This window comes from Symphalangus syndactylus, chromosome 3 (genome assembly GCF_028878055.3).
Source record: "Symphalangus syndactylus isolate Jambi chromosome 3, NHGRI_mSymSyn1-v2.1_pri, whole genome shotgun sequence".
NCBI classification, from domain to species: Eukaryota; Metazoa; Chordata; class Mammalia; order Primates; family Hylobatidae; genus Symphalangus; species Symphalangus syndactylus.
In genome coordinates, this window is record NC_072425.2 from 7,979,751 (window position 1) to 8,111,076 (window position 131,326).

The 131,326-nt window shown below is 58.0% G+C and overlaps 13 protein-coding genes and 1 long non-coding RNA gene across 27 annotated transcripts in view; 7 read left to right on the plus strand and 7 right to left on the minus strand.

The window, feature by feature from the left end:
* Positions 1-1,207: 1,207 nt before the first annotated feature.
* EDF1 (endothelial differentiation related factor 1) lies at positions 1,208-5,553 on the plus strand. Of its 5 annotated transcripts, none has more exons than XM_055270315.1 (5): positions 1,208-1,372; positions 3,807-3,858; positions 4,227-4,387; positions 4,671-4,764; positions 5,170-5,553. In XM_055270315.1, exons 1-5 carry the CDS (start codon positions 1,295-1,297, stop codon positions 5,208-5,210), a joined length of 426 nt encoding a protein of 141 aa, XP_055126290.1. In that variant the 5' UTR covers positions 1,208-1,294; the 3' UTR covers positions 5,211-5,553. The 5 variants fall into 5 exon arrangements, with proteins under 5 accessions (XP_055126290.1, XP_055126291.1, XP_055126292.1 ...); XM_055270316.1 differs by having other exon boundaries at positions 4,227-4,333; positions 5,321-5,553; XM_055270317.1 differs by having other exon boundaries at positions 4,227-4,324; positions 5,321-5,553.
* A 1,319-nt stretch (positions 5,554-6,872) lies between these two features.
* Positions 6,873-15,986, minus strand: MAMDC4 (MAM domain containing 4). 2 transcript variants are annotated; one of them, XM_063636723.1, is made up of 29 exons: positions 15,301-15,986; positions 14,547-14,654; positions 14,298-14,471; positions 14,086-14,211; positions 13,849-13,979; positions 13,679-13,763; positions 13,417-13,542; positions 13,092-13,229; positions 12,904-12,992; positions 12,652-12,825; positions 12,424-12,508; positions 12,143-12,331; positions 11,923-12,039; positions 11,625-11,756; positions 11,393-11,517; positions 11,199-11,310; positions 10,948-11,064; positions 10,734-10,868; positions 10,477-10,610; positions 10,189-10,408; positions 9,977-10,114; positions 9,676-9,794; positions 9,503-9,593; positions 9,233-9,379; positions 8,926-9,060; positions 8,647-8,774; positions 8,462-8,570; positions 7,693-7,871; positions 6,873-7,092 (listed from the first exon to the last, which is right to left on the minus strand). In XM_063636723.1, the coding sequence occupies exons 1-29, from the start codon at positions 15,692-15,694 to the stop codon at positions 7,051-7,053; spliced, it is 3,999 nt and encodes a 1,332-aa protein (XP_063492793.1). In that variant the 5' UTR covers positions 15,695-15,986; the 3' UTR covers positions 6,873-7,050. The 2 variants fall into 2 exon arrangements, with proteins under 2 accessions (XP_063492793.1, XP_055126287.1); XM_055270312.2 differs by lacking the exons at positions 11,199-11,310; positions 11,393-11,517.
* A 726-nt stretch (positions 15,987-16,712) lies between these two features.
* Positions 16,713-26,744, minus strand: PHPT1 (phosphohistidine phosphatase 1). Of its 2 annotated transcripts, XM_063636731.1 has the most exons (6): positions 25,964-26,744; positions 25,434-25,860; positions 18,160-18,386; positions 17,572-17,696; positions 17,181-17,238; positions 16,713-16,986 (listed from the first exon to the last, which is right to left on the minus strand). In XM_063636731.1, the coding sequence occupies exons 1-6, from the start codon at positions 26,259-26,261 to the stop codon at positions 16,952-16,954; spliced, it is 1,170 nt and encodes a 389-aa protein (XP_063492801.1). In that variant the 5' UTR covers positions 26,262-26,744; the 3' UTR covers positions 16,713-16,951. The 2 variants fall into 2 exon arrangements, with proteins under 2 accessions (XP_063492801.1, XP_055126294.1); XM_055270319.2 differs by lacking the exons at positions 17,181-17,238; positions 25,434-25,860; positions 25,964-26,744.
* Positions 19,224-25,556, minus strand: AJM1 (apical junction component 1 homolog). 2 transcript variants are annotated; one of them, XM_055270322.2, is made up of 3 exons: positions 25,434-25,556; positions 23,752-23,835; positions 19,224-23,675 (listed from the first exon to the last, which is right to left on the minus strand). In XM_055270322.2, exon 3 carries the CDS (start codon positions 23,614-23,616, stop codon positions 20,686-20,688), a length of 2,931 nt encoding a protein of 976 aa, XP_055126297.1. In that variant the 5' UTR covers positions 23,617-23,675; positions 23,752-23,835; positions 25,434-25,556; the 3' UTR covers positions 19,224-20,685. The 2 variants fall into 2 exon arrangements, with proteins under 2 accessions (XP_055126297.1, XP_055126296.1); XM_055270321.2 differs by lacking the exons at positions 23,752-23,835; positions 25,434-25,556 and having other exon boundaries at positions 19,224-19,955; positions 20,690-23,741.
* A 106-nt stretch (positions 26,745-26,850) lies between the features above and the next one.
* RABL6 (RAB, member RAS oncogene family like 6) lies at positions 26,851-56,190 on the minus strand. Of its 3 annotated transcripts, XM_063636724.1 has the most exons (16): positions 55,428-55,540; positions 54,319-54,493; positions 43,549-43,683; positions 41,449-41,496; positions 38,733-38,785; positions 37,812-37,903; positions 35,473-35,613; positions 34,975-35,083; positions 32,203-32,306; positions 30,374-30,690; positions 30,022-30,175; positions 28,910-29,122; positions 28,545-28,809; positions 28,169-28,337; positions 27,822-27,880; positions 26,851-27,711 (listed from the first exon to the last, which is right to left on the minus strand). In XM_063636724.1, coding segments are annotated over exons 2-16 (2,061 nt in total). In that variant the 5' UTR covers positions 54,320-54,493; positions 55,428-55,540; the 3' UTR covers positions 26,851-27,510. The 3 variants fall into 3 exon arrangements, with proteins under 3 accessions (XP_063492794.1, XP_055126299.1, XP_055126298.1); XM_055270324.2 differs by lacking the exon at positions 54,319-54,493 and having other exon boundaries at positions 34,975-35,080; positions 55,428-56,190; XM_055270323.2 differs by lacking the exon at positions 54,319-54,493 and having other exon boundaries at positions 55,428-55,835.
* Positions 56,021-67,580, minus strand: CCDC183 (coiled-coil domain containing 183). The gene is made up of 14 exons (XM_055270325.2): positions 65,891-67,580; positions 63,987-64,108; positions 63,420-63,497; positions 63,040-63,207; positions 62,721-62,825; positions 60,466-60,588; positions 59,116-59,241; positions 58,927-58,981; positions 58,299-58,399; positions 57,518-57,678; positions 57,094-57,262; positions 56,896-57,006; positions 56,696-56,792; positions 56,021-56,190 (listed from the first exon to the last, which is right to left on the minus strand). The coding sequence occupies exons 1-14, from the start codon at positions 65,958-65,960 to the stop codon at positions 56,072-56,074; spliced, it is 1,605 nt and encodes a 534-aa protein (XP_055126300.1). The 5' UTR covers positions 65,961-67,580; the 3' UTR covers positions 56,021-56,071.
* Positions 67,581-69,189: 1,609 nt separating this feature from the next.
* Positions 69,190-71,124, minus strand: TMEM141 (transmembrane protein 141). Its single transcript, XM_055270326.1, has 5 exons — positions 71,025-71,124; positions 70,671-70,737; positions 70,418-70,501; positions 70,089-70,196; positions 69,190-69,627 (listed from the first exon to the last, which is right to left on the minus strand). The coding sequence occupies exons 1-5, from the start codon at positions 71,076-71,078 to the stop codon at positions 69,614-69,616; spliced, it is 327 nt and encodes a 108-aa protein (XP_055126301.1). The 5' UTR covers positions 71,079-71,124; the 3' UTR covers positions 69,190-69,613.
* Positions 71,125-96,582: 25,458 nt separating this feature from the next.
* LCN15 (lipocalin 15) lies at positions 96,583-101,730 on the plus strand. The gene is made up of 7 exons (XM_055270328.2): positions 96,583-96,979; positions 97,363-97,502; positions 97,590-97,660; positions 97,903-98,013; positions 99,083-99,184; positions 99,518-99,584; positions 101,584-101,730. The coding sequence occupies exons 1-6, from the start codon at positions 96,878-96,880 to the stop codon at positions 99,550-99,552; spliced, it is 561 nt and encodes a 186-aa protein (XP_055126303.1). The 5' UTR covers positions 96,583-96,877; the 3' UTR covers positions 99,553-99,584; positions 101,584-101,730.
* Positions 101,731-103,059: 1,329 nt separating this feature from the next.
* LCN8 (lipocalin 8) lies at positions 103,060-106,413 on the plus strand. 2 transcript variants are annotated; one of them, XM_063636611.1, is made up of 6 exons: positions 103,060-103,146; positions 104,429-104,559; positions 105,016-105,086; positions 105,987-106,091; positions 106,170-106,259; positions 106,343-106,413. In XM_063636611.1, exons 1-6 carry the CDS (start codon positions 103,060-103,062, stop codon positions 106,399-106,401), a joined length of 543 nt encoding a protein of 180 aa, XP_063492681.1. In that variant the 3' UTR covers positions 106,402-106,413. The 2 variants fall into 2 exon arrangements, with proteins under 2 accessions (XP_063492681.1, XP_055125870.2); XM_055269895.2 differs by lacking the exon at positions 103,060-103,146 and adding an exon at positions 103,569-103,689 and having other exon boundaries at positions 104,427-104,559.
* Positions 106,414-110,907: 4,494 nt separating this feature from the next.
* Positions 110,908-129,707, minus strand: LOC129478673 (uncharacterized). The gene is made up of 5 exons (XR_010120176.1): positions 127,997-129,707; positions 122,177-125,343; positions 115,088-122,146; positions 112,969-114,294; positions 110,908-112,718 (listed from the first exon to the last, which is right to left on the minus strand). It is a non-coding gene; the product is annotated as an uncharacterized lncRNA (long non-coding RNA).
* On the plus strand, positions 112,939-115,432 carry LCN6 (lipocalin 6). The gene is made up of 3 exons (XM_063636720.1): positions 112,939-113,066; positions 113,806-113,945; positions 115,375-115,432. Exons 1-3 carry the CDS (start codon positions 112,977-112,979, stop codon positions 115,391-115,393), a joined length of 249 nt encoding a protein of 82 aa, XP_063492790.1. The 5' UTR covers positions 112,939-112,976; the 3' UTR covers positions 115,394-115,432.
* On the plus strand, positions 116,039-117,694 carry LOC134731281 (uncharacterized). 2 transcript variants are annotated; one of them, XM_063636717.1, is made up of 4 exons: positions 116,039-116,119; positions 116,407-116,551; positions 116,827-116,852; positions 117,069-117,674. In XM_063636717.1, exons 1-4 carry the CDS (start codon positions 116,057-116,059, stop codon positions 117,672-117,674), a joined length of 840 nt encoding a protein of 279 aa, XP_063492787.1. In that variant the 5' UTR covers positions 116,039-116,056. The 2 variants fall into 2 exon arrangements, with proteins under 2 accessions (XP_063492787.1, XP_063492786.1); XM_063636716.1 differs by lacking the exon at positions 116,039-116,119 and having other exon boundaries at positions 116,298-116,551; positions 117,048-117,694.
* On the plus strand, positions 118,245-121,698 carry LCN10 (lipocalin 10). 2 transcript variants are annotated; one of them, XM_055270341.2, is made up of 6 exons: positions 118,245-118,392; positions 119,159-119,298; positions 119,757-119,866; positions 120,174-120,281; positions 121,074-121,172; positions 121,569-121,698. In XM_055270341.2, the coding sequence occupies exons 1-6, from the start codon at positions 118,282-118,284 to the stop codon at positions 121,595-121,597; spliced, it is 597 nt and encodes a 198-aa protein (XP_055126316.1). In that variant the 5' UTR covers positions 118,245-118,281; the 3' UTR covers positions 121,598-121,698. The 2 variants fall into 2 exon arrangements, with proteins under 2 accessions (XP_055126316.1, XP_063492789.1); XM_063636719.1 differs by lacking the exon at positions 120,174-120,281.
* Positions 129,707-131,326, plus strand: part of LOC134736273 (uncharacterized) — an 8,109-nt gene continuing 6,489 nt past the window's right edge. Inside the window, exon 1 of one of the 2 annotated variants that reach the window (XM_063636718.1) lies at positions 129,707-131,326. This exon is cut by the window's right edge and continues 3,158 nt beyond it. The gene's annotated coding sequence lies outside the window, so the exon portion shown is untranslated. The other variant, XR_010120175.1, reaches the window with a different exon arrangement.

Genomic DNA, 131,326 nt, shown 5'->3' on the forward strand with positions numbered 1-131,326 from the left:
ACCCGGTCTATAAAAATAAAAATCCTAAAAAAGTTGTTCAATAATAACGTATAATGACCTTTCTCATTTTACAAAACGACTGTAAAATAGCTGGAAAAGAGAGTATTACAGAATTATTGTCATATAACATATACACTTTATACATTACAGAAAATAAACATCATGCAAAACCATTCATTTTTGCAACCAATGTTTTCATAGTTTTCCATTCTTTTTCTTTTTTTTTTTGAAACGGAGTTTCGTTCTTGTTGCCCAGGCTGGAGTGCAATAGCGGGATCTCGGCTCACCGCAACCTCTACCTCCCGGGTTCAACTGATTCTTCTGCCTCAGCCAACCCGAGTAGCTGAGATTACAGGTGCGCGCCACCACGTCCGGCTAATTTTGTATTTTTAGTAGAGACAGGGTTTCTCCTTGTTGGTCAGGCTGGTCTCAAACTCCCGACCTCAGGTGATACGCCCGCCTCGGCCTCCCAAAGTTCTGGGACTACAGGCGTGAACCACCGCGCCTGGCCTGCATTATTTTTCTTAAAAAGAGTCCCACTTGCGGATCACGAGGTCAGGAGATAGAGACCATCCTGGCCCTTCTCTACTAAAAATACGAAAAAAAAAAAAAATTAGCCGGGCGTGGTGGCGGGTGCCTGTAGTCCCAGCTCCTCGGGAGGCTGACGCAGGAGAATGGCGTGAACCCGGGAGGCGAAGCTTGCAGTGAGCTGAGATCGCACCACGGCACCCAGCCTGGGCGACAGAGCAAGACTCCATCTCAAAACAAAAAAGTTAAAAAAAAAAAAAAAAGTGTCCCACCCCACGCTGCGTTTCGGGCCCCACGGCCCTGGTCCTCGAACGCAGGTCCGAGCCGCGCACGCGGCAAAACAAAGGGGGGCGGCCGCGCTGTGACAGCGAAGACCCCGCGCCCCCTCCGCCCGCGTGGCCCGGACGGGGTACGGGGCCTGGGGAGGCGCGGGGGCTGCGCGTCGGGGCGCAGCCGCCGCCCGCGTGTGCTAGGAGGCCGCGGGGCCCGGGCTCCGGGGTCCTCCCGACCTGCGCCCCCAGTGGCTGCCGCGCCTCGCCAGGCCAGGCCCCGATGCCGCCCTCCTCACGTAGCCAGCGCGCGGCCAAAGCGTCCCTCAGACGAGCCGAACGCCGAATGGCCCCGAGCACGGGAAGTGCCCGCCCCCCGCGTGCCACAGCCAATGGGACGCCGGAAGCGGGGAGGTGCCGAGGAGACGTCGCGTCGCCGCGCCGGGTCTCTAGCAGCTGCCGCCGAGCCGCCGGACGGACGCTCGTCTTCGCCCGCCATGGCCGAGAGCGACTGGGACACGGTGACGGTGCTGCGCAAGAAGGGCCCTACGGCCGCCCAGGCCAAATCCAAGCAGGTGCTTTGCTGACTGAGGAGCGGCCGGGCCGGGCGGGGCGGACGCTGGGCCGGGGCCACGGACCGTGGGACAGGGGGCTCCGGGAAGGGCAGGCGGGGCCTGGGACAGGGCGCAGGGGACGGGGACAAGGCTGGGGTGCTGGGGGCAGGACGGGGTTCGAGGGGCGGGGCGCATCGCAAGGGGTAGGAGGACCGGGCCAGGACAGGGGTGGGAAGGTGGGGGGCGGACCCTGGTGGAGATGGACGGACCCGGACCCAGGAGGCAGGGGGCGGGCGACTGGGGTAGGAGAGGATCAGGGAACGGGACCAGTGCCAGGGTGGAGCGGGGAGGGGATGGGGCAGGGACTGTTGGTGGGGACAGGTGTGAGGACAGAAGCAGGAGGTGGGGACGGGGGCGGGGACAAGGCTGGGGGCCTTGTGTGAGGATAGAGACAGAGAACCAGGGTGGGCACTGGGAACGGGGGCAGGGATGGAGGTGGGGACAGGGCTTGGGAGGACAGGGACTAGAGTGGGGGACATGACTTAGGACAGGGGTGGGGACTGGGGCAAGCAGCAGGAACCAGCGATGAGGGTGGGGAATTGGGGTTGGGATAGGGCTGGGGGCCAGTGGACAGCAGTTGAGGGCCTGGGGCGGGAGACCAGGTGACGGGGACAGAGGTTAGTGACCTGAGTGGGAGTTGGGGATGGGGTAGGCTCCCCCTGAGAGTTTTCTCTCTGCCTGGGGCCTGCTTGATTCTACTGGTCTCCACTGGTCAGATACTGCCCAAGGAGCCTACCTGGGTGCATCACAGGCTGTAGAGAGTGCCTGCCTCAGGGGACCCCATGAGCAGGTGGACACTGCCTCCCCCTGTTGCACGGGTGGAAGATGGGCGTGCCCTGAGCAGTACTTGTGGAAGGAGATTACCAATGTGGCTGATGGCTCCGAGGGTCAGTTGTGAGTCTGATGTAATAGGGAGGACAGTTTAGTCACCGCCTCTGCCTCATTCGTACCCTCAGGTGGCCTAGGGCTGAAGCCTTTGAGGCCAGTTGGGCCCGGATGTGCTGGGGCTCTGGTGACAGGGATTCATTGGTCTGCCCTGCCCTTACTGGTTGCATGGTCAAAACCAAATTCACTCTCCTTTTCTTTTAAAGGAAACTTAATGGCCACAAGCTAGGAGTCATGGGAATAATTGTGTGGCAGCATCTGTGAGCAGATCACACTTAGGATGCTCCACAAGTCACTTCTCTGAAGCGGTAGAAATGTTGGCCGGGCGCGGTGGCTGACGCCTGTAATCCCAGCACTCTGGGAGGCCAAGGCAGGTGGATCATGAGGTTAGGAGTTCAGGACCAGCATAGCCAAGATGGTGAAACCCCATCTCTACTAAAAATACAAAAAATTAGCTGGGCGTGGTGGTGGGCGCCTGTAATCCCAGCTACTCGGGAGGCTGGGGCAGGAGAATCGCTTGAACTCAGAGGGCGAAGGTTGCAGTGAGTCGAGATCGCGCCACTGCATTCCAGCCTGGGCGACAGAGTGAGACTCTGTCTCAAAAAAAAAAAAAAAAAAGTCAAGAAATACATTAAATTAATATTCAGTGACTGTAGATGAGATAGCATCACTGTTACTGGTGATGTTTCTGGGGAGCCTGCAGGCTTCCATGAGATGTGTCATCTCTGTGTTACTAGGAGCCACATTCAGGGAGGAAGGCTGCACCAGGCCAGCATTTAGTGTTCCTTCCTACTTTTGCAGTAGAGTCCAGCAGAAAAGTAAATCTATGCTAAATACGATTTCTCAAAAAGAATCCATTAGCGCATACCAGCTATTCAGGAGGGAGGCTGAGGCCAGAGGCTCACTTGAGCCCAGGAGTTCCAGACCAGCCTGGGCAACACAGCAAGACCCCAACTCTAAAAAAAAAAATCCCTAATGTGTCTTTTCAACAGCAAAGGAAGTGGTGTTCTCTTAGCAGTTTATTGTGAGTTTCTTAGACATCTGATTGTAGAGGCTTTCGTATAATGAGTTTGGGGTTTTGTTGTGTTTTGTTTTTTTAGACAGTGTCTCACTCTGTCTCCCAGGTTGGCGTTATCATAGCCCACCATAGCCTCAAACTCCTGGGCTTAAGTGATCCTCCTGCCCTAGCCTCCCTCTGTAGGCATGCACCACAATGCCTGATAATTTTTTTGTTTTTTGTAGAGACAGGATCTTGCTGTGTTGCCCAGGCTGGTCTCGAACTCGTGGCCTCAAGTAATCCTGCTACTTCGGTTTCCCAGAGTGCTGGGATTACAGGCATAAGCCACGGTGCCTAGTTGAGCTTGGGTAATTGAACCCAGCACTGCATATCAGTCTTTGGGCACCACTAGTCCTTAGCAGTGTGCTAACTGGCTAACAGCAGGCCTGAATTGGTGTGTGCTGGACACTGTCAAAGCTGATTTTGATCCACTGACGTTTTCTAATTTTCTAGGCTATCTTAGCAGCACAGAGACGAGGAGAAGATGTGGAGACTTCCAAGAAATGTAGGTACTTGTGTTTCCGCTTGCAAAATGAGGCTGTGTTGTGGGGTCTGTGTGCTGGTGGGTGTGGTGTGGGCGGTGCCCCCAGGGACGTTGTCAGCTGAATGCCTGCCTGCACTGGTGCTGGCCAGAGCCCTGGGAGGCAGCCATCTTCCCAGAGCAGCTCTGGTTGGCATGAGTACAGCTGCCTGTCCTCATAACTGAGAGAAAACTCTGGAAGTCCATGCCCTGAGGTGTGTGAACTTGGGACAGCCTGGGTTCCCATGTCCCCTTGGGCTCAGGCAGCCTCTGGGGTCTGGTTACCGCTCTGAAATGGTTTTTCTTCAGGTTAATTCCAAACTCTCTCTGCTTTTGCCTCACACCAACTCCAGGGGCTGCTGGCCAGAACAAACAACATTCTATCACCAAGAACACGGCCAAGCTGGACCGGGAGACGGAGGAGCTGCACCATGACAGGGTGACCCTGGAGGTGGGCAAGGTGATCCAGCAGGGTCGGCAGAGCAAGGGGCTTACACAGAAGGACCTGGCCACGGTGAGGCTGCGCCGGCTCTCACTCCTCCTGGGGTTGTGGGTTTGGGGAGGGGGATGGCCGGTGTTCAGATAGCACGGGGAGGGCGGGCTATCTGGTGCCCCTGCAGGGAATGCCTCAGGAAGCCAGGTCAGCCCGGCTCTCACTGCCTCTCGCACAAAACCCAGCTGCGTGTGGGTGCATACCCCAGGTGCCCCAGAAGCTGCTGTTCTCAGGCGATGCTCCGTGCCTGGTTTCACAGCAGTCCTAGTGGAGCCGATGTGTATAAAGCACATCTTCTCTTTAGAAAATCAATGAGAAGCCACAGGTGATCGCGGACTATGAGAGCGGACGGGCCATACCCAATAACCAGGTGCTGGGCAAAATCGAGCGGGCCATCGGTGAGTGTCCCTCCACCCTTCGCCGGGTCCGCTGGACAGGGAGGCTACCCGCTCCCGGCTGGGGTTGTTGAGAGCGGGACTCGGGAAGAAGATGGCCCTGGGGGTCCCGTTCTCTGAATTCTGGAGCTTTGCTTGACTGAGATGACAGACTGAGGGATGGTGGGGGCTCTGCAGGCCTCAGGAAACCCCTAAGAGCAAAGTGGAGTCCCACTCCCTTCCCCTTGCCAGTTCCCATCAGCCTGTGCTGTTGGCCATGGTTCTCTGAGCCTGAGCACAGCGGGTCTGGGCCCTGTCAGCATGGGGCCGGAAGCCAGTTCCGCAGAGGACCCCGGCTCTGGTTCTTCTGGAGAGGGGTGTTCATGCCCTGCTGTCTAAGATGATCAGACTCATCCCCTTCAAAATTAGATGTGAGAACCAGGAGTGCTCGCGTGCTGAGAGCCCAGTGAGGCACGGGAGCAGCGTGGGCCCCCTTCCCTGGGAAGATGTTGAAGAGGGGCAGCGTGGTGGGGAGGAGGGAGCTGGCACTGCAGTGGCCAGTGGCTATGGCTCATTTCAGGCCTCAAGCTCCGGGGAAAGGACATTGGAAAGCCCATCGAGAAGGGGCCTAGGGCGAAATGAACACAAAGCCTCGAAATCAGTGCGCTCCAGCTGATCTCGTTCCGCCGGTTCCCCTTGGCCGCCAGCACCGCCGTGGGTCTCCTCACGGGCCAAACGGAACAAGGGGTCCAGCTTGTGGGGGACCCTCCCCAGCCCATTCCTGCTGTCAAACAAACAAAACCTTGCAAAGCGTTGGGTTCTGCTGACTGTTTTTCTCCCTGCGTCGCGTTCCTCAGATCAGGGTGCAGAACTCCGCCTTCCTGTCCTAGGGTGTCTGCCCAGTAGCGGTTGTGGCTCAGAGGCCTCAGGGAGCTCTGAGCAACACCTTATACAAGGGTGAGGGGTGGAGGCCCGAGGTGCGGAAGGAAGAGGAGCAGTGTCACTGGGCGCTGCTTTCTCTGATGCAGCTCTAAAGAGAAGCTGGGGAAAGTTCCTGCCCCTGGTGCCGGGGCCAGATCATCCGGTCCTGCTGTCAGCTCCCAGGCCCCTAGTTGTGGGGAAAGCTGGTGAATTTTCATCGCTGATGCCCGGGAGTGGGCTGCCAGGTGGGGCTCTGAAGGTCTCCCTGCAGGGCCATTTCCTCTTCGCCCATCTGCGTGGACAGTTAGCGGGCACCGGTCAGCCCCACGGCACCTGAAGATGGACGGCGCTAGCCGTGCCCGACTGCCACCCTCTGCTGGGAGTTAGTTCCCAGGGCGGACGGGAGCCCAGCGGCTGACGAGGGTGCTGTGCTGTGCCCTCCAGCACTGCATGGCTCCTGGGGGCAGATGTGTGTTCATGAGGCAGGGTAGGGCTTTCCTGTGGGCAGGAGGGGGGCCTGGCTGCACAGGTCTGGGTATCGCTACCCTCCCTGGGGACAGCCACCCACAGCCAGGCCTCAGAGGCCACAAGACCGGGCCCTCACCATGGGGCTGTGCCCGAGTCACCCACATGGAGGAGCAGAGCTCTGGGAGCTGAGGTTAGTGACGTTGACCCTGCGTTAGGGCGGCAGTCCTCTGCTGGTGCCCCAGGCCAGGTGACAGCTTCACAGGGTCACTCTCCCACTCAGGCGAGGGGGCCAAAGGGAAGGGCTCAGCCGCAGCCCTGAGGCACCTGGTTACCTGGGCACTGTGACCCACAGTCTTCGGGCACCCGGTGACCTGGGCACTGTGACCCACAGCCCCTGGGGCAGCTCAGGCCTGTACCACAGACAGTGGGCCCAGCTGGGGCACTTCTCCCCTCCAGGCCTGCTCCATGCACCCTGTCCCCCAGGGGTCATCTCCTCTGCATGCCCCTGATGCTGTGGGTCAGTTTCACTGTTGTCCTCAATAGATGCAGAGCCCCTAGCTGGTAGGGCCTGCCCCGGCCCTTGTCCTGGGTGGGTCTGTGTCCTGATAAGAGAGGGTCCCCTTGTCTCTGGTTCCTGAGCTGCATCCAGAAGCAAGCAGGCGCCCCTAGCACGTCACTTAACACTGCAGCCCCCACCCTCACTGGCTGGTAAAGTGTGGACACACTGACTTCACCCTGGGAGCTTGGGCTGCCCTCATGGGCCAAGGTGTTTATTCACAGAGCAACAGAGTCAGCACAGGGCAGGGAACACCCAGGCCTCAGCATGTCCTAGCCTGGGCAGGGCAGTTGTCCCGGTCCCTGGCTAGGGTCTGAACAAGTGCTGGATGTCACGTGAGGAAGCGGGGCCTTGTCTGGCGTGGTCTATGGATCGCTGGTGACAGAGGCCGGGAGGGTGACACCATCCTAGGAGGAGGAAGAGGAGCTCGCTCGCTTGCTTTCTTTCCCTCCCTCCCTCCCTTCCTTCCTTCTTTCCTTCCTTCCTTCCTTCCTTCCTTCCTTCTTCCTCTCTTTCTCTCTTTCCTTTCTTTCCTTTCTTCTTTCTTTCCTGAGACGGAGTTGCGCTCTTGTCAACCAGGATGGAGTGCAGTGGCACGATCTTGGCTCACTGCAACCCCTGCCTCCCTGGTTCAAGTGATTATCCTGCCTCAGCCTCCCGAGTAGTTGGGATTACAGGTTCCTGCCACCATACCCAGCTTATTTTTTGTATTTTTAGTAGAGACGGGGTTTCACCATGTTGGGCAGGCTGGTCTCAAACTCCTGACCTCAGGTGATCCACCCACCTCAACCTCCCAAAAGTGCTGGGATTACAGGTGTGAGCCACCGCCCCCGGCCAAGGAGGAGGAGCTTTGACAGTGGCGGCTGGGAGAGGCAGGGCAGGGAGGGCAAGGATGGGCCTTGCAGAGGTGGGGGCTCCTCCCTGGGGGGTTGTGTCCCACCACTGCCCGCCCTCCAGGGTCACAGCTGAGCAGAGGCTCCTGCCCACTCATCCCCAGGGGATCCTACCGCATTGAAAAGGATGTTGTCAAAGCTGGGGGCTGTGGCTTCTGTGTTGCTCTGGAAGGGGCAGCTCCCCCTCTTCTGTAGCCAGCGCCGTCCCCCAAGTCCCAGCAGCACCAGGAGAATGAGCAATAGGAGCATACTGCCAACCGCAGCTGGCACAGACACGGGTGCGGCTGTGTCCCCTGTGGGCCATAGGGACACGTGAGGCCTCCAAAGCAGCCCTCAGTTCTGGTGTCCGGGTCCAGCCCCCACATCTGAGGTTAAGGAGGAAGCCTGGGGCTGCCTGGTCCCCTCAGCCTCTGCTGGCTCCAGGGGTTCACCCCTATTTCAAAGGCAGAGGGCATTGGTTCTGCTACCACAAGGACGGGGCCTGGCAGGCGGCTGCTGTTTGCAGACTTGGTGGGGCTCATGGCCCAGGCGAGATTCTTTCCCTCACCAAGTGAGAACAGTCAGTGGCTGCCCTGACCCGGCTGGCGGCTCCTCCAGGATGGACCTTGCCCTGGGTGTGGGCACAGGGAGCACAGAGGCCACAGCCAGGCAGGTCAGGCCCCAGAGGCTGCACCCCAGGGACAGCCCAGCCCAGGCAGCGGCCCCAGGGGTGAGCAGGGCAGAGTGGGGAGGGCACAGGGCCTGGGCCTGGCAGCTCTCTTGTCCTGTCTGGGTGCAGCATGCTCGCAGCTCCTGGGAGCACACGCTGGTAAGCCTGGCAAACCCCAAGCCGGGCTGGCCCCCTGGGCCCTCCTCCGTGCCTCCACTGCAGCCCAGGGCTCACCCAGGCTGGGGGCAGGCTGCTGGCAATGCTGCCCGGCCAGATACTCCACGTCATCCAGGGCAATGGGCCCCAGCGCTGGCTGGCCGCCCAGAGTGGCTTCAAACACGATCTGATGGGGAAGGAAAGGAGTCTGTGTGGGCCCTGGGTGGAGGAGGAGGAGGCTCCTGGCCCACAGCTGACCTCACCTGGAACTCCTTGGTGCTGGCTACCTCCACCTGGGCCTCCAGCCACTGGTGCCGCCGATGCCCGCCTGTGCCCCACACAGCCAGCTGGCCCTGGGCACTGTGCAGCAGCACCTTCAGCTCCCCCTTGTCTGAGAGCAGGGCCAGGGTCTGTCAGGCCTGGGGTCCTGGGGCTCCTGCACGCCTAACCAGGGGCGGGCTGGGGAGGCCACCTCCCCACCTCTGCTCCTGGACCCCTGCTGCCCCCATTGCCTAGGCACCCACTGGCCCAGCCGGACTCACAGAAGTGCTCAGGAAAGTCCATGTGGTACCAGAAGCGGAGGCAGGAGGCTGGGGTGGCTGGCAGAAGCTCGCTGCGCAGCCAGGCGGCCCGGCCCCCGGGGCCCAGCACGCCAGTTTCAAAGAAGGCAAAGTGGCCTGGGAACAAGAGGAGGCTGATGCCCAGCTGATGGGCAGAGCCAGCCCTCAGGGCCCGAGCAGAGGCTGGGTGAACAGGGCCTCCTCTGGATGGGGCATGTACTCTGTGGGTGGGCAGCAGGAGGCCAGGTGGCTATGTGTGCCTCCCCACGTGGCTCCAGTGGGCACGTACCTGCCTCTGTGCCCAGGGTGTGGTCCACACGGGGCTGGGGGTAACGAGAGGGGGTGGCTCCGCCGCCCCAGTCCCAGCTGTATCTGCCCAGGCCGGGCCAGGCCAGGTGGCTCCAGCCACACAGGCCAGACTCAAAATCACAGGAACCTGCAGGACATGGGTGGGTGAGTGGTGCTGCCCCATGGCCCAAGCCCTGGGCACCACCACTACGAAGGGAAAGGGCTAGGCAGGCGCCCCAGAGCAGGGCTGAGGCCACAGCAGGGCTCCCACCTGGCTGAGGGCAGGGCCCGTCCTGGAGGAGCAGATCATCCAGAGCCACGTAGGAGTGTGCCACGTCTGCAGCCACTGCCTCAAACACCACCTGGTGGGTGCAGGGCAGGGCAGCCTCAGCGGGTCCAGGCAGCCCTCGGGGGAGGGGGAGGGGCACCCCACCCTGCACTCACCCTCCAGGCTTGCTTGGCCTGCACGTCCACGCTGCCCAGGCGCCAGGCAAGCCCGCCGTGGGCACTGAGGCTGAGCACCTGGTGCCTCCCGCTCTCCTCCAGGTAGACCCGCAGGGTGCCTGCCAGCAGGGGCAGCCCAGGTCAGCAGTGTGGGGAGAGCATCTGCAGGCCCTGGTCTGAGCTCCCAGGCTACCGGCCTGGCGGGCGCAAGAGGCTCCCCAGTGGCCTCAGCACAAGGCTGGTGGGAACACCAGGCCAAGCTTCGCTGAGCCCACTGGGGCCCCCTCCCAAAGTCCCTCACCTGGGCTGTGGAGGCTCCCGTGGTACCAGAAGGTCAGACAAGCAGGCTGGGCCAGGGGCCTGTGCTCCTTGGAGGTCAGGGAGGCCGTCTGGCCCCGGGGCAGTGCATCTGGGCTTGTGTCCACCAGCATGTAGTGCCCTGGAGGTGCTATAGCATCAGCCTGCCAGCCCCTGGCCAACCCCTCAATCCCTGCCCCTGCCAGGCCCCCATACCTTGGGCCGTCTCAGTGGTATGATCTGTTGGGGGGCCCCAGGCAGCATGGCCCGAGGCATTGGCCTGCCGCCTCCAGAGACCCTGGCCTCCAGGGGAGAAGCCGCAGTCCGAGTCCTCAAAGGAGCAGTCATTAGGGGCCCAGCAGGGGCCCGGCCGCACGGCCACATCGTCCAGCGCCATGGTGCCGTGGTATCCATCCCGGAGGCCCTCGAACAGCAGCTGGGGGTGGAGGGTGTCAGCTGGCCAGGGGCCCTGCCCTATCCTCCCACTCGGGTGCCAGGCCTCACCTGGTACTGGGCACGGGAGCCAGGCTGGTGAGAAAGGGTGGCCCAGGCCTCGTGCCAGCGGTTGCCCTGGGTGCCCGACCGCGACCACAGGTGTATCTCCTCCCCTTCCCGTCTCATGGCTAGGCGCAGAGTCCCTGCAGGGAGGGCACCAGTCCATAACTGACCTCTCCCCTGTGCCTCGATGGGTGTCAGAGCGGGGGACTCTGAACCCCCGGAGGCCTCCCCACAGGCCCTGCCCTGCTCCCAGGTCTGCTCACCAATCTGGGGCCCATGGAGGTGGTACCAGAAGCTGAGACACTCCGTGGGCGCTGCTGGCACCTGGGGCCTGGAGAGCAGGTGGGCGCTGTGGCCCCAGGCCAGGGGGTCTGTGGGGTCCAGGAGCACAAAGTGGCCTGCAGGGGCATGGGGCTGTGCTGCAGAGATGCCCCTCTCCCGTCTGAAAGCCACCCCCAGTCTGAGCGCCCATCCTACCTTGGCCTGTGGTGTGGTCATGGTCAGGGCCGCGGCTCTCCACCCAGCGCCAGTGTGTGTCTGAGAGGTGGCCTGGGTACCAGCTGCATGTGTCCCGCTCAAAGTTACAGGAGACCTCTGGGGGTGGGGCCAGGTGGCGTCACACACCTTCCCCCCTCCCCCTCCAGAGCCCTGAGAAGGTGGAAGCTCCAGGGTCCCTGGAGGGGTGTAAGGGGAGCACCCAGGTGGGAGTGAGGATGGGCAGCAGGAACCTCTGTCTCTCTCGGTGGTCACTGTGGGGCTACAGTCCCTCAGGGTCACGTTGTCCACCCCAGCTCCCTGCTGGTCAGGGCCATCCAAGTCCACCAAACCGACAAACTCCAGCTTCATGGGGTAGGGGGATGAGGAGGACTGTTAGGTCAGGGCCCACTCCAGTGGAGCTCCTGCCCTGGGCTGCCCTCCTCACCCGGAAGCGCCGGCGGCGGGCGCCTAGAAGGACCTTGTCCACCTTCCAGCTGCCTGCACTGCTGCTCAGGGCCTGCCATGCCAGCTCCCGGTTGCCGTTGTCCACCACAACTAGTGCCAGGAAGCCTGGCCAGCCGGGCAGGGGGCACCGTGGGTCACCCAGCCCCAGACCCCTCCCACTGTGCAGGGAGCACCCAGGGGCTGGCCAGGGAGCTTGCGGAGGGTGGCGGTACCTCGGGGCTGACTCTGTAAATAATAAGCCAGGTGGAGTTCACAGCTGGGGCCAGAAGGGCCAAGGAGGGGGGTAAGGACCCGGGCCTCAGCGCTCAGCTGCCCCCAGGCCCTCTGCAGAGACAGGAAGTGCCCTAGGGGAAGAGCAAGGTGCTCAGAGCCCCATCCCTTCCAGGGCCCCACTCTGTCCCTCAGGGATCCCCAATCCAGAGACCCTCTGTAGTGCAGAGGCAGAGCAGAGACCCCTCAGGATGCTGCTCACACCTGGGCGGGGCTTGAGCCTTGGGGCTTGGGCCTCACCAGCAGCAGCTGCACTGGACCCCTGGCCCTCCTGGGCTGAGAGACGCCGCCACTGCAGCCGCCCCACGCTGGCGTCCTCCCAGCCCCCGGCCTCAGGGGACTCAAAGTCTGTAGTGCCTGGAACAGCAACCGGCACTGAATGGCAGAGTCCTCAGCCCGCCCCGGCGCCTCCCCCCTTGGCTCCGCAGCGGGAGGTCTGCAGGAGGTTGAGCCCCTTTACCGCAGGCCTGCTCGTCCTTGCCCGCTGCGCACTGCTCCTCGAAGTCACACAGTTGTTCCGGGGGCACACACAGGTCCCCGCAGGCGAGATGCCCCCGCTCGCAGGAATCCTGGAGCTGCGAGCTGGGCGGCAGGGGCTGGGGGGCTGGGGCCCAGGGCCCGGGAGGCAGCGGCTGCAGGGTGGACACCTCTGTGGGGGCAGAACTGGTGTCAGGTGGCAGGGATGGGGAGTGCTGTGCCTCTCCAGGGCAAGGCAGGGTAGGGCAGAGTCAGCAGGCTCACCGGAGACTGGTCTGCAGTGGTCCGACAGGATGAGGTCATCCAGACCCACGACACCCCCCGGGCCTGTCTGCCCGGTCAGGAGGATCTGAGGGCAGAGGGGTTCAGGGGGTGCCCAGCCTATTTCCCCCTGGGGTCTGGTCCTTGTCCACCTGCAGCGGGTACCTTGTGGATTCCCCTCCCCTGCCCACAGCGCGGCTCCCCAGACCCCACCCTCTTGCTGTTCCCTACCTGGAAGGGGTGGGCGCTCTGGATGTCAACACGGTCTCGGACCCAGGCAGTCCCCAGCTCCCCTCGGCGCCTCCGCAGCAGGACGGGGGCCTGGGGGGCGCTGGGCCCCAGAGTCTGCAGGAACAGCTGGAGGCAGCCAGCCTCAGATCCATGCAGGTAGTGATAAAAGACCAGCTGTGGAACCAAGAGCTGGCTGGGGGCCCTGCACCAGGGCAGCCAGCACGGAGGCCCTGTGAGCCCCACCCATCTCACCGAGCAGTTGGAGGTGCCTGAGGCTTGGAATTCGGGGCTGGACAGTATAGCAGGGGTGCCAGGCTCGGCCACGGAGACCAGGAAGGAGCCTGTGGGAAAGGATGGGAGTGGGCCAGGGCCGCTGGGCTGTGGCCGCTGGGCTGTGGCCGCGTAGGCAGGGCCTGGGCCGGGTCCTGTGTGGGCCTCACCCTGTGCACTGTTCCGGCTGTGGTCACGGCGTGGCCAGGAGGGGCGCTCAGGACCACCAGCGCTGTGGTTCTGGGACCAGCCTTCTGAGCGGTTCCATGGGCCCAGGCCTGTCTCAAAGTCGGTGGCTATGTGGCGGCCTAGGGCAGGAGGTGGGCGTGTCAGGGCCACCAGGCAGTGCTTCCTGAAGCCGTATGGCCCCAGCTCCAGGGTGGTCCTGGCAACCACAGCCCCAGAAGGACCATCCAAGGATCCAAGGTGCCCCCTCCTGGATGAGTGCCATGGCCCCCACCGAGGCGTCCAGTCTCCCAGCCTCTCTGGCCTCACCACAGGTGAGTGGGTTCTCATCAGACTGGTCCCCGCAGTTGTCTTCCGCGTCGCACAGCTGCTGGGGCTCCACACAGACCTTGTTCTGGCAGTGGTGGTGTCCCAGGGGACAGCTGGCCTGGGGGGCTGGGTGGGGCAGGGTTAACCCTTCACCGAGGCCCCAGGAGTGGGAGAGCACTCGGGGGCAGACAGGGTCTGAGCAGGGGGGAGTGGGCAGGCGGGGGCCCTCCCGGGGGTGGAACAGGAAGAGGCAGTGCCTTACTGGGCAGACCACAGTCCCAGAACTCTAGGTCATCTAGAGCCACAGCGCCCCTGTGGGTGGCATTTCGGGTGGCAGAGAAGGTCACCTGAAGAGAACAGGTCCTCAGGACCTAAGTCAGGGCCCAGACCCCCCCACCAAGGCCCCCACTTGTCCAGACCCTCCCAGCTCACTCGGAAGTCACCCCGGATGCGGCCTGTGGTCACTGCCAACTCCTGCCAGCCAGGGCCCCAGGGTCCTGTGCTCTGCCACAGGGTCAGGGTCTCTGCGCCATGGGTCAGCTCCAGCCGCAGCTCAGCCACATCTGCAATGTCAGGGGTCCCAGGGCAGCTGTGGCCCTGCTCGTCCTCAGCTGCCCGCCCGCCCTCCCCTTGGGCACCCCCCATGAGCCTTGGGGGTCTAGAGTGCACCTCCAGAGGCCGCGTGGTACCAGAGCCTCAGCTTGCAGGAGGAGGCTGCCTCTCGCAGGGTTGGTGAGCGCAGGGCTGCGGTGGATGCCTCTTTCCCTCGGTGGGTTCCAACGGCCATGTACCAGCCTGGCCCAGGTGAGAGGTCAGGAGACGGGGGAGGGAGCAAGGAGGGTGGTGGGACAGGGGCGCACAGAGATTCGCCCTGGCCTCACCCAAGTCGGTGCCCAGTGTGTGGTCTGAGTGAGGCCCAGGACCCTCCAGTGCGGCCCCCGCCCTGTCTCGGAGCCAGCTGTAGCCTGAGGTGCTAATGTCCCGCCAGCCGCAGGGGTCCTGCTCGAAGTCGCAGGTGAAGGGGGTGCCCAGGGTGGGCCAGGCCCCATGGTAACCTGGGAGAGTGGGTGGTCAGGTGTGTGCCAGACCTGCTCGCACTGGCCCTGCCCGCCCATCTGGCCTTGGCTTACCACACTGGGCCTCATCTGAGCAGTCCCTGCAGTCACACAGGAAGTTGCACACAGCCTGGCCAGGGCTTCTGCAGTGGTTGGGGACCCAGGCCCAGCCTGAGGACCCTGCTGCTGGAAGGTTGACAGCCAGGTGGCCTGGGGGCAGGGTGACCAGCCATCCCAGCCTGCCTAGGACTATTCAGTTTTAGCACTGGACATCTTTTGTCCAGGGAAGCCCCTCAGACCAGGAGATGGGGCAGGGAGGGACAGGGACCCACAGAGAACTCCCACCCGGCTCTGGTCCAAGCACAGCACGTTCCTATTTCCAGCCCTGAAGAGGCTGGGGAGGGGGGCCTGGGCATGCGCGGGGATGAGGACCCAACCATGGGGCACCCCCATAAAGGTAGCAGGAACCCAGCATGCCCAGCAGGGAACTGGGCACTGGGAGGGCAACCCCCAATGGGAGATATCGATGGGCGGCCCAGGGCCCCCTACAAGCTCCACCTAGTCCAAGGGTGGCAGACAAAGGCTGGCAGAGCTGGGGGCACCTCCTGAGCTCTCTTGTCCCAGACTGGGAGGGGAGTCTTGCCTCTTCCTTTGCTTGGCAGGCCCGAGGACCCCATGGGCTGATTCCGGGTCACCCCCCTTGCAGGCCGGCCAAGGGGTACCTTTGGGGCTCAGGAGTCAGCCCTGGTGCCCGTCACTGCCACACAGATGGTAGGCTCAGAAGCCAGGGCCCCTGGTCCTGCTTCAGGAGTGGGACCAGACTACTTACCCAGGAACAGGACCAAGGCGGGCAGCAGGTGGCTGGGCAGAGGCATGGTTGGGCCAGAGGGAGCAGTGCGGCCACACAGGGTGCCTGGGAAGTTCTGTGTGCTTATCAGCCTGCGCTGGCCCCACACGCTGACTCTGCTGTTAAGTGGAGGGCCCCTCGGCCCGGCCCCACCCAGTGCTGACGGTGCCAAGCATGGGCCGTGAAAGCAGCCCCAGGAGGGGGCCTCTGACCCAGGGTCAGCTCCCACCTGCCCGGCTCCCTCAGACACAAGGTCACGCTCTTCCACCCTGCCCTGCCCTGCCTGGTGAAGGGGAGGCTCCCATTGGAATGGGGAGGGACCCAGACACCCCACCAGGATTCTGCTCGGCAGTGTGGGGTGGGCAGAGGCCGCCATGGCCTCTCACTGTGCCTCTGGCAATAGCCTGGTGCTGGCCAAGGTCAGGACTCAACCAGCCCAGTAGTTGCAGGAGTCCAGCACGTGCACCAGAGCTGGTCCCTGCGTTCTCAGCCGCAGGGAACCTGCCTGTAAGTCAGGCTGTGGAGGATCACCCCGTCATTCATTAGTTCTGAGCAGCCAGGTGCTGTCCGGTGCCAGGCACAGGGTCCCTAGGAGCCCAGAAGCTTCGGTTTCTCATGAAACAGTCCCATGCTTGGGGCACGGTCTTTGGGGCTGGGGAAGGGTGTGGCATTTGGAGTCAGGCCCTGTTTGTGATTTCCCACAGTGTGACCTCGGAGCTTGTGTCACTGAGCCTCAGTGTCCCGGTCTGTAAAATATGGTCATGACAGTGCCCGTCTGGAGAGGCTGGCCGGAGGACCAGTGAGCTGACAAAGGCGGGGGTGCCCTGTGTACAACCAGTCCTGGCCCCCAGGGTGCCCCTGCACCACCCCATCGAGTCCCACTGTGTATGGGGCTTCCCAGGGCAAGGCCTGAACCCATATCCTGCCCACAGCCCTGCGGGGTGCAAGAGGGACCTGGGAGGGGCCCCCAGAGTCAATGTGAACCTGTGGGGTAGGTGTAGGACCTGACCCTGGATACTGGCAGGCCCCATGGGGCTGGTCATGGAAGGAGCCTCAGGGCAGACAGGACGCTGGGGAGCCCTGGGATGGGCTCACAGGAGGGAGCACTGGTGGGCGCCCCAGGTCTTGGCCAGCCCGAGGGACCAGGCCCTGACTCCTTTCACAAGGGCTTGCCCGGCCTCCTCCAAGATGCCCTGGAGGACGATGGCCGTGGGAAGAGCAATCAGGCCATCAGCAGGGCCCCTTTACCAGACCCCAAAGGGCTGAGTGTGCACGGCCACTCCCTGGGGCCACTCCTCTGTTCCCCCACCCACCTGCTTTAGTTAGGGTCTGGGGGGCCCTGGAGGTGGTGACGCACAGTTCGGGAAGCCAAGGACAGAGTTCAGAGACTGGCAGGTGTGGCAACACGTTTAATTCTGTGGCCAGGCTAGCCTGTCTCCAAGGCCTGGTGGACAGCACGTACGTCATCAGGGGCTGCCGCAAGAGCAGGCAGGGCCAGCCCCGAAGGAGGAGTGCAGGGAAAGGCGGGGGCTCCAAAGTGGCTGCTGGAGGCAGCAGGCCCCGGGCTGGGAGTGCTCAGTAGCCATCGTTAGCCCAGGTGACCTCATAGTCGGGGTACTTGGCTTTGATTTTCTCAGTTGAAATGGCGTGCTGGGCAGGACCATAGGCCTGGAGAGAGAGGACGCCTGCTGGCACCACTTAGACCCTTCGACCCCATGCCCTGGCTCTGGGCATCCAGCCACCAGCCACACCAGGAGTGAGTGTGGGAAAGGGACAGGCAGTGCCTGGGGGCGGCAAACCCACCATCCCGACCGCCCTTGGGGGCTCCCCTGGGGAGAGGCGACCTCCACAGGCAAGCAAACCTTGATGGTGGATCCTGGGGCCTGAGGCGCCCAGAGGGACGCACGTGGGTCTCATCTGCTGGTGGTTTTTGTGAAGCGCACAGGCGGGGACTCTGAGCTCCACCCAGGTACTGATCGCCTCTGGGGGGCCCAGCAAGGCCTCCCAGGGCAGGGAGAGGAGATGGCCGGCCATGTCTGGGGGTCTCCGTCCCACCCCTCAGGTCTGGCGTGTGCTCCATGGGGGAATGCAGGAACACAATGGGCCCTGGAGGGAGGGCTCTGCCGCCGACCCTGGGAGAACCCCGGGAAGTCTGCGTGCTCAGCTGGGGCCACGGGTCAGGGCAGCAGGCTCAAGTGGGCCTCGAAGCTGGTACTGGGGCCTCCAGCAGGGCGGGACGGGGCTGTGGCTCACCATGGAGTAGCCGTACACGTGAATCTTCTTGTCCTGACTCTGGTGGGAGATGCGCCCGCCGCCCAGACACTCACAGTCACAGCCCTGCTTCTGCATGTCGCCCGACACTTTGTCGTAGATGTCCGCTGGGATGGGAGGGCGACCTCAGGACGTGCCCTGGCCGCCCTTGGAGGCCGCGGGAGGAACTCCCAGCCGAAGGGGTCTGAAATCCCAGCTCTGAACAGCCCCTTCCCCAGGGGAGACGAAGCCCCTTGAGGCTGGGACAGGGGATGAGAGGAGGGTGGAACCGGGGCAGGCGCGGGGACTGGGAGACTGTTGGGGAGGGTCAGGCCGTGTCACGCCCTTCCCGCCCAGGACCTCAGCCTGGGTTAAACCTAGCAGGGGCAGGGCTCGGAGCAGAACGCAGTCCGCTACGGCCCGCAGCCCCGCCAGCCCCGCCCCCGCCTCGCCAGCCCCGCCCCCGTCCCGCCAGCCCCGCCCCCGCCTCGCCAGGAGCGCCCCCGTCCCGCCAGCCCCGCCCCCGTCCCGCCAGCCCCGCCCCCGCCTCGCCAGGAGCGCCCCCGGCACGCCGGCAGGTCCCGCCCTCACCATGGTACTCAGCCCACTTGTAGCCGCGCACGATCTCCTTGCTCTCTGCAGCCGGAGCCCCGGAGCGCGGAGCCGAGTGGACTCGGATCAGCACATACTTGAAGACGCCGTCGGAGTCGATGTCCACATCAGGAATGTGAGCGAGGTCCGCCGCCGCCATGTTCCTTGTCCCGGAGTCCCCTCCTCCCACCCGACCCGGCGGCCGCTTGTACTGCGGGAGGCGGGCTCTGCGAGAGCGACGACCAGTCCCGTCAGGGAATGCTTCCCAAGGCCCAGCGCCTCAGCCAATTGTACCGCCGACCGAGGCACGTACTGACCAATCGCAATCCAGTTCCTTGCCGCCTTGCGGCTCCGCTAGCCCCGCTTAATGGAAACGTGGAACCGGGAATGGGTGGTGATTAAATCCACCAACAGAAAAGTTCCTCTCCAGCGGGGTCTGGTGGCACCCTTGGAACGGGGCAGTTAGGCGGCCCGCGAGGCTGGGGCAAGGAGGGAAGCCTGAGGGACGTGCCAGCCGTGACCTCCTGTCCTGCACGTGGTCCGAAGACCACCCTCCCCTCTCCACCGCCCGAAGGCCTCCCCCTCTACCCTCTCCACCGTCCGAAGGCCTCCCCCTCTGCCCTCTCCACCGTCCGAAGGCCTCCCCCTCTGCCCTCTCCACCGTCCGAAGGCCTCCCCCTCTGCCCTCTCCACCGCCCGAAGGCCTCCCCCTCCCCTCTCCACCGCCGTAAGGCCTCCCCCTCTACTCTCTCCACCACCCGAAGGCCTCCCCCTCTACCCTCTCCACCGCCCGAAGGCCTCCCCCTCTACCCTCTCCACCGCCCGAAGGCCTCCCCCTCTCCCCCTTCCACCGCCCGAAGGCCTCCCCCTACCCTCTCCATCGCCCGAAGGCCTCCCTGCTCCCATCCCCACCGCCCGAAGGCCTCCCTGCTCCCATCCCCACCGCCCGAAGGCCTCCCCCTCTCACCTCTCCACCACCCGAAGGCCTCCCCGCTCCCATCCCCACCGACCGAAGGCTTCCGTCCCCAACCCTACTACCCGTACAAGGAGGCAACAGCAGCCGCTACATTCAAGTTCTATTTTACTTGGTTCGAAAGCTCTTGCACCCTGGAAATTATTCCGGTCCAGGGGCGTTCCTGGCCGGCCCTCAGGGGTGGGGCCGAATGCAGAGGCCCTGGGGTGGGGGGCGAGGGGCGCGGCGGCGGGTGGGCAAGCGGGACGCCTGGCCGGTGCAGACGCGCGGGGACGAGGTGGGCGCGCCGAGTGCGAAAGCAGGAGCGGAGGCGGGGATGCCCAATTTCTCTCACTTGGTGCCCCCTCCTCTGGCTCCGAAGTAGGGTTGGGGTCTCCAGGAGGGCCCTTGCGTTTGGCCTCCACCCCTCTCCCGGATACCCCACCCTCCAGAGAGCCCGGGGCGCTGACCAAGGTGCACTTGGGGGGCAGGTGGAGGCCGGGCCGCCGGGCTTGCGCCTCTAAGCCTGCAGTACGGGGTGCGGCCACAGCGGGTGTGCGGGGACTTCTCGGGACAGGTCAAGCCCCTCGGGTGGGCCTCCACGCTTACCAACTAGTTCGCTCCCTCACCTGCTCGCACCACGCTTTGCCCTCCAGGCTCCCACCTGGGAACGCCCCCTGTCCCTTGGTCCTTCCTCTCCTAGCCAGGTGTCAGCTCTGGCCAGGCCCACGTGCTCTGCTTCCCCTGTCCAGGTCCCTTGCCCCTTCGGCTGGGAGACTTGCATATCGGCCTGAAGACCTCCGTGCGGCTTTTCCCAGCTCCTGCAGGGCCCAGACTGCGACGGCTGGAGGCGAAGGGACGGCAGGGCGCGTGGCGTGGTTACTGTGCTGGCTCCGACCAGCGGGAACGCACCGCGCACCGTCGGCCCTGCCCACCGCCTCGCCGGGACGCGCTCGTGCACACGGACGCACAGAGATCGACCAGGATGTTCTCCAGAGAGGAGGTACCACAGCCGCGGGAGGCGGGGCGGGGCGGGGCGTGTTTAAAGTGACAAACTGGGCTTTGGTTACGTCAGGCTCCTGGACAAGGGGAAACCGGAGTCGGGCGGGCTCCAGCGAGAGCCCCGCGGACCGACGGGCACCGGATCTGTACGGGTGGGGTCTGTGCAGTAGTGACCCCTCCGAGTGAAGGCAGAGCTGGGCGGTCCTCAGGCCCACCCCGCCTCCCAGCGGGGAGCACCGAGGGCGAGGACCGGCTTCTTCTGGGGATCCTCGAGGGCGAGCTGGGAGAGGGAGGAGACCCGCAGGAGGCAGAGGGGTTTCTGGGGGTGGGAAGGCTAAGGGCTGGTGAGGAACACTACGGGGGCGAAGGGCCGGCGCGTTGGGGCCTGGGCGGAGCTGGAGGCTGTACTGAGCGGAGCTTGGAGGGCTGGGGAATTCGAGGCGGAGCCTAGAAGAAGTCGGGGTGGGGCCCTGGCGGGGCTCGGGGACGGCCCTGGGTGGGCCGGGCGGGGCCTGAGTGGGCAGGACAGGGTTCGGGCCAGCGCGTGGGTTAGGCCTGGTGGGCCCGGCGCCTCACATGATGTCGTCCAGCAGGTTGGCGCTGACCACCCAGTCGAGCGCGCGCGGTTCGGAGGCAGCCATGATCATGCACATGAAGGGGCGGCCGGTGCGCCGGTCCGTGGGGTAGATGGTAGTGGGCGTGAAGCGCCTGTTGGCCTCGACGAACTCGCAAAGCTGCTCGTAGACGCGTGGGAACTCGTGGCGCAGGAAGACGCCGCGCAGCCGCAGTTCGCGCTGGATGTGGATGAAGGCCACCTCGCGCGCGCGCCGGCCCGCCTCGCCGTCCTGATCCAGGCCCGCCGTGCCCGGCGGTGGCGTCAGGATCAGCGTCTCCATGTCGGGCTCGCGGCTCCGCGCCGGGGGCGGCCGCGCGGGGCTGCCGGCAGCCAGCGCTACCTTGGCGAACTTGCGCACTGTTGGCCCGTGGCTGCGTGGCGCTGGCGCGGGCAGGGCGGGTGTCCCCGGGGGCGCGGTGCCGGGTCCCACGGCCACGGACACGCTGAGCAGGAAGCACTCTGCCGGCTCGTAGAGGCGCCCAGCGGCCGCCAGCTCGCGCGCGTAGCTGCCCAGGGGCGCCGCGTGTGTGGCCAGCTCACGCAGCGATAGGTAGGTGGGGGATAGCAGCAGCCCCTCCAGGCCAAAGCGCAGGAAGTTGTCGGCCGAGCCTGGACTTGGGAAGCCCAGGAAGAGCACGCCGCGGCCGCGCGACAGGAAGCCGACACGAGCGATGCGCGAGAAAGCGCGGTGCACCGGGCCGCTGTCGCGGCAAAACTGCAGCACGTGGCGGCACACGCTGCCCACGCGGCCGTACACGCAGCGCGCCTTGTGGGCGTCCCAGTCCTCGCGGCGGCACAGGCGCGAGCAGTAGTAGGTGTAGCAGCTGTGGCAGGACTTGAAGTAGAGGCAGGCGTTGAACATGGTCTCGGTACGCCGGCAGCGCGCATTGGAGCAGGTCATCAGGTCGTCTTCGTCGGCGCTGGGTTCGGGGGACGCGTCGGCCGCCTCTCCTGGGGCCGCGGGCTCCTCTGCGCTGCCGGCCGAGGCGGGGGGCGAGCGTGGCGGCGCCAGCGCGGGGGCCCCGGAGCCCGCGGGCCGCGAGTCCAGCAGTCGGCGCAGTTGGGGGCCCAGGCAGTCGGCCGCGGGCTCTGAGGCCTGGCCGGCGGCGGGTCGCGAGTCGATGACCAGGTCCGTGATGAGCTCGTCCAGCTGCTCCAGGCTCCGCTGGCGGCCAGAGGTGGGGCCGTCGGGGGCCGCGTGGGGAGGTGGCCGCGTGCGGCCCCCGGGCAACTCCCAGGCCCTGGCGCTCGGGCGCTCGGTGGCGCGCAGGTCATTGTCAGTGATGGTGATCTCGGGCGTCACGTACCAGTTGCGGCCCAGGCCCTCGCCCGCGCGGCCCTTCTCCGTCAGCGACGTCTCGGACAGGGACAGTGCGGCGTAGCGTCTGGGCGAGGTGGACAGGTTCACGACGACGGGCGGGCGCCGGCCTTCGGGGGACACGCCTCGCGGCTCCCGCACCTCGCGCCCCAGCAGGTTCTCGTAGCTGCGGCCGCGGCCCAACGGGTCTTCGCGGCGCGGCCCCGGGGCCAGAATGTTGTCCCAGGAGCGCGAGTAGTGGCGGCTGTCGGTGGCCAGCCGGGGCGGACTGGTGCCGGTACCGCCGTGCCAGGAGGCGAGCAACGGGTCGGGGTCAGAGGGCGGCACCACTTGCAGGGTGCGGTAGGGTCGCGGGCCCCAGTCCACCCAGGCTGGGCTGCTGCGCGGGTGCGGGTACGTCCGAGCCAGGACGTCGCGCTGGCGGTACCTTCCGAGGTCCTCCGTGTAAAAGGGGCGGGCGGTGGAGTGGGCCCGGGGCTCCTCGGGGACATAGCGGGGCCCGTACGGCAGGCCGTAGGCTCGGGGAGCCTCCCCATAGTAGGAGCGGGAGGGCGGTTCCTGGATTGGGAAGGTGCGCACCTCTCCTGCGTAGTAACCGCCCATGCGCCTTGGACTGGGCCCTGGGAGCTCCTCGGACAGATAGGGCCTGGGGCAGTAGGCGTCGAAGGTTGGGCCGGGACTGGCCGCAAAGCTGCCCCGGAAGCCTTGGGGCTCCTCTGTATAGAAGAACTGGGTGGGGCCCGGCGCGGTGGTGAAGGGCAGACTGCGGCGCTCGGCGTAGTCCCGGGGCCCAGGCAGGGGCCCGTCGCAGTAGAACGCCCGGGGATCCGCACAGTATGAGTCGCTGGGCGTCGGGGTGCGCGACAGCGCCATATGGCGGGGCCCAGGCACCGTGAGGCCGTGGAACTGCGGGGCGGGGCGGGCCCAGGGCGCGGCCTCGGCGGGCCCGCAGGACCGCGAGCCCCGGGCGGCGTGCTGGAGCACTGCGTCGTCTGGCTTGATGTCCAGGCGGCAGCGCACGTGGGGGGCGGGACCCGCGGGTGGCTCGGGCGGTGCGCAGCGGCCCGCGGCGGCGCACAGGGGCGCGATGCCGCCGGGGCCGCCCCGCTGCGGCTGCAACTTGATGGGATGCAGCTCGTTGGCAAGGGCGCGGAGCGCCGGGTACGTGGGCTCCCGGCGCGGCGATGCCTCGGCCCGCGCCGCACGCTGGGCCTCCCGCCCTCGGCGGGGCAACACCGGCGGCGAGGCGGGCGCGGGCGTCAGGCCCGGGGGTGCGCGGGGCGCGCTCTTGGAGCGTGCGCGGCGGCGTGGCTCGGCCTCGCGGGTCCGGGCGCGCGGCACAGCGGGCTCCGGGGGCGGTGGCTCCGGCAAGGTCTCCATGGCCGGCCCGTCCAGCGCCTCCAGGAAGTCGAAGCTGCGGCAGTGGCGCTTGTTGAAAGGCGCGGGCTCAGCAGGCCGGGCCACGGATCGCTCACATGGCGAGCGCTTGGACGCGGGTCCCGGGGTCGCCACCTTGATGTCCTGGTACACGGTCGACACCAGCAGGTCCGGAGGGTCCGTACGGGTCATCTTAAAAGAGGTCCCCAGGCTGGCGGCTCCAGCTCACACTGCCTTGCGGGGCTTTTGCCCTGGGGGGAGACGGGGGTCAGGGCGGCCCCCTCCGCAGCCCAGGCCCCGCTACTCCCCTACGCTGGCCCGGCTTACCTGGGGCGCAGCGGGCGGAGCAGCCCTGGCTGCGGGCCTGGGCCGAGAACGCGGGCGCTTCCTCCATGCCGGGGTCAGAAGCACCTGCGGGAGGAACCCAGCTGTGCAGGCGCCCATCCTGTCCCTCCCCCGTCCTCTCCCTGCGATGGGGCGGGCGGGCCAGAAAGGCTTAGCCGAGGCTGTGGTTCCTGCGGCAGGAGCTCCCGCGTGAAGCTCCAGGGCCTCCCCTCCCCCGACTAGTGACGGCGGGGCCGGCTCGGGTGGACCCCTTTCCGGGTGGGGTAGGGTAGTGGGGGCGTGGTTCTGGGGCTGCGCCCTCTGGTGTCCGCAACTGGAAGAACGGGCCGCATTTGGGCCTTATTTATAGGTGTTGCCCCAGGAGACCTCAGTGACTGCGCCCCCGGCACAGCGCCCACTGCAGAGCGACCCCTCCAATCGCGTACAGTCGAAGGCGAGTCCCTGGGCCTCAGCCTTAGCCAGCTCTGCACCAAGTGGGTGACACCAACCACCCCACCTGCTGCCCAGGCCGAGCACAGAGCCCCGCCCCCAGCACTGCAAGGACCCACGCCTAGGTGCCCTCAACTTGCCGTGAGCCCCAGGCCAGAAAAATGCCCCCAGAGAGCATACCTGGGTCCTAAATCTCCCTTTCCTTTGCCGACACCTTTTCTGACCCCAAGTATCTTTGGGTGGTTGAAACAAGGCCCCAGCTTTGTGTAAACGCACGGGACATCCCCCTAGGGTTTGCACGGCATCCCAAGCCATCCAGCCACGAGCTCGTGGCAGCCCCTCTCCTCTGAGCTGCGCAGCAGGCCCGGAAGCTGCCCACTGGGGGTGGGCAGGGCGGAGGGTGGGGGAAGCCCCACTGCTTTGCAGGAGAGGGCCCTCCCCATTTCGCTCAGAAGGTTCCATGGAAACCTGCATTTCTTAGGCCCCCACGCTACAGGCTGGCCAGGGTTCAGATGTGGGCTGCCAACCCCTCTGTGGTCCCAGAGCCAGCTGGGGGGCGCGTCAGAGAGTGGCCACAGGCCTGGCCTCTGCACACCCAACACCTGGTCTGGGGGGGTCTGCCCCAGAGTGAGCTGGGGAAAGCGGGTACCTGGCCAGGCCCCTTGCAGGGCAGAATCTCAGGTGGATGGGCCTCTCGGGGTCTGGCCGGGCCCCCCCTCTGTGTCCCAGGTGTGCAGGGGCTTCCTGCTGGCAGGGCTGTTTTTCTGGGTCAGGGCCACGAGTCCCAGGCCTTGTGTCCATCCCAGCCTCCCCCGCCCACCCCATCTCCCCCCTCCACCCCACCCGTGGCAGGACTGTCTACCCTCCTGCTCCCTCTTTCATGCTAAGCTCAAGGCCAGGCCGGAATCTGGCCGGATGACAGGGTGTGAGGCTCCACCCCAGGGAGGTGACAGTCGGCCTTGCTGGCTGTGGCTGTCGGTGACACCCCCTCCCGTGGGGATGGGGTCAGCCCTCTCCTGGGCCTAAGGCCTTCTGGAGCCCACGGAGATGGCTGGCGGCCGTCCCCACCTCCCAGCCCTGCCTTGCCTTGCCTTGCCCTGGCTGGGAGCGGCCCTTCAAGGGATACAGCCGGTGTTGCCTGGGGGCGGGGACTCCCCATCCTTTCGGCCGCCCTACGGCAGCCTCCCCCGCCCGTGACAGTGACACACTCAGCAACTCGGCCCCTAGCCCCTTACCTGGGTGCTGCTCCGGCTGTGCCCCGGTGGGCCGTGCCACCCCCAGGTCGGCTCCTCTGTGTCCCCGGCGCTGCTGCGTCCCCGGCACCGGCAGAAGCTTCCAGGCAGCAGCGCGGATCCTGGCCTGGCTGCTCAGTGCTGCCCCCGATGGCAGCTGAAGGGGCTGTACTTAAAGGGGCCGCACCCAGTGGGGGCTGCACCGTGGAGCTGGGGATGGTGAGCTGCACTGGCTCCAATTTGGGGCTGTGCAGAGCACAGGGTCCCTGCAGCACCCCCAAGACACAGACCTCAGTGTCTAAACAGGAGCTCTGTGGCCCGGAGCAGCGTACCAGTCCCGCCAGTGTCACCCCAACACACTTGCCTGAGAGGAGGGGCCCAAGCCCTGGGCTGCAGAGATTGGTCAGGAGCATCTTGGAATTCGCATCTCCTGTCGGGCGAGGCAGGAGCAGATGGGCTACTCTCTGCCCCACTGGCCTCTCCCCAGGCCCTATCGGCTTCAAGGCTGCCAATGCCAAAATCTTGGCGGGTACCTGGGTCCAGATGGCCCCTGCAGCCTTTGGTGTCCCCAGGATGCCATCCTCTCTGGGTGAGGCCACTCCTGCATCCAGTGTCCCTGCCAGCCTGGGAAGGCCTGCACATGACATACCATACCTGCCTGGTAATGTCCTCGTCCCACTCTGCCAGCCCCTTCCCAAGGCATTGGGCCTGGAAACGTTCTAGCTTGGCAGAGGGGTGGGGAGCCGATGCCCTTGGCTCTGAAGGGCAGGACCTACCCCATTCTGTGCCGTTCAAAGCAGGGCCCACTGGAACCCCAACATAGCCGTCCATGGTGTGATCCTGGCAAGTTCACGTACTGTTGACCCATCCCCACACCAGGGGAACCCCTGAACCCGGCCCTGACCTCATGGGCTGTGGGCTAAGGGGCCAGGCTAAGCTTGCTGTGGGCCACAGCACCTGCTCGGGGACTGCAGTGATTGCCCCACACCCTGGGACCACAAAGCTCCCAGGCACAGGAGCCTCCAGCTTGGCCACCTCCTCCCCTTCACTGGCACGCTCTTCCTGCCCGCCCCGCAGGGTTCTCATGGCAACAGTAGCTGTGGGGGTGGAGGCTGGGCGCTGCTGACAGCTGGAGGGGGCAGGGGCCTGAAGGCGGCGGGGCAGGGCTGCAGGCGGCTGCCTGGGAGTCTTGCAGAGTGGATTTCCACCTCCTGGGGCTGAGGTCCCCAAGTGTGCTGGGTGCAGCTGCTGAGCCCTGGCACAAGTGGGCTGGGATGTGCCCAGGGTGTGGCCAGACTTGGTGGGACTTTCCCCACCACTGCTGGGCAGCCTCCTGCCTCAGAGGACTTCCCTGCCCACCCATGGCAGCCTGGGCCTGGGGCAGCGGGAGCAGAGGTGCAGGGAGAAGAACAGACACACGCAGAGTGAAACAGGAGTGCTTTATGGTCTGAGTGGAGTGTTTGGGAGGAGTGCCTCCCGGCTCCTGCCTGTGGGCTCACCTGAGCGGGGGCGCAGCTGAGGCCACTGTGGGAAACACAACCCCCACTCCCAGGAGAGGCCTCACATGCTGCCTCCGATCTCTCGCCAGCCTTGCCTAGCGTGGGGCTGGGCTGCCCTTTAGGGTGGGTCTGCACACCCGTGTTCAGGGCTCCCGGCCGGAAGCGGAGCCATAGGCATGCTGCGGCCCCAGGTGAGCGCGGAGGGCAAGCAGGTGCCGGGGCAGTGCGCACCCCACAGCCAAGCCTCTGTAAACACACCCTCACGGGTCCCTCCTGGGCCTCAGTCACATCCCTGAGAAACACTGGGGACTGGCGGCTCTGCCCCGAGAGGGCCAGGGTGTCCACCGAGCCTGGCTGAAGCCAGCTGTCCCTTCCCTTCTTGCAGAGCAGGCTCACGCCAGGCCTGGAGGCCCAGCACCTGCAGGGCCCAGCCCCGGGACCACCAATGCCCGGCCTCTTCCAGCTCAGACGCGCACACAGCAGCCACCAGGCAGTGGCAAAGGCGATGGTGCAGAGGCAAACGCCTCCCCAGGCAGTGACAGGCACGCCCCCGCCCCAGGGCCACCACTGCCCCCGCCAGCCTAGAGCTCCTCGTAGTCGCCACCCCCAGGGTGACGGCCACCCAGGGCCCCGCCCCCCAGGAAAGCCTCCAGCTCGTCGGCAGCCGTCCTCTCCCTGCTGCGCGGGGGTCGCTGCTGCCGCCGCCGCCGCTCCTCCTTGCCCTCCTCCTTGTCCTTGCTCTTCTTGTGTTTGCTCTTCTTCTTGGCAGCCTTTTCTTCCTCCTAGGGAGCACAAGGAGGGGGGCGCCAGGAAGTCACAGGAAGCCAGAGCCCTGGTCCCAGGACCGCATGCCGCCTAGCCCTGGCCTGCCAGGAAGGGGAGTAGCCGGTACCTCTTTGCCTTTTTTCTTCTTCTTCTTCTTCTCCTTAGAGGGGGTTTTGCCCTCCTTACCTGCACAGACAGGACAGAAAGTGGCTCAAACTCAGGCCAATGGGGACCCCAAGCCGGGTGACAGGACTTCTCTAGAAACTCACAAAGCAGTGAGCCCCAGCCCTCCAGGAGGCCCTGCTGATGGACAGGACCACACTGCAGACATCAGCTCCTGCAGGGGGCTGCCAGGAGCATGGCACAGCATCCAGGACTCAGGAGAGGACCCCGGCCAGCGGCCAGCAGCTGGGAGGAGGCCCACATTCTACCCAGACTCCAGCAGGCTGACCGCACTCTGGTGCCCCCACCCACCTTCCTCACTGCTCTCCTTGGGTCCGGCCTCCTCCAGCCCCAGCCCGAAGAGGTCCGAGTCATTCTTCAGTCTGAAGGCGGGGAGAGGGAGCTTGGGGGCTGGGGGCGGCTGGGCAGGGGCCTCATCGTCAGTCACATCAGAGGGGTCGTCTCGCACGGGAAACTCATTCTGGAGCAGGGAGAGCAGCTGGTCAGGCTGTCATCCCTCCCACACCCCCAGGGGTTGTGGGATCTCAAACCAGGCCAGCAAGGCCCAAGTGTGGGGACATGAGACGCCTCTTCCAGAAGCCTCCTCCCACTGCACCCACCCAGATCAGGCCTGTGGGAGGGACCCTGGCCTCCTGGCTGACCTCTGCCCTGGGAGGACTCATCTTACCGCCCTGTGCTGTGTGTCTGATGCCTCGCTCTCAAAGTCGGGGTCATCCATGACGAAGGACAGCATTTGTGCGGCGATGGGCCCCTCGGGGTCACTCTCCGACGAGGAGGCCTGCTCACCCTTCCCCGGCTCAATCTCAGCAGGGGGCCTGGTGCTGCTGTGCTTCTCCGGACCTGTGCGAACAGAGGCACCGCCTGGCCAGGGGGGTGCTGCGGTCCTCGTGGGAGCTGTCCCCCTCCGTGGCTTCGAAGCTGGTATGGAGGACCTTTGTGGACAAGCAGAGGGTCAGTCAGGGTCCTCCGGAGGTGTCCTGAACTGCCCCACCCCAGTCTCCAGGCCGCACCCGTGGGGACACCTGCCCTTACCACTTGGTCTCTGGCTCTGAGCACTGCTGGGGAGCCGGGGCAGGGTCTTTTGGGGGATCTGCCACTTCTGCTTCCTCCTCACTCGAAAGAGTGATGTCTTGACTGGGGACGGGGCCCGCGGGCGGCGGGGGACTCCCACGTGGCTGGTCTTCGAGGTCCACGTCGTCCTGGAACCCTGCCACCATCGGGTTGCCGCCCAGGGCCTCCCCATCACTGCAAAGCAGGGGGCAAAGCAGTCAGAGGCCACATGGTAGGTATGGCTGGCCAGGCTCACAGGCCTTGGTTCCGGGCACCCTGGTACCCAGCACACCCTGGCCGTGGGGCCACCCCGCCCCAGGTGCTGTGTTGTGGTGGAGAGGCCCCTTCGTGGCCGTCACAGGGCTTCTGAGCAGGAAGGGGTCGGGGGCACAAGGTTGGACACAGTGTTGCCCTGCAGCCGGTCAGTGGGTGAAGGATGTGGAGCTGCACAAGCGGGCGCTCGTGGAGGACGCGGGCCCAGCTCAGGGCCACGGGGCTTTCTGTCCTTTGTGTATTTCTGGAGGAAGCCGCTGCCCCACAGCAATGGGTGAGGCTGAGGTGCTGAGGCCACTGCGGGTGGAGCCTGTCCAGTGGAATACACGCCTGGGACCAAATGCAGGGCTTTGCTGCAAGCAAAATTTGGGGCAGCTTGGCAGATAGAGTGGTGGGAGGGGCTGGCAGATGGATGGGGAGGTGGCTCTAGCTCACAGCTCTAGGACCTGCAGGAAGCCACCCGTCTCTGCAGCACCTGTGCCCTGGCCCTGTGGAGACCACATCTGGTGGCCTGAACCTCCCATATGACCTGGAGTGGCCTCGCCAATGGCCTCCATGTGGAATCTGCCCACAGAAGACCCCAAGGTGCCCTTGTCCTCTCCAGGGTGTGGACAGAACAGGTGGCCAGGCCTTTCTGATGTCTGGAAGCCCCGTCGAAGCCCTTCCCTCATCTGCTCCAGTCACAGATCTGCTCTGTCCTCAGCCAACAGAGACCAGCCGGCGGGGGGCCCCTCCTGCGCCCCTAGGAAGCCAGCCCCACCTGCTACTCGGGCGCCCTGGAGGCTGGGGGCAATGGGAGGAGGCCCAGGCCCACCCCTCACCTGTCGCTGTCCTGCTGGGCAGCCTTGGCCCCCACCTTCTTCTCGTCCCTGGCGGGGGTTGTGTCTTCCAGGAAGCTGCGGTCCAGGCGGTCGTCGGGAACGAAGTCCTCCACACTCTGGACTGTTGTGGGGGCCTCTGTGGCCGGGGCTGGCTCTGTGAACAGTGATGCCGGGTCCTCTTCACTCGGCACCAGAACCCTCACTGCACCCAACCCCAGGCCAGGCCCACCCGGGATGTGCCCACGGGACTGGGACAAGCAGGAAGAAGTGCAGAGTGCTCCGAAATCCAGGGCCCCACCTGTGAGGGCCTGGGGGTCTGGGACCAGTTTGGGAGGGGCAGTCCAGGGCCTACCTGGAGGTGGAGGGGCTGCCTCGGCAGCAGGTGACGTCCCAAACAGCCTAGAGATGATGCTGCGCCGTGGGGCAGGGGCTGAGGGGCACGCAGGTGGGGGCAGGGCCTCTGAGGGTGGTACAGGGGGCACAGAGGATGGTGGGGCGGCATTGAGGGGCAGCTGTGGGGCGGGCTGGGGTGTGCTGGGGCTGGAGCTCCCTGTGGTCACGGCGCCTGGAGGCACCACTGGTGACTGGGAGCCCGAGGATGGGCTCTGCCCGTTGGCCGCCAGTGGGGACGCATGGCCGCGGCTGCGAGCCTCCATCATCTCCAGGAAGCTGGAAGGCAGAAGGCAGGTGAGAAGCCTGACTCCCCTGCCTCTCCCTGAGGCCCTCAGGTGACAGGGGACTCTCTGCTGCTGCTGATAGGGCTGGGAAGAGCCGCTGTGTTCTGGGCCACCCGCCCCACAGGGGCCATCATCCCCATCCACTTCTAAGGGCAGCAGTGCCGGCCAGGCGCGGTGGCTCACGCCTGTAATCCCAGCACTGTAGGAGGCGGAGGCAGAGGCAGGCAGATCACGAGGTCAGGAGATCGAGACCATCCTGGCTAACACAGTGAAACCCCGTCTCTACCAAAAATAGAAAAAAAAATTCGCCGGGCGTGGTGGTGGGTGCCTGTACCCCAGCTACTTGGGAGGCTGAGGCAGGAGAATGGTGTGAACCCGGGAGGCGGAGCTTGTGGTGAGCTGAGATCACACCACTGCACTCCAGCCTGGGCGACAGAGCAAGACTCCGTCTCAGAAAAAAGAAGAGCAGCAGTGCCAAAGGGCAGGGACAGCAGGCACCAGCGTGCGTGTGTCCAGCTCCCCTGAAAGTCACTTCGAATCTGTTCTGAGGCACAGCTGCTGGAGGCTCCAAGCAGAGGTGACCAGATGGCAGCAAGTGGACCTTCCCATGAGGGGGGGTTTCTGGGAAGAGGAGGGGGCTGGAGCTTGGTGGAGCACGTGTGGCCATCACAGCACCCAGCTGACCCAAGTCTCAGTCCCAGGAAATGCCAGGATTGGTTCAACAGAGAAGCGCCCATGCGGGAGGCTCCATTCTGGGGCTGGCCTGGCAGTCGGAAGTCACGGATCCCTCTCCAGGCATCAAACTGCCTTCCCTCTCAGTCTCTTGCTGTGTCTGAGCCAACAGCTAGATCCGAGGTGACCCACAGGGCTCTCCCTCTGGAAACAGAGACCTGCTGGGGGGCCTCAGAAGGGCTGCTGATTCCGTGGTCCCTGCCTGGGTCCCAGGGGAGGCACCAAGCCCCTAGCTGTGCAGGAGCCTGAGGCAGAGAATGGGCCAGCTGTCCCACTGGCTGCAACCCCCGGGGCTACGCGCTGCCCAGGCCCACTCAGGAGGATGCTCTGAGTCGCCCTCTGCTATCGAGGACCAGAGACCTCCATGTCCTGGCCTGTATGCCTCTTCAGCACAGGGAGCTTCCCAAAGTCAAGCAGCTCCCCAGAAAGCGCACCCCATGCTGGCATCAATTTGGGAGGCCAAGCCCCTGATGGACAGGCAGCCCCTGATGGGCAGGACTCCACCAGCACCAGCACCTGGCCACGGTCAGTGGTGCTCAGAGCGGCAGCCACAGCATGACCTGTACGAGGAGTCCATGCCAGGGGTGACTGTGAGGGGGCTGCTGGGGGCAGTGCAAGCCTGAGCCCTCCTCCATCTGTGCCCCAAGATGACTAATTTACCCCAAATGGGGGACATTCCCTTCTGCTGTCTCCTTGGTGCAGCCCATGACCCGGCACCACAGCCGCGCCTGCAGCCCCCACACCGCCCCCATGGAAGGGTCGGGCCACGTACATGCCGTAGTTCTGGTCCTCCGTCTCCTGCTGCACCGACAGCTCCTCCAGTGTGGCATCCATGTCCAGCTGGTTTGTCTCCAGCTGCCGCAACAGCGTCTCCCTCTGCAGAAGGGGAGCACACAGGCCTGAGCAGGGGCCCTTCCTGCTGCCAGTGCCCCAGCCCAACAGCCCCTGAGTGCACAGGGGACGCCTCCTGCTGACGAAACCAGGAGGTGCTGCAGGGCTGGCTGCTCAGCAACTCATGGAGCTCTGGGCTGGGCCTCACTGGAACCACAGAAGCCCAGAGGATTCCTTTGCAGTGGCCGGCACGACACCTACACGCTGCCAGCATGGCTTGGGGGATAGCTGTCAGTCACAGGCATAAACCTCAACAGAAAGCACCCCCACCTACACACACACCTTCACCTGGAAAACAAAGCCTCTCTGCTCTCCGCCATGCACACCTCCTCTGGTGGCAGGACACAGCCCCGGTGCACGCATCACCACCGTCCCACACCCACAAGCAGCTGGCTCTGGAGCAAACCGCTGCCCTCCTGGCCTGGAACCCCAGGCTGGTCTGATGAGCTGCGGGTCCGCGTGGCTGCTCACTTCAGATTCAAATTAAATACAAACGCTGGAGCCTCACGAACTCCTGACTTCAGGTGATCCACCTGCCTCAGCATCCAAAGTGCTAGGATGATAGGCGTGAGCCACCGCGCCCGGCCCCTTCTCTCTTATTTAATAGAGATGGGGTCTCGCCATGTTGCCCATTCTGGTCTCGAATTCCTGGGCTCGAGTGATTCTCCCACCTTGGCCTCTGCTGAAATTACAGACCCCAGCTACCTGCCTGGCCTCTCCTTTTTGAGTCAGCTTTTCCAGAGATTCTTTTTTTTAGAACAGGGTCGTGTTATATTATACTGCCCAGGCAGATCTCGAACTCCTGGGCTTGAGCTGTCCTCCCACCTCTGCCTCCCAAGAGCTGGGATTATAGGCGTGAGCCACTGTGCCCAGCCTGGAGAGGTTTTTAAAATAAAAATGTGAGGCTGGGCGTGGTGGCTCACACCTGTAATCCCAGCACTTTGGGGGGCAAGGCGGGTAGATCACGAGGTCAAGAGATCGAGACCATCCTGGCCAATATGGCGAAACACCGTCTCTAAATACAAAAATTAGCCAGGTGTGGTGGCAGGCACCTGTAATCCCAGCTACTTGGGAGGCTTAGGCAGGAGAATCGCTTGAACCCAGGAGGCAGAGGTTACAGTGAGGAGAGATCACACCACTGTACTCCAGCCTGGACAGAGTGAGATGCCGTCTCCAAAAAAAAAAAAAGGATATTAAAGTCAATAAGGTCCCCGAAAATGGCTATAACAACAACCAAAAAATGTGATTTACAAAGAATCTACAGACTTGTCAACCAAATGTAATGTGTGAAGTCTGGATCCTACTCTGAACACTGACCAAATATCTGACGATTGGAAGAACTCTTTGGGAATTTTATTTTTTAAATTTGTTATTGTGGCTTATTTCTCCAAGAAAAACCTTCTGTGACTTTAATGTGCGGTATTACATTAGGTACTATGGTCAGGTTAAAAAAACAGAACTGATTTTCTTAGAGATGTGTTTGAAACATTTTTAGGTGACATAAAGAAGGTCTGAAATTTGCTTCCAGGACATCCAGGGGCAAGACAAAGAGGAAACGGGGGTCCCGCTGCTGACAGGTGAGGGCATCAGATCTGCCTGAACACATCCACAGCAAAACGATAGTCACACACAGCTCAGCCCTACGCCTCCAGCTCAAGACTCCGTCCAGGGTCCCGTTCTCTCCCTGGGAGGCTTTGGAAGGGTTTGGAGGGCAAACCATTAGGGAATGGAGCAGCTGAGCAGTGGGGAGCTCTCTAAGGAGTAATCAACCCAGTGAGGAGGGGACGGCTCTGCAGGAAGGAGGGGCCTCCCCACCAGTGCCGGCACAGGACAAGTCTGACTGCCACCTTCCTTCCAACCGAAACGTCCCCAGCAGCAGTCCCAGCCTGCAGGCATCCTCACTTCTTCTGACACCAGGAGGACAGCACAGCCCCTTTCTGGGCAAGCCTGACATCCTTCTGGAGAAAGACCAAGGCTGCTGCAGCTGCAGCTGGGCCCCAGGTCCCCCAGACCTAGTCAGGGCAGCCTTGGGCGAGGAGGTTCAGGTCCCCCAGGCCCAGGCGGGGCAATCCAGGGTGAGGAGGTTCAAGCCTCATCGTTTGCTGGGCTACTTTGCAGCCACAGCTGGCCTGGCCCTTGTTTCCACAAGGGAAATTGAGTTTAGTCCATAGACCAAAGTTGGTTCCTTGGTTTTGACACAAGCACCAGGGAAATGTGAGATGTGAACAGCGAGTACCTTGGTGGCTCACGCCTGGCATCCCAGCACTTTGGGAGACTGAGGTGGGAGGACTGCCTGAGCGCCCAGGAGTTTGAGGCTGCAGTGAGCCATGATTGCGCCACTGCACTCCAGCCTGGGCCACACAGCAAGAACTTATCTCAACAAAAACAACCAAAAACACTGGGGGAAACTGAGCAAGGGGTCCCCGCAGAGGTGGAGGGGCTCCTGGGACTGGGTCTAGCCCTCAGGACCCTGTACCCTCTGCCACCCAGAGCAGGCAGGCAGAGTAGAATGTTGGGCCTTTGCCAGCAGCTAACCTCCGAGCAGGCCCACAGCTTTCTCAGGGGTTAGGAGGCAGACCCGTCGCTACACAGGAGACGCCTGGAAAGAGGTGAGAGACCAGTAGCCACTCCACCCCACACGGTGAGTGCTTACCTGAAGCTGCAAAAATGGGATATTGAAGAACTTATGAAGGTACTTTAGGCCGAAGCTGTTCTTCATGGAAGACTCAGCGTAGCGGAAGTAGGAGGAACCTGGAGGTCTGCTTTCAGAAAGGAAAAAAGATGCAGGACAAAGACTCTTGCCCCAGTGCCAAGGATCAGCCCTGGGCCCACGGCTGTGGGTCCGCACTGCCCTCCCTCCTCCTGCAGGCTCCTGAGGCCACAGGACCCTGCTGAGCCCTGCTAAGCCGAGTGCCCTTCTGCAGGTGACCCCACAGTGCCAGCACTTCACCCTGGCACACAGTCCCCGGCACAGTTCCCGGCACTGCCATCGGGGAGACCCAGGCTTCAGCGAGCCCCACGCAGCGGTGCGACCCACATCCCCTGGGCCCCGTGCTAATGTTAACCCCTCCCTGGGCCTCCGCCTCAGCACCCTCCCCCGTGCACCGGAGCACCGGGCAGGGTCCCTCGGGAGCAGGGCCACCACACCCACCTGTCCAGGTTGTCAATGAAGTCATGCACGTCGTCCGGCAGGATGACTCGGTGCTCGCCCATGTCCCGGTAGTTCCCCAGCACGCACACTGGCACATGGGTGGGCACTTTCGGAAGCTCCCGGAGAATGTAATTGAAGGTCCTTGGAGAACAGGTGAGGACCTGGCTTAGTTTCAGCCCTGCGACGCCCTGTCCCTCACTGGGAAGCTGCTGTGCGCCCAGGCCTGAGGATGGTGGCTGCTTCTCATTTCCAACATCCAACCCACCTCGTGCATGCAGAGCTAGAGGGAAGTGCCTCGAGGGCCTTCGCACCCCTCTCAGCCTGCGGCCCCCGCCCATCCCTCTCCCTGACGGCAGGTACTTGACCGCACCCCACACTGGAATGCCCCTGCCTGTCCCTGCCTTCCCTCAGAGCGCCTCGTGTCCACATCCCTACAAAACCACCTCTGGCTTCGCCTGCGTCCACCCTCATCCCGCACTGTCCTCTGTGCCCCTCGGCGTCGACTCCGTGGCTGCTCGTCCAGGCTCCCTGCCCACCGGGACAGCCGAGGACACCCTGGGGTGCCTCTGCTGCTGCCGGTGAAGCGGGCTGTTTGGAGAGCCTTGTCTTAAGCAGACATCTCCCGGCACGGATGGCAAGTCTCCAGAATCTGCCTGGCGTGGAGCTGCCAGTTTCCCAAATGGCTTGTGAAGAAATAACCAGCACTTCCAGTGACAAAACTTCCCCACGACTGAAAGCCAACCCAAGTGAGTAACAAATGCAACATCCTGTTTCTAACTTCATTTTCTTTCATTTGCACACAGTCATTTAAACTGGCCCCTCACCAAGGCCAGCTCAGGGGCACCTCTGGCCTCCTAAGCAGGTGGCCTTCTGGTGTCTCCTGCCTCTCGTGGCTGTGAAGGGCCTGCGTGGCACTTGAAGCTGCTGTCTGAGCCAGTGTTTTCCATCCTTCCTGCTGGGCACCAGGGGCTCCAGACAGAGCACTGCTACCATAGGCATCGCCCGCCCAGGCTGGTGCTGCCAACAGGGTCTCTGGGCCCACAGGTAAGCGCCTTTGCCGCATCTTCCCAGGCTGGCTCGAGTCTCGCCGTCCCTCCTGCCCACTCCTTGCATGGCAGCCCAGGCGGCTGCAGCTCCCTGCAGGCCATTCCTGTGGCAGCAGTGGGAGGTGCTGTGGAGACCACTCTGCGTCCACACTCAACTTCGCTTGGGAAAAGCCACTTCCCACCCACCAGGCTGGCCTGCTGCCTAGACAGGAGAGGCCGGAGGGAGAGGAGCACCACTGCTCGCCCAGGTGAGGCCAGCGTGTGTGCGCCCAAGCTGAACTCGTGCCCTGGGTGGGGCCACCAGCCCCATGTGTGGTTCTCCTGCCATCTGTGTGCCACACCCCCACCGAGGGCTCTCCTGAGGGTGCCTGCGGTCAGTCCTTGGCGGTGGTCCTGAAGGCTGGGAGGGCAGGCACGGTTCCCAGCATTGGCAAAGGTTGGCAGAGGCCCAGAGCATGGCTGGTCAGGCGCTGCAAGCCGCCCTCAAGCCTGGGCTGCTAATGCGTGCTGAGTGTGCGGCCCCATGACAGGCGGTATGCTTAACCCTGCTGAGGGGGTCTTCCCAAGTAAGAGAAGCTGCTGACTAGGCCCCCAGGCCAGACCCGCTGCTGGGAAGAGCAGATGCCTGGACGCGTCGGGCAGGCTGCTCCTGGTGCTCCAGGCACTGGCTGCGGGTAGGAGGCTGGTCTTCACGCGGCCCTCATTCTTCTAGAAGCCTTGCGCCAAGTGTGTGTCTGCAGCACCCCCACGCTGGGGCTCCAGTGCGTCCTGGGGGACACCGCACTCCTGAAGAGCTGAGTGGATCCCATGCGACTCCACACAGTGGCCTCTGGGGGCTTGTGCCTGGTCCCCCAGAGATCGTCCTGCGTGCCACTGCCCTTAGTTGATTTTGCTGTCATCTTTTTGCTAGAATGAATCTTGGCTGTGGGTCCTCCTGGGTCATGGAAGACAGAGGTCTCGGGGAGCCCCCAACCCAAGCAGCCACTTGCTTCTCCCAAGTCTCAGATGGTTTTTCAGGAAGAACAGTGGGGCTATGGAAGGTGCGTGCCTTGCCCCAGATGCCTTTTGCAGCCGGCCCGTGCCATCCCGCCCCATATGCACAGACATAGTTGTTGCCCAGCCCGACATCCAGGCCAGTGCCCCTCGTGGCTGAGCCGCCACAGCTGCCCAGCAAGAGTCCCCTGGCCCTGCAGAACGATGCCGCTCTAACCATTATCTGCTGCACAGAGAGGGCGCCCAAGGGGCTAGGGGGGTGAGAGTCACAGGCAGCCGCCCCCGCCAGCTCCCTCTTACCACTGCTTGGTGATGTCGAACATCATGACCACCCCATTGCAGTTCTTGTACACGTCCAGGAACTCAGCATCCAGGGCCATTTCGGACTCCGCCTGGGGACAGGAGGGAACAGGTGTGAGACTGGCCCAGGCTGGGTGGGCCCCATCCATGTGGCCCACAGTTCTGGAAAAGGCTGGACAGTCTTCTAATCTGAAAAGATAACAGCCATTTCCATTTGGAAACGATATGCTGAAGAGATAGGACAGCTAAACATAGGTTTGCCCCAAAGGGTCTGACAGTCAACACCAGCCTCGCTGGCGGCTCCCTGAACAAGCCCCCTACCTAGGACCTCCCACTAATCACAGCAGTGTCTGCCCCAGGCCTCACTGATAACCAAACCACCACTCGAAAATAGATGCAGGTGCTGGACTACCAGCCGCCCTCGGCTAGATGTGCATTCCGGAAGGTTCCAGTGCCCACAAACAGGGTTAGCTGCAGTGCTGTGGGCACAGTCACTCTGCCCCATGCTCTAAAGGGAGTGGGAGGCGCTGGGTGTGTCGGGCTCAGGTTGGGTTGGCCCCAGGTGGCTCTGGGGAGCGAAACTCACGCCCATGGCGCTGCGAGATGTGTCCAGTGCTTTGAAGGGCCGAGCCCACCGTGACTGGGATAAAAGTTTGGTGAGTTCACTTAAATACCTCTCAGGTCACTCAAATGCAAATAGGGGTCAGTCCAACGTGACGTCTGCCGAGTGCAGGTGAGCTGGCCACCCCCAGATGCAGCCACGGCAGTGTGGGGTTTTTGGAGCAGTTGGGAAGGCCAGCGGCCTCCGTGGCCACAGCATAACTGGGGTGCTTGGGGTCAAAGGCGTGTGAAGCGCTGGGCGCTGGCTCACGCACCCCGGGGCCCTGAGCCACTGCTACCCACTGTGCACCTGGCACTCACCTCCTGGGGGTCGTTCTCCATCTTTAAGCCGTCGCCTCGCTTTTTGCATTTTCCTTATTTAAAAACAAACAAAAATTACGAGGTGGAACCCCTGGGCCTCGGGCCACAGGAGGAGCATGGGTCCCCCACGGCCACTCAGCCCCCAGCTCTGGTGGGTGCCCTGCTCCACCACCCCAAGCAGCCTGCAGCGCGGGCACCCACGAGCTCTGGAGTGGCGGGACCTGGGCGAGGCCCCTCTGTCGGCTCCGGAGGCATGGCTGGGCCGGGCCTGGACAGAAGGTGCTGGTTGGGGCTGACGGGCTCAGCAGCTGCTGGACAGGCGGCGGTGGGATGGCCCACAGCCCTACACCAGGAGGGTTTGCTGCTGAGGGAAGGGCCCCTCCCCAGCTCCCCCTAGTCCAGGGTGGGAGGAAGTACAAGGGATATGGTGGGAAGGTGAGGGGCCTCCCCCTGGGGTGAAAGTGGGGAGATGAGTGCACGGACTCTCAAGGCAACAACCAGCCGGGGAGGAAAGGAGAGGAGGGCAGGGATTCCAGCCCTGAAATGGCCTCAGGAGGGAGGAGGGCAGCTGTGTGGTGTCCACGGTCCAGGTCCCCCTGAGCCTCCGCCATCAAGGTCGCCATGGCTCCCCTGAGCAATGAGGGCCGTGCCCCTTCCTTTATCTCCACAATGCTGACCTAAGGAAAAAGGCTCCAGACCGTCCTGGGAACTCTGGGGTCCCAGTCTTGGAGTCATGGATGGGACAACAAACAAAACCCCTAATAACAGATGGGGCTCATGTGTTTAAAACGCCACCTCCACTTCATTCCACAGCTTGTTTCTGAACTGCTCACCATGATGTAACCCGGTCGGGGGGTCAGCCCCTCCCTCACAAGGTACAGGGGACAGAGCCAGCCCGGAGGAGCCTCCCCAATCTGGCCACAAAGGGCTCAGCAGAGTCCCCAACACACACACAGCACAGCACTGCTGGCTGTCGGGGGCCTGCACCCAGGAAGGATGCCCACAGCCTAACCAGCACTGCCCTGGGCAAGCCATTGAGGCTGGCCGGATCTGCTTTGGGGAAAGCAGGTGGGACTGGAGGGGAGCCGGGTCCTGGCCGACCAGGTGGAGGTGAGGGTTGTCGGCTCACCCTGAGGCTGCTCCATTCAGCCTCCCTCCTGGCAGCCTGCCCCATGCAGCGTCGGCTGGGCCTGATGGCCTCACCTTCCTCTCATCCTCGAGAACTCACCAGGTGCCCAGGAGGCCTCAACTCCCTCCACTGCACTCCCCACCGGCCGCCCCGGCTGCCGTGGACGGTGCTCACACCTTGCACAGTGGGCACTGAGTCAGGGTGGGGATGGAAAGCACACCAGGCCCCGTCATGGAGCTGGGGATCTTTCCCTCCTGAGGGGCCCTGGTTTAGGCTGAGTGAGACTCTCCCGGTGGGTGCTAACAGGTGGGTGCAAGGGTACACATGTACCACCAGAGGAAGCCCAGGGCCAGGCAGCCTCTGCACCCACAGGCCTCCACACCAGCCCCGGGCACGACAGGCCACCAGGAGGGGGGCCCCATCTTAAGCCGTGGAGACCACACCCATTACAGTGCCCAGATATGAACCCCACTCTGGGCAACCCTGTTTACGGGAAGCCTGTGCCTGCTCCACGCACGGATAGACTCAGGGAGCCAGAGCTGGAGGGAGGCACAGGGAATCTCTGCAGCTCCGAAAGGGGCCAGGATGGGGGTCAGGACAGCCCCTCCTGAGCCACCTGGGGGCCACAGGCAGATCTGATAGCTTCTGCTCACAGTGGGGACGGGGACAATGATAGGGCAGTGGGTGGCCACCTCTCTAACACCAGAGACCACGGGGAGCTCTGCAGAGATAGCATCTGGAACACCAGGTCAGCATGGGCCACAAGAGTCCAGCGTGACGTGGTGGGAGCCGCAAGGGCGCAGCACCCCTGCAGGAATTGCATGAGCACCTGCCTCTAACCCCCGATGGCCAAACCCACCCCAACAAAGCACAGGTGGAGGGAGGGGAGCATGCGCCAGCGGAACAGACACCATCACACAGAGGCGGCGGCCGCCTTTCCAGCACAGCCTCGTAACCAGGCCACAGCCAGGCCTGTGAGGCCGGGGCGTGCACGTGGCCAGCCCTGCACACACCACACATGCACATGGACCACGGGCCCCAGGGAGGGCCGTGAGCTCCACCCTGCAGACTCAGAGGAACTCATGACCTTGTGGCTGAGGAGGAGACCAACAATGTCGAGGATACCCCTGGGGCTGCTGCTGCCCTCCCACGGCCCCCAGAGTGAGGGTCTGTGTGGCTGGGGATCCCCGGCAGGGACAGGAGCGCAGGAGCTGGGTCCTCAGCTATGGGCATGGGGCCGCCTGGTGCTGGGCTGCTCCGCCAGGCAGTGCAGGAGGGGGGCTCCCAAAATAGCACCCTGGGCCTCGGGGCTCAAAGCACACCCCCCAGCTGCACCTGCCACCACCGTGCACGCGGTCACTCAGAGGCGGGGAGGATGCTAAAGCAGCAAAGCATGCAGTGCCACAGGAGGGCCGCGCCGCGCTGCGGGGTCACCACTGGATGTGGAGGGGAGCAGAGCAGCAAGACCCTGGGCACTGTCCACGAGGACGGTGGGTGATGCATGGGCGCCGGGGGAAAGAAAGGAAGCCTCTCTGCGCAGAGCACACAGTCCCAGAGAGAAGCAGACACAGAACAGAGACGCCTCACCTTTGTCTACCACATCCCAGACTTCAACCTTCACGATGTCATCCGTGGCTGAAACAAGGAGAATCCTAAGATTAGTGCCCAACATGAAGTTCCCAGGGTGGCACAAAGCGGTCCAGCTGGTGCGGTTGTCTGTGCCCCGCAGGCATCAGCTCCCACCAGGACTTCCGAGTGTCCAGAAGCTGGGGATGTGTCCTCCCCAGACGACCACACGGCGGCTCCTTCAGGCCTTCCCTCAGACACAGCTTCAGTGACAAACTGAACGCACGGTATCTTCCTCCGCAGCCCCGATCCTGGGCACGGCCCCCTCCCTCCGCAGCCCCGATCCTGGGCACAGCCCCTCCCTCCCCGGCCCCGATCCTGGGCATGGCCCCTCCTGGCCTCAGCGTACTGGAAGGGGACCCTCCTGGCTGGGTCGATGTCTGTGTTTTTGCCCATGGACTCCATGAGAGCAGGTACGCTCCTGCTGACAGGTGTGAATGAATGGGACCACCTGTGTCACCTTCTCCTGACCCTGTTTCTTCATCCAGTGACTGGCCTCTAGTTCACTTTGAGGGAGTGGGATGTAAGTAACCACTGAGGGTGGAGGCCAGACCCTCCCTTCGGAGCCACCTGACAGGCCCCAGGCCTGCCCCACGCCACACCATCACAGCTGGGCCTGCTGGGGCCTACCGCTCCTCCTGGGCGCTCCCATGACTGCGCTCTGTTGTGGGGCATGCTGGGGACTGGGGCAGCTGATGGACGGAGCCTCCCGCCCACCCAAGGATTCCAAGGGGAAGGGAGAACCAGAGGGGAGAGGCACGCCCGGGCCCCTCACACCACCAGCCATCTGCCCCCACACCAATCACATCCACGTTGCCTGAGCAGAGGAGCATAAATGCTGCCTTCAGCCTCATCCCAAACCAGGAAGAGGGTGCGGTAGCAGGTAGAGCTGTGTGCCGGCCCTGTGGGCTCTGTGTCCTGTCAGCCCAGCACCGCCCTCCCAGGCTCTAGAGAGCAGCAGATGCCCAGCAACCCCATGGCTGTTCCTGCACAGCAGTCCAAGTGTCAGCTATCACCACGTGGCAGCTGAAACTCATCTTTGCCTCCCACTAGTAACCCACTAGGTTTTTTTTTTTTTTTTTTGCAGTGAAAAGAAATGGCGTTTAAAACAGCCCTGGCTGCGAGCGGTGGCTCACGCCTGTAATCCCAGCACTTTGGGAGCCCAAGGTGGGTGAATCACGTGGTCAGGAGTTCAAGGCCAGCCTGGCCAAGATGGTGAAACCCCCGTCTCTACTAAAAATACAAAAAATTAGCTGGGTGTGGTGGTGGGCGCCTGTAATCCCAGCTACTCAGGAGGCCGAGGCAGAGAATTGCTTGAACCCGGGAGGCGGAGCTTGCAGTGAACCGAGATCTCGCCACTGCACTCCAGCCTGGGCAACAGAGTGAGACTTTGTCTCAAAAAAAATAAAAATAAAAACCAAACCAAAAAACAAACAAACAAACAAAATACCAGCCCCAAGGCTTTTTGCTGTCAGGATTCTAAACACACAGGGCAGCTGCTGTGCCTCCCACAGCACGAGCCTGGCCACAGCCGTCACCTCCCCCACCTTCCCGCATCTACCCAGGCCCCAGCCCACCCAATTGAGACCTGGAGGAGGGGTCTATCCCACCATCAAGCCCACCTCACTGAACCTTTTAGTGACACAGACTTTCGACAAGGGCAAGGCTCAAAGGTCTTATTACTGTTTCTGGTGGTGAAGATGTCGGGCTGGGGCCCAAGAAAAAATACCATGTGCACCAAGAGGGTGCAGGCAAGGGAATGCTCCTCGGAATGCACCTCCTTTCAGCTCCCCAGGCGCCCGCGTGCCCACTCACCTGCGACCACGCTGCCCCAAGCTGAGCCTCCCAGGTCAGTGGGGCTTCATGAAGCTCACTCAGGCAGTAGGGTGATCCACCCCAAAAGAGCCCCAGAGTTCACGCCAGGACTCCCACGCCAGCAGGGTCCCTCACAGACAAGAACTCTTTGGGGAGACACCCTCTGGGGAATGCATCTCCCAGGAAACAGGGCCGAGGAAGGGGAAGCCTGGAGCCTGAACCCCCTGGGGTGCTCACCACACTTACTCTTGTAGCTCCAGTGGATGCTGGTGACCTGGATCTCCTGCGTGGGGATGTACTCCTCCACGAACGGCCGGCCCTGCAGGCGGTGCCACAGTGCTGTCTTGCCCGTGTTCCTGTCTCCCCGGATCACTATCTTCACTGGGGATGGGAAGAGAAAAAGAAAAGGCAAATTAAACGAACCGAATCCAAGCTGCAGCTTTAAGAGCAACTAGAAAGAGAGCCGGTTCTGCTGCCACCTGTTTTATCTTTCTTGCTAGAATCAGACCCAGGTGACCGGCAGGCAGGGGAGGAAGACGATGGGTAGGTACCATGGCAACCTCTCCCATCAGGAGGACACCTGGCAGCATGCAGAACCTCAACGGGGCCCAAGGGGCAGCTGGGGGGGGTCCTCCTGGGCTGCTGGAGGCCACAAGCCAGGTCAGGATTTCTACTTGGAGGATGTGGTTCTGCCCTAGAGCCCACCCCGGGACCCCTGGTGACCTTGAGGGTCAGGGCCCACCACCTGAGGAGCTCTCCACAGCACCCCAGGCTTCTGTGGATTGCTCCTAACCAGGTTTTCTGCAGCCGTGGAGTCTTTTTTTTTTTTTTTTTGAGATGGAGTCTCACTCTTTCGCCCAGGCCGGACTGCAGTGTTGCTATCTTGGCTCACCGCAAGCTCCACCTCCCGGGTTCACTCCATTCTCCTGCCCCAGCCTCCCGAGTAGCTGAGACTAGAGGCACTCGCCACCACGCCTGGCTAATTTTTTGTATTTTTAGTAGAGACGGGGTTTCACCGTGTTAGCCCGGGTGGTCTCGATCTCCTGACCTCGTGATCCGCCCGCCTTGGCCTCCCAAAGTGCTGGGATTACAGGCGTGAGCCACTGCGAGCCCTGGCGTCTTCAGTGCACAATTCTGCAGAACGCGGGGCCTGCATCCCAGCTCACGCACAACGCGTGTGTGCAGGGTAGCCCCGGGCCTGGGCCTGCTTGCTCTGGGGCTGGGCTGGAGAGGCCACTGCCTAGCTTGTTTTGAAAATGTGATGGGGGAGGGAGGGCAGCTGGGAGGGGAGCACGGGGTTAGCAAAGGCGGGAGGTGGCTCAGAACAGGTGGAGATGGGGATGGACCTGGTACCCGACTGGACTAAGAACAGCCAGCCCGCAGAAGTGTTGGAAGGAGAACAGGATCGAGAAGGATCGAGAATGACCGAGAAGCTGTGCGGACGCAGCAGCCAGCACTGAGACAGCTGCCCTCGGACCTGGGCAGACCCCGACAGCTTCTCACACAGGCCTCGGTGAACCCACCACAGGCACGGGGGAGAGCAGAAGCCCTGGCCGTCCTCCGCGTTTCCATGAGGGGAGAGCCAGGGAAGGTGTCGGGAAGGGAGCCGGGTTGGTGGGGAGCAGAGGAAACCAAGGAGCAGGTCTGCAGGCTCCTCCCACTTCCCCAGGTCTCAGGTCTCCCGCCCGCTCCATCTCGTCAGGTCTGCAGGCTCCTCTCACTCCCGCAACGCCCCCGCAAGGTTTTCTGTCAGGGGGACCCCAAGCTCCCAATGCAGAGGGCGCCCGGCCTCGAGGCTCTGAGGGGCCCTGGGCTGTCCCTGTGCCCCACCTGGCTCCTCTCTGCTGGCCCAGTCCCCTCCTTCTACCTCAAGGCACCTGTTTCCACAATCATTTCTTCTCCCCTGAAGCTTATTCATTTCCTCACCTATTCTAGGTACCTCAACGCGCCAACTTTCAACGCCTCTGGTCAGATCTCGTGTGCCGGCCAGCCCTGCGGCAAAACCTCCAGAGGGGACCCAGGGGCCCTCACGGCCACGGTGGCGGCCGCACCGGCTGGGGAGAGCCAGGAGGCTCCGCGCTCCTCCCAGCCGAGCCCACCCCGCGGAAGGCTGGGCCCTCGTTCCCCTCCCTCTCCCGCGGAGAACTTGGAGAACACAGGCCGCCTGCAGCGTCCTCCAGCCCGGCGGCCCCGCCTGTGGAGGGCACAGCAGCCCCAAGCGGAGCCGCAGGCGCTCAGCGCAGCCGGGAGGGAGCCAGGCCCCAGCGCGGCGGGAGGCCCGAGGCAGGAGTCTGGGCGCGGCCCACAGCTCTGGGCTCAGCCGGGCGGCCGGCGTCCCCCCAGATGAGCAGCAGCCCGGGCTCGCAGGGACTGCCCGGGCCGCGCACGCACAGCCTCGCTGGGCCCGCGAGAGAACGGCGGCGCCATCCACGTCCGTCCCGCGGCCCCGAGGCCCACGGCCTGAGTGGCGGCCCTGCCTCCCCGCCCCGGCACCGCTCAGGCGGCCCACCGGCTGTGCTTCCCGGTGGCTTCCACATGCGGTGGTCCCGTCTCCGGGTCTCTCCCGGGGGTGGGGCGCTAGCAACGCGGAGAGCGGAGAGACGGTCACAGCGACCGCCCGTTTTCCCGCGGCCAGAACCAACGCGCCAACGTACCCTGGTCCCCGCATCTCGGCTCCTCAACCCTACGGGACAGAACCCGCTTTCTTCATTAAAAATGGCACATGCTCTTTGTAAGGAACTTAAATAAGTTAGACAAGCACAAGAATCAATGTTAACAAAGCCTCCCAATGCCACTGCCGGAAACCTGCCCTCGTGAACGTGGGGAGCTCATTCCAGGGATCTGGCCACAGTTTGGCTTCTGCAGAATGTCGGAGAGTTGGGGTCACACAGAATAATTTCTCTCACTCAGCGATACGCACTTAAGGCTCATGGAGGCCTCTCTACGGCTTGAGAACATCTTTTCAGGACTAAATAATGTTCCACCATCTGGATGCACGGAGTTTAACCATTCATCTACTGAAGGACGTCTTGGCCGCACTTGTCCTTGAACTTCCATTGATATTTTTCTTTTTGTAATTTATATTATTCTGATACTGCAACACCCACACTCAGCCTCTATTTTTTTCGTATCACTTGCCACCTGTCATTTTGCTGTGAGATTTCCCTTTATTTTCTAAACCTTCCTTTGATTTTATTTTTGCTTTTCAAAAATTATTGGCCGGGCACGGTGGCTCACGCCTCTAATCCCAGCACTTTGGGAGGCTGAGGCGGGCGGATCACCTGAGGTCAGGAGTTCGAGACCAGCCTGGACAACATGGAGAAACCCCATGTCTACTAAAAATACAAAATTAGCCGGGTGTGGTGGTGGGCACCTGTAATCCCAGCTACTCGGGAGGCTGAGGCAGGAGAATTGCTTAACCCCAGGAGGTGGAGGTTGCAGTGAGCCGAGATCGCACCACTGCACTCCAGCATGGTCAACAGAGCAGAACCATCCAAAAAAAAAATATATATATATATATATATATATTATTTTTACAAACAGGATCTCACTGTCACCAAGGCTAGAGCCAGCACAGTGGCACGATCCTAGCTCACTGCAGCCTCAATCTCCTGGGCTCAAGTGATCCTCCCACTTTAGCCTCCCAAGTAGCTCGGACTACAGACATCTGCCAGCTAATTTTTTTTTTTTTTTTGAAGATGGAGTCTCACTCTGTCGCACAGGCTGGAGTGCAGTGGTGTGATCTCGGCTCACTGCAACCTCCACCTACTGGATTCAAGTGATTCTCCTGTCTCAGCCTCCCAAGTAGCTGGGACTACAGGTGTATGCCGCCATGCCTAATTTTCTGTATTTTAGTAGAGATGGGGGTTCACCATTTTGCCCGGGCTGGTCTCGAACTCCTAAGCTCAGGCAATCCGCCCACCTTGGCCTCCCAGAGTGCTAGGATTACAGATGTGAGCCACCACCCCAGGCCTAGTTTTTTTTTTACTATTTTTTTCTTAGAGACGGGGTCTTGCTTTTTGCCCAAGCTGGTCTCGACATCCTGGGCTCAAGCAATCCTCCTGACTCGGCCTCCCAAAGTGCTGGGATTACAGGTATAAGCCACAGCACCAGTGAGGATGGTCCACTTTAATCAATGTTCCTTGAGCCTTAAGGTCCAGAGACTTTCTCTGAGCCTGCGGTAACCCTTCACATTTCTACCCGCTCTCTTTCATCTTGAAGTATATTCTGCATATGGCATCACTGTAGCTGTGGCACTAGGACTACAGCTAGAGCGGCTTTTTTATCGTTAATGTTTACCTAGTGTCTTGTTTCCAACTCCTAACTTTCAACCTTTCGACACCATTATGTTTTGGATGTGTCTCTTATACACCACATAGCCAAATTAAAGAAAAAAAAAATCCCTCGAATCTCACATTCTTTTGAGCTGGTGAGTTCTGTTTACTGACAACTGCTGCTGCCATGTTATTTTATGATTTTTAGTTCCAGCTCTGGTTCCCTCGCCCCTCCCCCAGGCTTCTATGCCTTTGATTAAAGCTGGACAAGGTGGTTTTCAGAAAGTATTCTTTCTACCTGGTATTTATTTGGAAGATTTGCAACCTGTTTCTACACTTCGAATGGTAACCCTTAAATTTTCAACACTCACATCTGCTGCAGTGAAGTCTGAAGTTAACACATCTCTTTCCTTTCTTCTTAATAATAATATAGAGATCTGAACGCCTTGACTATCCAGCTTCACCCTGGGCTGTGTTACTTCTGGTAGTTTCTTTTATATACCCTATATAAATCATGATCACCACTGATTAACATAACCAACGCTTATTTCTTTCTTTTTTTTTGATGAAGTCTCACTCTGTTGCCCAAGTTGGAGTGCAGTGATGCAATCTCGGCTCACTGCAACCTCCACCTCCCAGGTTCAAGCGATTCTCCTGTCTTGGCCTCTTGAGTAGCTGAGACTACAGGTACGCACCACGACATCCGGCTAATTTTTTTATTTTTTTAGTAGAGACGGGGGTCTCACTATGTTGGCCAAGCTGGTCTTGAACTCCTGACCTTGTGATCCACTCACCTTGGCCTCCCAAAGTGTTGGGATTACAGATGTGAGCCACCGTGCCTGACCCGCCAATGCTTATTTCATTTTCACCACATATTTACCAGTTTCTTTGATTATCTTTGCTTTTTTTTTTTGGAGACAGAGTCTGGCTTTGTCACCCAGGCTGGAGTGCAGTGGTGCAATCTCGGCTCACTACAAGCTCTGCCTCCCATGTTCACACCAATCTCCTGCCCCAGCCTCCTGAGTAGCTGGGACTACAGGCGCCCGCCACCATGCCCTGCTAATTTTTTGTATTTTTAGTAGAGACGGGGTTTCACCGTGTTAGCCAGGATGGTCTCGATCTCCTGACCTCGTGATCTGCTCGCCTCGGCCTCCCAAAGTGCTGGGATTACAGGCGTGAGCCACCGTGCCTGGACTTTTTTTTTTTTTTGAGATGGAGTCTTGCTCTGTTGCCCAGGCTGGAGTGCAGTGACGCGATCTCAGCTCATTCCAGCTTTTGCCTCCCAGGTTCACACGATTCTTGTGCATCAGCCTCCTGAGTAGCTAGGATTACAGGCGCCTGCCCTCACGCCCGGCTAATTTTTGTATTTTCAGTAGAGACAGGGTTTCACCATGTTGGCCAGGCTGGACTCAAACTCCTGACCTCAAGTGATCCACCTGCCTCAGCCTCCCAAAGTGCTGGGATTAGAAGTGTGAGCCAGCACCCAGCCCCCTTTGCTTTTTGAATCCCACTCCTGTGTTTCGGGCTCAACTCCACCTCTCTGAAGAATAACCTTCAGTATTTATTTCTACAAGAGCCTTTGCACAGTGAGCCTGAAGCTTCGGCCGAAGTGGAGCCAGTCACATGGCTCTCAAGTGCTCATCAGAGAGACCTCAGCCCACATCCGCCTCCCCTCAGCCCACGTCGGCCTCCCCACAGCCCACATCGGCCTCCCCTCAGCCACAGGTTTGCTGTGAGCTGGTCACCAGTTCACCACGTTCCTCTCAGGGAAGTCTTTTTGTTCTGGTTGCATCTAAGATGTTTACTTTTTAATGTTTTGAAAATTTCCAATGATGTATCTAGCTGTGGATGTTTTTAAACTCTGGACTTCTTGGAGTTTCCTGTATTTCATGAACTCTGGAAAGTCCTCAGTCTTCCCTTTCTCCTTTCCTGCTCTCTTCTCCTTCTGGAACTTGTACTGGACATCGGCTGGCATCGCCTCCTCCCTGGGCCGCACATCTCTTCCTGACACTGCTCCTCTCTTCAGCTGAGTTGGTGCTGCTTCTCCTGCGTGCTGACTGATTTAACTGTTAATGACTATGTTTTTCATTTCTAGAGGTTTTCATTCTGTTTCTTTTTCAAACACAAATTGTCTACTCATGGCTTTTTGTATTGTTTTATTTATAATTGACGTAATAATTGCACATATCATGGGCATACAGTCTTGACTAGTCTTAAGGTTGCTTCCTTTTACATCTTTATCAATTTTAACATACATTTCTTTTCTATTATCTTCAGATTTTGAGAACGAAGAGTCTTATTTTCTCTCACCTTGAAATGAAATTTATTCCTTTTAAAAGCTAATTACCCATATACACACCTACTATATGGCCACAAACTCTTTTTTAAAAAAGCTAATTACAAGAAATCCTGTAACATCAGAAATAAGGCAAGTAAAACAATCTGACTTAATTATTTTAAAAAATTAACCCTCCTTTTTTTTTTTTGAGACGGAGTCTCACTCTGTCACCCCGGCTGGAGTGCAATGGCGCGATCTCGACCCACTGCAACCTCCACCTCCCAGGCTCAAGCAATTCTCCTGCCTCCGCCTCCTGAGTAGCTGGGATTACAGGCGTGTGCCCACCACACCCAGCTAATTTTTGTTATTTTTAGTAGAGACAGGGTTTTGCCATGTTGGCCAGGCTGGTCTCAAACTCCTGACCTCAAGCGATCCACCCACCTCGGCCTCCCAAAGTGCTGGGATTACAGGAGTGAGGCACCATGCCCAACTTAACCTCTACTTTTAAGTTAAAAAGTTAGGCTGGTCGCAGTGGCTCTCTGCTGTATGTAATTCCAGCACTTTGGGAGGCCAAGGCAGGTGGATTGCTTGGGCCCAGGAGTTTGAGACCAGCCTGGGCAACATGGTGAAACACTGTCTCTACAAAAATTACAAAACTCAGCCAGGCATGGTGGCGTGCACCTGTAGTCCCAGCTACTCGGGAGGCTGAAGTGGGAGGACTGCTCGAGCCAGGGAGGTGAAGGCTGCAGTGAGTCAAGATTGCACCACTGCACTCCAGTTCAGGCGAAAGAGCAAGACCCTATATCAAAAAAAATAAATAAATAAAATCAATTTCAGAATCTTTTTTTTCTCCTGCTGGTCCCTTGATCTTGGGTTTTCTTTTTTCTGCTTAATTTCAGAATCTTAAATGTTGGCTGCAATAAGCTGACTCAGTGATTCTCCTGGAAAACCTTTAGGATTCATCCAAGAAACGCTAAGAAGCCCTGTACTCACCTGTACTTAACCTCATGGTAAACCTGCTCTTCTACTAAACGGGATGTGAACACGACCTCTGTTCTAAGCTTCTTTTAGAAGATACAATGCAGAAAACACAGAGCTCTATTTGAGGCCCTGAGCCTTTCTCACCCTGATTCAATTTAACTCCTTCACATTCCTGCAGCTTTCCTGCAAACTATGGAATAATTTTCTTACATTTTCATACCAAGAAGAGCTTATGATTTATCTCAGATGCATGAAGGTTTAACTCCTACCCAGGCCCTCTCACGGTGCCAGCAGCATCTCCTACTGGACCCACCACAAGGGCCCAGCCGCCTCCCCACCCTGACAGCCTGTGCTGCAGCTGGTGTCAGCCACACCTTGCTCCTCTCCCACTCTGCACCCTGCAAAGATTTCCCATCCTCAGCAGCTTTGGACTACTTGGTGTCGAGGCAGGTAAAAACCAAGGTGACCCCAAGAAAATGGCTGCTCCCCCAAAGGAGGCAGAAGGGGGAAGTGAAGATGAGGAAATGTCAGAAGATGAAGAAGATGACAGCTGTGGAGAAGAGGTTGTCACATCTCAGGAGAAAGGCAAGAAGGCTGCTGCAATCCCAGCCAAGAAGGTGGCAGTTTCCCCAACAAAAAAGGCTGCAGGTGCCACACCCACAAGAAAGCAACTGTCACTCCAGGCAAAGCAGTCGCCACACCTGCCAAGAAGGGAGCCATACCAGACAAAGCATTGGCAGCAGCTCCTCGAAAGGGGGCACCCCAGCCAAGGGGGCAAAGAACAGCAAGAACGCCAAGAAGGAAGACAGCGATGAGGAGGAGGATGACTCTGAGCCAGCGGTGATGAAGGCAGCAGCGGGTGCCCCTGCCTCAGGGGATGAGGATGAGGATGATGAGGATGATGCTGAGGAAGATGGCTCTGAAGCAGCAGCTATGGAAACAGTACCAGCCAAAGGAAAGAAAGCTTCTACAGAAGCTGTTCCTGTGAAATCCAAGAGGATGGCTGAGAATGAAGAGGATGATGAGGACAAGGACGAGGGTGACGATGATGAAGAGGATGAAGTGATGAAGACGACAAAGAGGAGAAGAAGGCTCTGTCAAAGAAGCACCTGGAAAATGAAGGAAATGACCAAACAGCAGCTTCTGAAGCCAAGAAACAGAAAGCGGAAAGTGAGAAGCACAGAACAAACTGTGCCTTTTTTTTTTTTTTTTTTTTTTAGACAGGGTCTCACTCTCTCGCCCAGGCTGGACTGCAGCGGCGTGATCTCGGCTCACCGCAACCTTCACCTCCCAGGCTCAAGTGATTCTCTTGCCTCAGCCTCCCGAGTAGCTGGGATTACAGGCGTGTACCACTACTACCCGGCTAATTTTTGTATTTTTAGTAGAGATGGGGTTTCACCATGTTGGCCAGGCTGGAACGTCTTTCAATCTTTGTTGGAAACCTGAACTTTCACAAGTCTACTCCTGAGTTAAAAACTAGTATCCATGGGCCAGGCCTGGTGGCTCACGCCTATAATCCCAGCACTTTGGGAGGCTGAGGTGGGCAGATCACAAGGTCAGGAGTTTGAGCCACCGCGCCCAGCAAAAAAAAAAAACAAAAAAACAATTTTTTTAAATTACCTCTGACCTGGAAGCCCCCACTTCAAGTTGTCCCGCCTTTGTGGACCAAATCAACGTATATCTTAAATGTATTTGATTACTGTCTCATGTCTAAAATGTATAAAACCAAGCTGTGCCCTCCACCTTGGGCACGTGTCCTCAGGGTCACCTGAGGGCTGTGTCACAGGCCATGGTCACTCATATTCAGCTCAAAAATAAATCTCTTCAAAAATTTGACAGAGTTTGACTTTTTCATCAACTATGGTCCAATGTCTCATTCGAGTTTTTATTCTAAAACCAATGGGTGTCCTGCGACTCTGCCAGGACCACTAGTGACTCCGAGCAAATGCAGGGCCCAGGAGGAGAGCCCAGACTCCTGGAAACCCGCAGCAGTTCCCAGAATCTTTCACTCCCATAAACCCTCGACTCTGTCTTGATCACATTGCTGGTCTGTTACGCTCTGTAAAATATTTGAGAAAATAAATACTAGGAAGCTGGGCGTGGTGGCTCATGCCTGTAATCCCAGCACTTTGGGAGGCCAAGGTGGGCGGATCACGAGGTAAGGAGATCGAGACCACTCGGGCCAACGCGGTGAAACCCCGTCTCTACTAAAAATACAAAATATTAGCCGGGCATGGTGGTGGGTGCCTGTAGTCCCGGCTACTCGGGAGGCTGAAGCAGGAGAATGGTGTGAACCCAGGAGGAGGAGCTTGCAGTGAGCCGAGATCACGCCACTGCACTCCAGCCTGGGCGACAGAGCGAAACGCAAAACTGTCTCAAAAAAAAAAAGAAAAGAAATACTAGGAACTTTCTATTCTAACACAGAAACTCAAAAGTTTTAAAATTGCATGTTATTCAACTATAAAGACAACATCTTTCTAAAATGTAATTTAGGTACAAATCCAAATTTCTCTCTGTCTCACCACCTTTCATTCAGTTCTAGGAGATCATAACCTGTTCTCCAAGTACTGGAGACTGGCTTTTCTCCTCTGGAAGGACCCCATTGCCCTTTTTAGTCACACTCGCCCAGGACCACACAGGGGTGGCCCTGGTGCATGAGGTGGACCTCACCCAGGACCCTCGGGAGCGTTTTCAGAAGGTGAACAGTTTCCAGGTCCAGGCCTGATTTCCCAGGGACTAATACTGAGCTTAGCCAATACTGTAAGCAACAAAATTAAATAAAGGATCCAAATGCACAGTCTAAAAACTTGCATAAACTCAGTATTTTGACTCAATATTCTCTTCTCCGAATGCCAGCTATGTATTATAACACATTTAAAATGAGCTTTTATTTTTATTTAAAACGCACCACTTTATTTTCCTTACCAGACAGCCACGCATTAAGTACGTTCCAGTCACGTGACTTCTTCAGCGAGCCCCCAGGCTTCCACAGGAGTCTGGGAGCTCCTGGCCAGAGGAGTCCTGAGATTTCAAATAATCAAGCCTTCTCCCCAGCCACAAGTTCCTTTGATGCTTGGGTTACTGAACACAAACGCAATGGATAATTTGTCTTCAACATAATCCATTTCTGTTCCTAAACGTGTTAGCTGCGCTTTCTTTCTGATGAGCACTCTGATTCCAATTTGAACTTCATCAAAATCTCCTTTGTCTTCGTATGTTCCACAGTATAAGAAAGGCCAATACGGCCCTTGGTTCGGACATCAAGTTTCTTTTTTTTTTAAATTTTCTTTTTGTACTTTTAGTAGAGACGGTGTTTCACTATGTTGGCCAGGCTGGTCTCGAACTCCTGACCTCGTGATCTGCCCGCCTCGGCCTCCCAAAGTGCTGGGATTACAGGCATAAGCCACCGTGCCCGGCCAGGACACCAAATTTCATACCTAGATGCTCAGACCTATTTTTAAGAAGTTGTTTTATCTTGCTTACTGCTGAAGGTGTCAGGGTGAGGGCGGCCCGAGTGGTCTGCAGCTTCCTCTTGCTCACAGGCCGGGGGACTAAGGAAGGCGAAATCTTCACTGTCCTCCTGGACTAGCTCCAGCCCCAGGAACTATGGCCTCTCTCCATGCACACGGCAGACGAATTCATGAACTTGCTTTTAAACCTGCACAAGAGTCTTTCTGATCATTAGTTCTTAAAATCCTACATTACCATGGAAATATCACGGAGACTCTAAAGCTCCCCTTAAAGTGACCAAAAAACTAGATAAGCGTAGCGTCCTAAAATCTCATAGAAACACACAGTATTGGCTAAGAGGGAAGCAATGTCAAAACAGGGAACCACATAAAAGCCTTCAAAAACTACTGGGAAAGAGCCCGCAAAATGGAAAAACTCATAAGAGGTCGAGGACAATTTACATAATTTATAACAAAGGAATGGAGCGTCCCAGGCACTCAGGAGTCCGTAAATGACTCCTCCGTCCTACAAGAAATGGGATGTCTCCTACAGTCGCAAGTCAGCCCGTGCCTTCTGGACCTTTTCTAGATACGTCTCTTACAAACGCTTCTTTAAAAAGGCGAGAATGTGTGGCGTAGCTAATATTCTGTCTTCAAACTCAGTAGGAAGTCAACAAAGAAAAATCCCGCTGAAAGCGCCAAGGCCGGCTGGGTTCCCCGCACCTCCTGCAGGTGAGTGGTGCCCGGGGCTGGCCACCGTGGAGCGTCGGGGGCGCAGCGCCCCGGGCCGGCGGGCCCTGCTTGGCGTTATGTAATCACCCCCGGGCCGGGCAGCCGGGCCAACCCCGGCGCCGCCGACCCGCTCCACTGCACAGCGCGGCGGGAGCGACACGCGGCAGGCAAGCGCGGCTGGGAAACGACCCGCGGCTCCGGGGCCGCGAGGACCCGGCCCTGGCCCTGGCCCGGCCTCTCCTCGCGTCCCCTGGCCCGCGCCCCCGCTCCCGGAGCGCCCGGCGGGCCCAGCACACGCCACAACGGGCAAACAGGCAAGACCGACACCCACCACCGCGCGGCGCCCCAGGCAGGGCCTGGGCTCGGAGACCCGCGCGGCGCTCCCGCGTCCCCCCGGCCCGCCGCACTCACTGTTGTACTGCACCCCCTTGGCGAAGCGCCTCTGCAACGCCTGGTTCATGGACTGCAGCCCGGCGGGGATGTTCTTGTCCCGGCCCGGGGCCTGGTCCGACCCCACCAGCTTCTTCAGGGCGGAAAACATCTTCCCGCTCGGACGTCCCAGCCCGGGCGCGGCCGGCGAGTTCAGCGGCGGCGGGGAAGGGGTGCGACTCGCACCATGTCCCGGCGGCCCCGGCCCCCCCGGAGGCCGGAGCCGGCGCGGCCAGAGGCCGGGGTCCCGGCGGCGGAGCGCAGCCTCGAGCGGCGACTCGGGAACCTCAGCCGCGGCTGCTCCGCTTCGGCCCCCGCGGCCTCTGGCGCGGCCGCTCTCCAGGCGTCAGCGCCGCCATCTTGGCGCCGGCTCGGCGGGACGCGAGGGGCGCACGGCTACGGGGCGCCGCGAGGGCCGTGGGGCGCGGCGCGCGCCGTGGGCGCATGCGCAGGCGGTTCTGGCGCGCAGTTCCCGGCCCGGGCTGCCTCCCCCGATCCTGCGTGCAGAACCTCCCCCGATCCTGCGTGCCCCGTGCTCCTTTCCGAGACCCCGGTCGCCCCAGCGTCCGCAGCAGTCCTCGAAAAATGTTTATTTGTGTAACAAAGCAGGGAGCGGGGCGGCGGGGCTACTTCTTCTTTTTCTTGGCCGCCTTGAGCTTCCCCTCGATCAGCCGCTGCGCCTGCCTCTTGATCTCGGCGCGCGAAGGGACGTAGCTGTGGTCCACGTCGGCGAACTGGAAGGTGTCTGCGGGCGGAGGCGGCGGCTCGCACACGGGACTAGCCCACCCAGGCGCAGCCGCCCGACCCGCCTCTCACCGCTTCCCTCCACCCACCCGGGCCAGGTGCCTTGCCCCAGGGACAGCCCCAGCGTGCCGGGAGGACTCAGCCCAGCCCATCCTCAGCGGCTCACGCTGCCCTGCCTAGCCTTTCCCGCAGAAACCCCAGTGGAAGCTCCGGCCCAGGCCTTCCCCGCGCTCCTCCCTGCTCCAGCCCTGGTGCCTCTCCTCCGGGCCTGTCTGGCATGGCATGCCTCCTCCTTTCGGAGAAATTAACAAGGTATTTCAGTGGCTTTAGCCTCCCCATGGCATCACTAAGTCACCTCCATCAATTAAAGTCCTGCAGGTACAACTGATGCACTCTGTAGCCCCGCTGTCCCTCCAGGATGTCCCGGTGGGACGGGAGCCGGCGCCACCCCGACCTCTGCTCCAGCCACCCGCCTGCAGCCCGGGCCCCAGTTCCGGGGCCTGTACCGATCATATCCTCCTCCCGGTCCTCAAAGCTGATCCTGGTGTTGTACTTCTCCTTCAGAGTGGAGGACTCCAGGGCGTCCCTCACCTTTGTGTCGCCCTGCAGGGCAAAGCCCCCTTCAGCCGTGCAGACACTCTGAACGGGGGGCCTGTCAGCTTTGAGGGGACATGGGCTGTGCAGGTTCCTCCCAGCCCGGGGCTACCTCCTCGGTCCTGGACACCATCTGCACTCTGTCAGCCAGGTACGTGAGCTTCCCCTCGCAGTACGCCAGCTTGCTGTTCAAATCGAGGGCGTCGGAGAGCACCACTTCTCTCTGTGGGCCGGGAGGAGGAGGGTCTCACCTCCCCTCTGGCCCTGCCCAGGGACCTGGTGTGTGGCAGCTCCGCCTCACTCCCGGTACCTGGGTCGCAGGCAAGGTAATGCCCTTCAGCCGGACGTAGAGGTTGTCGATGCCCATCTGGATGGTCAGCAGCAGCTTCTGGCCCTTGGTCATGTTGCTGTGCGCGAGCTGGAGCCTCTCTTCTTCCTCTTTTAGCATGTCTGTTATCTTCTTCTCAATAGACTTGAAGCTGCAGAAGGCAATAGGGACACAGCAGTGAGGGGCACAGGCCCGAGGGCTATGGTGGGGCCACCCAGGAGCCCAGTCCTGAGTTGGGTGCTGTGACTTAGAAGCTCAGGTGTGTGCAAGTGGAGTCCCCTGGCCCCTCTGTGGGACACACACGCTTGTTGGCAGTGGGTACACTCCCAGCTCCCAGCCTGGCTGCAGCCCAGGGGCCTTTGTGAGACTGCGGTGGGTGGCCCGCAGTGCCTGAAGCCCGGGGCACCTGATGGAGCTAGGCTTCTGGCGGAACTTGAGCACAGCCTTCTCCAGCTCCAGCTGCTTCACCAGGGCCTTGAGCTGCACCCGCCGCTCCTCACACTCCTCCATCTGCAGCTCCAGGTTCTCCTCCGTGTTCCTCTGGGCCAGGAAGCGGCCAGCGATGTCCTGGCCAGTCCGGGGGAGAGGGAAGCCGGTGTGGGCCAGGAAGATGGGCAGAGGGGGCTTCACAGAACTGGTTTCTTCTGGGCCCCTCCCAGAGGCTAGTGCACTTTCTCTGCGCTCATTCACAAGTGCGATCACAGCTCACTGCAGCCTCAACCTCCCAGACCCAAGCGATCCTCCCACCTCGGCCTCCTGAGTAGCTGGGACCACAGGTGTGCGCCACCACACTTAGCAGGGGTGAAGCGCTTTGTGGATGTCATTGCACACGACCCTAATGGCAGGCAGAGAGGGTAGATAACCCCATGTGGAGATAAGGAGATCATCACTGAAGGACATTGTGTCACTTGAGTCACTTGTCTGACAGTGGACAAGCTTGTGTCAGGGCAGTGGTTGGGAGCTCAAGGCCTAATAATAATAAACGCAGATACGAAGATGGGATTAAGATAAAAGGATTTGGGGTGGCTGAAGGAGTTACCACTTTGTGTGTCCATTTCAGAGCGCCTCAGACCCCAGCCCAGCTCAGCCACCCTCCTGCCATGCTCCAGGAGTGCCAGGGAGCATTACCCAGACGTGAGAGGCTCAGCCACCCTCCTGCCATGCTCCCGGAGCGCCAGGGGCATTACCCAGACGTGAGAGCACTGTACAGCACTCTTGACCTTCTCCACCACAGCAGTCACGCCAGCCTGGTATTCTATTTCTGCCGTGGAGGTCTCTTTCCTCCTCACTGGCAGAGCAGAGGGGACGGGCAGTCAGCATGCAGGGATGGCTCAGGGGCTCTGTGTAAGGCTGTCGGACACCACCTCTGTACCTGCCCAGCTGCTGGGGAGGCCACCCAAGACACAGGTGTCCTTCAGAGGTGCCTGCCCCCGCCACCTGCTCCCTCCTTAGCCCAGCCCTGCAGGGACGCCCCAGGCAGCCCCAGAGCAGAGGTGGACCCGGAGTGGCGCGGCACAGTGGGCCCGGCGGTGCTTCTCAGAGGCAGCTTAGGGGTCAGGATGCTTATCCTCTGCAGAGTCACTGGGGACTGGGCCCTTGGTGCAGGGCCCTTGGGTGCTGGGGCCAGCATCTCTGAGGCCACATTTGGCTGCAGGCTCTCAGCCTCTGGAGGGAGAGGCAGGGACCTGTCCTTCCCTTCACCCTGGCGACTGCATGTCACACCTGGCCTCAGGGTGACCTGATCCGTTGGCCCGAACCAGTGCTAACCTCTCCTTGGGACCCTGGCTGGGGGCAGGTGAGGAGCTGAGCGCTTACATTTCAGAGCCTCCATGCTCATCAGGTTCGAGGGGAAGTCCAAGTCCATCTGGCCCTGATGGGAGGTGGGGGTGGGGAAGGGATGAGACACCCTTTGCAGGGAGTGGGCCCTGAGTGGTGGCCCTGAGCCTGTGTCCACCCAGCTGTCGTGGGAACGGGTAGCCAGCCAGGCCCTGGCCTGAGGCTTACCCGGTGGTACTTCTTGCTGGTCTCCTTCGTGTGGATCTTGTCAATCAGCTTCTTCTGCTGGTTGAGCTGGTTCTCCCTTGCCCGGTGCTCCTCGATGAAGGACGCCTCCCTTTGCCTCATGTTCCTCTGGGGACACGTGGGTGGGCACATGGTTGGGGAGCTGTCTCCACAAGGCCCCTAATGGCACTAACGCCAGCGGGCAGTTGGCCACGCTCACCTTACTAGACTTCGGAACTGCATCCCCGGCCACTGGCCGCACCCTCTTCGTGCCCGTGGCCCCTCAGCTCAAGGCCCTCCTTGCCCACGCCTCTCAGAGCATGTGCCACCTCAGATGCTTTGCTGCCCTCCAGCCCCTGGCCCCCAGCTGCCTCCTGGCCAGCTCCACCTAGAACTCACGGAAGTGGATTCAGCCTGCCTGAAGACAGATTCCTCCTCTTCCCCAAAACCTGGCCTCTTCCAGCGTGCCCTTGGGTAGCCAAAACCATCATCTGCCCACCCCTGCTCACCCATCCCAGACACTGCTCTCACCCTCGCCACTCTCGTTGCCAGCGCTTAGTGGGGCTGCCTCTTGAGTTCTCGGCTCCGTCGGCCACCCCTTCTCCACCCCGGGCCTGCCCAGGTGATCAGCGCTTCTGCCCTGGCGCCTTCCAGTCCCCGCAGCCTGAGCACACCCTTTCTGAAGCACAGACCTGGTCACATCTTCCCTCCACCTCCTCCCAGGGCTCCAGGTCAGTCCTTGGGCCCCCAGCCCAGCCGCCTCCATGGACTCCTGGGGCCTGTGCCTCTGCAGCCTTCACCGCCCTGGCCACACGCTGCTCCATGTATCACACCCCTCCCGGCCCAGGGCCTTTGCCCAAGTTGTACCTCCTCCATAACCCTGGCCACACCTGACCTTTGCGGGTTTACTCCCTCAGTCCAGCTCAAGCACTGTCTTCCTGGAAAGCCATCTGCCACCCCACCTCTCTCTGTCAAGCTGGCTCAGGGGCTGTGTGGCATTCCTTCATTAACTATTAGATGAGTGCCACTCACTTCAGGAGGACGGGGTCTGCCTGTCCCGGTCCCTGCTGTATCCTCAGAGCCTTGCAGGGACCTTGGCACAGACTGGGTGAATAGGTGACCCCCGCCCTGGCCTGGCCAATTCTCTCCCTCTCTGCTTCATGGCTCCTGTGCTGGATGGGCCCGCTCTGTCCAGTGGGTGAGCAGAGCAGGCTGGCCGGGCTGGCCACTGGATCCTTCCAGGGATTGTAGGCAGTGTGGGAATGGGGGTCTCCTGAGGGACCCTGGCCAGGAAGACACAAGAGAGCCAGCCCTGGAGGGCCCCCAGCCCTGGGCCCTGGGCCCTGAGCTCACCTTGACCTCATCTGTGATCATCATGGCGTCTTGGGACATGATCTTCATATCCGACAGCTCTGAGCAGTAGTTGACCACGAGGTTCTGCAGCTTGTCCAGCTCGATGGGGTATCCTGCCAGCACCTGTGTTGAATGGGGTTCTCTTGTGGCCCATACAGAGTGGGCTGCAGTTGCCCCCAGCTTTCATTCCCCGACTAAGAGCCCTGAGCACAGTGATAGGTTCTGCTCTGTGGCCCCAGGCACCTCCCCCACTCCCCGCAGGGCACAAAGCTGATGAAAGGTGTTTCACGGGGAGTGGACAGTGCTGGCCTGGTGAACTCTTCCACCGCCTAGGGTCCAACAACCCAGAGAGACTGAGAGTTTGTGATGAAATGTTCTGCAGAAAAGGCTGACTCTGAAACCCAGGGAGGTTTGGGGGCAGCTTTGCTTTGAAGTGAAACAGAGGGGCTCAAGACATGGGCTTGGGGTCAGAGAGTCAGGATTCAAGGCCAAGGCAGCTTCTGACTAGCTAGCTTAGCTGTGTGACATTAGGAAAGTTATTTAACCTCTCTGAGTGTCCCCATTTGTAAGATGATGGCTCATTCAGAAGGCTGCCGTCAGGATGACTTGAGAGTGTAAAAGGAATTATTTAGCCCAGAACCAGGTACATACATGCTCAAGATAGCTTTGCTATAGTAGTTTGTTTTTAGTAACTACAAGTATAGGCCAGGCACGGTGGCTCATGCCTGTAATCCCAACACTGGGAGGCCAGAGGCAGGCGGATCATGAGGTCAGGAGTGAAACCCCGTCTCTACTAAAAATACAAAAATGTAGCCGGGCGTGGTAGTGGGCGCCTGTAATTCTAGCTACTTGGGAGGCTGAGGCAGGAGAATCGCTTGATCCCAGGAGGTGGAGGTTGCAGTGAGCCGAGATCTCACCACTGCACACCAGCTGGGGCAACAGTGTGAAACTCCATCTCAAAAGACAAAACAAAACTACAAGTGTTGAATCTTCATTTTTAAAAATATGGATGACTATGGGAATTATTATTTGTTTTTTCCTTTGTTCTGAGACTGAATCTCGCTTTATCACCCAGGCTGGAGTGCAATGGTGTGATCTCGGCTCGCAGCAACCTCCGCCTTCTGGGTTCAAGTGATTCTCGTGCCTCAGCCTCCCGAGTAGCTGGGATTACAAGCACGCACCACCATGCCAGGCTAAGTTTTGTATTTTTAGTAGAGATGAGGTTTCACCATGTTGGCCAGGCTGGTCTAGAACTCCTGACCTCAAGTGATCTGCCTGCCTTGGCCTCCCAAAGTGCTGGGATTACAGGCGTGAGCCACCATGCCCAGGCCGGGAATAATTGATTTTTAAGTGTGTATGTTCTAAACAGAAGAAGGCGCCACCAGGGGGACAAGCACCCAGGCGAAGGAGGGGCATGGACGGGGTGGGGAGAGGGGTGGGCCCAGGAAGGATAGAGAGGCAGGGCTTCCAGGTGAGCCAATAGGACCGGGGCCAAGGTAAGAGGGACAGAGGACGGAGCTGAGAACCATCTGGGCTGGGACCGCAGCAGGAAAGAGCTGCGATGCAGCCCCCATCCAGCACTCTCCTCCTAAACTGCACTTCCATGCTGTCACCTTCCTGAAGCATGGCTCTCCAGAGCTCCCCTTTGCCCAGTCGTAGGGTGAGGGTGTTTCCAGCTGGCTCTCCGCCCTATCCACAGGTTGCTCCTCTTAGCACCTCTTATGCTCTCCCTTCCCATCTACAGTCCATCTGGAGCAGGTTCTGCTTTGTGGCAGCCCGAGGGGCGGTGCTCAGCCTCCCATGAAGGGGTTCTCCCCTCACAATCGGACTGCTGGCTGCCTTTGGCCTCGTCTGCAGGGAGCAGGGCGGGTGGGCTGGCTGGGTCGGCAGCAAGCCCTGCTTACAGGCCCAGCGGACCCTCAAAGGTGCAAGGACTTTCTGAGGGTGCAGGACCTGTCTCTGACTCTCAGAGGCCCAGGCGTGAGAAAATGACAGGCAAGATATAAACAATACTAAATCATTTAATACGTGCAAGAAAGTCCGAAGAATTCTGATATACCCCACGATATGCTTTTTTGGAATAGCCAAAAATGAAGTTAAAAAACGTTTTCCACATGCCTCGGCGTCCTGCGTAGCCGGTGGTCAGGCAGAGCTCCCTCTCCCTGGCGGGTGCGGGGCGGCTCCGCCCCAGGACGCTCCCGCCCTTCCCAGATCCCAGCCCCGGACCCCCGCCCTTCCCGGGCCGCTGGGCTCACTGTCTTCAGATAATCCAGCAGGTCCAAATACAGCAGGTGGATGTTCTGGCTGGTGAAGATCTTGATCATTGTCTTCTCGATGTTGTTCTCCAGCTGGCGGATGATCTGGGGCGGACCGAAGGCGCAGTGAGAGGGCGTGGGGACCGGCCGCCCGGAGGGTGTCGGGGCTGGGCTTTCTCTGGAGGGGGTCGTGCTCTCTCAGCCCCGCCCCTCCCGTGAGCCCTCCCCAGTGGACCCGCCACTCCCGCGAGTCCCGCCCCCCGGTGGCTCCGCCCCTCCCGTGAATCCTGCCCCAGTGGACCCAGCCCCGCCTCTCCACCTGCAGGAGCCGCAGCTCCTCCTTGCTGGCGTCGGGCTGGCTCCGCAGGCTGGCCAGCTCCAGCTGCATGCTCTCCAGCTTCTGCCCGCGCCGCCGCACCAGGTGGATCAGTAGGTTGTGCATCTTCACGCGGTCGAAGACGTACTTGCGCAGCTTCTCCCGCACCACCTGGGTCGGGAAGGGCACCGCCCACTCGTGGTTGCGCAGGGGGCCGCCATGGAGCCCGCCAGGAGGCGGGCGGGTGGAGGCTGGTGGCAACCCCACAGGGAACCTGGGGCTGGGCACCTGCTCCGTCCCTCGTCGGCTCCGCAACATCTAGAGGGGGGGGTGCTGGCAGGGGTGGGGAGGGTTGGGTCTCGAGGCCCCTCCTGCCTGGTTACCTCCATGGTGCTGCGGCAGTGCGTCAGTCGCAAAGGCAAGTTTTTCCCGCAGGCCTTGGAGATGGTCCACTGGTCATACTGCGGAGCGGCGGCGGCTGAGCTAGAGCGGGCCCTTTGCGCACCCGCAGCCGCTGGCCCCTCCAGGCATTCTCCCCAGGGCCTCTTGTATCCCACGCTAGCCCAGTAGCGAGACCCCTGCTCCCAGGAGGAGGAGAGAGCCGCGGGACCCCATCCTGGCCATCCAAGTTCGGAGGCGACGTGGTGGGGGGGTATGCAGAGGAGGGCCCTGGTGTCCCCTAGCTGGCTGGAGAGCCGGAGGGGGCCCCTGCTACAGGATGTAGGCTCACAGATGCCAAGCCCTCCGGGTTGGGTGGTGGGGAACCTGCCCACCGGATGCTGGGGTGACTGGAGCCCAGGGCACAGGTCCTAGCAGAGCCCCTCCTCACATGCCCCCTGGATCAGAAAGATTGGGGTGGGGGTGGAGAGGAGGTGTCCGCCCTCGGAGTGTGTGTGTACTCAGCTCCTGCCCTGCTCCCCAGGCAGAGGGGAGGGGTGGCGTTTGTGTACCTTCTTGGCCAAAGCCCAGTCCTGGGCCCCGTGGCGGATGTTGCTGCGTAGGAGGGCCAGCATGGCCTTGTTCTGGTCCGTATTCTCTTTCCCCCCTTGGATCTGGAGTGCCCGACACTGCTCTGTGGGCAGGTGGAGGGGACACAGTGGCCAGGATTGCACCAAGGGCCTGGCCTGGAATCCCCCGGGGGAGGCTCGTATCAGGGAGGCCCGAGGGTGCAGGGGGATGCCACCTCCATGGCCAAGATCCCTCCTCCCGCCCTGTCCTGGGAGACATTGCTCCACTGCCCAGCAGCAGCTGTCTGAAGGGCTCTCAGTGGACAGGTTCGGGGAGGTGGACAGGTGGGGAGGGTGAGGCAAAGGAGAGGGATGGCAGGGTCCTGTGGTCCCTTCCAGATCTGCTGCCCATGGAAACAGGCGAGTGTTTTCCTGTCCCTTCTGGCTTTGGGGCCCTTGTTGCTCTTATGCTCACAAGTCTCCTTGAAGACCCTCTCTCTGATTCAGTCCCTCCATGCAGGCCCCTTTGATCCCTTCTCCCAGCTCTGTCAGGGAGTGGGCAGTAGGGGGTCTGTTTTCTCCTCCATGTCCTGGATTGTCCTGGTATTAAAACTATTAAGTCCTAGGCCAGGAGCGGTGGCTCACGCCTGTAATCCCAGCACTTTGGGAGGCCGAGGCAGGCAGATCACGAGGTCAGGAGATCGAGACCATCCTGGATAACATGGTGAAACGCTGTCTCTACTAAAAATACAAAAAATCAGCCGGGCATGGTGGTGGGTGCCTGTAGTCCCAGCTACTCGGGAGGCTGAGGCAGGAGAATGGCGCGAACCCGGGAGGCGGAGCTTGCAATGAGCCGAGATCGCGCCACTGCACTCCAGTCTGGGCGACAGAGCGAGACTCCATCTCATAAAAAAAAAAAAAAAAAAAAGGCACAAAGTATAGAGAAAGAACAGTGGGCCCAGGGGACTGGCACACTCAGCATGCGAGGACCTGCACTGGCCCCCGCCTCTGAGTTCCCTCAATGTTTATTGATCATTATTTTTACTATCTTAGCGAGGGGAGTGTAGCAGGGTAACAGGTGGGGAGAAGGTCAGCAGGGAGACGTGAGCAAAGGAATCTGTGTCATGAATAAGTTCAAGGAAAGGTACTGTGCCTGGATGTACATGTAGGCCAGATTTATGTTTCACGTTACACAAACATCTCAGTGTAGCAAAGAGTAACAGAGCGGTATTGCTGCCAGCGTATCTCGCCTCCAGCCACAGGGCAGTTTTCTCCTATCTTAGAATAGAATGAATGGGAATGGTCGGCTTTACACTGAGACATTCCATACCCAGGGATGAGCAGGAGACAGATGTCTTCCTCTTATCTCAACTGCAAAGAGGCCTACCTCTTTCACTAATCCTCCTCAGCAAAGACCCTTTACAGGTGTTGGGCTAGGGGGTGGTAAGATCTTTCCTTTCACAAGAGGCCATATCTCAGGCTGTCTCAGTAGGGGGAAACCTGGACAGTACCCAGGCTTTCTCGGGCAGAGGTCCCTGCGGGTTTCCGCAGTGCACTGTGTCCCTGGGTAATCGAGAATGGAGGACGGCGATGACTTTTACCAAGCATACTGCCTGCAAACATATTGTTAACAAGGCACATGCTGCACAGCCCTAAATCCATTAAACTTTGATTCAATACAGCACATGTTTCTGTGAGCACAGGGTTGGGGCTAAAGTTACAGGTTAACAGCATCTCAAAGCAGAAACAATTTTTCTTAGTACAGATCAAAATGGAGTTTCTTATGTCTTCCTTTTCTACACAGACACAGTAACAGTCTGATCTCTCTTTCTTTTCCCCACAGAAAGTTGTGCACCCAGGAACCCCCAGACGGGAAAGGGAGACAGGTCACGGTGGTGTGGGCTCACCCTGGAGCTGAGTGATGGTCTTCAGCTCCTGGGTCTGCTCCTCCACGTCTGTCTCACTGTGCCTCCTCATGGCTGCTCTCAGGCCCCCCAAGGGACCCTGTGTACCTCAAAGCCTCCCTGGGCTCAGCTTGCTCAGAGCCGCCACTCAGATTGTCCCCAGAACCTCAGCCCATTATGATGAGAGCCAGGATTCTCAGTGCCTGGGCAACCCTGGAATTGCAGGGCCTCCTGCCCCATTCTGCCCCCAGCCACCTTGGGGTGGCCTCCAGACGTGTGTCCTAATCGAAATGAGTCTCCTGGCAGCTGCTCGAGGCTTAGGAACTCTGCCAGGCAGATGTGTTCTTTGAGGGGGAGGTTTGTGATGGGTCGGCAGCACTGGCACCTCATACCTGCACTGGGTTCCCTCCCTGGCCCCTCCCATGCCCCAAGCTGTCCTCCATAAAGCAGCAGGACGAGTCTCCTAAAACTATTCTGATACTGCCGTATGGGGCCTCCCTCTGCACCCCCAGCCCCAAGTCCAAACTCCATGCCCTGGGTAACCTGGCTCTTGGGACATCTCCGCCTTATCTCTTCCGACTTCTGTCCCTGACCTCTCTGTGCTGCCTGGAGCCCACCCTGCTTCACCCCCACTTTCCTTTGGGAATTATTGGGTCTTGGGTTCATGTGTCACTCCAGAACGGGTAAGTTCTCCATCTCTGCACCCCCTCCACCCTTCCCTTAGAGAGGAGTGCCTGGAGCACCAGGCAGCCTGGAACTCTGTGGGGCACGCACGAGATGGGGTACACCTGAGATGAAGTACTTTTTCCCAGGCTTGCCTTAGTAGGCTCAGGCGGCCATAACAAGGTGCCACTGGCCAGGTGCGGAGGCTCACGCCTGTAATCCCAGCACTTTGGGAGGCTGAGGTGCGTGGGTCACCTGAGTTCAGGAGTTCAAGACCAGTCTGGCCAACATAGTGAAACCCTGTTTCTACTAAAAATACAAAAATTAGCCCAGTGTGGTGGTGGGCGCCTGTAATCCCAGCTACTTGGGAAGCCGAGGCAGGAGAATTGCTTGAACCCAGGAGGTGGAGGTTGCAGTGAGCTGAGATCGCGCCACTGCACTCCAGCCTGCATGACAGAGTAAGACTCCATCTCAAAAAAAAAACAAAACGACAGCAAGGCGCCACCGACTGGGGGGTGTGAACAGCAGCCTGGAGGCTGGGGGGCTGAGATCATGGGTCAGCAGGGCTGGTGTCTCCTGGGGCCCCTCTCCTTGGCTTGCGGACGCCACCTTCTCCATGTCCTCACGTGGCCGTCCCTCTGTGTGTCTGTGTCCTAATTTCCTCCTTTTATGAGGATACCCCAATGACCTCATTTTACCTTAATGACCTCTGGAAAGCCCCTGTCTTCAAATACAGAGACATGCAGAGGTCCTGGGGGACAGGAATTTGCGGTGACCCAAGCCAGCCCGACAATGGCCTTCGCCCATGTGTTGTCACATAGATCCTTTCCCTTTCTGGTCACTGTTTTTGGAAAGCCAGTCCAGGCAAATTCCAGGTTCTCCCTTCTCTCCCTCCCACCCAGGCCTTACCCTCAGGGTGCTGGGATGTCCTGCTAAGGGTGTGGTCCGCTCACCTCCCCTTGTTCTTGGGGGCCAGGCTTGGAATCTAGCTGAGGCACAGCCTTCCTGCTGTCCTTCTTCCTCAGATATAAAACACCTGAATTTTAGTGGGCGCATGGCTGCCCAGAGCAACTCTGCCTTTCTGAGCATCCTGGCACTGGATGCGCCTGACGACTTCGTTCAAGCCAACAGAGTGACAGCAGCAGTGGCGGGCAAGCTGCCCTCTCTCCTACCTCTTAAATGAGATAAAGACACAATGGTCGAGGCTGGTGCAGCCACCTGGGGCCATGAGGCAGATTTGGGAACAGAGGCCACTACAGCAGGGAGCAGAATGAAAGGAGCCTGGTCCCTGATTCCCTGTCAACCCTGGACCACTCACTTGGACTTTTACACAAAAGAAAAATAAAGCTCGGCCCCGCGCGGTGCCCAGCGGCTCACGCCTATAATCCCAGCACTTTGGGAGGCTGAGATGGGCAGATCACATGAGGTCAGGAGTTTGAGACCAGCCTGGCCAACATAGTGAAAGCCCGTTTCTACTCAAAATATGGAAAGTGTCAGGCGCGGTGGCTCACGCCTGTAATCCCAGCACTTTGGGAGGCTGAGACGGGCGGATCACCTGAGGTTGGGAGTTCAAGACCAGCCTGACCAACATGGAGAAACCCTGTCTCTACTAAAAATACGAAATTAGCTGGGCACAGTGGCGCATACCTGTAATCCCAGCTACTTGGGAGGCTGAGGCAGGAGAATAGCTTGAACCTGGGCGGCAGAGGTTGCGGTGAGCTGAGACTGCACCACTGCACTCCAGCCTGGGCAACAAGAGCAAAACTCCATCTCAAAATAAATAAATAAATAAAAATTAGCCGGGCGTGGTGGTGGGTGCCTGTAATCCCAGCTACTTGGGAGGCTGAGGCAGGAGAATGGCTTGAACTGGCGAGGTGGAAGTTGCAGTGAGCCGAGATCGCGCCACTGCCCTCCAGCCTGGGCAACAGAGCGAGACTCTGTCTCAAAACAACTAAACAAGAACAACAATACAAAAAACAGAAAAATAAAGCTGCATCTTGCTGAAGCCACTGTCACCTTGAGCTTCCTGTCACTTTGAAGGCCCAGGAGGTACTCAATAAACTTTCTTTCCAGTGCCTGGCAAGGTGAGGTGTGGGGGCTGAGCTGGGTCTGGGGCAGCAGGGACCATGCTGTGGGCCTTCAGTGCTGCGGGGAAGCCAGCTGTAACCATGATGGACTTGTGGAGGTTCTGTCTGGTCTCCACCTATTCTTCCTCTTGGGGCTCGGGGCTGCGGGTTGACTTGCCCACTCAGAAGCTTTCCTTCCACACAGACATAGATACAACAGGCTACCTCTGCCTCTGGGGAGTGACTTCAGCTAGGCAGGTGGGCGTGGCCCACAAGTTCCTCTTCTCCCAGCAGCCAGGCTCTGGCCAGCCTAGCCCCTTTTGCTCTGCCCCTACATGCCAAGTGCTACAGAGGCAGACCCCCATAGAGAGGCGCTGTGGTGGTGTCACGTGGCCTACAGGGCTGGTGTGAACGTCAAATTCTGGGGTTCCGCGTTGGGAACTTCCCTGTACATCCTCGGTATGTAACTTGCATGTGATCCTCATATATCAACTGTAGGGTAATAAAGGTGTCATGTGACCCGTCATCATCTTACCCTTCTGATTTTTTCACCTCGTCAGGTGGAAACTTGGGTGGAGAGAAGGATAAGCCATTTATTAACCCCACACCCCTAGCACCAGCTGTCACCTTGGATTTGTCGGAGGTGCAGGGGCTAGAAAGGGAATGACAGGGTGCACAGGCCCCTTCTATCCTGTGCCCCCTAGGTGGTGGCCCCCAGACACACCCTCTCTGCTGGCAGTGCAGACCATGTGTCCCGATACCCTAGAGGAGAACCACCACCCCAGGGAGAGCCCTTTCTGCTCCAACCTCCTGGACAGGTCCCAGGTTGGGGCAGCAGCCGTCTGCAGGGGTTTGTCAGGCCTGGCCACGCATGCAGACAGAGGATACGACTGGGGTACCCTAGGGTGTGGGGAGGGTCAGCCTGGGGTCGGGGGGCATGAAGGCTGTGTTCCAGACTCCTCCTGCCCCCAATCCTCTGTGCCCCGCTGGAGCTCTCCTAGCTTCGCCGATCTGTAAGAGGCAAAGAGAGACGAGCTCGAACCACATCTGTCGTGGCTTGGCATCCCTGTGCCCATTTTATTATGGCAGAAACTGGGTTCCGTAACAAGGACAACAGGCAGTGGGGGCCAGGCCTGGGTCCAATGCAGGGCTTCTCAGTCCAGCCTCACTCCTCTTGGGTGCCCACGTGGCTGCTGTGGCCTTGCCACACCCTTCACTCTGTACCCCTCCTCTCAATCTCAGGGGCACCCCAGCCCCTCTTGGTTCTTTCTCCTGCAAAGGGAGCTCTTCAAGATCTGTCTACTGCACCAACCCCCAGCTCCAACTCATCTGGGACTCACATGCTGAGGAGGCCAGGCCAGAGGGAGGGACCTTGTCTAGCCTATCGTATGGGGCACCCAGGCTTGGCTGCCCGAAACTCTGGGCGCTGGAGCTCTGGCATTCACTTCTCGCTAACCCCCAGGCTCTCTCACCTGTGCTCATGTCTTTGGGGAGCTGCCCGGTCTCCAGGAAGAGCCAGAGGTTGTTGCATTTCTCCGACTCCACTCTCGTCACCCCGTAGCTGGCCACAGAGCCTGCGACTGTGGAGCAGGAAATGGAAGAGGGCTGGGGCCTCTGTGCTTCTCAGGCTAAGAGAACGGGGCACAGGCTACTTCCTGACAGACGTGGTGGGTGGGCTCAGGTGGGGCTGCCGCCGAGACCTGGGGCTCCATGTCAGAGTCAGGGACGCAGAACCACAACCCCAACCCTAGCAGAAACCCACCCCTCAAGAGAGCTCAGGCAGGGGCCCTGGAGTACCCACCCACGGCCACTAGGAGGCTCCACTGCAAAGGGTATGGAAACCTCCTCTGAATGAACATCTGCAAGCCGAAGGCCATGCCGGTGCCTGCAAAGAGCCGAGGTCCCCATCAGCCTGTACCCGGGGCTGGCCGGGGCCCACCTTGCCAGGCCCCCAGCACCCGCGGGCAGGTGACTTGGCGCCCCTTGCTGGGGAGCCAGGGCGGGGCGGGAGGGTGCGTTCTCTCCCAGCTGCAGGACACCTGGACGCAGCCTACCTGTGACGAAGGTGAAAACGCCCTTCATGAAGGCGTGTGACTGGCATGCGGCATACTCCCCGAGTCCCTGGGGTGGCAGAGGGGGGATGAAGGCTCGATCCCCTGCCCTCTTCCTTCACCGCCTCTCCTGTCCCTCCTCTGGGCACACCCTGGCTGTGGAGGAGTGAGACCCTGGGCGCTTGGACACGTCCCACCTCCCCTACGCCCACCCGGACGCCCTGAGCCCCTTAGCAAGAGAGCGCCCCCAGCCTCCGCCACTCTTCCCTGACGAGGGCACCCCCATGCCCCACACCCCCGCCTCGCTCAGGTCAGCTTCTGGGGTCCGAGGCCCGTGTCCCAGACCGGCCTTCTCACCGGGTGCTTGGCAGCCACGGCGTCGTCCACTCGGGACAGACCCAAGTTCACCATGGTTGGCAGGGATCGGGGAGAGGGTCTGCGCAGGCGCAGACGGAAGGGTGGGGCGGGGACCTGGGGGTGTGGCCTAGAGGACAGGCCGGCTCAGTTGCGGGCGGAGGGGCGGGACCCGGATCTGGGGGCGTGGCCTAGGGACGGGCCCACGCTGGAAAAGGTGGAGGGGGCGGGGCCTAGCAGACGGCCTGAGGGCGGGCCTGCGCTGCAGCAGGCGGAGGGGGCGCGACCTAAGACACGTGGTCTGGGGGCGGGGCCTGAGAGAAGGGACCTTGGAGACGCGGCCTGGGGGCGGGGTCTGAGAGACAGGACCTGGGAGCAGGCCTGCGCAGGCGGAGGTGTCGGGTTCTAAGAGGCGGTGCCTGCGGAGGGCCGGCGGAGGGGCCAGCGGAGGGGCCAGGGCCTTGGATTGGGGGGCGGAGCATGGGTCGAGCAGCTAGAGCGCAGGGGAGAGGGGTGGGGCCTGGGGCCTGGCCACGCCTCTAGAAGCTTGGGCCCTGTGACCTTCCGGCGACAACTGGGCGGGGCGAAGGCGGGCACCGGGCGTGGCATGGCTGAGAGCGCGTGCTCCTCCCCCCGGCCGGGCCTCATTCCCACACTTGCAGAGGCCTATGATTTTCAGTGTTATTTTGCTTAAGGACTACAATCCGGGATTGAATCTCTCATAAGCCACCACGGAGTGGAGATGTATAAAATTACTGTTTAGCAAAGTGGTTCTGTAACCAGCAGCTTAACAGCTGAGCCTCAAACTCCTTTTTTTTTTTTTGCATGACAAAGTCTTTACTTTTAAATAATTATCAATACACCAAGTAATAACATGTACAAGTTCTTGAATTCTATCAGCTAGTAATTTTGATTAAGAGAAACTAAAATCAGCCCAAACAATTCCACTCGTATTCACTGGTGTAATCATTAGCAAGAACGGACGACTTCAAGGCAGGCTGCTGCTTCACACAGGTTACAAATAACTATTTACTACTTTTTCATCGATAAAGTCCCTGATCTTCAAGAAAGTGTTAGGGAAAAAAATTAACCCCTTCCTTTCTTCAAAGAATTATTATGTGGTTTTTTTTTTTTAACTAGGTCAAAGAAAGAAAAAGTCAACACGGATATACGTGTTGCTTGAGCCAAAAGGCATGGGAAAAAAGACAACATATAACCATTAAATTCCTAAGAAATATGAGGTAAAAAGATGAAATCTTGGCCAGGCGCAGTGGCTCATGCCTGTAATCCCAGCACTTTGGGAGTCCGAGGCAGGTGGATCACAAGGTCAGGAGTTCAAGACTAGCCTGGCCAAGATGGTGAAACCCCGTCTCTACTAAAAATACGAAAATTAGCCAGGCATGGTGGCAGGTGCCTGTGATCCCAGCTACTGGGGAGGCTGAGGCAGGAGAATCATTTGAACCTGGGAGGCGGAGGTTGCAGGGAGCCAAGATTGTGCCACTGCACTCCAGCCTGGGTGACAGTGAGACTCTGTCTCAAAAAAAAAAAAAAAAGGCTTAAGTCTTTAGATAATTTCTAAGTCTGTACAAAAAAGCTAGATTTGCTACTCTCCAAAAAGTGGACAGACCTACTCTATAATATATGGAAACAATTTAATGCCATTTGTGGGGAAAAGAGAGATCAGACTGTTACTGTGTCTATATAGAAAAAGGAAGACATAAGAAACTCCATTTTGATCTGTACTAAGACAAATTCTTCTGCTTTGAAATGCTGTTAATCTGTAATCTTAGCCCCAACTCTGTGCTCACAGAAACGTGCTGTATTGAATCAAGGTTTGAGGGATTTAGGGTTATGCAGGATGCACTTTGTTAAAAATGTGTTTGCAGGCAGTATGCTTGGTAAAAGTCATCGCCATCCTCCATTCTCGATTACCCAGGGACACAGTGCACTGCCGAAAGCCACAGGGACCTCTGCCCGAGAAAGCCTGGGTACTGTCCAGGTTTCCCCCCGAGACAGCCTGAGATACGTCCCCCAGCCCGACACCCGTAAAGGGTCTGTGCTGAGGCGGATCAGTGAAAGAGGGAGGCCTCTTCGCAGTTGAGATAAGAGGAAGGCATCTGTCTCCTCCTCATCCCTGGGAATGGAATGTCGACCGTCCATTCTATTTACTGAGAGAGGAGAAAACCGCCCTGTGGCTGGAGGTGACACATGCTGGCGGCAATGCTGCTCTGTTACTCTTTACTGCACTGAGATGCTTGTGTCAAGTTAAACATAAATCTGGCCTACGTGCACATCCAGGCACAGCACCTTTCCTTAAACTTATTTATGACACAGATTCCTTTGCTCACATGTTTTCCTGCTGACCCTCTCCCTGCCATTAGCCTATAGTCCTGCAGAAAAGGGAGAAAGCAAAAAGTTGGAAAGAAACAGAAGTAAGATAAATAGCTAGACGACCTTGGTGCCACCACCTGGCCCTGGTGGTTAAAATAATAATATTAACCCCTGACCAAAACTACTGGTGTTATCTGTAAATTCCAGACATTGTATGAGAAAGCACTGTAAAACTTTTTGTTCTGTTAGCTGATGTATGTAGCCCCCAGTCACGTTCCTCACGCTTATTTGATCTATTATGAGTCTTTCACATAGACCCCTTAGAATTGTAAGCCCTTAAAAGGGCTAGGAATTTCTTTTTCGGCGAGCTCGGCTCTTAAGACACGAGTCTGCCGATGCTCCCGGCTGAATAAAAAAAAACCTCTTCCTTCTTTAATCCGGTGTCTGAGGAGTTTTGTCTGCGACTCGTCCTGCTACACTGCCACATCCCCCTCGCGAGATAATAGAGATAGTGATCAATAAATACTGAGGAACTCAGAGACCAGCACAGGTGCAGGCCCTCACTTGCTGAGCACCAGTCCCCTGGGGCCACTTTTCTTCCTTTATTCTTTGTCTTTGTGTCTTATTTCCTTTTCTCAGCCTCTCATCTCCACCTTGTGAGAAATACCCACAGGTGTGGAGGGGCAGGCCCCCTTCATCTGGCACCCATCGTGGGTTCCGTTCTGTAAGGTGAAGATATGCTACGGTGTGATAGTTGAGGACAAAACGACGAGAGATTCCCCGAGTACATCCGCGGTCAGCTTCGCGGTAAGCTTGTGCGCTCGGAGGAACCCAGGGTAACAACGGGACAAACTGAAAGTAAATATGCCTCTTACTTACCTCTTATCTCGGCTTCATTAAAATTCTTTTAAGAGGGGGAGTTAGAGTCTCTACAGAAAATCTAATCACGCTATTTCAAACAATAGAACAATTCTGCCCATGGTTTCCAGAACAGGGAACTTCAGATCTAGAAGATTGGGAAAAAATTGGCAAAGAATTGAAACAAACAAGTAGGGAAGGTAAAATCATCCCACTTACAGTATGGAATGATTGGGCCATTACTAAAGCAGCTTTAGAATCGTTTCAAACAGGAGAAGATAGTGTTTCAGTTTCTGATACCCCTGAAAGCTGTGTAATAGATTGTGAAGAAGAGGCAGGGACAGAATTCGAGAAAGGAATGGAAAGTTCACATTGTGAATATGCAGCAGAGTCTGTAACGGCTTGGTCAGTGCAAAATGTTGACTACAATCAATTACAGGAGGTAATATATTCTGAACCATTAAAATTGGGGGGAAAAGGTCCAGAATTATTGGGGCCATCAGAGTCTAAACCACGATGGCCATCAACTCCTCCTCCCGTGGTTCAGATGCCTGTAACATTATAATCTCAAATGCAGGTTAGACAAGCACAAACCCCAAGAGAATATCAAATAGAAAAGGAAAGAGTCTCTATCCCAGCAATGCCAATCCAGATACAGTATCCACAATATCAGCCAGTAGAAAATAAGACCCAACCGCCGGTAGCCTATCAATACTGTCCGCCAGCCGAACTTCAGTATCGGCCGCCCCCAGCATATCAGTATGGACAGCCAGGAATGCTTCCAGCACCACAGGGCAGGGCGCTATATCCGCAGCCGCCCGCTATGAGACTTAATCCTACACCACCATCTAGTGGACAGGGTGGTGCATTACATAAAATTATTAATAAAGCAAGACAACAAGGAGATATTGAGGGGAGGCAGTTCCCAGTAATATTACAGCCCATACCACCTGGAGAAGGGGTCCAAGAGGGAGCGCCTCCCCTGGCTGGGGCCAGATATGAGTCCTTTTCTATAAAGATGCTAAAAGATATGAAAGAGGGAGTAAAACAGAATGGACCCAACTCCCCTTCTATGAGAACATTATTAGATTCCATTGCTCGTGGGCATAGACTCATTCCTTATGATTGGGAGATTTTGGCCAAATCATCACTCTCACCCTCTCAATTTTTGCAATTTAAGACTTGGTGGATTGATGGGGCACAAGAACAGGTCTGAAAAAATAGGGCCGCCAATCCTCCAGTTAACATAGATGCAGATCAACTATTAGGAACAGGTCAAAACTGGAGCACTACTAATCAACAAGCAATGATGCAAAATGAGGCCGTTGAGCAAGTCAGAGCTATCTGCCTTAGGGCCTGGGAAAAAAATCCAAGACCCAGGAACCACCTGCCCCTCGTTCAATACGATAACACAAGGCTCTAAAGAGCCCTACCCTGACTTTGTGGCAAGGCTCCAAGACGCTGCTCAAAAGTCAATTACCATTGAAAATGCCCGTAAGGTCACAGTGGAGTTGATGGCATACGAAAACGCCAATCCTGAGTGTCAATCAGCCATTAAGCCATTAAAAGGGAAGGTCCCAGCAGGGGACCTGGGATGGAATTGGAGGGGCTATGCATAAAGCTATGCTAATGGCTCAAGCAATAACTGGGGTCGCTTTAGGAGGACAAGTTAGAGCATTTGGGGGAAAATGTTACAATTGTGGTCAAATCGGTCATTTAAAAAAGAATTGCCCAGTCTCAAATAAACAAAATATAACAAATCAAACTGCTACAGCAAAAAATAAAGAGCCACCTGGCCTGTGTCCAAGATGTGGAAAAGGAAAACACTGGGCTAATCATGTCATTCTAAATTTGATAAAAATGGGCAACCTTTGTCAGGAAACTGGAAGAGGGGTCAGCCTCAGGCCCAGCAACAAACTAGGGCGTTCCCGCTTCAGCCTTTTGTTCCTCAGGGTTTTCAGGGACAACAACCTCCACTGTCACAAGTGCCTCAGGGAACAGGCCAGTTACCACAATACAACAATTGTCCCCCGCCACAAGCCGCAGTGCAGCAGTAGATTTATGTACTATACAAGCAGTCTCTCTGCTTCCAGGGGAGCCCCCACAAAAAATCCCCACAGGGGTATACGGCCCACTGCCCGAGGGGACTGTAGGACTCATTTTAGGAAGATCAAGTTTAAATCTAAAGGGAGTTCAAATTCATACTGGTGTGGTTGATTCAGATTACAAAGGTGAAATTCAATTGGTTATTAGCTCCTCAATTCCTTGGAGTGCCAGTCCAGGAGACAGGATTGCTCAATTATTACTCCTGCCTTATATTAAGGTTGGAAACAGTGAGACAAAAAGAACAGGAGGGTTTGGAAGCACTGATCCGACAGGAAAGGCTGCATACTGGGCAAGTCAGGTCTCAGAGAGCAGACCTGTGTGCAAAGCCATTATTCAAGGAAAACAGCTTGAAGGATTAGTAGACACTGGGGTGTGGGCGGAAAGCCACCCAGGTGCCGAGGCATGAGACTGAAGGCACAAGCTGTTCCAATATAATCAAGAAAATAGTTAGGATAAGAGAAAGTTATATTAGAAATAGGATATAGAGATGAATGTATATGGATATTATCAATCATTAGTTTTTAGTATTAACCTTTGTATTATTATTATAATCAAAGAAAAACCAGAGTTAGGAGCTGAAGGGACATTGTGAGAAGCCACCAGAAGACAAGAGTGTGAGCTTTCTGTCACACCCAGATAAGGGCCGCTTGAGGACTCCCTGGTCTAGTGGTAGCGCCAGTGCCTGGGAGGCACCCGTTACTCAGCAGACCTTGGTCTAGCGGTAGTGCCAGTGCCGGGAAGACACCCATTACTTAGCAGACCTTGGTCTAGCGGTAGCGCCAGTACCTGAAAGGCACCCGTTACTTAGCAGACTGGGAAAGGGAGTCTCCCTTTCCCCGGGAGTTAGAGAACACTCTGCTCCACCAGCTCTTGTGGGGGCCTGACGTTAGCCAGGCCTGCCCGCAGTCATCTGGAGCTTCGCCGTCTCCTGTGGTGCTGTGCTTCAGTGGTCACGCTCCTTGTCCACTTTCATATTCCGCCTGTACACCTGCTGCTTCTCTTAAGTTCTTAGAAGACAGCAGTAGCAGAATTAGCAAAAGTATTAGAGTCTTTGATCTCTCCGATAAGTGCATAGAAGAAATGCTGACGTCTGCTGTCCTCCCTCTCTGCTTCAGCTACCACAAAGGGAAAGGCCCCCTGTCACGTGGACACGTGACTTGCTTGACCTTATCAATCACTTGAGATGACTCACACTCCTTACCCTGCCCCCTTACCTTGTATACAATAAATAGCAGCGTGTCCAGGCCTTCGGGGCCACTACCGGACTCTGCGCATTGGTGGTAGTGGCCCCTGGGCCCAGCTGTCTTTCCTACTATCTCTTAGTCTCATGTCTTTCTTTCTACAATCTCTCATCTCTGCACACGAAGAGAAAACCCACATGGCCCTGCAGGGCTGGACCCTACACTGGGGCGGATGTCTCTGTCATTGCTTTGCATCAGTGGCCAAGAAATTGGCCAAAACAAAAGACGGCTGCAAATTTGGTGGGCGTAGGCACTGCCTCAGAAGTGTATCAAAGTACTATGATTTTACATTGTTTAGGGCCAGATAATCAAAAAAGTACTGCTCAGCCAATGATTACTCCAATTCCTGTTAATCTGTGGGGTCGAGATTCATTAAAACAGTGGGGTACGGAAATCACTACGCCTGCTCCATTATCCATCCCCACGAGTCAAAAAATCAGACTAAAATGGAATATGTACCAGAAAAGGGACTAGGAAACAGTGAAAACGGCATTAAAGTCCCAATTGAGGCTGAGGGAAATCAAGGAAAAAAGGGAATAGGGTATCCTTTTCAGGGGCGGCCACTGTAAAGCCTCCTAAACCCATTCCATTAACTTGGAAAACAGAAAAGCCTGTATGGGTAAATCAGTGGCCGCTACCAAAACAAAAGCTGGAGGCTTTACATTTATTAGCAAAGGAACAATTAAAAAAGGGACATATTGAGACTTCATTCTCGCCTTGGAATTCTCTTGTGTTTGCAATTCAGAATAAATCCGGCAGATGGCGTATGCTAAGTGACTTAACAGCCATTAATGTCGTAATTCAACCCATGGGGGCCTCTCCAACCTGGGCTGCCCTCTCCGGCCATGATTCCCAAAGATTGGCCTTTAATTATAATTGATCTGAAGGATGGCTCTTTTTACCATTCCTCTGGCAAAGCAGGATTTTGAAAAATTTGCTTATACTATACCAGCCATAAATAATAAGGAACCAGACACCAGGTTTCAGTGGAAAGTGTTACCTCAGGGAATGTTAAACAGCCCAACTATTTGTCAGACTTTCGTAGGTCGAGCTCTTCAACCAGTTAGAGACAAGTTTTCAGACTGTTATATCGTTCATTATGTAGATGATATTCTATGAGCTGTTGAAACGAGAGACAAATTAATTGACTGTTACACATTTCTGCAGACAGAGGTTGCCAATGCAGGACGGATGATAGCATCTGACAAAATTCAAACAACAACGCCTTTTCATTATTTAGGGATACAGATAGAAAATAGAAAAATTAAACCACAAAAAATAGAAATAAGAAAAGATACATTAAAAATATTAAATGAGGCCGGGCGCGGTGGTTCACACCTGTAATCCCAGCACTTTTGGAAGCCGAGGTGGGCGGATCACGAGGTCAGGAGATCGAGACCATCCTGGCTAACACAGTGAAACCCCGTCTCTACTAAAAATACAAAAAATTAGCCGGGCATGGTGGTGGGCACCTGTAGTCCCAGCTACCCGGGAGGCTGAGGCAGGAGAATGGTGTGAACCCGGGAGGCAGAGCTTGCAGTGAGCCGAGATCGCGCCACTGCACTCCAGCCTGGGAGACAGAGCGAGACTCCATCTCAAAAAAAAAATATTAAATTACTTTCAAAAATTGCTAGGAGATATTAATTGGATTCTGCCAACTCTAGGCATTCCTACTTATACCATGTCAAATTTGTTCTCTATCTTAAGAGGGGACCCGGACTTAAATAGTAAAAGAATATTAACCCCAGAGGCAGCAAAAGAAATTGAATTAGTTTAAGAAAAAATTCCGTCAGCACAAGTAAATAGAATAGATCCCTTGGCCCCACTCCAACTTTTGATTTTGCTACTGCACATTCTCCAACAGGCATCATTGTTCAAAATACAGATCTTGTGGAGTGATCATTCCTTCCTCACAGTACAATTAAGACTTTTACATTGTACTTGGATCAAATGGCTACATTAATTGGTCAGGCAAGATTACGAATAATCTAATTGTGTGGAAGTGACCCAGATAAAATCATTGTTCCTTTAAACAAGGAACAGGTTAGACAAGCCTTTATCAATTCTGCTGCATGGCAGATTGGTCTTGCTGATTTTGTGGGAATTATTGACAATCATTATCCAAAACAAAAATCTTCCCATTTTTAAAACTGACTACTTGGATTTTACCTAAAATTACCAGACATAAACCTTTAGAAAATGCTCTGACTGTGTTTACTGATGGTTCCAGCAATGGAAAAGCAGCTTACACTGGGCCAAAAGAACGAGTCCTTGAAACTCAGTATCACTCAGCTCAAAGAGCAGAGTTGGTTGCCGTCATTACAGTGTTACAAGATTTTAATCAGCCTATTAATATTGTATCAGATTCTGCATATGTAGTACAGGCTACAAGGGATATTGAGACAGCCCTAATCAAATATAGCATGGATGATCAGTTAAATCAGCTGTTCAATTTATTACAACAAACTCTGAGAAAAAGAAATTTCCCATTTTATATTACTCATATTTGAGCACACACTAATTTACTAGGGCCTTTAACTAAAGCAAATGAACAAGCTGACTTACTGGTATCATCTGCATTCATAGAGGCACAAGAGCTTCATGCTTTGACTCATGTAAATGTGGCAGGATTAAAAAATAAATTTAATATCACATGGAAACAGGCAAAAAATATTGCACAACATTGCACCCAGTGTGAAGCCCTACACCTGCCCACTCAGGAGGCAGGAGTTAATCCCAGAGGTCTGTGTCCTAATGCGTTATGCAAATGGATGCCACACACATACCTTCATTTGGAAGATTATCACGTGTCCATATAACAGTTGATACTTATCCACATTTCATATGGGCAACCTGCCAGACAGGGGAAAGTACTTCCCATATTAAAAGACATTTATTATCTTGTTTTGCTGTCCTGGGAGTTCCAGAAAAAATTAAAACTGACAATGGACCAGGATTCTACAGTAAAGCATTCCAAAAATTCTTAAATCAGTGGAAAATTTCACATACAATAGGAATTCCCTAAAATTCCCAATGACAGGCCATAGTTGAAAGAACTAATAGAACACTCAAAACTCAGTTAAACAAAAAGAAGGGGGAGACAGTAAGGCGCGTAGCACTCTTCAGATGCAACTTAATCTAGCACTCTATACTTTAAATTTTTTAAACATTTATAGAAATCAGACTACTACTTCTGCAGAACAACATCTTACTGGAAAAAAGAACAGCCCACATGAAGGAAAACTGATTTGGTGGAAAGACAACAAAAATAAGACATGGGAAATAGGGAAGGTGGTAACGTGGGGGAGAGGTTTTGCTTGTGTTTCACCAGGAGGAAATCAGCTTCCTGTTTGGATACTCACTAGACATTTGAAGTTCTACAATGAACCCATCGAAGATGCAAAGAAAAGCGCCGCCGTGGAGATGGAGACACCGAAATCGAACACCATCGACTCGCCAGATGAACAGAAGGGTGATGTTAAAAGAACAAATTTTTGAAGCACCAAAAGCCTATTTAAATTTGGTACTAGGAACTGAGGCAATCGCGGGAGTTGCTGATGGCCTCGCAAGTTTCCCTTTTTTTTTTTTTCCTGAGACGGAGTCTCGCTCTGTCGCCCAGGCTGGAGTGCAGTGGCGCTATCTCGGCTCACTGCAAGCTCCACCTCCCGGGTTCACGCCATTCTCCTGCCTCAGCCTCCCGAGTAGCTGGGATTACAGGCGCCCGCCACCACGCCCGGCTAATTTTTTGTGTTTTTTTAGTAGAGACGGGGTTTCACCATGTTAGCCAGGATGGTCTCAATCTCCTGACCTCGTGATCTGCCCACCTCGGCCTCCCAAAGTGCTGGGATTACAGGCGTGAGCCACCGTGCCCAGCTGGCCTCGCAAGTCTTAGCCCTGTCACTTGGGTTAAAACCCTCGGAAGTTCCACTGTTGTAAATTTCATGTTAATCCTTGCGTGCCTCTTCTGTCTGTTGTTAGTCTGCAGGTGTACCCAACAGCTCCAAAGAGACAGCGACTATTGAGAATGGGCCATGATGACGATGGTGGTTTTGTCAAAAAGGAAAGTGGGAAATGTGGGGGAAAGAGAGATCAGACTGTTACTGTGTCTATATAGAAAAAGGAAGACATAAGAAACTCCATTTCGATCTGTATTAAGAAAAATTCTTCTGCTTTGAAATGCTGTTAATCCGTAACCTTAGCCCCATCCCTGTGCCCACAGAAACATGTACTGTATTGACTCAAGGTTTAGGGGATTTAGGGCTGTGCAGGATGTGCTTTGCTAAAAATGTGTTTGCAGGCAGTATGCTTGGTAAAAGTCATCACCATCCTCCATTCTCGATTACCCAGGGACACAGTGCACTGTGGAAAGCCGCAGGGACCTCTGCCTGAGAAAGCCTGGGTACTGTCCAGGTTTCCCCCCACTGAGACAGCCTGAGATATGGCCTCGTGGGAAAGGAAAGACTTTACAGTCCCCCAGCCTGACACCCGTAAAGGGTCTGTGCTGAGGCGGATCAGTGAAAGAGGGAGGCCTCTAAGAGGGAGGCATCTGTCTCCTGCTCGTCCCTGGGAATGGAATGTCTTGGTGTAAAACCCGACCGTCCATTCTATTTACTGAGAGAGGAGAAAACCGCCCCATGGCTGGAGGTGACACATGCTGGCGGCAATGCTGCTCTGCTGCTTTGCTGCTCTTTACTGCACTGAGATGTTTGTGCCAAGCTAAACATCAATCTGGCCTACGTGCACATCCAGGCACAGCACCTTTCCTTAAACTTATTTATGGCACAGATTCTTTTGCTCACGTGTTTTCCTGCTGACCCTCTCCCTGCCATTAGCCTAGAGTTCTGCCACATTGCCCTTGTCGAGATAATAGAGATGGTGATCAATAAATACCGAGGAACTCAGAGACCAGCGCTGGTGCAGGTCCTCACTTGCTGAGTGCCGGTCCCCTGGGCCCACTTTTCTTCCTCTATACTTTGTCTCTGTGTCTTATTTCTTTTCTCAGTCTCTCATCTCCACCTTGCGAGAAATACCCACAGGTGTGGAGCGGCAGGTCCCCTTCACCATTTCATAAGACTATAACTAGAGCTGTGCTAAAGCTTCATATTTCATGGGGGCACCTAAAATGCCAATCCAAAGAACAGGTGCTTCTCTCTTCTATCCATTTATGCGGTAGTTTTCATGGATTTCTGGCTGAATGTCACAGACAAAAGCCAAGAGGTTATCCCAGACTTCATCCCTGCTGTGAGGAAACTAGGTCTGGAGGATGGTCCTCTTCTCCTGGCTCTCCTTCTCCACTTCGGTGCTGCCAGTGCCATGGATGCCAGTGCCGCAGCTTCCTTGGCCTTCAACTCTTTCTCCCTCTGCAGGTGGTACTGTTCAGTTTCAGCCTGAGCTGCTTCTTTGGCCTGCGTCAGCCTCCAGTTCTTTCTTGTTTTTTGAGACGGAGTCTTGCTCTGTGGCCCAGGCTGGAGTGTAGTGGCAGCGATCTTGGCTCACTGCAACTTCTACCTCCCGGGTTCAAACAATTCTCTGCCTCAGCCTCCTGAGTAGCTGGGACTACAGGTGCATGCCAGCATGTTGCAGGAAGTCAGGGACCCCGAATGGAGGGACCAGCTGGAGCCGCAGCAGAAGAACATAAATTGTGAAGATTTCATGGACATTTATCAGTTCCCAAATAATACTTTTATAATCTCTCATGCCTGTCTTTACTTTAGTCTCTTAATCCTGTTATCTTCGTAAACTGAGGATGTAAGTCACCTCAGGACCACTGTGATAATTGTGTTAACTGTACAAATTGATTGTAAAACATGTGCGTTTGAACAATATGAAATCAGTGCACCTTGAAAAAGAACAGAATAACAGCCATTTTTGGGGAACAAGGGAAGACAACCATAAGGTCTGACTGCCTGCGGGGTCAGGCAAAAAGAGCCATATTTTTCTTCTTGCAGAGAGCCTATAAATAGATGTGCAAGTAGGAGAGACAGGGAGGAGATGGTGTTGTGGTTCTAGTTTGAGGGTCTCGGAGCTGGAGACCCAAGGAGGAGCAGGTGTTGATCCAGTTTGAGGGTTGGGGAGCTGGAGACCCGAGGAGGAGCCGGTGTTGATCCAGTTTGAGGGTCATGGAGCTAGAGACTGGGGAGAAGCTGGTGTTGCTGTTCTACTTTCAGGGTCATGGAGCTGGAGACCTGGGGAGGAGCAGGTGCTGCTGTTCTAGTTTGAGGGTCATGGAGCTGCAGACATGTGGAGGAGCCAGTGGTGTTCTAGTTTGAGGGTCATGGAGCTGGAGACCCGTGAGGAGCTGGTGCTTCTGTTGTTTAATTCTGAGGGTCGTGGAGCTGGAAACCCAGGGAGGAGCCAGTGTTGCTGTTCTAGTTTGAGGCCCGTGGAGCTGAAGACTCGGGAAGGAGCCAGTTCTTTTGTTGTAGTGTGAGGATCGTGGAGCTGAACACCCAGGGAGGACCGTTGTTGTTCTAGCTTGAGGGTCGTGGCGCTTGAGACCCAGGGAGGAGCTGGTGCTGCTGTTATTCAAGTCTGAGGGTCGTGTGGTTCGAGTCGTGCAGAGGAGCTAGTGCTGCTGTTGCACGTTGAGGGTCATGGAGCTGGAGATCTAGGGAGAAGCTGCTGCTGCTGTTCAAGTCTGAGGATCGTGGAGCTGGAGACCTAGGGAGGAGCTGGTGCTGCTGTGTAGCTTGAGGGTCATGGAGCTGGAGACCTAGGGAGGAGCCGGTGCTACCCCCATGTAAGTCAGAGGGCTGTGGATCTGGAGCCTCGGGGGAGGAGCCCGTGCTGCTGTTCAGCTGTGGGGAGGATCCGGTGCTTCAGTTGAAGTTTGAGGGTTTGGGAGCTGGGGACCCAGGGAGGAGTCGGTGATGCCGTTCTATTTTGAGGATTGTGGATCTGGAGACCTGGGGAGAGGCCGGTGCTGCTGTTGTAGTTTGAGGGTCGTGGAACTGGAGACGGGGAGGAGCCAGTGCTGTTGCGGTTCATGTCTGAGGGTTTTATAGCTGGAAACCCAGGGAGAAGCCGGTATTACCGCTTTTAAAATCTGAAGGTCGTGGAGCCTGAGACCCAGGGAGGAGCCAGTGCTGCTGTTCAAATGGCTCCTCCCTGGGTCTCCAACTCCACGACCTTCAAACTAGAACAGCAGCACCACCCTCTCCCCAGGTCTCCAGCTCCACAACCGTCAAACTACAACAGCAGCACCAGCTCCTCCCCGGGTCTCCAGCTCCATGACCCGCAAACCAGAACAGCAGCACCAGCTCCTCCCGGGGTCTCCAGATCCACGACCCTCAGACTGGTTCTAGTTTCTGTTTCAACTTTCTGTTGTCTTTTTGAGACAGGGCTCTGTTGCCTCGGCTGTAGTTTTGAACTTTGATGTGAAGGAATTCTCCTGTGTGGCTGCTCCTACGCTGCATGGGGTCTGAGCATCTGCTTGATGTCTATTTTTGTCCTCCATTCTCTCCCGGAGACCCACCCACATTGACATGGTTCATTTTCATTGCTGCGTGATCTCCCATCTCCATTCTCTTCCTGGACCCACCCACACTGACATGAGTCTTTTTCATTGCTGCGCGATCTCCCATTGTCTGAGGGGAGCATGGGAAACGTCTTCATCTTTCTGTGGACGAGGGTTCAGCCAGGCTGGGGCCCTGAGGCCTGTGCTGCTGGGAACACTCTCGGGCATTTCTTTTGAACACAGGTGCACGTTTCTTCTGGTCAGTCAGCAGCTTTCAGTTTTTACAATTTCATCCCAGGTAAGAAATGTCATTTTCCTCATAACCCACAAAACACACCCTTTCATATGCAAGGATACGAAAGACGATTTCACACTCATTCTCAGCAGTGGCTGATGGTCCTCTTGCTCTCCATTCTTCCCAGCCCTTGCATTGACTGGGTTGTGGGAATTTTGCCGTCTGGTGGGTGACACGTGATACCTCATCCTGTTAGCTGAGACCCTGAGACTCTCTTCATTGCCCTTTCCTTCACTTTTCCTTTTCTGTGAAGGGCTGGTTCAACTTTTTTTTTTTTTTTTTGAGACGGAGTCTTACTCTGTCACCCAGGCTGGAGTGCAGTGGCCCAATCTCAGCTCACAGCAACCTCCACCTCCTGGGTTCAAGCAATTCTTCTTCCTCAGCCTCCTGAGTAGCTGGGACTACAGGCATGCACCACCACGCCCAGCTCATTTTTTGTATTTTTAGTAGAGACAGGGTTTCACCATGTTGGCCAGGCTGGTCTTGAACCCTTGACCTCGTGATCCGCCTGCCTCAGCCTCCCAAAGTGCTGGGACTACAGGTGTGAGTCACTGCGCCCAGCCAGGGCTGGTTCAACTCTTTTGCCTAGTTTCCGTTTAGTTGGCTGAATTTTTGCCTTTTTCTTTTTCTTTTTTTTTTTTTTTTTTTTGAGATGGAGTCTCGCTCTGTCACCCAGGCTGGAGTGCAGTGGCGCGATCTCGGCTCGCTGCAAGCTCCGCCTCCTGGGTTCATGCCATTCTCCTGCCTCAGCCTGCGGAGTAGCTGGGACTACAGGCGCCCGCCACCACGCCCGGCTAATTTTTTTTTTTTTTTTTGTATTTTTAGTAGAGACGGGGTTTCACCGTGTTAGCCAGGATGGTCTTGATCTCCTGACCTCGTGATCCGCCCACCTCAGCCTCCCAAAGTGCTGAGATTACAGGCGTGAGCCACCGCGCCCGGTGCCTTTTTCTTTTATTATTAATTATTTGAGATGGAGTCTCATTCTGTCACCCAGGCTGGAGAGCAATGGCACGATCTCCGTTCACTGCGGCCTCCGCCTTCTGGGTTCAAGCGATTCTCCTGCCTCAGTCTCCAGAGTAGCTGGGATTGCAGGCGTGAGCCACCATGCCCAGCCAATTTTTGTGTTTTTAGTAGAGGTGGGCTTTCACCATGTTGGCCAGGCTGGTCTGGAACTCCTGACCTCAGGTGACCTGCCTGCCTCAGCTTCCCAAAGTGCTGGGATTACAGATGTGAGCCACCGCGCCTGGCCTGCCTCTTTCTTTTTCAAGAGGACTCTTTATAGATGATGCCCATTCATTCTGATGACTATCTGTGTGTCAAAGATGGGTTTGAATCCACCAGGATGAACCTGCAGGATCCCCTCTCTGTGGTGGGAGAGGAGACAGAGAGGGGTAGAGGGGCACGGAGAATCAGAGCCAAGAGGAGGCCGAGTCAGGCGGGGACTGCAGGCTGCTGTGAGGACGTGGACCCTCCTCTGAGCCAGGTGGGATTAGCAGGGGATTTTAGCCAGAGGAACCGTGGGATCTCCCTTATGCATTTCTGCCATGGTTGGCTGCGTTGAACTCACCTCTTGAACAAGACTTGGCCTTGGCCACCCAGAGGCCCCTGGCCAAGAGTTTGACTCCTGGATGGCCACTGACACATCCATGTTTGGTGCACACATGGCTGGGCAGCCCCGAGACCGGCTCTGCCTGGACCTCTCATTGGTGGCATTTCTCGCATTTGTCCCCTCCCAAGTCTGGCCTATTTATGAGCCTCATCGCACCTCAGCATGAAGAAGGAGGTTTGGCAAATGGCCCATAAAGCATTTTTTAAAACGTTAATGGTCACTGTTGTGGGGAGAAAGGGCCACTGAGCTTAGATGCTCTCTTTGCTGATGTGGTTTGTTCAATTAAGTGAAAATAAAGAGCCATTGCCTTTTTGCACGTACCTGGTCTGATTACCAAGCAGCCAAGGAGGCCTCGGGGCATCTTGGAAGATGGAACCACCAGCCCTGTGCGAACTACAGGCGCTTCTATATAAGCTGCTCCCAGGTGAGGGGAGCGGGTCAGGCGATCCCAAGCTCCGCTTCCTACCCGGCATGAGTGAGCTGTGTGTGCAGAGGTGGTTGTGGAGGAATCCCAGGGTCTGGCCAGTCACCTGCAGGAGGACAGGGATGATTCTCTTCTCATATTCATCATCCACAGTGCCTGGCACCTGCTCCAGGCCATGGCAGGTGTACAGGTGTCCAACTGATCTTAGATAACGAGGGACCTGCTCCGCGGCCCTGAGGGTGGGAGGGAAGTCAGCCTGAGAGCTTTCCTGGGTCATGCCTCACCTAACTTACATGGCGTTTCCAGGAGAGAGGGCTACTGGCAGTGTTGGTGTATCAGTCAGGATGAGTAACAGCAGCCACTACAACAACAGCTACCAACGCTCAGAGGGATGCACTCGAGGGTTCTTTCCGTCTCTTGTCTCTTGACACTAAAGATATGTGTCAGTCCATCCGCATTGCTATAAAGGAATACCTGAGGCTGGGTTAATTATGGGCGGGGCAGCTCCCCTGAAAGGACTCTTAGGAGACAAGTACCTGTGACTGTGATGTGCATCTTGCAAAGTCCTAAAGGGAAGTGGGTCAAATTAGCTTTCTCCAGCAGACAGGGAGGGGCACCCACGGCAAACTCCCTTTGCCTGGGAGCAGGTGTGGTCCTCGAGTCCTATGTCGCCTGTTTCTTCCTCCATCTTGACCTGCAGGCCTGATGTGATCTGACCTCTGCCTGCCTCTCTCACTCCATCTCCCCTCCTGCTCCTGTTCTTTCTACCAATTAGGTTACAGCCACGGTGAATGTGACAAGGACCCTGAGTCACGGTGGCTTAACTAAGAGAGAGGTTCATTCCTTTCACGTGAAAGTCCAGCCAGTCGGGTGATTCTTCTCTGCGCAGTTTTAGGGTCTTAACCTCCTTCCATCTTGCTGCTCTGACTTCCTTAGGATGTAGCTTCCTCCTGAGAGTCTCCTGCCAGCCAGCAGGGAGAGGAGAAGGGGACACAAGGGCACAAACTTTCCTTCCTCTAAAGGCAGCTGCTGTGCACAGGCCTCGCCTCCCCATTGGCCACAGCCTGGTCACATGGCCACTGCTTGCTGCAAGGGATGCTGGGAAGTGTAGTCTTCATCCTGGATGCCAGTGCCCACATGGGTCACTCCTGAGGCCGAGGGGAGAGAGGACATGGGAGAGAGTTGCTGGTCTCCCCAGCCCTGGGGTCAGGGTTGACTCCCTGGGTGATGGTTGTTCTTGTGTGTTGACTGGGTCTACACATCAGTTCCACTATATTGTGTGTCTGTTCTGGTGAGGTCTGGGTGCCTCCAGGCCTGAGCAGGAGAAACCAGCAACAGGATTTGTTTTGTTTTGCTGAATCTAGGATCACATTGTTGCAGGAAGTAGCTGGCAGCTAATGATGGCTGTTGCTGGGGGATCTGCTGGCCTGTAAACCAGGGTGTTCATGTGGCTGCTTGGGCTTCCTTTCAACATGGCTGCCTCTGAGCAGTTGTACTTCTCATGTGCCAGTGGACTTCGAAGACACAGGAAGTAGCAGTCTCCAGGCCAGTTTAGCAGTTTCCAGGCCACTCCTCGAACTGGCACAGCATCCCTTCCACTGTATTCAATTGGCCAAAGTGTAACAGTGAAACAGTAGAAGAATTAACATAACTCACTCCGTTTGTGTTCAAGGGGCCTTTACCCATCCTGCATGTAGGCTAGGATAATTTCTGAGCACTGAGATAATATGCAAAAACAGTAATCATGTAGTTTTAAAAACTAACTCTGAGGCTGAAAGTATATAAACAACTAACAAGATTTTATTAAATATGTATAGAAGCATTGCGACCTGACTAAGGACAAAGAAGTTCCCAACCTCCTCAGACTCTTGCTGGTGCCCAGATGTCTGTGGTCATAGGTCACCTCTTTTTTTTTTTTTTTTTGACAAGTTCTGTCACCCAGGCTGGAGTGCAGTGGTGCCATCTCGGCTCACTGCAACCTCCACCTCCCGGGCTCCAGTCATCCTCCTACCTCAGCCTTCTGAGTAGCTGGGACTACAAGTGCACACCACCATGCTAGGCTAATTTTTGTATTTTTTGTAGAGACAGAGTTTCACCATGTTGCCCAGGCTGGTCTCGAACTCACGAGCTCAAGTGGTCCACCTGCCCTGGCCTCCCAAAGTGCTGGGATTACAGGTTTGAGCCACCCCACCCAGATGTAGGTCACCTCTTTTTTTTTTTTTTTAACAGAGTCTTGCTCTATCACCCAGGCTGGAGTGCAATGGCACCATCTCAGCTCACTGCAACCTCTGCCTCCTGGGTTCAAGTGATACTCCTGCCTCAGCCTCCAGAGTAGCTGGGAATACAGGCATGAGCCACTGTGCCTGGCTAATTTTGAATTTTTAGTAGAGACGGGGTTTCTCCACGTCGGTCAGTCTGGTCTCAAACTCCCGACCTCAGGTGATCTGCTCGCCTCGGCCTCCCGAAGTGGGAGTGTTGGGATTACAGGTGTGAGCCACCGGACCCGACCGTAGATCACTTCTTGATCCTAACCACCTTCTCTTCCTCTGCCCTTAACATAAAAAGAGCCTGAAATTTGTACCCACCTGAGATGGCACATTAGGACTGTAGTCTACCATATTCTTGGTTTGCTGGCTGTCTGAATAAATTGCTTTCTTTCCACCAACTCCTCCTGTCTCTTGAGTTTTGGCTTTTGAGCAGCTGAACATGTGTTCAGTTACAAAAGCAGTCACAAGGTGCCCCTCCCGCCAAGATTTAAAGGGTGGAGAATTAAACTCTCACTTTGAAGAAGAGAGTTCAGGACTGCCCCTTCCATCCGAGACAGCAAATGGGCCAGTCCCTGAGCAGGTAGATGGGGAGGGGAGGTGGCAGAGAGGCCTGAGACCTACAGCAGAGTGCTGGTGAGGAGGACCATGGGAGGGACCACAGACTCACGATCTGTGTTGAGAAGAATTTCCAGGAGGCTGGGAATGGGCCTGTCTTCCCTGAAATTAGTATTTAGAGAGAATCTGGAAGAAAACCATGCTCTCAGAGTTAGGCTTTGGTATGGAAATCACCCCTTTGCCTGCTACACTGTTTTCTTTTTTTTCTTTCTTTCTTTTTTTTTTTGACATAGAGTCTTGCTCTGTCACCCAGGCTGGAGTGCAGTTGGCACTATCTTAGCTCACTGCAACCTCCGCCGCCCAGGTTCAAGTGATTCTCGTGCCTCAGCCTCCCGAGTAGCTGGGATTACAGGTGCCCACTACTATGCCCAGCTAATTTTTTAATACGTTTTTAGTAGAGACGAGGTTTCACCATATTGGTCAGGCTGGTCTCGAACTCCTGAACCCAAAGTGCTGGGATTACAGGCGTGAGCCACCATGCCTGGCTAATTTTTTTCTATCTTTTTAGTAGAGACGGGGTTTCTCCATGTTGGTCAGGCTGGTCTCAAACTCCTGACCTCAGGTGATCTGCCCACCTTGGCTTCCCAAAGTGCTGGGATTACAGGCGTAAGCCACTGTGCCCTTCCTGTTACATTGTTTTCTAGATGGTGGGAGACGGGAATATGCAAATGGACAATGAGCAGACCCTACCAGGACAGAGCTCTGATTCCAGCAGCCAGCGGGAAGCCCACAGCAAGCCCGGAGCAATGGCCCCCATGGCCAGGACGTGGGTAGTAACTGGCAGCTGCCTTTCATTTTGACCCAGCTTCCAACAGGGCCCACCTGGAGACAGGCAAACATGCTCCCGGACAGTCCTGTTGGACGCCCTGCGCCTTCTCATTCTCTCATTCTTGAGGTCCTGATCCAGACGCTAGGAGAGGGGTTCTTGGACTTTGTGCAAGAAAGAAGTTGGGGCAAGTCCATAAAGTGAAAGCAAGTTTATTAAGAAAGTAAAGAAATAAGCTGGGCACGGTGACTCACGCCAGTCCTCTCAGCACTTTGGGAGGCCGAGGCAGGTGGACCACTTAAGGTCAGGAGTTCGAGACCAGCCCGGGCAACATGGTGAAACCCCCGTCTCTACTAAAAATACAAAAATTAGCCAGGTGGCACTTTCCTGTAATCCCAGCTACTCGGGAGGCTGAGGCAGGAGAATCGCTTGAACCCTGGAGGCGGAGGTTGCAGTGAGCCGAGATCACACCACTGCACTCCAGCCTGGGAGATAGAGTGAGATTCTGTCTCCAAAAAAATTTAAAAAATAAATAAAGATAAAAAAGTTTATAGATGATGATTCAGGGAGAATTCGTGACTTCGTAATGATTTTATTTTGAGGATTATCACCAGAATAAAACGTTGACGATCTCTTTTTCAAATCCTGGCTCAGCGCTGACACACTTTCAGGAGGGACGCTGAGGGGTAGCTCCAACCCAAAGAAACGATGTACCCAGAGGCAGGCGGGGTGCGGGGAGGCGGGGTGCGGGGAGCCCGGGGCCGAGAGAGCAGAGCAGACTGCCCCCTGGTGGAAGGATGCAGGGACGCCACCAGCACGCGGAGGGGAGCCATGCAGATGAGGCTGCGTGAGTGATGAGGCTGCCCAGGGAAGGGCAGGGGGCTCAGGGCCCTGGGGTTGTCCTGCAGAGCAGGCCCCCTCAGCAGGGCGAAGAGAGAGAGGAAGGTTTTTCCTCCTCCTCTGAGGGCAGAGGTCTTGGGTTAGGAAGTGCTCTTAGGGGCAGGGTGCAGTGGCAGGGGCCTGGGCCACTCAGGGTGGGGGCGAGGCCTGGCCTGGGGGAGACAGATGGGTGGCAGCCCTGGCTAACCGAAGCCATTGGGAATTTATTGGAGAAAATCTGAGCTCAGAGGATTAGAGAAGGCTGGAGAACAAGCAGGTGGGGACTGGAGCAGCTCTCAGAGCAGGAGCCAGGAGCCCAGCAAGAGCTCAAGGGGAAGGGGTGGTGGTGGGGGGGGGCAGTGCATGGGGGGTGGGGTGGGAGGGGACTGGGCTCTGAGAAAGGACCCCAGTTCACTATGTCAAAAAGGAAAAAAAGGCAGGGCGCAGTGGCTCACGCCTGTAATCCCAGCACTTTGGGAGGCCAAGGCGGGCAGATCACCTGAGGTCAGGAGTTTGAGACCAGCCTGACCAATATGGTGAAAGCCTGTCTCTACTAAAAATGCAAAAAAATTAGATGGGCATGGTGGCTACTGTTATCCCAGCTACTTGGGAGGCTGAGGCAGGAGAATCGCTTGAACCCGGGAGGTGGAGGTTGCAGTGAGCTGAGATTGCACCACTGCACTCCAGCCTGAGTGACAGAGCGAGACCCTGTCTTAAAAAACAAAACAAGGCTGGGCACGGTGGCTCACACCTGTAATCCCAGCACTCTGGGAGGCCGAGGCAGGCGGATCACAAGGTCAGGAGATTGAGACCATCCTGGCTAACACGGTGAAACCCCGTCTCTACTAAAAATACAGAGAATTATCCGGGCGTGGTGGTGGACACCTGTGGTCCCAGCTACTCGGGAGGCTGAGGCAGGAGAATGGCGTGAACCCAGGAGGCGGAGCTTGCAGTGAGCCGAGATCGCACCACCGCACTCCAGCCTGGGCGACAGAGCGAGACTCCATCTCAAAAAAAAAAGAAAAGAAAAGAAAACGAAAAAAACACAAATAAATAAGAGTTGAGGTATGATATATGCACAGCTGCATTCGCCCCTTTGGGGGCACAGTTGTGTGAATTTAGACAAATGCAAATGTTCATGGAACCACTGCAGGCGGGACAGAGCAGCTCTGGTGCCCAAAAAGCTTCCTTGAGGTCCCTTGTGGTCAATCACTGCCCGCACCTCAGCCCCCACAGCCACTGGGAAGCCTCCTGCCCTGTGGGCTCACATGTCCTAGAACGTCGTGTAAAAGGAATCGCAGATCGCAGCCTTTTCTGCCTGGCTTCTGTCCCTCTGCGGGGTGCACCTGGGATTCAGCCACCTTCGTTCCTTTTACCCCCGAGTGTCCGTCGCGTGCTGCTCATGCAGACATGCTCAAGTTCGCTGTAAACATAGTTTTCACTTCTCCCGGGCAGAGATCTCTGTAAGTAGGTAGGGTGGTGGAATGTTTCACTGTGTGAGAGTCTGCCAGGAAGTTTTGCAGTGCGGTCCCGTCTTGTTCTTCCCACAGAGGGTGATAGTTCTGCTGGCTCCCAGCCCTCACAGGCTCTAGGGATTGAGGCTGTTTCTGTGGAACGCCTTCCACGGTCTGCGAGGTACACAGAGGGGTCTCGAAAAGCTTCCAGGTTGCATCTTCCCACGGACTGATGCTGAGCGTGTTCTCATCTCCCATCTGAATGTTTTCTTTGGTGAAGTATCTTTTCGGATTTCTTGCCTTTTTATTTTTATTTGTTTATATATATTTTTTGAGATGGAGTTTTGCTCTTTTACCTAAGTTGGAGTGCAGTGGCATGATCTCAGCTCACTGCAACCTCCCCCCACACACCTTGCTTCGGGTTCAAGTGATTCTCCTGCCTCAGCCTCCAGAGTAGCTGGGACTACAGGCGCCCGCCACCATGCCCAGCTAATTTTTGTATTTTCAGAAGAGATAGGGTTTCACCATGTTGGCCAGGCTGGTCTCGAACTCCTGACCTCAGGTGATCCACCCACCTTGGCCTCCCAAAATGCAAGGATCACAGGCGTGAGACCCCGCACCGGCCTCTTTTTATTTTTAATGGAGTGGCTTGTTTTCTTATTTCTGGGTCTTGGGAGTTCCTCATGGATGCTGGATTTCAGTCTCATCTCAAGTGTATGTGTTTTGTAGATGTTTTCCGTAGGGACAAGCCCCACAGGGTTGGTGGGTCTCTCCCCATGTGCAGAGATGAGAGAGCATAGAAATAAAGACAAAAGACAAAGACATAAAAGAAAAGACAGCTGGGCCCGGGGACCACTACCACCAAGACTCGGAAACCGGTAGTGGCCCCGAATGTCTGGCTGTGCTGATATTTATTGCATACAAAGCAAAAGGGACAGGGTAAAGAGTGTGAGTCATCTCCAATGATTGATAAGGTCCCATGAATCACATGTCCACCGGATGGGGGGCCCCTCCCTGTTTGGCAGCCGAGGCAGAGAGAGAGAGGAGACAACTTACGCCATTATTTCTGCATATCAGAGACTTTTAGTACTTTCACTAATTTTCTACTGCTATCTAAAAGGCAGAGCCAAGTGTACAGGATGGAACATGAAGGCAGACTAGGAGAGTGACCACTGAAGCACAGGATCACAGGGAGACGGTTAGGCCTCCGGATAACTGCGGGTGAACCTGACTGGTGTCAGGCCCTCCACAAGAGGTGGAGGAGCAGAGTCTTCTCCAAACTCCCTCGGGGAAAGGGAGACTCCCTTTCCCAGTCTGCTAAGTAGCGGGTGCTTTTTCTTGGCACTGACGCTACTGCTAGACCACAGTCTGCCTGGCAACAGGTGTCTTCCCAGACGCTGGCGTTACCGCTAGACCAAGGAGCCCTCTGGTGGCCCTGTCCAGGCATAACAGAAGGCTCACACTCTTGTCTTCTGGTCACACCTCACTATGTCCCCTCAGCTCCTATCTGTGTATGGCCTGGTTTTTCCTAGGTTATGATTGTAGAGCAAGGATTATTATAATATTGGAATAAAGAGTAATTGCTACAAACTAATGATTAATAATATTCATATATAATCATATCTATGATTTATATCTAGTATAACTCTTGTTATTTTATAGGTTTTATTATACTGGAACAGCTCGTGCCCTCAGTCTCTTGCTTCGGCACCTGGGTGGCTTGCCCCCCACAGTTTTCCTGCTGTATTCTAACTGCTGACTCAGGTGAACTTGGCAGGGGCGTGGCTGGGAACTGGAACCTCCTGCAGACCAGTGGAGGCTGCAAGCAGAAGCTCTCGGCTCCTTCCCTTCCCCGACGCTGGGGGCCGAGGGTCTTTCTCTGACCCTGTCCCCCTCATGTTACCAGTGGAGGGTGTCCAGGTTCTTGGCATTTTGAACAAAGAATTGGACAAAACACACAAACAAAGCAAGGAAAGAATGAAACAACAAAAACAGAAATTTATTGAAAATGAAAGCACTCTCCACAGGGTGGGGGCGGGCCGAGCAAGCGACTCAAGGGCCGTGGTTACAGAATTTTCTGGTGTTCCAATATCCTCTAGAGGTTTACCGTGGGTTACTTGGTGTATGCCCTGCACAAATGAAGAGGATGAAGTCAAAGTCATTTTCTCAGCTGAGCACGGTGTCACACCTGTAATCCCGGCACTTTGGGAGGCTGAGGAGGGTGGATCACCTGAGGTTGGGAGTTCAAGACCAACCTGACGAACACGGAGAAACCCTGTCTCTACTAAAAACACAAAATTAGCCGGGTGTGGTGGCAGGTGCCTGTAATCCCAGATAGTCAGGAGGCTGAGGCAGGAAAATCACTTAAACCTGGGAGGCAGAGGCTGCAGAGAGCCAAGATCGCGCCACTGCACTCCAGCCTGGGCAACAACAGCGAAACTCCATCTCAAAAAAAAACAAAAAAAACAAAAAAAACCCCCAAAGTCATGTACTTGGTATGAGCCCTATGTAAACCCTGTGTAAACAGAGAGGATGGAATGAAGGTACAAAGCCATTCACCTTCCCGTCATCGTTGGTGTTTCCATTTGATTTGGTTCTACGATGCCCTTAGGCTCCCTGCCTCCAGGCACTCTTCTCCTGCCTCACTCTCACTCCAGAGGACTGGCAGTGCTGGCCTCCCTGGCAGAACCCCCACCCCTGACCAGAGGGGTCTGGGTGGTGTGCTCCGAGGCCACCTGCTGCTCCTTGCCCAGTGTCCCTGGGTGCTCTGTGGGGACACAGAGAGGTCACTTGGGAGGTTCCAGCCTCTGCCAGCCCGTGGCGCCTTCCTGGCGTCATTGCCCCCCGCACACTTATACAACCAGTGATAAGGCGGTATCCAATGCCGTAATCCTCTCCAGGGCCAGCTCAGCCCTGTCCGGTCCCATCTGGTCCCTGCTGCTTGCTGGGAGCCCAGCTGGGGGCTGCATCGGAGGTGGTGGGGGTCTGGAGTGAGGGGTGTCCAGGCCTCTCTCACAGTGTGGGGGCACAAGCTCTGCCCTGGACACTCTGCCAGTGTGACCCTACCCCCATGTTGGGGGTGAGAGAAGGGGGCTTTCTGGGTGGCCAGACCCCAGGAGAGGGGCCTAGCCAGACCAACCCTAGCCCAGCTGCCTGCAGCTGCACCCCAAGGGCCCTGGCTCAGCCCAGCCAGACAGAGTGTGGACAGAGGGGCTTGGGTGGGAGTCCAGACAAGCCAGGACAAGTCTCTGCTGTGGCCTGGCAGGGGCCCCGTGATTGGTGACATGTCTGGCAGGCCTAGGGGACAAATCCTCAGCCCGGGTGCATCAGGCCAGAGCCTGGCTGTCTGGAGCCCTCCAGGAAATGAACCGCGGGGCTGCGGGACACCCAAGTGACTATGCCAAACAATGGACAAGGGGGCTGGAGTCTCAGAGCCGAAGTGCCTTCCGCTTCCATCGGCTCCGCCCAGGAGCAGGTGCACCCAGGTGGTGGCCTGGGCTATAAAGCTGGCCCCCTGGGGCTTGGGGACTCAGCACCAGGGGTTGGAGGGCAGGCATGGGGATGACTTCGTTCCTGCTCGGCACAATCCTAGCCCTGCTCTGGGCGCCCATGGCTCAGGCTGAGGTTCTGCTGCAGCCTGACTTCAATGCTGAAAAGGTACCAGGGGCCTCTGCTGTCCTGCGGCGGGTGGGAGCTGGGCCCCTGCCGGAGACAACGTGATAGTTGTGACAACTGCCTTTCCTGGGGCGCTTGCTCTGTGCCCGGCCAGGCACGAGCTATAGGCCCACTCTGCGCTTAGTTCTAAACCAACCTGCGAATGGATCATTACTGCACCCACTTCACAGCTGGGAACTGAGGCTCACAGCTGCACTGTGACCTGCCCGAGATGAGTTCATGTCCACCTGGGCTCAGCTCACACCCAAGACAGGGCCACTCCGAGACCCCTTGCTGTGTGACTTCTGGGTTGTCCCCTGGGTCCCTGGGTAAGGAGGGCCCTGTTGCTGGCTGTCCTGGCCTGCGGGTGACTAAGCCCCCGGCAGTTCTCAGGCCTCTGGTACGTGGTCTCCATGGCATCTGAATGCAAGGTCTTCCTGGACAAGAAGGACCACCTGTCCATGTCCACCAGGGCCATCAGGCCCACAGAGAAGGGCGGCCTCCACGTCCACATGGAGTTCCCGGGGTGAGCTACTTGGGCTGGGCTGCCTGGGCTGGGCTAGGGGGGCCGAGGTAGCTGGGTGCCATGAGTGAGCCGGCTGTGCACCCCCAGGGCAGACGGCTGTAACCAGGTGGATGCTGAGTACCTGAAGGTGGGCCCCGAGGGACACTTCAGAGTCCCAGGTCGGTCCTGCCTCATCCGCCTTCAGGGGTGCTGGACGCCGCTTCTCTGGGGGTGACGTGGGGCTGACTTTCCACCCGGGCCCCAGCTGTTCATCCATCTCCAGCCCCCTGTCCGCCCTCCCCGCCCCTCCTCTGTCCTCGGGGAACAGGCTCACAGCCCAGCAGCAGGGGCAGGCATGGGTGGGGTCGGTGCCCGGGCCCATCCACTTCTCCAGCCTGATCGGCCGCCTGCCTCTCTGCAGCCTTGGGCTACCTGGACGTGCGCATCGTGGACACAGACTACAGCTCCTTCGCCGTCCTTTACATCTACAAGGAGCTGGAGGGGGCCCTCAGCACCATGGTGCAACTCTACAGTGAGTGCCTGTTGCCTGTCCCACCTCCTCGCACTGGCCCCTCCCCAACTTCCCACAGGCCCCGCCCCAACCCGTTCTGGCCGCCCCCCACCTCCCCCCGGCGGCCTGCCGGCCGGCACCTCCCCACAGGCCCCGCCCCTCCTCACAGGCCCCGCCCCCACCTCCTCCGCCCCCCCGCCTTTTATTAGGCCCCGCATCCTCATCCCTGGGCCCTCCCCTTCTGGTGTTGCCCCATGCCCTCTCCTGCTGTGACCTTCTCACACACTCCTGGCCTGGCCAGGACCAGGTGGGGTGGGAGCTGGACCCGCGGTGCTTTGGATGTGGAGGAGGTTGGCTGGGGCGGGGGGCCCGCGGTGCATGCTCCTCTCTGGCCCCCTGAGAGTGCTACCTGGCCCTTCCCTGCCTGGACTCGCTGCCCGAGCTCTGGGGCTGGAGCTGAGGTTCTTTTTTTTTATTCTGAGACGGAGTCTCACTCTGTCACCCAGGCTGGAGTGCAGTGGCGCGATCTCGGCTCACTGCAACCTCCGACTCCCAGTTCAAGCAATTCTCCTTCCTCAGCCTCCCGAGAAGCTGGGACTACAGGCGCCCACTGCCACGCCCGGCTAATTTTCTGTATTTTTAGTAGAGACGGGGTTTCACCGTGTTAGCCAGGATGGTCTCAATCTCCTGACCTCGTGATCCACCCACCTCGGCCTCCCAAAGTGCTGGGATTACAGGCGTGAGCCACTGCACCCGGCTGGGGCTGAGGTTCTTTGACTCCTGGGGACTCCCCGGGTGGAGCCGACGGAGTGAGGATGGAGGCTTCCCGGCTGCAGGGAAAGATGCTCAAGGGGGAGTAGGGCCCAGGAGGACCGCCAGACCACCTCAACCTCCCGGACATCTTGGTGTGAATTGGGGAAGGGGGCCCCAAGTTTCCTTCAGCCAGGCAGGAGCTTTATGCAGCACACAACCTGCCCCAACCCAGGGTGGTGGCCTTGCTGTCGGCCCTCAGGGAGGTGGAGTGAGGCCAGGAGACCCCCTGCTGCACTCCTGTGAGCTGCTGGGTTCACAGTGACTCTGCTCTGCCCAGGCCGGACCCAGGACGTGAGTCCCCAGGCTCTGAGGGCCTTCCAGGACTTCTACCCGACCCTGGGGCTCCCCGATGAAATGATGGTCATGCTGCCCAAGTCAGGTACCCTGGCAAGCCCTGCCCCGCCCCACACCCCCAGCCTCGCCCTCCCTTCCCAGGAGCCCACCCTTCCTTCCCCTCACAGCACAGGCAGTGTGCGGGCAGCAGGTGGTCTTCTCTTCTAGGGGTGGGCTGGCAGCCCCTGCAGCCCCTCCCCCACCTCCCCCAGCGCAGACTACGGGAGGGCTTTGGGCAGCGCTGGGAGGGAGGCTCTGGGCTCCACTCTCTGGGGATGGTGGGGCTGTCCAGTGGCCTTTGGCACCCAGGGGTTGGGGGCTGCGGGAAGCAAGGGCAGTCCTGGCCGTCACCATCTCGTGGATGTCTTCCTCCCCACAGACGTATGCAACCCTGAGAGCAAGGAGGCGCCCTGACACCTCTGGAGCCCCGCCCCGGCCCTTCCCAGGTGGGTTCTCCAGGCCCTGCAGGGGCTGCCCTGGTGGCCTCTCCCCTCCCTATCGCAGCTTGACGTCTGCTTGTGTCTGCCCCATGCCCGCCCAGCTGTTCTGCCTGGCGACCCCACGCTGCAGGCCTCAGCTTAGACATCACCTCTCCCAGGAAGCCTCCCTTGACTTCCTAAGGTACCCATCACAGAGCACCACAAATGGGGCGACTTAAAACAGCAGAAGTTTGGCCTGCAGCAGTGGCTCACGCCTGTCATCCCAGCACTTTGGGAGGCCGAGGCAGACGGATCACCTAAGGTCGGGAGTTCGAGACCAGCCTGACCAAAATGGAGAAACCCCGTCTCTACTAAAAATACAAAACTTAGCTGGGCGTGGTGGCACACATCTGTAATCCCAGCTACTTGTGAGGCTGAGGCAGGAAAATCGCTTGAACCCAGGAGGCGGAGGTTGCGGTGAGCCAAGATTGCACCATTACAGTCCAGCCTGGGTGACGAGAAAAACTCCATCTCAAAACAAACAAACAAACCCAGCAGAAGTTTATCTCTCCCAGTTTTGGAGGCCAGAAGTCCAAAATCAAGATGTCCACAGGGCTGGTTCCTCTGGAAGCTCTGAGGGTGACTCCCTCCCTCACCGTCCCCCAGCTCCCACGGCTGCTGCTGTCCTGGGCATTTCTTGAACTGTGGAAGCATCTGCCCTGTCTCTGTCTCCGTCCTCCCACGGCCACCTTCCTCCTGTGCATCTGTGTCCAAACTTCCTCCTAGTGTCTGTGCTGCCGAAGCGAGCGCCTCACAGCCCTCTTCTTATGAGGACGCCTGTCTTTGGATTCAGGGCCTGCTGTAAATGCAGGATGATCTTATCTCCAGATTCTAAACTACCGGTATCTGCAAAGACCGTTTCCAAATAAGGCCACGTTCAGAGGTTCCAGGTGGGCCTGAAGTTTCGGGAACACGATTTAATCCACGGCTCTGTGTCCCCACTGTATCCACACAGCCCCTGGCTCCCTCCCCAGGGCAGGGTCCTACCTTGGAATTGTGGGTTCCTTGTCTTCTCTCCCAGGGCCCAGACCACAGCCTTCGCGCGCAGTGCCCATCACAGGAGCCACATGCGGGTGGGGTCTTGGGGAGACCTACCCCTAAACCAGACACCAGAAGACCGCTGGGTCCCTTGCCCGGGCTCACTGCCAAGAATTTGGGCACAACCACACGTCACATGTCTGACGTGACAGTCACCGGCGTCTGGAGGGACGCTGGCCCTTCCTGGCGTGGCGGGAGGTGGTGGGGGGCTCTGAGGTGGGGCTGTTTCTCCTGCGTTTCCGCTGTGCTGCCGCTGCATTTCCTGCATCTCTGCTCCTCTCCATGAGCTTCACCTCCACTCCCAGGGTCCTCTTCCTGGAGACTCACCGTCCTGCCTGGGGACACTGGGGCTGTTCAGCTTTGCACAAGTCTGCACCAAAGTCTCCCTGCACACACCCGCTGGGTTGGGAAACATGGGGGTCAACACCAAATCGCCCTCCTCCACAAGGTTCTGTGGGCGGAACATGTAGCCCCATCCCCCCATGATCTTGAAGAAGCAGCTTTCGGGGTAGAGTGCCCCGCCTGGGCCACCACGGGTGACCATGGAGGCTGTGGGTTCTGTGGTGGCTTCATGGACATTCCAGGGCTTTCTTGCCAAGCAGCCCCCTTCACTGAGGACCAGGCAGAGGCTGTGTCTCATTGCCACTCAGCCAGGGACTGGGGCATGGTGCTGGGTCCTCCCCCGCCAGGGAAGATGGGGAAGTGTTGGAACCAGGGACGGCCTCTGGGGCAGCCTCACGCCTGGGGCCTGCAGGGCAGCAGTGGTAGCTGGTGTGTGTTTCCAGGTTTGCAGGAGTTTTGGGAGCAGAATGAGCTCTCCCTGGCCTGTCGGTGCTGGCTTTGGAAGAGTGATGCCCAGCTTGTGGGGAGCAGGAAGGGCGTTTGTCGCGGGAGTGGGTGATGGAGTAGCCATGCATTTTCTATGCAGGTGGAGCCAAAGCAGCAGGCGCCTTCGCCCCTGGAGTCGAGACCCACAGCCCTCGGGGACCACCTGGAGCCTCTCCATCCTCCGCCCCCCGCCTGTGGGATGCCTCGTGGGATGCCTCTTTCTATTCAATAAACAGATGCTGCAGCCTCACGGCCCTCACCTCTTTGGACATGCCCTGGGGGAGGGCCCCTGCCTGACCCCAGCACTGCTGGGGAGACTGAGGCAGGGAGGCAGGTGTGAGAGGGCCCTGGCCGAGGGAGCAGGAGGCAGGGGTGAGAGGGCAGGAGGCAGGGGTGAGAGGCCCTGGGGAGGGGCAGGAGGCAGGGGTGAGGGGCCCTGGGTGAGGGGGCAGGGGACACGGGTGAGGGGCCCTGGGTGAGGGGGCAGGGGACACGGGTGAGGGGCCCTGGGGAGGGGCAGGAGGCAGCAGCCACTCTTGGCCTGTGTGGGGGCTGCACCCACAGGAAGAGTGGAGCATCCTGGCCCAGTCCCTATGGGTCTGCAGTGCTGCGGGGAACTGGGCACGCTGTGAAGATGGCCCGGCCACTGGGGCTCTGCTGGGCACACAGGCCCTGGGGCGGTGGGGGAGCTGGGGGAGCTGCAGGAGGCCGGGGAGTTAGGCTCAGGGAAGGAGGCCTCTCCCGGTGTGGGGAGCTCGTGGGGACGCTGGTACCCGGCTAGCCACTTCCTGTTAGCGGCATTTTCTTCTCCGCTGAGTCTGTGTTGGCTGCTGGGCCAGGCGCACATTGGCAGGCCCAGAGAAGGTAGATGCCGGAGACAAAGATTCTTTCCTCCCGAAAATGATCGGGTTTTTAAAAGTCTCAGTAGAAGTCCCGGCTCTGGAAGGGTTGCTGAGGGCAGGAGTCCCCTCCCCTGGCGTGGTTTTGCCTCCCACCACTGATGTGATCATGGGCACCTGGTTTACACCCCTGGAAATGGGTCACTGTTGTGGCCAGGGGACTGCCAGCCAGCCGGGGCGCTCCACAGCAGACCCACAGACATAAGTAGCTACCCCGTGTACTCCTCATTTCAAAGATCAGGAAACTGGCCCAGCATGGTGGCTCACGCTTGTAATCCCAGCACTCTGGGAGGCTGAGGCGGACGGATCACCTGAGGTCAGAAGTGCCAGACCAGCCTGGCCAACGTGGCAAAACCCCGTATAAAAATACGACTTATCTGGGCATGGTGGCGCACGCCTGTAATCCCAGCTACTCAGGAGGCTAAGGCAGGAGAATCGCTTGAACCCAGGAGGCAGAGGCTGCAGTGAGCTGAGATTGTGCCACTGCACTCCAGCCTGGACGATGGAGCAAGACTCTGTCTCAAAAAAAAAAAAAAAAAAAAAAAAAAATCAAGAAACCAAGGCACAGAAGGGTTAGGTAACTTATCCAAGGCTGCACAGCCAGGAAGAGGCCAGGCTGGCTGCAAGCCTGGGTGATCAGGCTCCAGGGCCGGGCTCCGCACTGCCCCCGGGTGGTGATGTCTGGTGCAGCAGAGGCCCTCCCCACTGTCACTCTGGTTGCTGGCGCTGTCCCTCTGGCCTCCGGAGCTCTGACTGCCCACTGTGTCTGGCACACATTTCAAAGGGCCGGGCGTGGGGTGGCACAGGAAGGTGCTGGAGGCTCTGGTCCGTTGCCCATCAGTGCCCACGGCCCTTGCAGCGCAGGCCAGAACGAGCCCAAAAGAACAAGCGTCGTGTGGGGTGGGGGCCACCGAGCCCCAGGTGGTGTGGGTGGGGCTCCTCCTCCTCTCAGGCCCCCAGAAGGCCCCAGCAGCGTCCACCGCTGTCCACACATCAGGAGGGTGACCGGGCAGGCTGCTGTCTAGGCCAGGCTAACCCCCGCGGTGGGCGTGGGTGTCACCAGGGCCGGATGGCGCTTGTGCGGAAACCCACGTCTCTGAGCAGCCAGCAGCCAAGCTGTCCTGATGACGTTCCCGGGTGGGCGCACAAGCCTGCTCTGTCCGTGTATAATCGGCCCAGGCTGTGCAGCAGGGGAGCCCGGAGCCCGGACCCCGCCATGGAGGCCAGGCTGCCGTGCACCATCCTGGGTGTCCTCGTGGTGCTCTGGGCACAGGTGGCAGCAGCCATGGTGGAGCTGGACCGGCAGAGGTGGCTTCTCCTTCTTAGTTGGTGGGGCTCCTCCTACACCCCCAGCCCTGCAGGCTCAGGGAAGGAGGCCTCTCCTGGTGTGGGGAGCTCGTGGGGACGCTGGTGCCCGGCTAGCCACTTCCTGTTAGCGGCATTTTCTTCTCCACTGAGTCTGTGTCGGCTGCTGGGCCAGGCGCACATTGGCAGGCCCAGAGAAGGTAGATGCCGGAGACAAAGATTCTTTCCTCCCGAAAATGATCGGGTTTTTAAAAGTCTCAGTAGAAGTCCTGGCTCTGGAAGGGTTGCTGAGTGCAGGAGGCCCCTCCCCTGGCGTGGTTGGCAGGCTGGTGAGCTGTACTGCCCGAGACAACTGTTCTCTGGCGTTTCTCACCCCGCCTTGCCCTGCAGGCTTTCTCTTCCAGGCCCCTGCTCCTGGGTCCTGCCCCTGAGGTCAGGCAGGGCCTGTGGTTCCTCCCCACATGCCCCAGGAGCCCCAGGGCCTGTTCCTCGGCTCTAGATGGCCCGGTGGGGAGCGGCTGCCCTGTCGGCATTGCTGTCTGATGGCCTGAAGGGACCCCTTGGAGGGACACACGCCTGGGGACAGTGGGCTCACAGATGTCTTGCTGCTTTGCCACCGAGCCTCACGGCCATCTGCTGACCTCTCAGAGCCCAGCAGGCCCCTGCCCGGGGGTTCGTGGAATGCCCCTGGGGGCTTCAGACCCACTGCTCAGCTCTTGGCCGGGCTCTGTCTCTCTCTGGATTGGAGGATTCTGGCGGGAAGTTGGTGTGGCCTCTGATCAAAGCCTGGTGCTGACGGCCCCGAAGCGGGTGGAGGGCTTGTTCCTCACCTTGAGCGGGCGTAACCTGACCGTGAAGGTCGCATATAACAGGTAAGAGGCCTGGGGGCTGCCGGAGAGGAAGAGGCATGCATGGCCGGGGACTGGGCGTGGGTTGCTGCACCCGCTGCAGCGCGGGGTCTGGGCTGAGTGCCGTCCTGCTGGTGGGCCAGCATTCCCTGTGCCCGCCTGCCTGGGACCTCGACCCCCAGGCTCCTGGATCTGCATTTTCTTCTAAATATAAGCGTAGTGTTTTAATGAAGCGCCGTGAACTTAGAAGGAAGGAAAAGGGGTGTGGGACAGGTGGCTGGCTGGAGGGAACAGAGCCCCCAGGGGAAGGCCGGTGCAGCCCCCGCCTGGCACATTCCCCGCCTCATCCTGCTTCAGGCCCTGGGATGCTCCACAGTGCTGCCTGTGCCCTTCCTAAAGACACGGCCCCACTCCGGGAAGGAGCCCAGCAGGCGGGACACAGGCTGGCATTTTCCCGATGGGCACTTTGCTGCCTTTCAGCTCAGGAAGCTGTGAGATAGAGAGGATCATGGGATCAGAAATAGACACTACGGGAAAATTCGCTTTTCCTGGTAAGTGCAGTTGCCCCGTCATGGCAGCTGGAGCCCGGCTGTGCACACAGCTACTCCTTATTGTTCCCTATGCTGTTCCCTGCACTGTTCCCTGCACTGTTCTCCATGCTATTCCCTTTGCTGTTCCCTGTGTTGTTCCCCATGCTGTTTGCTGCACTGTTCTCTGTGCTGTTCCCTGCACTGTTCCCTGTGCTGTTGCCCATGCTGTTCCCTGCACTGTTCCCAATGCTGTTCCCTGCACTGTTCCCCATGCTGTTCCCTGCACTGTTCCCCATGCTATTCCCTGCACTGTTCCCCATGCTATTCCCTGCACTGTTCCCCATGTTGTTCCCTGCACTTTTCTCTGTGCCGTTCCCCATGCTGTTCCCTGTGCTGTTCCCTGTGCTCTTCCCCATGCTGTTCCCTGCACTGTTCCCTGCACTGTTCCCCATACTGTTCCCTGCACTGTTCCCCATGCTGTTCCCTGCACTTTTCTCTGTGCCATTCCCCATGCTGTTCCCTGTGCTCTCCCCCATGCTGTTCCTTGCACTGTTCTCCCTGCTGTTCCCTGCACTGTTCCCCATGCTGTTCCCTGCACTTTTCTCTGTGCCATTCCCCATGCTGTTCCCTGCACTGTTGCCTGTATTGTTCCCCATGCTGTTCCCTGCACTGTTCCCCATGCTGTTTCCTGCATGGTTCCCTGCACTATTCCCAATGCTGTTCCCTGCACATTTCATGCCCCAGACCTTCCCATTCTCCCACCAACACACTGGATCATCCTTCAAAAGCTTCTGTAATGTCCCCAACCACTCAAGTGCCGGGACTGGGTGGGGGCAGGGTGGAGTTAGACCCTGCAGACCCTGGACTTCGAGGTCCGTCCCCCTCAGAGGTCTCCCCCAACGCCATGGCCGGCTCCTGAAGGCCACAGAGAGATCCACGTGCTGGACACCAACTACGAGGGCTACGCCATCCTGCGTGTGTCCGTGATGTGGCGGGGCAGGAACTTCCGCGTCCTCAAGTACTTCAGTAAGCTTGGCCCTGGGGGGCTCTGCCCAGCTGCCGCCCTCCCAGGGACTGCCCGCCCAGCCCCCCTGTGCCCCACAGCTCGGAGCCTTGAGGACGAGGACCGGCTGGGGTTCTGGAGGTTTCGGGAGCTGACAGCAGACACTGGTCTCTACCTGGCGGCCCGGCCTGGTGAGCCCAGGGGCCTTGGGGTGGAGGCTGGGCTGGGCCCCGTGGGTTGACTCTGCAGCCCCTCATGCTGGCCTATCCCGCAGGACGGTGTGCCGAGCTCCTGAAGGAGGTGAGCCTGACCCCCGACCCTGGCCTGCGCTGAAGTCCCCGGGCCCCTGGCCCAGTCCCTGGCCCTGTCAAGAGCCCCCCGTGGCTCCACCTCCCGGCCCTGGGGTGGGGCCTGTTCACCCCTTCCTGTGAACAGGACATCAAACACCACTGGTGGGCAGCTCCAGAGATGAGTCTGTCTCCTGGTTTGGAAAGAGCTGGAGCCTCCAGGGTGGTGACCCTAGGCTGCCAGGCAGGGACCCCGGGAGGCTGGGGTCACGGGGTGCAGAGCTGAGTGGGGCAGGGGAGCAGAAATGGCGCCTTTTCTTCGGTGTTCCGTGCAGGACTGCTGGCTGCTTCAGCCCCTGAAGGTCCTGTCGGGGGCACGGCACAGGTCCTGCGGGCACTGCCTCAGGGCTCCCACGTTGGGCACTGCAAGAACCCAGTGTCTCCCTCACCTCGCTTTGTCTTGGCCCTAGAGGTTGGGCCTGTTACCCCATTTTGCAGATTGAGAAGGCGCTCAGGGAGCTGGGTGCTTTGTGCAAAGCCAGGCAGCGAGGACAGAAGTTCCCGCCACGTGGCCTTCATCGCTGCCCCGTGGGGCCTCCAGAGACCACATGGGCCTGAGCCCCTGCACTTTTGTGTCACAGGAGCTGATTTAATGGAGTTCGTGCCTCAGACCACGAGGTTCGGAGCCCCCGCCCACCCCGGCCCCTCCTGGGCACCCTGCCCACCAGGTCACCTGCACCTGCTCTGAATAAACTGTGAAGTCAAGCCACTGCCTGGTGTGTCTTTCCGGAGGGCCGATGGGTGGCAGGTGTGGGAGGATTTGCCCGCCCGAGGTCTGTGTGTTTTCCGTGGCTACTGGACAAACAGCGTGGCTCACGTGCAAGGCAGCAGCCCCTGCCCTCCCGCCCTGCCAGGGTCGTGGTCAGGCTGCCCCAGGGTATAGACCACAGACAGAAACAGGGCTCCTGGTGGAGTCTCAGCAGGTCTCTCAAACGCATGGAGGCCACACCCCTCCTGCCTGCGTCCTCCATGGCTCCCCACTGCCCAGGGCTCCAGGCTCACGGCCCGCGCCCAAGGCCCTACCTGATAGGCCCCGCTTCCGGCCTCCCTGGACCCCCAGCTGCCCAGCCCTGCTCAGTGGCCACTTCCGCAGTGGGCTCTCACCCCGTGGCCTCGGCTGCCACCAGCCAACTGCATCGCTTTCTCCTCCTGCCTGGCCTGGAACACGGGAAGGGCGAGGAAAGTGGCAGTCAGCCCGGAGGTTCTGCGCCCAGGCCCCTGGGGATCAGCCGGTCCCCCACATATGCAGGTGAGACAACCCGGGCTTACAAGGGTGGCTGCCTCGTGGGGGCGGCGGAAAGTGATACCTGAGGTCGAGTGGCGCCGGGGGCTGTGGGGGAACAGCCCGAGTGGGGGGACCTCGCCAGCCCCCAGCACGGCCGGGACACCAGAAAGGCCCTGCTAGGAACGAGGACTGCACCCTAGATGCGCCTCAAATCCAGAACTGTGCCCCCGAGACCCAGAGGAGGGACATGTAGGAGTTGCATTCTGACAAGTTAGGGGCTCCTGGGAAACAGCCGTGACTTTGCGCAGCTGTGCCCGGCTGAAGCCCACAGGTTCAAGGAGCTTAGCCTGGACTTGGATTTCCTGCCGGAGGGGCTGTCACTCTCGCTGTCTGCTCAGGCTCCCATAACAAAATACCCCAGACTGGGCACCTTAAACAACAGAACTGTATTTCCTCACCATTCTGGAGGGTGGAAGTCCAAGATTAAGGTGCTGGAAAATGCAGTTTCTGGTGAGGGCTTCCTGCCCACTCACAGAAGGCAGCCCCTCGCTGTGTCCTCACCTGGCGGGGAGTGCTCTCTGGGTGCCTCTTTTTCTCCTAATAAGGACACCAGCCTGTTAAATTAGGGCCACTCCCTTTGACCTCACTTAATCTCGATTGCTTCTTAAGGGTCCCATCTCCTGAAACAGTGACCATGGGATCTGGGGCTTCAACGCAGGAATTTGGGAGGGCAGAATTCATCCCAGAACAAAAGTCAGTGCTGTTTAGAGGGTGATAGTAGATGCAGGGCCACCATCGTCAACAACGTCTTGCCCCAAAGTCACTGGACGTCCAAAGACAGAAAAATATGACCCACGTTAAAAAGAAAAAGAAAAAGAAAAAAAAGTTACTAAAAACTGACACTTAGAAGACCCAAAGTTGTATTCAGAAGATAAAGGCCTAAAACAGCCATTATAAGTAGTTAAAAGAAAAGCAAGATATACTCTAAGGAAAGAAATAGTGACACGATAGCATTAAAAGACTAATTGATAAAGAAAGAAGGAGTGAACGTAGGAGATCAGATCAGGAAATCAACAGAGAAATGGAAACTATAAAAAAGAAAAAATTATGGAACTGAAAAGTACAATAAATGAAAAATTTACTGGAAGGACTAATAGGAGTTGGCCATGGCAAAAATAATGTCCATGAATTTGAGCACAAATCAATGTAAATTATCCAGTCTGAGGAACAGAGAAGAAAATGGTTGATAGCACCTCAAAGATCTGTGGGGCAAGATCAAAAATGTAAACTAGCCTGAGAAAGAAGAGAGTGAGAATACATGAAGAAATAGTGGCTGACATTACCCAAACTTGATGGAAACATCAACTTAGATAGCCCAGAGGCTCAGAGAAACCCAGGCAGGATGAAAAAGAAAGCCTCACAAAAGTCACACCTGGGGACATTATAGTCAAGGCACTGCCAACCAGTGATTTGGATAAAAATTTAAAGGGATTTGTGGGTAAAAGACAGGGCACATCCAGGCTTGGTGGCTCACATCCATAATCCTGTAATCCCAGCACTTTGGGAGGCTGAGGCAGGAGGATCACTTGAAGTCAGGAGTTTGAGACCGGCCTGGGCAACATAGTGAGACTTTGTCTCTCTTCAAAAACAAACAAAAAAAGACAGGGCATGATATAGTTTGGCTCTGTGTCCCCACCCAAATATCACGTGGCATTATTGTAATGCCCAATGTTGGAGGTAGGGCTTGGTTGGAGGTGATTGGATCATGGGGGCGGATTTCCCCTTGATGTTCTTGTGATAGTGAGTGAGTTCTCAGGAGATGTGGTTGTTTAAAAGTGTGTAGCACTCCCCCTTTCATTCTCTCTCCTGCCGGCCATGTAAAGATGTACCTGCTTCCCCTTCACCTTCAACTATGATTGAAAGTTTCCTGAAGCCTCCACAGCTGTGATTCCTGTACAGCCTGAGGAACCATGAGCCAATTAAACTTCTTTTCTTCATAAATTACCCAGTCTCAGGTAGTTTTTCATAGCAATGTGAGAATGGACTAATACAGGGCATAAACGGGGGGACACAATGGCTGTCTTCTCATGGCAGATGGAAACCAGGAGATGACTATAGGCCGTCTTTATATCGATGAAAAAAAAATCAACGCAGAGCTCTTTATCTAGGACAAATATCCTTCAAAACTGAGGGTTAAATAAACATACTTTTAGACAAATGGAAGTGGAGGGAATTTATCTCTAACACAGCTTCAGCACAATAAATACATGCCAAGGATGTTCCTCAGGCAGAGGGAAATGACTCTGGACGGCCACTCAGGTCTGCAGGAAGAAGATCCGTGTGACAAGTGGGGACCAAGTGAGCCCATTGGAAGCTGCATTCCTTGTCCTCCACTTGGTTACTTAATTATATCAGCATAGACTCAGCTGTTCCTGTTTTCTTCCATAGCTTACAGTTTATGACAATGATTTCTACCCAATAGGAGTGCCTTCAAAGTGGCTTCAGAGTGTTGTTGGTGCATTCCCTGATTCCTTGAGCACATTTTTGCTTTTTGGCACAAAAAACATTCCAAGTTCCTCTTACGTTTTCTGTACACAGGCTTTGAATAATTCCCCAGAGTCCTGGTTCCTTTTCATATAGAATGGTGTTGGGAAACCAAGCTCTGAGTGTTTGGTGTGCTTTCACTTTTACTGGGTCTGATTGTATCTAAACCTTCTCAACAGACAGAGCCCGGACTTTCCTTCCTCCCTCCTTCTTCTTCCCCTCCCCTCCCTCCCTCCCTCTCTCTCTCCTTCTTCCCTTCCCCTCCCATTTCTCCCTCCCTCTCTCCCTCCTTCCTCCCCTCCCTCCTTACCCTCCTTCCTTCCCTCTTCCCTCTCTCCTTCCCTCCCTGCCTTTCCCCATCTGTCTACCAAAATCCGAGTTCACATGGATACTTCCAATTCCAATGGATCGCCACAGGGTTCACTCTGATCTCTCCCTTTTCTATATGTCTATATTTAGAATTCTCTTTTCCAACACAGAGAAACCCATTATCCTTGATATATTTACTCATTTGGTCCCTTCTAGAGCACATGGAAAGTAGTATCAGAATTGCTCACCCAAACCACTGTTAGTCATGAGCCTGCCCGCTAGAGCTTAGGATGTGTTTATAGCTCTTTCTGCCGTTAGCCCAAGAATGCAGAGAAAAACTGCTGTGTTCAGAAGTTACTGGGGACAGTCCTTTCCCCTTCAGAGTGGCTGTCATTTATTTATAATGCAACCGTATCCCATGTTAGGAATTTGTTTATTTTACTTTTGAGTATAATATACCAAATTACCTTGATTCCAAAGTCAAAACTGTACAAAAACGTTTACTCAGAAAAAGTCTAACTTCATCCCCCCACTCTGTTCCAGCTCCACACCCCGGCAGGGAACTAGACTCTGAGGTTTATCCTTTGTTTTTTTTTGTTGGTTTGTTTGTTTTTTGAGACGGAGTCTTACTCACTCTGTCAACCAGGCTGGAGTGCAGTGGCGCAATCTCGGCTCACTGCAACCTCCGCCTCCTGGGTTCAAGCGATTCTCCTGCCTCAGCCTCCCGAGTAGCTGGGATTACAGGCGTGTGTCACCACACCCAGCTAATTTTTGTACTTTTAGTAGAGACGGAGTTTCACTATGTTGGCCAGTCTGGTCTCGAACTCCTGACCTCAGGTGATCCACCCGCCTTGGCCTCCCAAAGTGCTGGGATGACAGGCCTGAGCCATAGCGCTTCGCTTGGCTGATGGTGTGTGCTGTTTTGTGGCTACCTCGGGAACCAGCCTCCTGCAGCCCTTAGGGACACTAGTGGGACTGGCGGGTGTTTCCTTCTCAGAGGCCTGGCCCAGCTGCTTGGCTTCCTACTTTTTTGTATTTTTATTTTATTTTAGAGATGGGGTCTTGCTCTGTCACCCAGGCTGGAGTGGAGTGGCACGATCACAGCTCACTGCAGCCTCAACCTCCTGGGCTCAAGCAATCCTCCCACCTCAGCTTTCTGAGTAGCTGGGACTACAGGAGCACGCCACCATGTCCAGCTAAAATTTGCTTGTACAGACGAAGTCTCGCTATGTCGCCCAGGCTGGTCTCAAACTCCTGGACTCAAGCGATCCTCCCGCCTCAGCCTCCCAAAGTGCTGGGACTACAGGTGTGAGCCACCGTGCCCAGCCACAGCTCCCTCCTGAAGGCTCCAGGCCTAAGTGTCCCGCCCCCTTGTTCTGTGGCTCAGCCCCTGGGCAACTCCTGCTTGCCATGGCTTTGGCTGGCACCTCCGTGGCCCCACTGCCCGGTCAGTCTTCGCAGGCCTGGCCCCCAGTAGCTGTGTGGTTTCTGCCTCCCTCCTGCACTCTGGTGGTCACAGGCCCTGCTGCGTGGGTACAAGGCAGGCGGCCAGGGCTGCAGTGTCAGCTCTGTGAGTGCAGGCGGCCCTGGGCACTGGAGCCTTGTTGCACGGACATGCTCCTGGCACCCTTGTTGATGAATGAGCGAAGGTGTGTGGGAGTGAATCCCAGAGGGTGCAGGCCACGGCACTGGGGGAGGACCCTCTCGGCTGCCTCCCAGTGGGCTTCAGGGGCTCAGATAGACCTTGCCGAGCACCTCTGTCCTCTGCTCCCGGACGGGGGCTGCAGAGAGCTCTCAAGGGGCCTTGGGAGGCACAAGCAGGCCAGGGTCCCAGGGAGGGGAGGCAGGAGGCAGCAGGGCCGGATGGTGGGCTGCAGGGGTGGAAGGAAGAGGACAGTCTGGTCTGGGGGTGCTGGCTGTGGGAGACAGAGGCCAGGCCACAAAGCAGAACGGTGGGTGAGCAGGAGGGGGTGGGAGCCTTTTTCAAAAGGCTTTCAGGGACTTTTTATATTTAATGATTGAAACAAAAGATATCGAAAACCACAGCTCCTAAGAACCACTTGTTCTCGCCCTGGTTCCTCTCCTTGGGCTTGACCTTGGCCTCCTGCAGGGCCTGGCAGCGGACAGCAGAGTCCCTGCTTCCCAGACTGGGCAAGGGAGAGCGTGGGTCCCCAGGAAAGGGGGAGGTGGTGCTGCTGGCTTTAGGATGCCCATTCTGGAAACTTCTGGTGGAAGAAAGCAGGGATCAGTACAGTATGGTTGATGCACACACTCCAGACCCTCTCCTGGCTGTGCAGCTGGTCTGATCTGGGCTCAGAGGCTGCCATTGCTCAGTGCCCCCCTGGGTAATTTTGCAGGAGGCCAGGAGGGTTCCTGGCGGTTAGTGCCGCCCACACGGAGAAATTCAGAGCCATATAAACGGGTCTCCAGGGCCTGGAGGGACTGCACACCCTGGGCCTGTGGCACGGTGCGGACCTGGGAGGATGGGCGGCCTGCTGCTGGCTGCTCTTCTGGCTTTGGTCTCGGTGCCCAGGGTCCATGCCCTGTGGTTGGGAAGACTGGACCCTAAGCAGGTATCGTCCTCCTGCGGGTGGGGAAAGCTGGTCCTCGGGGGCCAGCCCCTCCTTTAAGGCCACACAGCTTCTGGGTCCCCAGGGCCAGCCCAGACCAGCATGGGCAGTGGGGAATGAGTTGGGCCAGCCCATGGGGAGTCCCAAAGGCAGGAGCCTCAGGGCAGGAGGGGTGGATGCTGGAGGGTTGGAGGCTGGAGGGCTGGAGAATTGGAGGCTGGAGACTGGAGGTTGCAGGGCTGGAGGCTGGAGGCCTGGAGGCTGGAGGGCTGGAGGCTGTGGGGCTGGAGATCTGGAGACTGGAGGCTGGAGGGCTGGAGGCTGGAGGTTGGAAGGCTGGAGGCTGGAAGGCTGGAGGCTAGAGGGCTGGAGAACTGGAGGCTGGAGGCTGCAGAGCTGGAGGCTGGAGGGCTGGAGAGCTGGAGGCTGGAGGGCTAGAGGTTGGAGGCTAGAGGGGTGGAAGGCTGGAGGGCTGGAGGCTAGAGGCTGCAAGGGTGGGGAGGCTAGAGGGTGGGAGGGTTGGAGGCTGGAAGGCTGGATGGTTGGAGGGTGGAGGCTGGAGCCTGCAGGGCTGGAAGGCTGGAGGCTGGAGGGTTGGAGGCTAGAGGCTAAGGCTGGAGGGTTGGAGGCTGGAGGCTGAGGCTGGAGGGTTGGAGGCTGGAGCCTGCAGGGCTGGAAGGCTGGAGGTTGGAGGCTGGAGGCTGGAGGGCTGCTGGCCCTCACAGGAGCGGCCTCAATGCAGCTTCTTGGGCCCTGGTACGTGCTTGCGGTGGCCTCCCGGGAAAAGGGCTTTGCAGTGGAGAAGGACATGAAGAACGTCGCGGGGGTGGTGGTGACCCTCACTCCAGAAAACAGCCTGCGAATTCTGTCCTCCCAGCACGGGTGAGTGGGGCGGGTCCTGCCAGGCCTTCCCATAGGCAGGACTGTGGCTCAGCCACATCATGTACTTTGCACATCTGCTCCCGGGCACCGCGGCCTGGGGGCTTCCCACGGCCCCTCTGCACCCCCCCTCACTTTTCCCTCTGGGCTCTGTGCAGAGCCACCAGCCCTCTGCCCAGCTACTCACATCTGTGTCCCTGGGGCCTCCAGGTGGCACTCCCACCTTCAATACCGCGGGCAGGCACTGCTCTGACCACGCTCCTTCATGCATCCCTGTCCTGGGTCATCTGGGCTTCAGGCTGTGGTCAAAGCTGGGGAAGCCTGTCGTCTCAGCAAGCCTTTGTCGGGAATTCTGTTTAAAGGAGGGTAATGCATTTGGACCTAAGAACCACTGGTACTTTCATAACATAAATCCCCAAACAATATGGTTGTGGACGCTGTTGGCTGGACTGGCCCTGTGGCCTCAGGCCAGCGCACCCGACCACATGCATGGCTGGTGGTGGTGTGCAGGGGTGGGGTGGGCCAGGCTGTGGGGCGGCCATGCTACACAGGGGACAACTACAGGGCAGCCGGGCTGTGGGGGTAGCCGTGCTGGGGCAGGAGTCGGTGCCCGCCTCCCTTTGCAGAAGAGTGGCCTGCTGGGTGGTGTGGTGGGCGTCTACCCCCTGGCAGGCTGGCAGCAGAGCCCAGGCCTGAACCACTGAGCCACGCACGGGGCCCAGAGAGAAGAACCTGCCCTCCTCACCAGCGTGCTCTCCCCCTACTCGCACCTACAGGGTAAGGGCAGAGACCCCACTGCACCCCCCGGGCCAGGCCTGGCCTCAGGGTGAGCTGGGACCAAGGGGCTCCAGGCTGAGGTGGCAGCTCCCACATGGCTTTCCTAGTTCTTCTTGCTGTTTCTCCCGCATGGACTCAGCCTCAGCTTCCTTCGTTGGAAAACGCCACTGCACCTTTGCTGGGTTTTGCTCACGCTGGGGACTGACCACTTAGGGAGCGCCGGCCCCTTCCCCAGAGTCGCAGGAGAACCCCCACCCTGCCCCGTCCTTCCCCCAGGTCGTGGGCAAACCCCCGCCTCGCCCCGTCCTCCCCCCAAGTCGTGGGAAACCCCCACCCCACCCCGTCCTTCCCCCAAGTCGGGGGCGAACCTCCCGTCTGTCGAGTCTCTTGTTGCTTCCTCAGCAGCATTCAGGATTCCTGGTGGAGATCTGGCACTGAGGATCTCTCAGGAGGTGAACGGGAGTGTCCGCCCCTCTCAGGACTCCCGTGCCGTCCACTCCCCGAGAGCAGGTTTCCGGGCATCAGGGCATCTGGCAGAAGATGGAAGCTCTGGCCTCACTGCCGGCTGGCCTGGCCTGGACTCCTGGGCTCCGTCTCCTCTCACCGGGCCCCGGGGTCTTGACCCTGAGTGGGTGACGGGCCCCTTCTTTTCCAGGCTGGAAGGGTGCAGCTAGAGTGTCGTGGAGCTAATAAAGCGAAACTCGGGATGGGTGTTTGAGAATCCCTGTGAGTCTGATGGCCACGGCCTCACCCAGGCGGTTCTTCCCTGCAGCATCCCCAGGCCCCCTGCGGGCAGGGACGGAGGGCTGACTCCACTCCCGAGTGCCAGGAGGCTACAGGGTCTGGTCTTGGGATTGGTGCCCATCCTGAGGGTGAAGAGAGGCCCCCGGACAGAGGACTGGAAGCTTACTCCCATCAGGCTCAGACGCCAGTGGGGCCCAGCCAAGGTCCCCATAGGTGCAGAAGGCGAGGCGCCTGTTCAGTGGCTGTCCACAGGGACAGGGCTGGGCCGGTGTGACCCAGCCGCTTCTCATTCACACCCGGGACAGGCTGGGGCAGTGCTTGTCTGTCTGTCCGTCAGTGTCTGAAAGCCCCTTGATGCTGGTACCAGGTGGGGTCTGGGGTGGGGGACAAAGCTTGGGGGCTCTGGGTGTGCTTGGAGGGGTCTCCTGGGGTTGGGCGCTCTCACTTGAATTGGCTCCTCCGTCCCTGTGGCCAGCACCAGCTCAGCGGCCCCTGGACGGATACAGCAGCTGCTCTCCCCCATGGCGGGGAGTTTTGTTTCCTAGCGATAGGCGTGCTGGAGCTCCGGGTGCTGGTCACCAACTTCAGAGACTATGTCATCATCTTCACTCAGCTGGAGTTCGGGGATGAACCCTTCAACACCGTGGAGCTGTGTGGTGAGTGTGCCGTGCGGGGCCCACGTGGGGAGCTGTGTGGTGAGTGTGCCGTGCGGGGCCCATGTGGGGAGCTGTACGGTGAGTGTGCCGTGCGGGGCCCACGTGGGGAGCTGTACGGTGAGTGTGCCGTGCGGGGCCCACGTGGGGAGCTGTACGGTGAGTGTGCCGTGCGGGACCAATGGCTGCACTGGAGGTGGCCTTGGAAGGACCGGGGTCCTTCCCAGGGCAGGTGGCCTCCTCCCTGACCCTTCCCAGCCCCTCCCTGGCCCCTCCCCGCCTCTCCCCAGCTCTCAGAGGTTGCTTCCCCCTGCACTGCCCTGGTGCCCCCAGGTCGGACGGAGACAGCCAGCCAGGAGGCCATGGGGCTCTTCACCAAGTGGAGCAGGAGCCTGGGCTTCCTGTCACAGCAGCAGGCCCAGCTGCAGAAGGACCGTGAGTGTCCACCGGAGCAGCCACAGGGGAGGCTTGGGGCAAGTTCTGGAGCCCACAGGGCGTGATGGGGTGACACAGACCCTGGGGCTGATTCTGGCTTCTGCCTGACTCAGTCGCCCTCAGGGAGTCAGGCAGGCTGAGGAGGTCTTCACCTGCCCCTGCCCAAAGTCAGGCCTGGGGGGCTGGTCCCCATGGCCGGGGAGTCTTGTGGGCGGGGCCCTGGGGTGCTGGGGGGCGCAGTCCTTTTTCACAGCCAGTCTTGCCTTCCCTTCTAGTCACCTGTGCTCACAAGATCCTTCCGGTAAGCCGCCGTCCTGAGCCTCACCCCGGCTCCCTTGGGGGTAGGGGGTTGGGGAGGCCACGCTACGCACAGTAGACGGGAGGACCCTCTGCCCAAGCCCACGGGGTTCGTGGCTCCACTGCCTCTAAGGCGGCTGAGGGTGTGGAGGGCGCCTCCGTGGCGTGCTGGGCCCCTCACACTCCTCTTGGTTTTCAGTGAGTGCTGCATCCCCAGTAGGGATGGCGCCCGCAGGGTCCTGTGACCTCGGCCAGTGTCTACCCACCTTGCTCAGCGGCTCCCGGGGCCCAGCACCAGCTCAGAATAAAGCGATTCCACAGCAAACCAAGGATGCTCTTGACTGGGGGACAGCCGGGGAATTGCGGGGAGGATGGCGGGGGTCATCACCAAGGGCCAAGCCACAGAACCATAGAGCCAGCTGCAAAGAAGACGCATGCCCAACCCAGTCCCTTGCCAGAGCCCCTCTGGGTCTTCGGACACCCAAACTCGGGCCCCGGCTCGGAGGTGGGGGCTGGTCAGGGGACACAGCCTGGGAGGGAGCCAGCAGTGATGTCCACCAGGACCATGGCTGGGGTGCCACAGGCTCCAAGGATTGCCCAGGACAAGAGAGACGTGGTTGGTGGGGCTCAGAGAGGCCCCCGATCCCCCAGGCTCAGGCTTCTCTGGGCTGGGGTTGTGGCTCTTGCCTGGGCAGGCACGGGGACCCCAGACGCCCGAGCCTGCAGGTCCTCCTGTGTTCTGATGGGCGTGGGGGGCTGCCTGCCATCCTGGGAGAAACACAGGCCATGGGGGCCTCGGGGCTGGATGCAGGGCTGGGGACTGTGAGAGGCTCATGGCTGGAGTGAGGCGAGGTGCACACAGATGCCTTGACCTGCCAGACTGGGCATGCACATGCATGCACATGTGAGCACGCACTCACACATGCACACACACACACTCATGGGCACGGGCACACAGCCCCGGCCCGCCCTTCGGTACCTGCTCAGGTGCTGGGTGCCAGGCCCTCAAGAAGGTGGCGGGGGCTGTGTGGGTGGCTGCCGCGCGGGGCTCCCACGTCCACATCTGCCCCAGAAGGGCCACAACCAGCCCTTTGCCTGTGACCTGGGAGGTCTGGGATGAGGACCAGGGCTTAATGAGTCTCAGGGGCACACACAGTGACCCCAGGCCGGGCACAGAGGGCAGGAGGGTCCTGGGGCCTCAGAGAGGCCTCTGTCTGCCGGGGCAGCCCAGGCCAGTGGTGACCACAGGGCGGGGCAGTGCTGGCTGTGCCGGAGTGTCTGAGGGTGGTCCCTGGGCGGGGAGAGAGTAGCAGAGCCCAAGGCCACACCTGCTGCCTCCCTCCCCTCCCTCCCCTCCATCGTCTCCCAACACAGGCTGGCAGCTCCAGGGAGGTTTAAACACTGGCCTTGGCGGCTGAGGGAGGAGGGTGAAGATGAGGCAGGGGCTGCTGGTGTTGGTGCTGGGGCTGGGGCTGGGGCTGGCTGCAGGGTCCCAGGTACAGGAGTGGTACCCCAGGGAGTCCCACACCCTCAACTGGAACAAGGTGAGCCATGTGCCGCTGGTCCCTGAGCAGGGAGCCGGCCCTGGAGCTGAAGCAGGTTCCTGCACAGTCTCCCGGCAGCCGCCCAGGAGCAGGGCTACCAGGAGTTCCAGGCACGGGCACAGCCCACCTGGCCTCTCCCACTGCAGCCTCCGGCAAGGGGCCCCGCAAGTTGCAGGGCAAAGGCAGGGAGCCTCGAGGGGGTTCAGGGGGGTCGGGGGGTCAGGGAGGGTCAGGGTGGAGGGACCCAGAGAGCTGTGGCCGAGGAGGTCGGGTGACGCCCAGAGTGCAGAGTGGGTGTGGAGCAAGCGGGGCATATTCTGTAGCGGGAGGGCCCGGGCACCTGCTGAGTGAGCCGTGGGAGCAGCACTCATTGGCACGGTGGTGCCCAGGGCACTGGGGTTGGCAGCAGGCAGAGTTGGGAGCCGGGAGCCGGCGGGAAGGGAAGTGGCCGAGCAGTACCCGGCCCCCAGGAGGCCACATGGAAAGGAGCCGGGGCCTCTGAGGTAGGGGGGCCTCCCACCTGCTGGTGCCCACAGCCCAGCCCTGTGCTGCCTGGTGTCCCTGACCAGCTGGGCACCTGCTTCTCTGCGGCCCTGCTCCAGTGGCCAGGGCTTGAGTGGCCGGGACCAAGGTGGCACCTGGGTGGGGCTGGGCTCCGGCTCACAGAAGGGTCACTTGTCTCCTGGGTTCTCTAGCTGGGAACCTCGGGGGTGGGGACAGCCCCCAGGTGGCAGCTCCTGTCCCCACCCACACACCCGCTGCTCAGTTTTCAGGGTTCTGGTACATTCTGGCCACGGCTACTGACGCCCAGGGATTCTTGCCGGCCAGAGACAAGAGGAAGCTGGGGGCGTCCGTGGTAAAGGTGAACAAAGTGTGCCAGCTCTGCGTGCTCCTCGCCTTCAGCCGGTGAGTGGGCAGCGCCCCCCAGGAAAGGGTCTCCCCTTCCAGGAGGAGGGAGCTGCCTGGGGGCTGGAAAGGAGTCTGGGAGGAGCCCGTCTGTCTGGAAGTTCCACAAGGACCATCCCCCCGACTTCCTCCCCCCTAAACTCAGAGGAAGCCGCCTGCAGGCCCTGGGCCCCCACATGGGAGCCGCCTGCAGCCCCTGGGCCCCCACGGGTGGGAGTTGGGAGTTTCTCCCGTGCCGTGGGACAGGCCCCAGTCCGAACTGGAAAATCCTCAAACCACAGAGCCTCAAATTGACACGAGTTGGATAGTGAAGCAAAAAACTGGGGACCTGGGGCCTCAACCTTCCCAGGTCCCACGGGAGCAGGGGTGGGACCGAGACGTGTGGGTGGGGCTCGGCGGCTGGCGGGTGGGAGGAGGGGTTCCCTGGTCTGCAGCCTGAGCCCCCGCCTTGGCCCCAGGTTGAAGGGGTGCCAGTCCCAGGAGGTGATCCTGAGGAAAGACAGGAAGAAGCCGGTGTTCAGGAACACCTGTGCGTATGCGGCGGGCCCGAGGGAAGGACGGGAGGGAGGTGTGCTGGGGCTCTGGGCCCCAGAGGAACTGCGTGAGATGCCTCTGTCCCCCCTGTGCCTTGAGCAGACCCCTTGTCCCCGAGAGCACGTAGCAGGCGGGTGTCAGGCTGGCTGTGTTCCCAGAGCCCACACGTCATGTGCTGGGCGGCCTGGCCCGGGAGGGGAGGCCCCCGGAGGGCACTCAGCCTCTCTGGACACCTGCACCTGGGTGGGGGCTCTGAAACCTCGGACACCAGGGGTCAGCGCTGCGGGCGGGCACAGCCACACCATCCGGGAACCAGCGGGCATCCTGGGAGTCTCTTTCAGTGAAAGGGGTGAAGGCCTTCCATGTGCTGTCCACTGACTACAGCTACGGCCTGGTCTACCTCCGCCTGGGGCGCGCAGCCCAAAACTACAAGAACCTGCTGCTCTTCCGTGAGTGGGCACAGCGGGTGGCGGGGGATGGTGGAGGGGGTGCAGAGGGAGGCACAGAGGGGCGCTGGGCACACGGGGCCGGGCAGGACCCAGGGGGTGAGGCGGGCAGGGAGAGTGGAGGTTGGGGCTGTGGTCAGGGCAGGGGCAGTGGAAGCCAAGACCACAGCAGTCAGGTCCTGGAGGTCGCTGAAGCAAGGATAGGGGATGCCAGGAAGAGGCGGCAGAGCAAGGTGGGCCATCCAGGGGGAGTGGAGGCCACCAGGATGGTGGGGGGTGCAGGTGCAACGTTCTGGGTGAGGGACACAATGGGGAGGAGGAGGCGCCGGAGGGGTCCCAGGTAAGGGTCTGCCCGGGATGGAGGGGTGTGGAAGTGACCCAGTGTGGGTTAAGGGCCGCAAACCCAATTCTAGGCACCAACCACCTGTGGTACAGGGAAAGAAGTGGCCCTCCCAGTTGGAAGGGGTAGAGGAGAGGTGGGTCCTGGGGTCTCAGTTGAGGTGGGGCACGCTCAGGGTGCAGCAAGCTGGGGCACAGCTGAGGGGCTGGCTGGAGGGGACTCTGCAGGCAGAGAGGGTTCCCCAGGCGACAGCATGGAGACCCCGGCTTCCCGAGCCTGGCTGCCTCCTAAGTGGGGAGGGGCCCAGCGGCCGCTGTCCTCCCCTGGCCAAGCCCTGCTTCATGCCTAAACTCTGAGGACATTTCAGCAGCTCCTGGGGTAGGGATGGGGTCAGGGTGCAGACCCCAAAACGGCCAGAGCTAGACTCTCTCATGTGATCCTGATCTCCACCTCAGATAGACAGAATGTTTCGAGCTTCCAGAGTCTGAAGGAATTCATGGACGCATGTGACATTCTGGGGCTCTCCAAGGCCGCCGTCATCCTCCCGAAAGATGGTAAACTGTGCCCTCAGCCTTTTGCCCTCCTGGCCCTACCTGCCCGTCCCATTGGGGAGCTGATTCGTTGGGGGAAGGAGAGATGAAAGGACCCATTTGAAAGGTGCCATTTTAAAGATCCACCCAAACGTGACTCCCACCTCCTGCCGCCCCTGAGAATCGGGGCTCGGCCTGGCAGGCCTTGCACCGACAGCGAGAGGCACCCGGAGCAGATGCTGCATCTGACCAGGCGGTGCCGCGGCTGTGGCTGCAGGATCGGGGGCTGCATGGCTGTGTTCTCGTGGTGCCCAAGACGAGCACGCATGGAACCAGGGAGCGGCCGGGGCAGACGTGTTCATGGTTCCTGTGTCTCCTCCGAGCAGCCAGCCCACGCATGGCTGTTTTCCTCTCCCACAGCGTCCTGTGCACACACCATCCTGCCATGAGAGCCAGTGTCCTCTGCTCTTTCCTTTCAACGTGTGGTCCTCCCAGGCCCCGGGAGCGTTGTTCCAGATGTCAGGTGGAGACCATGGCTTGTTGAGAGGTGTTTGGTGACTCTAGGTCATTGATAATGTATCAATGACAGAAAATCAAGTGGCTCAAGGGATCCTTTATGACCACAGAAAGATGGCGGAAGGAGGGTACAGGCTGACCGGGTAGCGAGATGTCAGCCAGGCCCCTTCCCCAGTGTCCTCTGGAGCACACTGCAGGCTGTTGCTGTTCCTTGTCTGCTGTGAAATAGACCACAGGCTGGCCCAACGCAGTCCTCGCCGTGTGCCTTCCCTCTGCCCTCCACGCTGCCGCCACCCTCTGCGTTCCTTGACATCCTGCACTTTCTCAGGAAGCCGTTCACATATCCACCCAACATGGAGAAGCCCCCATGACGTGCCAGGCAGCGTGCTGGCCCCTGCGGCTGCGTTAGGGAGCAGAATCGGCAAACACAGTCCCAGAGTTGATGCTTGATCAGGAGAAGCCAACCTCAGCAGCGTGATCACCTGGATACTCGAGTATAGACCCTAGATCACCTGGATACTCGAGTATAGACCCTAGAAGTGTATCTAGGCGCGGCCAGGGCCCAACAACAGCAGGTCTGACTCATTCCATCCAGGGCAGCATCAGGGAGCGCTTCCTGGGGGAAGTGGCATTTGGGCTGACCTGGGAAGGGTGGTGGGTGTTAAGTCAGTTCGGGTGGGGCTGGAGGAGCAGGGGTGCATCCCCAGAACAGGACATGACTTCTGAAAAGACATCAGAGTAGAGAAAATGGCTTCTCAAGGAGATTGGGGATGCCAGTATGAGAACGGCGGCAGGGAGAGCCACAGAGGAGCAGGAGGGGGTCCACCGGACCATGGCACCTCGAAGGCTGCAGTGAAGGGCTTGGGTCTCACTCAAGGGGTGATGACGGGAGGTTGTCTGAGATGAACCCCCCAACTGAATGAATGGACTTTCTTCTGGCCAAGGCGATCCCAAAGAAACCCTGAACCCAAGTCCTCAGCCATGACGGGGTAAGGGGTCAGCCCCTCCTTCTGGCCCGAGAAGAAATCAGAGAGTGGTTCTGGGCAGCCCATGGAGAATTTGCTCAGCTGCACGTGTACACGCTTCTCCTTTCATGAATACTCATGATCCTTCTGAAGCTTATTGGACACCTATATTTGGCCATCTCCTTCAGCATAAATTCCTCTTCCCTCTGCCCCTCCCTCCAAGTGTCTGTTCCAGGCTTCTGGCCCGAGGCTACGCTTCCTAGCCTGTCAGAAAGGCTGCCCTGCTGGCTGCAATCTCTTATGAGAAATAAGGCTCTCCTGTGTGCAGAAAAGTAATCTGGAGCCCAGGCAACATGGTGAGACCTCATCTCTGCAAAAAATACAAAAATTCCAAAAATTAGCTGAGCGTGGTGGTGGGCACCTGTAGTCCCAGCTACTCAGGAAGCTGAGGGGGGAGGATTGCTTGAGCCTGGGAGGTTGAGTGAGTCAGGATCGCCTCACTGCACTCCAGCCTGGGCAACAGAGTGAGACTCTGTCTCAAAAAACATATATATAGGCCAAGCACGGTGGCTCACACCTGTAATCCCAGCACTTTAGGAGGCCGAAGCGGGTGGATCACGAGGTCAAGCGATTGAGACCATCCTGGCCAACACGGTGAAACCCCGTGTCTATTAAAAATACAAAAAATTAGCCAGACGTGGTAGCGCACGCCTGTAATCCCAGCTTTTCAGGAGGCTGAGGCAGGAGAATTGCTTGAACCCAGGAGGTGGAGGTTGCAGTGAGCCGAGATCGCACCATTGCACTCCAGCCTGGTGACAGAGGAGACTCTGTCTCAAAAAAAATTATATACATATATAATATATATATTATTATAATATATTTTATATATAGTATATATTATAACATATATATAAAAGGCTGGGTGCCTGTAATCCCAGCACTTTGGGAGGCTGAACCAGGTGAATCACTTGAGGTCAGGGGTTCGAGACCAGCCTGACCAACATAGAGAAAAACTGTCTCTACTAAAAATACAAAGTTAGCCATGCATGGTGGTGCATGCCTATAATCCCAGCTACTCGGGAGGCTGAGGCAGGAGAGTAGCTTGAACCTGGGAGGCGGAGGTTGCGGTGAGCTGAGATCATGCCATTGCACTCTAGCCTGGGCAATGAGAGCGAAATTCCATCTCAAAAAAAAAAAAAAACAAAAAATACAGCCGGGCATGGTGGCTCACACCTGTAATCCCAACACTTTGGGAGGCTGAGATGGGTGTATCACGAGGTCAGGATTTCAAGACCAGCCTGGCCAAGATGCTGAAACCCTGTCTCTACTAAAAAAAATACAAAAATTAGCCAGATGTGGTGGTGGGCGCCTGTAATCCCAGCTACTTGAGAGGCTAAGGCAGGAGAATCGCTTGAACCCAGGCAGTAGAGGCTGCAGTGAACCGAGATTGCTCCACTGCACTCCACTGGGCAACAGAGCAAGACTCTGTCTCAAAAAAAAAAAAAAAAAAAAAAAAAAAAAAAATATATATATATATATATAGGCTGGGTGTAGTGGCTCATGCCTGTAATCCCAGCACTTTGGGAGGCCAAGGCGGGTGGATCACGAGGTCAGAAATTTGAGACCAGCCTGACAAACATGGTGAAACTCCGTCTCTACTAAAATACAAAAAAGTTAGCCGGGCGTGGTGATGCATGCCCGTAGTCCCAGCAACTCGGGAGGCTGAGGCAGGAGAATCATTTGAACCCGAGAGGCAGAGGTTGCAGTGAGCCGAGATCGCACCATTGCCCTCCAGCCTGGGTGACAAGAGCGAGACTCCGTCTCAAAAAAAATACAGAAACGTGTCCACGACCCAGCACGTTCTGCAAAGCTCCTCTGGGTCTTCCTGCCCCAGCCCCAGCCCAAGGAGCCACTGGTCGTCTTCCTGTTACTACGTCAATTTCCATTTTCTGGAGTCTCCTGTGAATGAGATCACTCTGCATGCACGCTGCGTCGGGGGTCCGGCTTCCTTCACTCACAGAGCTGAACAGCTGTTGTGAGATTCACCCACACTGTGTGGTCACTCGTTCATTCCCTTTCATTGCTGGCTGCTGCTCTGTGTTGTGGTACCAGGGTGAATTTCAGATTGTGGCCAGGTGCAGTGGCTCAGGCCTGTCATCCCAGTACTTTGGGAGGCCGAGGCGGACAGATCACTTGAGGTCAGGAGTTCGAGACCAGCCTGGCCAACATGGTGAAACCCTGTCTCTACTGAAAATACAAAAATTAGCGAGGCATGGTGGCAGGTACCTGTACTCCCAGCTACTCGGGAGGCTGAGGCAGGAGAATCACTTGAACCTGGGAGGTCGAGGTTGCAGTGAGCTGAAATCATGCCACTGCACTCCAGCCTGGGTAACAGAGCAAGGCTCCGTCTCAAAAAAAAAAAAAAAGAAAGAGAGAGAGAGAGAGAGAAAGGAAGGAAGGAAGGAAGGAAGAAAGAAAAGAAAGAAAGAGAGGAAAGAAAGAAAGAAAGAAAGAAAGAAAGAAAGAAAGAAAGAAAGAAAGAAAGAAAGAAAGAAAAACTAACTCCAGGATTGAGATGTAACAGGTGTGGTGCACGCACTCATGGTGACTGTTCCTCGGGAGGCTGAGGTGGGAGGATGGCTTGAGCCCAGGAGGTCAAGGCTGCTGTGACCCGATTGCGCCACTGCACTCCAGCCTGGGTGACAGAGCAGACCCTGTCTCAAAAAACATTAAAGAGTGGCAGAGACATGACTACTTCTTCCAGAATCCCAGGCCAAGGCACAGTCATGGAGAGGTGGGCCAGGCCCCCCGGCCCCCCTCCGATGTCTCTGCTCCCTCATGCAGGCTGGCTGCAGAGACAGGACACCAGCTGAGCAGGCGCCCCAAACTGCTGTCTGGCCTTGAGAACCCTGAGTGTGGGCCTTGAGAACCCCGAGTGTGGGCCTCTGAACTACCCATTCACCAGGGTGAGGGCAGTGGCTCTGTCCCGGGGGACCTGGGCTCTGTGCCCCCCTTCCCTGGGCCTGGCTCTGTCCCGGGGGCTCAGGCTCTGCGCCCCCCTTCCCTGGGTCCAGGGAAGCAGCCATCTCCACAACTCAATCCTGTCAGTGGGGAGGAGAAGAAGGAAGAAGGGAAGGAGCTGGGAGAATGGGGAGAGGGGACCACTTGGGGGTCCCACGGGCAGGGAGGGAGGGGCAGCAGGCAGGGTTAGACGCGTACACACCACCCGTGCCAGTGCACCTCCCTCCGCAGCGTGCCACCTGGTGGGTCAGAATTGCTCGCGTTCTGTGGGTACCAGCCGCCACCCTCCGCAGGGCCCGTGCGGTCTATGACGCCCTTTCATCACACACAGCCCTGTGGGTTAGGCCACTCCGTGGCCCTGGAATGAGCCTCAGAGACACCATAGCCTCAGCTGCTTCCCGGATAACACCATTTCCCTGACCCCTATTTCAGAGGCAGTGGCACGGCCAGGGTTCTCTCTGGAGGAAGATGAGAACAAGAATCCAGGGGAGGCCAGGCACCATGGCTCACGCCTGTAATCCCAGCACTTTGGGAGGGAGGCACATAGGTGTATCACCTGAGGTCAGGAGTTCGAGACCAGCCTGGCCAACATGGTGAAACCTCCTCTCTACCAAAAATACAAAAATTAGCCGGGCGTCGTGGTATATGCCTGTAATCTCAGCTACTTGGGAGGCTGAGGCAGGAGAATCGCTTGAACCCAGGAGGTGGAGGCTGCAGTGAGCCGAGATCGTGCCACCGCACTCCAGCCTGGGTGACACAGAGAGGCTCTGTCTCAAAAAACAAACAAACAAACAAAATCCGGGGGAGCCCATAGGTGTGTCTGCTACAGATGAGCCCCCAGGTGAGCCCACAGCCTGTGGACATCCTTGCTGGCTGGCAGCAGAGACAGCTGCGGCCGGGCCGATGGGGCTGGCCAGTGCTCCTGGACACCCCCCACCTCCCGAGGGCCCTGTGCAGTCCTGTCCTGGAGTTACAGTGGTCACTCCACTGGGCCTCTGAGGTCCAGGTTGGGGACGAAAGGCGGCAGGGAGCGGCCTGAGGCTCTTATGAAAGCCCAACAGTTGGTCAGAGTCTGCAATTCCCAAAGGTTCCGGCATGGGGCTGGGCACCTGTGTGGCCCCATGGAAGGTGTTTAAAGACCCAGAGTCACCAACTGGGGCTGACGGCTTTTTCACTGCTGCACGTGGCTGGGTCATCTTTCTCCTTTCTGTTAAGCAAAAGCCCTAACAGTTTCAAAGAACTGGATAAGTGTGGGTGGCAAGCCATCTAGGTGCCGAGGCAAGAGACTGAGGGCACGAGCTGTTCCAGTTTAATAAAATATATTGGCCGGGCGCGGTGGCTCACGCTTGTAATCCCAGCACTTTGGGAGGCTGAGGCAGGCGGATCACGAGGTCAAGGGATCGAAACCACGGTGAAACCCCGTCTCTACTAAAAATACAAAAAGTTAGCCGGGCGTGGTGGCGGGCACCTGTAGTCCCAGCTACTCGGAGAGGCTGAGGCAGGAGAATAGCGTGAACCCGGGAGGCGGAGCTTGCAGTGAGCCGAGATCGCGCCACTGCACTCCAGCCTGGGTGACAGAGCAAGACTCCGTCTCAAAAAAAAAAAAAAAATATATATATATATATATATATATATATATATATATATATGTCAAACAAGAGTTATGCTAGATCTAGATCATAGACATATTATATATGAATATAATTAATCATTAGTTTATAGCAATTACTCTTTATTCCAATATTATAATAATCCTCACTCTATAATCACAACCTAGAAAAACCAGGCCATACAGAGATAGGATCTGAGGGGACATAGTGAGGAGTGACCAGAAGAGTGTGAGCCTTCTGTTATGCCTGGACAGGGCCACCAGAGGGCTCCTTGGTCTAGCGGTAACGCCAGGGCCTGGGAAGATGCCTGTTGCCAAGTGGACCATGGTCTAGAGGTAGCGTCAGTGCCAAGAAAAAACACCTGCTACTTAGCAGACAGGGAAAGGGAGTCTCCTTTTCCCCGGGGGAGTTTAGAGAAGACTCTGCTCCTCCACCTCTTGTGGAGGGCCTGACATCAGTCAGACCCGCCCGCAGTTATCCGGAGGCCTAACCATCTCCCTGTGATGCTGTGCTTCAGTGGTCACTCTCCTAGTCCACCTTCATGTTCCATCCTGTACACCTGGCTCTGCCTTTTAGATAGCAGTAGCAAATTAGTGAAAGTACTAAAAGTCTCTGATATGCAGAAATAATGGCGTAAGCTGTCTCTCTCTCTGTCTCCTCTCTCTCCCTCTCTGCCTAGGCTGCCAGGCAGGGAAGGGCCCCCTGTCCAGTGGACACGTGACCCACGTGGCCTTACCTATGATTGGAGATGGCTCACTCTCCTTATCCTGCCCCTTTGTCTTGTATCCAAGAAATATCAGCACAGCCTGGCATTTGGGGCCACTACAGGTCTCCGCGTCTTTGTGGTAATGGTCCCCCGGGCCCAGCTGTCTTTTGTTTTATCTCTTTGTCTTGTGTCTTTACTTCTACAATTTCTTGTCTCCGCACACGGGGAGAAAAACCCACTGACCCTGTGGGGCTGGACCCTACAGATAGGAAGGGCCGACCTCCAGGTGACGAAAACCAGGTGGACCGTGGGGTCAGGCTGAGTGTGTCTGCAGCCCCCGATCAGGCCTGCACTGTGAACGGCCACCGGCTGTGGGAGGTCCTGGCATGCCCCAGTACTGCAAACTGGGGGTATCAGAAGCTCGTTCTCAGTTCTAGAGACTCCAAGTCCAGACCCAGGTGCTGCAGGGTCACGCTCCTCCGAAGGCACTGAAGGAGGCTCTTTCCTGTCTCTTCCAGCCGCGGGCGGTGCTGGTAGGTCTAGGTGTTCTGGGGCTGGGGCTGCATCTCTCCTATCACTGCCCCTGCCCTCCCGAGGCCTTGTCTCTTGTGGCCAGCCCTGCTCTTCTCAGCAGTCATTGGATCTAGGACCTTATTTTGTCTTTCGATTTGTTTTTTTGAGACAGGGTCTCACTCTGTCGCCCAGGCTGGAGGGCCGTGGCACAATCATGGCTCACTCCAGCCTCGACCTCCTGGGCTCAAGCGATCCTCCTATCTCAGCCTCCCGAGTAGCTGGGATGAGTGTGCAGCATGACACCCAGCTAATTTGTTTCTATTTTTTGTAGAGCCAGGGTCTATCTATGCTGCCTGGGCTGGTCTCGAACTGCTGGGCTCAAGCTCTCCTCCCAGCTTGATTTCCCAAAGTGCTGGGGTTACAGGTGTGAGCCGCTGCACCCGGACACGCTGTTCCACACATGGTCATGCTCACAGGTTCAGGTGGAATGACATTTTGTGGACAGTGTTCAGCACTGCACAGTCACCTTCCCCCAGTCTGCCCCCACCAGGGTCAGACCTCCCCAGCACTCTCCCCTTCCCCATGGGGGCCTGATCCCTGCTCATGCCCAAAACGTCCTGGGGTGCCTGGCTTCACACGCTCTGCAGCCCCAGCAGCACTCGCCGGCAGCTCTGCAGGGCTCCACTGGGTACTGTGACTTGTACTCACCCCTTCCGCCTCTGTCACGTGACCTGGGGCAGGGGTGTGACGCCTCCACCTTCCCACTCCCACACCCACCGCCCACTTCACGGCCCTCTGCATGTGGACTTCGTGTAGTGGCCAGGAGCCCCTGCATTTTCTCCAGGAATGTCTTCCAGTCTCAGGGCCAGCTTCGCCCAGGCCTCGACCTGAAGGATGTTCACACGGCTCCTTCAAAGCCCTCCCCATCAGTGCCAATCGACAAAGCAATTCCAGGATGTCCCAACCCTCAGGGGTGTGGCTGGGGGGGAGTGCTTGCGGGGGGGGGTGGGGGGGAGAAGCAAACCCTTGGTAATGACCTTGGTGTGAACCTGTGTGTCCACAAGGCAGCCGAAGCAGGGAGGGGAAGGCGTCCATGTTTAGTTGATTTTTTTATCCAGAATGGCGATCCATTAAGTCTGGAAGAAATTCTGAGTCGTCACAGAGAGTGAGAGAGTGTGGGTGTTCTGGGACTGCAGGCTGTCTGTTGCTGTTGCTCTTGTTTTTTTTTTTTTTTTTTTGAGAGGGAGTCAGTCTGTCGCCCAGGCTGGAGTGCAGTGGCACAATCTCCGCTCACTGCAACCTCTGCCTCCCAGGTTCAAGTGATTCTCCTGCCTCAGCCTCCTGAGTAGCTGGGATTATAGGCGCGCACCATCACGCCCAGCTGATTTTTGCATTTTTAGTAGAAATGGGGTTTCCCCATGTTGGCCAGGCTGGTCTCGAACTCCTGACCTCAGGTGGTCCACCTGCCTTGGCCTCCCAAAGTGCTGGGATTACAGGCGTGAGCCACTGCACCAGGCCTGTTTGGTTGGGTTTTTAAATTTTTTTAAAAAGTTTTTGAGATGGTGTCTCACTCTGTCACCCAGGCCGGAGTGCAGTGGCACAGTCTCAGCTCACTGCAACCTCCGCCTCCCGGGTTCAAGCGATTCTCCCACCTCAGCCTCCTGCGTAGCTGGGATTATAGGCACCCGCTATCATGCCTGGCTAATTTTTGTATTTTTGTAAAGATGGGGTTTCACCATATTGGCCAGGCTGGTCTCGAACTCCCAACCTCAGGTGATCCACCCACCTCGGCCTCCCAAAGTTCTGGGGTTACAGGCGTAAGCCGCTGCACCTGGTGGGCTTCTATTTTGTTTCGAATGGTAAGTGCTGTGGTTTGAATGTGTCCTCTCCAAAATTCAGATGTTGCCAGTGTGAACGTATCAAGAGGTGGGGCCTTTGAAGAGGCGATTAGGCCATGAAGTCTCCTCCCGCGCGAATGGGATGAAGGCCCTTCTGAAGCAGCATCCAGCCTCCTGCTAGGCTGCTCTGCTGCTACGGGACAGAGCAAGAAGGCCCTTACCAGACACAGACACTGGCCTTGTTGAGGGCTCCTCCTGCATGAATGAGATGAAGGCCCTTCTGAAGCAGCATCCTGCTAGGCTGCTCTGCTGCTACAGGACACAGCAAGAAGGCCCTTACCAGACGCCAGACACTCGCCTTGTTCCCAGACCTCCCAGCCTCCAGAACTGTTCTGTTCTTTATGATTTACCTGGTCCCAGGTATTTTGTTATAGCAGCACAAATAAACTAAGGCAGTAAATAAATAATTTCCTTAATTTTTTTATCGCAGTAAAATATACAGAACATAAAATTCACCATTTTAACCTTTTTTTTTTTTTTTTTAAAGACAGGTTCTCTCTCTGTTATCTAGGCTGGAGTGCAGTGGCACAATCACAGGTCACTGCAGCCTCAAACTCCTGGGCTCAAGGGATCCTCCCCCCTCAGCCACCTGAGTAGCTAGGATTACAGACTATGCCTGGCTAATTGTGTCCAGCTAATTTTCACCATGTTGCCCAGGCTGGTCTGGAACTCCTGGCCTCAAGCAATCGGCCCACCTTGACCTCTCAAAGGACTGGGATTACAGGCGTGAGCCACCACACCCGGCCTGGCCCTAACCTTTTTTTTTTTGAGACAGAGTCTCGCTCTGTTCCCCAGGCTGGAGTGCAATGGCTCGATCTCAGCTCACCACAACCTCTGCTTCCTGGGTTCAAGCGATTCTCCTGCCTCAGTTCCCGAGTAGCTGGGATTACAGGCATGCACCACCACGCTTGGCTAATTTTGTATTTTTAGTAGAGATGGCGTTTCTCCA

Coding starts and splice junctions, on each gene's coding strand:
- EDF1 (XM_055270313.2), top strand. CDS start 1,295: ATGGCCGAGAGCGACTGGGACACGGTGACGGTGCTGCGCAAGAAGGGC. Junction 1,373..3,806: donor CCCAGGCCAAATCCAAGCAG/GTGCTTTGCTGA, acceptor CTAATTTTCTAG/GCTATCTTAGCAGCACAGAG. Junction 4,388..4,670: donor CACAGAAGGACCTGGCCACG/GTGAGGCTGCGC, acceptor TCTTCTCTTTAG/AAAATCAATGAGAAGCCACA.
- MAMDC4 (XM_063636723.1), bottom strand. CDS start 15,694: ATGGCGGCCTCTGCCCACCCCACACTGCCGAGCAGAATCCTGGTGGGG. Junction 10,869..10,947: donor TGACCACACCACAGGCCAAG/GTAGGATGGGCG, acceptor ATGCCCCTGCAG/GCCACTTTGTGCTCCTGGAC. Junction 8,775..8,925: donor GGACTTTCCTGAGCACTTCT/GTGAGTCCGGCT, acceptor CCCTGCTCTCAG/ACAAGGGGGAGCTGAAGGTG.
- AJM1 (XM_055270321.2), bottom strand. CDS start 23,616: ATGACCCGTACGGACCCTCCGGACCTGCTGGTGTCGACCGTGTACCAG. Junction 19,956..20,689: donor AACCTGCTGGACGACATCAT/GTGAGGCGCCGG, acceptor CTTCGCCTCCAG/CCGTCGCAGTCTGGGCCCTG.
- PHPT1 (XM_063636731.1), bottom strand. CDS start 26,261: ATGGACGGCTATGTTGGGGTTCCAGTGGGCCCTGCTTTGAACGGCACA. Junction 25,861..25,963: donor CAGGGGCCATCTGGACCCAG/GTACCCGCCAAG, acceptor CTCGCCCGACAG/GAGATGCGAATTCCAAGATG. Junction 17,697..18,159: donor CAAGTGGGCTGAGTACCATG/GTGAGGGCGGGA, acceptor CTCCCATCCCAG/CGGACATCTACGACAAAGTG.
- RABL6 (XM_055270323.2), bottom strand. CDS start 55,557: ATGTTTTCCGCCCTGAAGAAGCTGGTGGGGTCGGACCAGGCCCCGGGC. Junction 29,123..30,021: donor GCCCAGCAGGACAGCGACAG/GTGAGGGGTGGG, acceptor CCTGCTTTGCAG/TGATGGGGAGGCCCTGGGCG. Junction 28,810..28,909: donor TCAGAGCCAGAGACCAAGTG/GTAAGGGCAGGT, acceptor TTGTCCACAAAG/GTCCTCCATACCAGCTTCGA.
- CCDC183 (XM_055270325.2), bottom strand. CDS start 65,960: ATGAGGAGGCACAGTGAGACAGACGTGGAGGAGCAGACCCAGGAGCTG. Junction 63,498..63,986: donor ACTGGGCTTTGGCCAAGAAG/GTACACAAACGC, acceptor GCCGCTCCGCAG/TATGACCAGTGGACCATCTC. Junction 58,982..59,115: donor CCAGCAAGAAGTACCACCGG/GTAAGCCTCAGG, acceptor ACCTCCCATCAG/GGCCAGATGGACTTGGACTT.
- TMEM141 (XM_055270326.1), bottom strand. CDS start 71,078: ATGGTGAACTTGGGTCTGTCCCGAGTGGACGACGCCGTGGCTGCCAAG. Junction 70,502..70,670: donor CGTTTTCACCTTCGTCACAG/GTAGGCTGCGTC, acceptor GGCTCTTTGCAG/GCACCGGCATGGCCTTCGGC. Junction 70,197..70,417: donor GAGCCTCCTAGTGGCCGTGG/GTGGGTACTCCA, acceptor CCTGCTCCACAG/TCGCAGGCTCTGTGGCCAGC.
- LCN15 (XM_055270328.2), top strand. CDS start 96,878: ATGGGGATGACTTCGTTCCTGCTCGGCACAATCCTAGCCCTGCTCTGG. Junction 97,503..97,589: donor GTCCACATGGAGTTCCCGGG/GTGAGCTACTTG, acceptor GTGCACCCCCAG/GGCAGACGGCTGTAACCAGG. Junction 99,185..99,517: donor GGTCATGCTGCCCAAGTCAG/GTACCCTGGCAA, acceptor TCCTCCCCACAG/ACGTATGCAACCCTGAGAGC.
- LCN8 (XM_055269895.2), top strand. CDS start 103,599: ATGGAGGCCAGGCTGCCGTGCACCATCCTGGGTGTCCTCGTGGTGCTC. Junction 104,560..105,015: donor GTGAAGGTCGCATATAACAG/GTAAGAGGCCTG, acceptor GCTGCCTTTCAG/CTCAGGAAGCTGTGAGATAG. Junction 106,092..106,169: donor CCGCGTCCTCAAGTACTTCA/GTAAGCTTGGCC, acceptor TGTGCCCCACAG/CTCGGAGCCTTGAGGACGAG.
- LCN6 (XM_063636720.1), top strand. CDS start 112,977: ATGGGCGGCCTGCTGCTGGCTGCTCTTCTGGCTTTGGTCTCGGTGCCC. Junction 113,067..113,805: donor GAAGACTGGACCCTAAGCAG/GTATCGTCCTCC, acceptor GCCTCAATGCAG/CTTCTTGGGCCCTGGTACGT.
- LOC134731281 (XM_063636716.1), top strand. CDS start 116,298: ATGGCTGCACTGGAGGTGGCCTTGGAAGGACCGGGGTCCTTCCCAGGG. Junction 116,552..116,826: donor GGCCCAGCTGCAGAAGGACC/GTGAGTGTCCAC, acceptor CTTCCCTTCTAG/TCACCTGTGCTCACAAGATC. Junction 116,853..117,047: donor GTGCTCACAAGATCCTTCCG/GTAAGCCGCCGT, acceptor CTTGGTTTTCAG/TGAGTGCTGCATCCCCAGTA.
- LCN10 (XM_055270341.2), top strand. CDS start 118,282: ATGAGGCAGGGGCTGCTGGTGTTGGTGCTGGGGCTGGGGCTGGGGCTG. Junction 119,867..120,173: donor GAGGGAAGGACGGGAGGGAG/GTGTGCTGGGGC, acceptor AGTCTCTTTCAG/TGAAAGGGGTGAAGGCCTTC. Junction 120,282..121,073: donor CAAGAACCTGCTGCTCTTCC/GTGAGTGGGCAC, acceptor TCTCCACCTCAG/ATAGACAGAATGTTTCGAGC.